The 117,127-nt window shown below is 44.0% G+C and overlaps 1 protein-coding gene across 1 annotated transcript; it reads left to right on the forward strand.

Annotated features, from left to right (window-relative positions):
- Window positions 1-19,138: 19,138 nt before the first annotated feature.
- Window positions 19,139-103,035, forward strand: RASSF3 (Ras association domain family member 3). The gene is made up of 5 exons (XM_031650599.1): window positions 19,139-19,452; window positions 90,654-90,761; window positions 94,084-94,321; window positions 97,022-97,131; window positions 100,265-103,035. The coding sequence occupies exons 1-5, from the start codon at window positions 19,342-19,344 to the stop codon at window positions 100,412-100,414; spliced, it is 717 nt and encodes a 238-aa protein (XP_031506459.1). The 5' UTR covers window positions 19,139-19,341; the 3' UTR covers window positions 100,415-103,035.
- Window positions 103,036-117,127: the final 14,092 nt, after the last annotated feature.

A 117,127-nucleotide genomic window follows, 5' to 3' on the forward strand; every position in this document is an offset into this window, starting at 1 on the left:
TGCCCCCTGCACCTGGAAGTCCAAAACCACCTCCTCCAGGACTTATTACATGATGTATAAACCCTGGGGAATATTTGCATCTTTGTGCTTTCATTCCTTTTCTGTGAGGTTCCCACATGCATATGTAATATATCTTTTTTCTCCTGTTAATCTGTCTTTTGTCAGTCTAATTTGTAGGCCTCCATGTACAGAACCTAAGAGAGTGCAGGGCAAAGTTTCTTCTCCTACACTACTCACATCCCATGAACCTCGCAAGCTTAGTGGAAGACTGAATTTTGTTTGATTGTTTTTAAACTACTAGGGCTCATAAAACAATACCCCAAAATGAGGGTGTCAGAAGCAGCCTAAGAAGCAAAAGTTTTTCTCTGACCTTTTCCTGTCCTCCTTTCTCTCAATCCCATTCTCCCTCAAGGCTAGCCATAGAAACTAGAATCTGTCTTCCCCAAGGCAGGTCATAGAAACCAGAACCCCTTTTCTCCAAAGCCAGCCATAGAACCTCAAAAGATTACTCAGACTTTTCCTCTCCCTTTCTTTGTAAAAGCTGTCCATAAAGAAATCACCTGACCTACCTTGTTTGACTGTAGGTCAACAAGGGTCCTGCTCCAAACCCAGAAGGAAGGAATGCATGCTCAGAGAGGCCAGGAAGAATCTAGGCAGACAGGCCTTGCTGGGTTTCCCTACTCAGTCTATTAGCATTTGATGAGACCCTTTTTCTCCAATTGTATTTTTACACGGCTCTCTGTGCTTTGTTGAACCCAAACATAAAATGGACATTTTCCCCTGTACCTTTGAGTCTTCATTCTGAAGGCTCTCGTGTATATACGTTAAATAAATTTGTTTGGGCCGGGTGTGGTGGCTCAAGCCTGTAATCCCAGCACTTTGGGAGGATGAGATGGGCGGATCACGAGGTCAGGAGATCCAGACCATCCTGGCTAACGCGGTGAAACCCCGTCTCTACTAAAAAATACGAAAAACTAGCCGGGCGTGGCCGCGGGCGCCTGTAGTCCCAGCTACTCGGGAGGCTGAGGCAGGAGAATGGTGTGAACCCAGGAGGCGGAGCTTGCAGTGAGCCTAGATCGCGCCACTGCACTCCAGCCTGGGCGACAGAGCGAGACTCCGTCTCAAAAAAAAAAAAAATTAAATAAATAAATAAATTTGTTTGTCTTTTCTTCAGTTAATCTACCTTATGCTAGTTGATTTTTCAGCAAACCTTCAGAGGGACAAGGGGAAAGCTCTCCCTTGGCTCCTGTGTTAGTCTGTTTTGTGTTGCTACAAGGGAAACCCGAGATTGCAAAATTTGTAAAGAAAAGAGGTTTATTTGGCTCACAGTTCTGCAGGCTGTACAAGCATGGCACCAGTGATGTTCAAGGATTTGGAGTTAAATTTTCCAGTGCCCAACAAGTGCTCATCCTGTGCACTGCATGTGTCCCTTGCTAAATGACAGGAAGTTTCACAAACTATGGTCAGAGCTTGTTTGTCTGATCCTTCCCAAGTTGGTGTTACAATACAGCCCTCCACCCTCACCCCATGCCGCAACACTCTTTTCTTCATGTCATGCCCTGACTCCGCTGGTTCTCAAATTCCCTGCAGATAAAGTCTTAACTCTTCAGTGTACATTTTTTTTTTTTTTTTGAGACGGAGTTTAGTTCTTGTTGCCCAGGCTGGAGTGCAATGGTGCAATCTCGGCTCACCGCAAACTCTGCCTCCCAGGCTCAAGTGATTCTCCTACCTCAGCCTCCCAAGTAGCTGGGATTACAGGCATGTGCCACCACACCTGACTAATTTTGTATTTTTAGTAGAGATGGGGTTTCTCCATGTTGGTCAGGCTGATCTCAAACTCCTGACCTCAGGTGATCCACCCACCTCGGCCTCCTACAGTGCTAAGATTACAGGTGTGAGCCACCGCGCCTGGCCTCAGTGTACTTTTTTTTCTTTTTTTTAGCACATTGGCCTTCACATATCTGGTCAATTTTTCTCCATTTTATTTTATTTTTTAATTTTTTTCCCAAGACAGAGCCTCGGTCTGTTGCCCAGACTGGAGTGCAGTAGTTCGATCTTCACTCTCTGCAACCTCCACCTCCTGGGTTTAAGCAATTCTCCTTCCTCAGCCCCCCAAGTAGCTGGGATTGCAGGCATGCGCCACCATACCCAGCTAATTTTTGTAGTTTTAGTAGAGACAGGGTTTCACCATGTTGGCCAGGCTGCTCTCGATTTCCTGACCTTGTGATCCACCCTCCTCGGCCTCCCAAAGTGTTGGGATTACAGGCATGAGCCTGGCACCTGGCCTATTTTATTTTTTTATTTTACTTATTTATTTTATTTTTATTTTTATTTTGAGACAGAGTCTCACTCTATTGCCCAGGCTGGAGTGCAGTGGCACAATCTCAGCTCACTGCAACCTTCCCCTCCCGGGTTCAAGCGATTCTCCTGCCTCAGCCTTCCTAGTAGCTGGGGTTTACAGGTGTGCACCACCATGCCTGGCTGATTTTTGTATTTTTTGTAGAGATGGGGTTTCACCATGTGGCCCAGGCTGGTCTCGAACTCCTGACCTCAGGTGATCCACCCACCTCAGCCTCCCAAAGTGCTGGGATTACAGGCATGTGCCAACCACGCCTAGCCTATTTAAGTGTTTGATTCAGCAGACAAATAGATTGTGCTTAAGTTTTTGCCAGTGACCTGTCTTCTCCCTGAACTTTCTCTTCTCTTCCTCTCACCTATCTTTCTCCTTTAAGAATCAAACTAAATCCCACCTCCTTTGAAGGCTTCCTGACCAAATCCTTTATTTATTTTGTTTTGAGACAGAGTCTCACTCTGTCACCCAGGCTGGAGTGCAGTGGTGCAATCTCAGTTTACTGCAACCTCCGCCTCCCGGGTTCAAGTGACTCTCCTTCCATAGCCTCCTGAGTATCTGGGATTACAGGCACAAGCCACCATACCCAGCTAATTCCCAGCTAATTTTTTTGTATTTTTAGTAGAGATGAGGTTTCACCACGTCAGCCAAGCTGACCTAGAACTCCTGACCTCAAGTGACCTGCCCACTTTGGCCTCTCAAAGTGCTGGGATTACAGGCTTGAGCCACCTTGCCCGGCCCTTGACCAAATCTTATCACATTCTTCTGACCTTTGTCTTATATTTTGACACATTCTTCACAGGTTTATTGATTGGCTAATCACAGTCTGTTATCATTACATAATTGTTCTATGTGGAATATCTCTTTCATTAACTAGTTTATAAGGTTTTGAAGGGCAGAAACCTATCTAACTCTTCTTTTATGTCTTACCCAGTTTCCATGGTGCTATGCATATAATAAGATCTCAGTACTCAAGGTAGTGAAAGAGCGGATGTAGCTATAGCTATGGCATGGATATAGCACAGCAGAGAACAAGGGAGAACAATTGCTGAACTATCTCCATCAGCAATTCTCCTTTGATATGGACAATTTATGCAGCCCAGCTTAGGCTACCACTAAGGCCTCCATAGAAATTCTGACGGCACTGTTAGGTCTCTTATTTGTATTTATTAAGAAGGCTCAATTTCTCCCTGGAATGCCTTTCTTGAACAAAAAAGCATTTCTATTTTCCTAAAGCTGTCATCATGAGACACAGATTTCAAAGTCAGATATGGTCACCAGATCTCTGCCTTGTGTTTGTGATAAATGGTCCCTATTTAGCCATATTTTATTTATTTCTGTTCCCCTCTCTATCTCTTGACGCGCTGAGGTTAGTTAAATCTCAAGCAAAAATGTCAGAAATGTCTGTTTATTCTTCCCAGTTTACAAAATGCACATGGCTGCAGAGATGACATGACGTGACAAATAGTGGTGACTCTTCACTTTGAGGACAGCATTAATCTCCCAGCCTCAGCTCTGCTTCTGGAAGCCCCTATAAGACATAATGTCACTGTGGATGGCTCATAATCATGGTGAATGCCTCATGGCAAAAAAGTTCAGGTTCTCCCTACCTGTATTCAAACTAAGGGATAGATAGTTAAAAGACCTTAGCAGAAGCATGGGGGTAGGGAACACGAATTAATTGCAAGGACTGATCAAAATCAATGTTGGAAAGTTCAATGTCCCAGCCAATTGAATAAAAATAATATTTTCTCATTAAAAACCTCGAATACAATCTCTGTCACACAAAGACACTCTCTAATAACACATTTCAAATCAATTCACTGCAAATCATTTGTGACTGGAAACCCTTGTGGTTTCCTCTGAAGCCACCTGACACTCCTCTCACCCTAGGTTAGTTGAGCCTGAAGGCTGTGTAGTGCAGTAGTGATCAGGAGAGTGAACGTGGGAGCTCAGGCTGCCTTGCCACTTGCCGTTGTAAAGTCTATACCACGCTTCCAGGGGAAGATGAGAAGTGTTAGGAGGATTAAATGAGTTTAGTAGTGCTAGAATAGTGATACGCTGGGCACGGTGGCTCATGCCTGTAATCCCGGCACTTTGGGAGGCTGAGGCGGCAGACCAGGTCAGAGATCGAGAGACTAATCCTGGATAACACGGTGAAACCTCTCTACTAAAAATACAAAAAATTAGCCAGGCATGGTGGCTGGCTGCCTGGTAGTCCCAGCTACCTGAGGCTGGAGGCAGGAGGAATGGCGGAACCCGAGGCGGAGCTCTTGCAGTGAGCCAGATCACACTCACTGCACTCCAGCCTGGCACAGAGCTAAGACTCGGCCTCAAAAAAAAAAAAAAAAAGGAAAAGAAAAAAAAGTAGTGCCTCATACATAGTAAGAGCTCAATAAATATTCACTGAGTTAATCTCTTATCTGAGGAGTCTTTTCCCAGAAAAATATCCTTAGAAGTTAAAAAAAAGAAACAAAAACAAAATAAAAACTAGGCCAGGCATGCATGCATCTATAATCCTAAAGTACCTTTTGGAGGAAGAGGGCAGGATCAGCTTAAGTCCAGGAGTTCCAGACCAGACTGACTGCATGGGAAACCCATCTCAAAAAACACACACAATACATACGCATACACATCACTACCAACTGCTCTTCGGGTTTTCCCCCTATAGGCTTCTTTCACTGGACATGAATGAACTAGTACTCTAATGAGCAAAACTCATTAAAATATACTGAGCAACACAGTATGCGTTTACTCGTAGCCTCCTAACCATTTGAGGGAACAAACTGCCTAACTATTAATTTTTAGTTCTAAATGCCCTTTGGGAGTCCTATATCTTTAAGCAAAAAAGATCCAAAATGCCTTAAGTTTGGATTTTGTCTTTTGTTCCTTTCCTACCTGAGGGAAGCTAGAATCCTCCACTGCTTCCATTCACCATATATGCATCATCTTGTAGCTAGATCAGCCAACTAATAATGAATTTTTAACTGTGACCTATATGTAAGTAATAACAGTAGTGAAATTACTAAATAAAACATCTTAGGACTCCCAGTGGTTTTGTGTGGTTTTAGAATTTTTCTTATTTATGAAGTTGATAACTTACAGTTTTAAAACATTGTTACTATATTCTATTTCTCCGCTTAAATTGATTTCTGGTCTTTTTCTGTTTTGATTACTATGGGAAATCAATTTTATGAGGTGCTTTTGGCTTGCTTCTCCTTTCTTCCCATCTCTCTTAATGCCATCGTGAATCTTCCATAGCCTGTAAAATGTTTCTTCTTCAGACTTCATTTTATACACCTATAGGCCCTTTATTTTTAAACTATTTTTAGGACTAGGTGTAAGTGGCTCATATCTGTACTCCCAACAGCCTTGGGAGGCCACAGTAGGAGACCGTTTGAGCTCAGGAGCTTGAGACCAGCCTTGGCAAACAAAGGGAGTACTAAGTGTCCAATAAATAAATAAATAAAATAAATCAGGGTGGGTATGAAGTGCACACGCCTGTAGTCCCAGTTATCTCAGGAGGCTGAGGTGAGAAGGACTGTCTCTGAACTCCCAGGAGGTTGGAAGCTGTAGCCAGCTGTGATCCCGGCCTACTGCACTCAGCCTAGGGGTGACAGAGTGAGACCTTGGTTCAAAAAAGTATGTAATAAAAATTTTGGGGCAATATGAACCATTAGGCCGGGCTGTGGCCTCAGCCTCCTGTAATCCCAGCACTTTGGGAGGCCGAGACGGGCGGATTCACGAGGTCAGGAGATCGACCATCCTGGCTGCCACAGTGAAACCCCATCTCTACTAAAAATACAAAAACTTAGCCAAGCAGTGCATGGTTTCTGTAGTCCCAGCTACTCGAGGCCTGGCGCAGGAGGAATGGCGAACCTGAGCATGGAGCTTGCAGTGAGCTGAGATCCGGCCACTGCACTCCAGCCTGGTGATGGGATGACTCCGCCCCAAAAAAAAAAAAAAAAAAATATGAACCATTCTAGTAGTTATTGCTATTTCAAAACAAAATATTTTCCACAAAATTGTTGGTGAGAGTCTGCTTTATTACCATGACACAAGTTTTCAGAAGCTTTAGGTCTGAGGCCCTGCTCTAATGCCATCATTTATGGATGAAGGTCGTCACAGTATTAAAATGTAGTTGTTTAAAAAATTTCAATTACCATCTGCCTTTCAGTTTATTTTACCATAAAATTAAGAAGATGACCGGTCATGGCCTGTAACCCCAGCATTATGGGAGGCTGAGGTGGGTGTATTGCTAGAGCCCAGGAGTTCGAGACGGAGGCAGAGGTTGCAGTGAGCTGAGATCGCGCCACTGCACTCCAGCCTGGCGACAGAGGGAGACTACATCTCAAACAAAAGCAAAAACGAAAACAAAAATAAACAAACAACCAAATATAACAAGGCCAGGCACTGTGGCTCACGCCTGTAATCCCAGCACTTTGGGAGGCCGAGGTGGATGGATTATGAGGTCAGGAGTTTGAGACCAGCCTGATCAATATGGTGACACCCCGTCTCTTCTAAAAATACAAAAATTAGCCAGGTGTGATGGTGTATGCCTGTAATCCCTGCTGCTCAGGAGGTGGAGGTAGGAGAATTGCTTGAATCTGGGAGGTAGAGGTTGCAGTGAGCTGAGATTGCGCCACTGCACTCTAGCCCGGGCAACAGAGCGAGACTCAGTCTCAAAAAAAAAAAATTATAACCAAAGAAAGAAATAGTTCACACATAAAAAAAAAACATATGAAACTATTTTAAAAATCTGTATTTTCAATACTCAGATAAAATACACATTAACATTTTGCCATATTTGCTTGCCTGCCTGCCTTCCTTCCTTCCCTCCCTCCCTCCCTCCTTTCTTTCTCTTTCTCTTTCCCCTTCCCTTCCCTTCCCTCCTTCCCTCCTTCCCTCCTTCCCTCCTTCCCTCCTTCCCTCCTTCCTTCCTTCCTTCCTTCCTTCCTTCCTTCTGTCTCTCTCTCTCTCTCTCTCTCTCTCTCTCTCTCTTTCTTTCGATGGAGTTTTGCTCTTGTTGCCCAGGATGCTGGAGTATAATGGTGCAACTTCAGCTCACTGCAACCTCTGCCTCCCAGGTTCAAGCAATTCTCCTGCCTCAGCCTCTCAAGTAGCTGGGATTACAGGCGCCACCACCACACCTGGCTAATTTTGAATTTTTAGTAGAGATGATGTTTTGCCATGTTGGTCAGGCTGGTCTCGAACTCCTGACCTCAAGTGATCCACCGCTTTGGCCTCCCAAAGTGCTGGGATTACAGGCAGGCATGAGTCACCATGCCTGGCCTATTTCTCATTTCTTTCTTTTTCTTTTTTCTTTTTCTTTCTTTGCTTTTTTTTTTTTTTTTTTAAGACTAGTGAAGTGAAGCAGTGGGAGTAGAGTGGGAGTAGAGGAGAAACCCTTTATTTATTTATTTATTTATTTATTTATTTATTTATTTATTTTGAGACGGAGTTTTGCTCTTGTTGCCCAAGCTAGAGAGCAATGGCCCGATCTCGGCTCACTGCAACCTCCACCTCCCAGGTTCAAGCGATTCTCCTGTCTCGGCCTCCGGAGTAGCTGGGATTATAGGCATGCACTACCATGCCCAGCTAATGTTTGTATTTTCAGTAGAGGTGGGGTTTCTCCATGTTGGTCAGGCTCTGAGCTCCTCAGCCTCCCGAGTAGGTGGGACTACAGGCGCATGCTGCCACACCTGGCTAATTTTTTTTTTTTTTTTTTGTATTTTAATAGAGATGGGTTTCACCATGTTGCCCAGGCTGGTCTCGAACTCCTGACCTCAGATGATATACCTGTCTCGGCCTCCCAAAGTGCTAGGATTACAGGCATGAGCCACTGCGCCTGGCCAAGAAACCCTTTTCTTTTTAAAGAAATAAAATGTCAGCTAGAGCCAGGTGCAGTGGCTCACGCCTGTTATCCTAGCACTCTGGGAAGTGGAGGCCGGTGGATTGCCTGAACTCAGGAGTTCGAGACCAGCCTAGGCAACATGGTGAAACCCATGGGCCTACCAAAAATAAGGCTAAAAAAAAAAAAAATTGGCCAGGGTGGCAGCATGCTGTAGTCCCAGAGCTACTTGGGGAGGCTACGGAGGGAGCCTGGGAGCAGTGGCACACAAGACCGCAGTCTCAGCCATACACCACTCTGAGCCCACAGGGAAGCCCAGCCAGCCTGGGCGCCAGTGATCCAACTTCTAAAACAGCAGCGTTAAAAGCAGAGAGAGGGAGGAGGGAGGCAGGGAAGGAAGGAAGGGAAGCAGCGAAGAAGAAAGGCATGGAAGGAAAAGGGGCTGGAAGGAAGGAGGAGAGAGAGGAGTAGGTAGGCAGAGCCAGAAAGCCTGGCACCAGCAAGAAGGATTTCTCTCTCCCCAAATTTGGAGTATAGCCGGGTACAGCGTTCACGCTTGTAATTCCAGCACTTAGAGGCCCATACGGCAGACTGCCAAGGTCAGGAGTTTGATCATTGAGCAATACTACGGGGCCCCATAAAAAATGCGCACCATGGCATGGGCGGCAATCTGTAATCCCAGCTACCGTGATGCAGGCAGCAGAATCGCTTTGAAACCGGGAGCGCTGGATGCTGCAGTGGACTGAGATCGCGCCACTGCACCCAGGCCTGGGTGATGAGTAAGATTCTCGTTCCAAAAAAAAAAATTGGGGTGTAGCCTTCCTATCATTTATCTGTTTGTTTTTTCTTTGTTTTGTTGTTGCTTTATCTTGAAGCGAGGTAGTAAATTATGACTTGGTCAGAGGAACATTAGTCGCTGGACTCTGGGAGTGGTCTGGTGATACGCTGTAACATGATTATGACATCAAGGATTTTTCATCAGATTTGCTTCCTGGGCTGCACCTTATCACAGTAATGAGGAAATGCAGCCTTCATGATAAATCTTCACTTGGACACAGATATCAAACTATGGGCTTTATCTTGCAGTCCTCGTACCAGGTAGTGCCCTTTGCCCAAAATATTTCAGCTCATTCCATTAGGTCCTAGATATGTTGGATGGACAAATCTAGTGATGGAAAAGCCATTTGCTTTTCCTCCACCTTGTCCTATAAACCGGGGTTACCTCCAGGCCCACAGGTAACACATCCTTTCTTTGATTAAGGATGTGCCCAAACATGGAAATACTATCCTTATATGTAATCATATTAGCTAACATCATGACCTTTTATTATGTGCCAGGCACAATGTTTTGCATGTCTTAGTTTACTTAATCCCTTTAAGAATCCTACAAGGTTAGTGCATACTATTACCCTCCCTTTCCAGATGTAGAACTGTGGTTTAACCAGGTTAGATAATGTGCAGTGAGTCATACCATCTGAGCCCACATTTGAACACAGACAGTCTGATTTCTTTTTTTTTTTTTGAGACAGAGTCTTGCTCTGTCGCTAGGCTGGAGTGCAGTTGCACGATCTTGGCTCACTGTAATGTCCACCTCCTGGGTTCAAGCGATTCTCCTGCCTCAGCCTCCCGAATAGCTGGGACTACAGGCGTGTGCCACCATGCCCAGCTAATTTTTGTATTTTTAGTAGAGACGGGATTTCACCATGTTGGCCAGGATGGTCTTGATTTTCTAACCTCATGATCCTCCCACCTCAGCTTCCCAAAGTGCTGGGACTACGGGTTTTCTTTTTTCTTAGACAGGGTTTCATTCCGTTGCCCAGGCTGGAGTGCAGTGGCCTGATCATGGCTCACTGTAGCCTTGACCTCCCAGGCTCAAGCAATCCTCTCATCTCAGCCTCTTGAGTAGCTGGGACTACAGGCACGCACCACCATGCCCGGCTAATTTTTGTATCTTTCGTGGAGACAGGATTTCATCATGTTGTCCAGGCTGGTCTCCAACTCCTGGGTTCAACCTATCTGCCTGCCTCGGCCTCTCCAAATGCTAGGATTACAGGTGTGAGCCACCTGTGCCGAACCCAGGCTGATTTCTCACCCCGCATACTTAATAACCAAACACATTGCCTTTCAGTTATTATACCATTTATTCTTGTCATTGCCGTGAACAAAATGGAAGCAACCAGGGTGATAGCTGTAGCCAATAGGCACTGACCAAAGAGAAGAGCCGCTGATCGCTGATTGTATCGGTTCAGCTACTACAGAGCCTGTCCTCCAGCTACCAGCCTGATGTAACCAACTCTTATCATCTTTGAGTTTGTCATACAATTTTGTTTGTTTGTTTGTTTAGACAGAGTCTTGCTCTGTTGCCCAGGCTGGAGTACAGTGGTGCCATCTCGGCTCACTGCAACCTCCACCTCCCTGTTCAAGTGATTCTTTTGCCTCAGCCTCCCGAGTAGCTGGGATCACAGGCACCCACCATACCCAGCTAATTTTTTTTTTTTTTTTTTCAGTAGAGATGGGGCTTCACCACGTTGGCCGGGTTGGTCTTGAACTCCTGACCTCAGGTGATCTGCCTGCCTCAGCCTCCCAAAGTGCTGGGATTACAGGTATAAGCCACCACACCCGGCCTGTCAGAATTTTTCAGAGAAATTTTAGAACATATTTTTTTCCTTTTTAAAGTCAATTTAAATACCTCTGTTATGGGTTTTTTTTTTATTTTTATTTTTTTTATGTGAGAGAATGAACTTTTTAAATTATTTTCAGGGGAACAACTTAGTAATCATTTAAAAACTCTTACTTCTTTTTCTATCTGTCTCTACTGATTCTACCAACGTCCATGCAGGAGAACAGAAGTTGGCAGAAATATTATGAGAGATATGACTATTCCAGCAGGAACAAAACAATGGGACTATAGGATGATAACAGGTCAACTCAACTGGCTTAAATAAGACAATATCTGGGCCGGGCGCGGTGGCTCACACCTATAATCCCAGCACTTTGGGAGGCTGAGGTGGGTATATCACATGAGGTCGGGAGTTCAAGACCAGCCTGACCAACATGGAGAAACCTCATCTCTACTAAAAATACAAAATTAGCCAGGGTGGTGGCGCATGCCTGTAATCCCAGCTACTTGGGAGACTGAGGCAGGAGAATCGCTCGAACCCAGGAGGCGAGGTTGTGGTGAGCCGAGATAGCACCATTGCACTCCAGCCTGGGCAAAAAGAGCGAAACTCCGTCTCAAAAAAAAAAGCAACAAGATAATATCTTATGTCACATAACAAGAAGTCCTAATTAGGGCGGTGTCAAAACAAACCTGGTTAATCAAAGAGCTATGAAGTCTTTGTATCGTTCTGCTTTGCCATGTCTTCATGGTGTCTGTTTTGTCCACAGCATGGCTACAGAATTCCTTGGTACCATATGCAAGCATGCAAGGTCCAGAGGAAGAAAAGATAGCCTTTTTTGTAGGTTTCTTTTAAAAGTGAGAAATATCTTCCCAAAAGGCACCAAGCTGACTTTCCCTCTGGTTCCAGTGGTCAGGTCTGTGAGACCCGTCCATGCCTAAAGCTATCCTTGGCAAAGGGAATGGGACCACCATGACTGACTCTGCACGTCAGGCCTTACGCTGAACTGAGATTGGACTTCTTTTCCTGAGGGGATTCTTGAATTAAAGTCCTTGTTTAGTTAACAAGAAAGAAGTGAGTGATGAATGTTAAGTATGCCATAAGGTCTAATATTTGGGGCAAGAGAGATGAATATTTGCTTGACCCTATTCTACACCAAGGACTTTGCCTGGATTCTTTTACTTAATCCTTACAGTAAACCAAAGAAAATAATATGAGGACACTGTCATCCCCATTTTGCTGCTGATGAACCTGAGGCATAGAGAAGTTAATTACATTGTTAAAGGTCACATAAGAGTCGGTGATAGAGTTATCATTCAAATTTGGGTCTGCTCGACCTCCAAGGACATGCTTTTTCCATATCACACAGGTATCAAGGTAATACTTATTTGTCAGTATGTGTGTGAACCTTTTATAAATCCTTGGATGAAGCATCTTAGTTCCCAGCACATTGTAAGAGTATTACCTATGATTATAATTACACACATATAAATCTTATTACGCATGTAGTTTCGTGACGTGCTTTAAAAAATATTTGCCAACCTCGGCCGGGCGCGGTGGCTCAAGCCTGTAATCCCAGCACTTTGGGAGGCCGAGACGGGTGGATCACGAGGTCAGGAGATCGAGACCATCCTGGCTAACATGGCGAAACCCCGTCTCTACTAAGAAATACAAAAAACTAGCCGGGCGAGGTGGCGGGCGCCTGTAGTCCCAGCTACTCGGGAGGCTGAGGCCGGAGAATGGCGTGAACCTGGGAGGCGGAGCTTGCAGTGAGCTGAGATCCGGCCACTGCACTCTAGCCTGGGCTACAGAGCAAGACTCCGTCTCAAAAAAAAAAAAAATTTGCTAACCTCATGAGTGAAAAAAAGTAGACTTTGTTTTCATTTGCTTTGGTTTTCATAAGCTTCAGCAGTCTATTCCCCACCCAGCAAACAAAGGGGTCCATTAAGAAGGTAAGTCAAATATTGTCATTCCTCTGCTCAAAATCTCTGGTGGTTTCTCATCTCAGAGTAAAAGCCAAAACTGAAGTCCATACCATTGCTTTCCAGGTATTACAGAAACACAGAAACAGTAACCCCTCTGTCTCTGTCATCTTTTCTTCTCTTCTTTTCTTTTTCTCTCTTTTTTTTTTTTTTTTTTTTTTTTTGAGATAGCGTCTCACTCTGTCACCCAGGCTGGAGTGCAGTGGCACGATCTTGACTCACTGCATCAGTTACTTTTCCATCAAAATTCTTCCTACTATTCTGCTCTCCACTTGCCCACTTAGAAACACTGGCTTCTTGGCTCTTATTTAAACATGCCAAGCATCCTTCTGCCTCAGGGCCTTTGCACATGCTGTTCTCCCACCTGGAAATGTTTTTCCCACAGATATCTGTATGGCCAGCTCTCTCACCTCCTATACATCTTTGCTCAAATGTGACTTCATTGAGACCTTCAGTAACCAGTCCATGTACAACATTCTTTATCTTTCTTCCACAATTTTTGTGAAAGTACTTATTTCCTTCTAACATACTAGCTCCATTAGAATAAGCATTTGTGTTTGTTTTGTCCAGTGATGTATCCTTTGTGCTAAGATCAGTGTCTAGCAGATAGTATATGCTCAATAAATATTTGTTGGCTGAGTGAATGTTTTAACATATAAATGACTGATAAATTATTCATATTTCTTCTTTTATGAACTGCTTGTTCTGTCTTTTACTTATTTTTCTATTGGGTGTTCAACATTTTTATTGATTTGCATGAGCTTCCTATATTTTAAGTATATCAGTCCTGTGTCGTTTATATTGCAAACATTCCCCCCATTTTTTTCCTTGTCTTTTAATATAGTATGTATGTGTGTGAATGTGTGTGTGTGTGTTTAAAATATTTAAATTTTTACGTAATCAAATCCAGAAAACTTTTCCTCTGTAATACCGTGTTATCTTTATTAGGACAAATTAGCAAAAGAAATATTTTACTTCTAAATATATTTAGTCAAAGGGTGAGTTGTGTTTGAAATTTTTTCTGCACTTATTACATCTGTGTTTCTATTATTCGTGGCAGTGGGTACTTAGCCGGAATATGATTTAAACTTTTTGATTGATAATCACATTTATATAGAATTGTTATTTTCATGACGATTTATCTGTTGAGCAAGAAAGGTTAAAACTGTAACTAAAGTCTCCCCTTTTATATTAAGGGAAATGATTTGATATACAGGATTATTAAAATTATAAAACATTTGTGTGTTTATAATACTTCACATCTTTTTTTTTTTAATTATAGTTTAAGTTCTAGGGTACATGTGCACAACGTGCAGGTTTGTTACATATGTATACATGTGCCATGTTGGTGTGCTGCACCCATTAACTCGTCATTTACATTAGGTATATCTCCTAATGCTATCCCTTCCCCCACCCCCCACAATAGGACCCGGTGTGTGATGTTCCCCTTCCTGTGTCCAAGTGATCTCATTGTTCAATTCTCACCTATGAGTGAGAACATGAGGTATTTGGTTTTCTGTTCTTGCGATAGTTTGCTGAGAATGATGGTTTCCAGCTGCATCTATGTCGCTACAAAGGACACGAACTTTGAGATGGAGTCTTGCTCTGTTGCCCAGGCTGGAGTGCAGTGGTGTGATCTCGGCTCACTGCAAGCTCTGCCTCCCAGGTTCATGCCATTCTCCTGCCTCAGCCTCTGGAGTAGCTGGGACTACAGGCGCCTGCTACCATGCCCGGCTAATTTTTTCTTTTTTTTTTGTATTTTTAGTAGAGACGGGGTTTCACTGTGTTAGCCGGGATGGTCTCGATCTCCTGACCTCGTGATCCGCCTGCCTCGGCCTCCCAAAGTGCTGGGATTACAGGCGTGAGCCACCGCGCCCTGCCCAAATAAAGTTTTAAATCGATTCCTCATTTAACGTAGAAACAAAAGCATATTAGGCTATAAATGTGATCATTAGGATCTTATATCACTGAAATAGTAATGATGATACAGTCTACATACAAATTCAATTGTGTGTTTGATGATAAGTCCTTTCAAAACTGAACTTGAGCTGTGCATGGTGGCTCACACCTGTAATCCCAGCACTTTAGGAAGCCAAGGCAGGCGGATTACCTGAGGTCAGGAGTTTGAGACCAGCCTGGCCAACATGGTGAAACCCTGTCTCTACCAAAAATACAAAACTTGGCTGGGTGTGGCGGTGCGCGCCTGTAATCCTGGCTACTCAGGAGGCTGAGGTGGGAGAATCGCTTGAACCCAGGAGGCAGAGGTTGCAGTGAGCTGAGATCATAGCACTGCACTCCAGCCTGGGCGACAGAGTGAGACTGCATCTCAAAAAAACAAAACGAAACTTGAACTTCATTGCATACATTTAATTTTATTTATTCTACCCCCTTCCCTGAATTTGAAATGTTAAAAATGTCTGGTTGTTTAACATGACATTTTGAATTTTTACAGATACAATTTTCATGAACTAAATTTTAAATTCACAGTATTTTAATTTAAAATGCTACTAAGCTAGGCACGGTGGCTCACACCTGTAATCCCAGCCCTTTTGGAGGCCAAGGTGGGAGGATCACTTGAGCCCAGGAGTTCATCAAGACCAGCCTGGGCAACATAGTGAGATCTTGTCTCTACAAAAAAAATATATATATATATAAAAATTAGCCAGGCCTGGTGGCATATGCCTGTAGTCCCAGCTACTGGGGAGGCCGAGGTGGGAGAACTGCTTGAGCTTGGGAGGTCCAGGCTGCAGTGAGCCAACATGGCACCACTGCACTCCAGCAACGAAGTGAGACCCTGTCTCAAAAAAAAAAAGTTACCAGAAAAATATACAAATATCATTACGCTGCTTTTAGGAAACAAAATCACAATTCTTCGTTCCTTCCTTCCTTTATTTATTTATTTATTTATTTATTTTTTTTTTTGAGGCAGAGTCTCCCTCTGTCACCTAGGATGGAGTGCAGTGGCATGATCTCGGCTCACTGCAACCTCTGCCTCCAGGGTTCAAGTGACTCTCCTACCTCAGCCTCCCGGATAGCTGGGACTACAGGCATGTGCCACCATGCCCGGCTAATTTTTTTATATTTTTAGTAGAGATGGGGTTTCACCATGTTGGTCAGGCTGGTCTTGAACTCCTGACCTCAAGTGATCCGCCGGCCTTGGCCTCCCAAAATGCTGGGGTTACAGTCATGAGCCACCTCACTCGGCCCTTTCCTTTATTTATGTTTGTTTGTTTGTTTTTTGTTGCTTAAAAGCAGTGCTTCCATTTCATTATTTGATCATCGCTTTTTAAATTATTTTATTTATTTATTTTTTTAAGAGACAGACTCTTACTCTATTACCCAGGCTAGAGTGCAGTGATAAGATCATAGTTCATTACAGCCTCAAACTTCTGGGCTCAAGTGATCCTCCCACCTAGCCTCCTGAGTAGCTGGGACCACTGGCATGTGACACCACATTGGCTAATTGTTTTTTGTTTTTTGTTTTTGTTTTTGTAGAGACAGGGTCTCATTTTGTTGCCCAGGCTGGTCTTGAACTCCTGGCTTCAAGCAATCCTCCCACTTTGGCCTTCCAAATTGCTGGGATTACAGGTGTAAACCACCGTGCCTGGCCTAATCATGCCTTTATAAAAAAATCATTTTTTTTAGAGAACAGGTCTCACTATGTTGGTCAGGCTGGACAGGAACTCCTGAGTTCAAGTGATCCTTATCCTCAGCTTCCCCCTGTACCCCACTCAATCATGTCTTTTTATTATAACTGATTCTGATGGTATGCTGACAGATATATAAATTAATCCAGTCCTTTGGAACTTAAAAATAATACAATGAAAAAAATCATTTTTGTGGTGTGGTGCATCATAAAGCTATTTATTTATTTATTTATTGAGATGAAGTTTTGCTCTCGTCGCCCAGGCTGGAGTGCAATGACGCCATCTCGGCTCATTGCAACCTACACCCCTCCCGGTTCAAGCGATTCTCCAGCCTCAGCCTCCCGAGTAGGTGGGATTACAGGCGCGGCTACCACGCCCAACTAATTTTTGTAGTTTTAGTAGAGGCGGGGTTTCACCACGTTGGCCAGGCTGGTTTCCAGCTCCTGACCTCAGGTGATCCACCCTCCTTGGCCTCCTACAGGCGTGAGCCACAGCCCCCGCCCAGTGAAGCATTTTAATGCATTTTTCCTCAAAGTATTGATAAACTTCAACTTGTTTTGGGTAAAATTATTTTCCCCTTTCTACCCACAATAAAATGAGTAATTTAAGTCCTTAACCTACACATTATTCTTACATTGGTATATTTAATAAGAGCTGCGCTAATATTATATCTGAATAATGAAATAAGAGAAACCAAAAAAGAAAAATTTGTTATAAAGCCCTATTCTCCTACATTAGATTATGTGCATGGCACACACAGGGATCAGCTTAAACTGGGTGAAACTTACATGGAGTTAGAATTCCTGGCTTCCTATCATTCAGTGGCTGTGTGGCTAAGAAGACTTTAATGTTGTAGGACCTTTAAAATGGGCTGTAACTCAAAGGCCCTTCTTCTGGAGTTGTTGTGAATCACGTGGGGTAATATACTATTTTACAAGATGGATGTATAAGCCCTGAAGGTGGAGCAGATTTGCAAGCCTTCTTTCAGCCTGGGGACAGTAGGATGACTCATGAGCCAATTCTTCTCTCCTTCCCGTCATTTCGGGTCCAACTCTTTCTCCTGTAGTCCACAAAAGAGCACAGCTGAAGACCAAGCAGAGAACCCAGTAGGGTTTGTGACCACGTTCAGATCAGCAGAACGCAGAGCAGAACGGTCCGAGTACTGCCACCTACAGCCACTTTCCTCTCTTTAAGCCTCAGCTGCTGCTCTAGGTGTAAAACCGGCATAAAATAGTACTACCTACCTTACAGAGTTGCTCGGAGGATTGAAGGAGATAATGTAAGAGAGTTTGGCTAGTTTGGCTATGCTGGACATTTTCTCTTTTCTAACGTCTCTCTTCCCCTCCTAATGAAACCTCCTCTGAAGCTCGCTAACCATAGCAGGGCTTGCAGCTTCAAAAGAACCTTTCAGTCAAGATCTTGAAATTAGTATGAATTGGGGCCGGGCGCGGTGGCTCAAGCCTGTAATCCCAGCACTTTGGGAGGCCGAGACGGGTGGATCACGAGGTCAGGAGATCGAGACCATCCTGGCTAACACGGTGAAACCCCGTCTCTACTAAGAAATACAAAAAACTAGCCAGGCGAGGTGGCGGGCGCCTATAGTCCCAGCTACTGGGGAGGCTGAGGCAGGAGAATGGCGTGAACCTGAGGCAGGCAGGAGAATGGCGTGAAATGGGGAGGCGGAGCTTGCAGTGAGCTGAGATCCGGCCACTGCACTCCAGCCTGGGCGACAGAGCGAGACTCCGTCTCAAAAAAAAAGAAAAAAAGAAAGAAATTAGTATGATTTAAATCAGTGCAGTAACACCAAGGTGTAAAAGACTGTTACCCACAGGTGGCTTTAGAAGAGGGTTAGCTGACTGGAAGAATTTTAGAAAACATGAAAACTTTTTTTTTTTGTACGTGGATGAATAGAATTCCCTGATCTCCTTATCCCCACCACTTAAACCATGCCTGTGGGTGACCGTGGAAGGCTGATTGTGGCGGGGACATTTACAAAGCACATTTAATTAATAAGCACTCGATTGTTCTGTAACTATAGAACTAGTTCACCCTTCAGTTGCACTGAGTGCGCCTAAGATAACGATCTTATCTGGAAGTGAGCCCTCGCTAGAAAGAAGGGGAAGAGGATAAGACCGAAGCTCAAATGAATGACCAGAAAGGATGTTTTCATTCGAATAAACTCAACCCAGTTGTTGATTTCCGCACCCATCTCTGCCAACTTGAAATCCTCCAGGCGGGGCGAGCTGCTGGGGTTCAGGACGGCTGCAGGAAGCCGTGGGACGTGGGGGGCCCTCCCACAGAGCCGGGCAACCCCCACCCACCCCCACCCACCCCCACAGGACCCTGGGAGGGGGACGAGCAGGGTGTGGACAGCAGAGAAAGTTCCCCACTCTGCCCCCGCCCTCTCCGAAACTCGAGCCAGCGAGGCTGGGGGCGGGCGGACGGCTCGCAGAGGAATTTGCAGTTTCCGGGAGGTTGAGGAAGCGACCTGAGCACAGCTCCACCAGATGCAGCCCTAGTGCCCGGCTTTCCGGGTTCCGCGACGCTGCCGGGAGAAACCCGCGCGCCTGGAAGGGGCGGGCCGGGCCGGGCTCCCCCCACCTGCGGGCGGGCGAGGAGGGTCGGGCCCGCGCGGGGTGGGGCTCGGCCGGTCGCCCGTCCGGGGCGGAGCCCAGGGAGGCGGGGTCGAGGGCGCACCGGGGCCGAGCCGCGCCTGGAGCCGGGCGGGGAGGCGACGGGAGGGGCCGGGACGCCTGATTGAGCGGCGGCCGCAGCTGCAGCAGGACGGCCTGGGGCCGCGCGCCGGGAACCTCGCGGGGCTGGCGGGCGCCGCACCCCCTCCCTGGCCGCCTGCGCCCCGGGGAGGCCGCCCGGGCGCTACGGGACCGGCAGCATGAGCAGCGGCTACAGCAGCCTGGAGGAGGACGCCGAGGACTTCTTCTTCACCGCCAGGACCTCCTTCTTCAGGAGAGCGCCTCAGGGCAAGCCCCGCTCCGGCCAGCAAGTGAGTGGCGAGCGGCGGGCGCTGCAGTCTGCGTCCCGGAGCTCCAGGGAACCCGCCAGCCCGCACCCCCTGACTCCACGTGTCTCTGCGGGGCGCTCGGGGGATGCTCGCCGGGAAGGAGGAACGGGCCAAGAAGTGGCTTCTGCCTTTTCGGGTCCCGGGAACGTGCCTGGAGCTTGTGCATGTGGGCGAGAGAAGGCGGAGGAAGGGCGGGGAGACTGAGGGCCGGCTTCTGCCTTCCGCGCCAGATGGCCTCTGCAGCTCCATCTCGGGCCGCCGCCTGCGGGGAGCAGTCCCGGAGCCAGCAGGCGTCCCCGGGCCTCTCCCCCATGTTTCCCCTTAGCGTCCCCGCTGGGTCGACGGTCGGGTTCGCGCGCCTGTCCTTCCTGTTAGTCTGCGCACTCATCTGTGGCCCCCGGAGTGGCTTGGGGTAAAAGTGTAATAGCTAGGGGTGGCCAGGTGACCTGGCCTCCCCTCTTCCTGGGCCGGGCGCCGCGGTGGGGTGGGGGTCCAGGGGTACCGCGGGCCTCGCTATCGTAGGCGCTAACTAAATCTCGGTTGCGGGACTCAGGGTTGTGCGTTTCCTGTAACGCTAGGTTTTTTGGTGCCCAGATGTTTTGCAAACAAGCTCCGATGCTAAATACTAGCCAGCGACAGCTAACCTTTTGGCCGGTTTCTTCCTTTTTTGGAGGCAGCACGCCGTGGGAAGCACGACTTGGGAAAAGATGGGAAGGGAACTTGTGCCAGTTTCGCCAGCCGTAGCCGTTTTTCTTAGGGAGGCCTTCCCGAAACGGGGCACGTCGGCTGGACTGAGGACCCCGGTGCTAGAACCCGCGGCCTCCTGGCACTGGGAGCCGCACCAGGGAGCCGGGCCAACCCGCTCACATCAGATTACAGAAGATCGTAATGGAACAAATTTGTTGCTTTTAGAAAATAGGCGTTTGCCAGACATTTCTATTAATACCAGACTGAGACCTAGAGACTAGAAGCAAGAAGAATCGTTCAGGGGCCGGATGATAACTTTTTCTGGTGGGTGTGGGAGGGTGCAATCTGTCAGGGTGGTCTTGCCAGACCTCTTAAGTTTAGCCACTTGCTGAAGTAAAATTCTTTCCTAAAATTCGGAAGTTCTAGTCTTTTCAGGCTCTTAAGTCTCAAACCAGGAGGAGGAGAGGAGACGGTGAAGGGTAAGCTAAAGTCAAGTGCCCTTATTCAGTAACCGCAGTTAATCTCCAGTCAAGTCCCAGTGCCATAGTTGTCCGTCTTGTATTGTTTCTAAGACTTAAGGCCCCACTATTTACGAGTCACTTTGAGTGGGATCTCTTACTTTCCGCAGAGTGTGTTCTAAAAGCATGAGATTTTGCTGTGAAGTTTGGAAGTTGGAAATGCCCTCCCCTCCCCACGCCTACCCTCCCTGGGTTATAGAAAAATTGCATTTGCTTATGCTTTTTCCATTTTGCTTTTCTCTTTCTTGGCTCTCTATTCCCCTTGTCCGTTTTGCATTTTCTCCTTTCGTTTATGTTGCTTTCATCACTTGACATGAAAAGGAACTCATGCTAGTTTGAAGTTTATTCCAGAGGTGTCTGCTAATCTGAAAACTAGCTGGTTCTTGGATTCTCCAGGGGTGAGATGCCACAAGGGCCAAAGTATTCAGATTGGAATTGTATGACAATCCTTTAGTGCTTTAAAGAGTAAAGACATCAGATTTCTTTTCCAGGTTTATATGCATTTAGCTTTTTTTTTTTTTTTTTTTTTGAGATGGAGTCTCACCGCGTTACCCAGGCTAGAGTGCAGTCGTGTGATCTCAGCTCACTGCAACCTCTGCTTCCCTGGTGCAAGCGATTTCCTTGCCTCAGCCTCCCAAGTAGCTGAGATTACAGGCGTGCACCACCACATCTGGCTAATTTTTGTATTTTTAGTAGAGATGGGATTTCACCATGTTGGCCAGGCTGGTCTCCAACTCCTGGCCTCAGGTAATCTGCCAGCCTCAGCCTCCCAAAGTGCAGGGATTACAGGTGTGAGCCACCGCCCCTGGCGCATTTATTGTTTCTATGTTGTATGCATTAATTTATGTAATATTCATCTAGCATATATACTCAGGGTAGTAGTATTTAGCATTTAGAATTAGTCTAACGTTAATATGTATTTTGAAATAATGTGTTGGAAATCAGGACAGGAAAACATAGTTCCGTGCTTGAAGAGCTTCATATGTGTATCTGAAGTTTTATTGCCTGCATATTTTTCCCTTCTAATATAAGACATGTAAGGTGCTGAGTTGTAGGAGTTATTTGCCAGGCGAAGTGTTCTAAACTGAATTTTAGTGGGCATTGTGGTTTATTTAAAGAGGTGATACGAATGTTTTAAAATTCCTGGTAAGATTGGTGAATTAGGGAAGTAAAACATCATAAATTTAAAGCAAAGCACTCTTAATGTAGAACGTTTCTTTTCTCTAAGGTTAGATAAGCTTTTTTCTTCATTTTCATGCTGATGATTATAAGAATAAGATAAGCACTTCTGACATATAGCATAGTAGTGAAATTTATCCTTTCTCTAGAGAGATGGAAAGAGAGGTGTTGCTAGAAGGATCTATTAGAGATACAGTGATTTTTTTTGGATGTTGTACCACCTGGTGGAAAAGTGAGAAAAATTAGGTTTCTAGAATTCTTGAAAATATGCTGAGAAAACAAGATGTTTGTGGTAAATGCAGAGTGAAGAGAAAGGGGTGAGGGAGCGGGTGGACTAGAAATTTCTTTCTTCTCTTGCCAGGCAAGGGAACATAGCCTAACTTCTTTCTATCCCCAACAGTAACAAAACCTTATAGATATAAAGAAAATATTATCATTTTTTTTCTCCTTATTTTAAACCCCATTCTTAACAACAACAACAACAAAATGGAAAAGGGTTAAAAACCTGTCTAGGCCAGGTGTGATAGCTCATACCTGTAATCCCAGCACTTTGGGAGGCTGAGATGGGAGGATTGCTTGAGCCCAGGAGTTCGAGAACAGCCTGGACAACATGGCAAAACCCCGTCTCTACAAAAAAATGCAAAAATTAGCCAGGCATGGTGGCACCTGCCTGTTGTCCCAGCTGCTTGGCAGAGTGAGGTGGGAGTATTGCTTAAGGCTGGGAGGCAGAGGTTGCAGTGAGCTGTGAATGCACCACTGCACTCCAGCCTGGGCAACAGAGCGAGACCCTGTCTCAAAAACAAAACTGTCTAAAAGATATAAAGGGAATGAACATAAAACTTTTTGTGGCAGTTTGAATGTCTTCTTTATTGTATCCCCAGGGTCTGGATCAGTACCTGATATACAGTAGTTGCTCAGTGAATGCAAGCTGAATGAATGAATGTTTTTCTGATTTGATAATAACTGGATTTTTTTTGTTTTTTTGAGACGGAGTTTTGCTCTTGTTGCCCAGGCTGGAGAGCAATGGCGCGATCTGGGCTTACTGCAACCTCTGCCTCCCGGGTGCAAACGATTCTCCTGCCTCAGCCTCCCAAGTAGCTGGGATTACAGGCGCCTGCCACCATGCCCAGCTAAATTTTGTAGTAGAGACGGGGTCTCACCGTGTTGGCCAGGCTGGTCTTGAACTCCTGACCGCAGGTGATCCACCCACCTCGGCCTCCCAAAGTGCTGGGATTACAGGTGTGAGCCACTGCGCCTGGCCCCTGATCTTTACCATTTTCAAATGTACTCTATCTTATGGTTCTCCCAAAAACTGTATGAAACATTAACTTAATGAAAGGGGGAGGTATTATTTAGTGATTGTGTAAGGCCCACACCTAGATAGCAAGAAGGCTGGAACTCAGGTTTTCTGACTCAAATTACACTCTCCATTTTGTTGCTTTTTAGCTATAAAAATAATTTTACGGCCCCATATTCCCTTTGCAAATAAGGACACCTAAAATTTAAGAGTTTCTTAAATTTTTTTTTTTTTTTTGAGATAGATTCTCACTATGTCCCCCAGACTGGAGTGTAGTGGCAGGATCTTGGCTCACTGCAGCCTCTGCCTCCCAGGATCAAATGATTCTCATACCTCAGCCTCCTGAGTAGCTGGGATTACAGGCATCTGCTGCCAGGCCTGGCTTTTTTTTTTTTTTTTTGTATTTTAGTCGAGACAAGGTTTTGCCATGTTGGCCAGGCTGGTCTTGAACTTCTGACCTTAAGTGATCTGTCCTCCTTGGCCTCCCAAAGTGCTGGGATTACAGGCATGAGCCACCGTATCTGGCCATTTCTTAAAATTTCAACTCCCTGACGTGCACATATTGTCATGACAGTGTTTATAATTTGTATTTGTGGATTCCTTGTGTTTCAAAGGATCCACCTAATCATTGTTTTCAGCAGAATCAAAAATGTGGACAGTTCTGTAATTTATTATTTGCCTTCTTGATTTCCCACCAAAATCAAACTGCCTGTAAATAGAGGACACATTCAAATTTCCAAAGAGTAGAAATGGTCTAAAATTATAATCTGTTGGAGTGTGTCTTACCTTTTAGCTAAGCTCCCTCTCCTGAGCCTTTGGTAGTTCATGGGAATAAGGAAATGAGACAGTTTGCTTTAGAAGTAGGATAGTCAAGAAGTCTTGAGAAATGTGAAATTGTCTTCTGAACAACCCACACTTAAAAAAAATTGTGCTAAAGAATTTTTCAGTAAGTAAGCCTATGAGACTCCACATAGCAGGCCTCATCTTCACCCTTTTGGTTTTCTCTTTCTTACTCAAATACTTTTGTGCCTCAGTTATTTGGTTGTGTCTTACTGCTACAATCAATAGTAATGAGCTGCACTCTTTTATTAGTGTTTCCATTAGAAGTTTCAGAGCTAGATCACTGGGGTAAAAGGATCATGGTTTATGACATTATAGGTATTTTGACTATACTAGCCGTTTTTTTTTTGTTTTTTTTTTGAGATGGAGCTTCGCTCTTGTCGTCCAGGCTGGAGTGCAGTGGTGTAATCTCGGCTCTCTGTACCCTGTGCCTCCTGGGTTCAAGTGATTCTCCTGCCTCAGCCTCCCGAGTAGCTGGGATTACAGGTGCCCGTCACAATGCCCAGCTAATTTTTTGTATTTTTAGTAGAGACAGGCTTTTGCCATGTTGGGCAAGCTGGTCTTGAACTCCCGACCTCAGGTGATCCACCCACCTCGGCCTCCCAAAGTGCTAGGATTACAGACGTGAGCCACTGCTCCTGGCCTATACTAGCTTTTTAAATGCTAATTTTTAATTCCTGTATTATGGAGCATAAACATTTTCACTAGACATTTTGCCTAGCGCAACGTGATTTACACATCTTGTCTGCATGTCTGATGTGTTCTGTTCTTACACGATATTAATCCATTGGAATTTTGTGTTTGTGTGAGCAAGATTCACAAAGGCATATTCCTTTAAATGAATTTCAAAAGAAAATTAGTTTCTAGTCTTATAAAGCCTCATATTTGAGCAATATACTCCTTATCCCATTTCTTCTTCTGGCTAACTCGCAAGATTTGGAATTATTTGGAAAGCAGTGACACAAAACATTTTTGAAAAGAAAGGCTAAAAATATCCAATAATGTGGTTTTTCTTTTTAGACTTCCTTTGGCAGTCAGTGCCTGTCATACTGTTAACATTCTTTTTCTGGGAGAAAAAAAGACTGAGGCTGACCAAATGCTTTCTAGTGTGGCCTGATTACCAGCTCTTAGCCCTGGGCATTAGCCCTTGCATTTTCCACCCCAAGTCTCCAAGCAGAAGTAGCTGTCTTTAAATAAAGGCCCCAGTTTGAAACATGCATTTCACTCCTAATTTGGCCAAAGGCCATTGGCTAGCAGTCCCTCTTCAGAGGGGATGGTGAAAAGACAGTAGGATATATGATAAATGCATGCAAAGGAGCTTCTCTTCTATATGACAAATCTTGGCTAACTTAGCCTCTTTATATCTTCCTCTCTTTGAAGAGCTACACACATTTGCCTTGTAGGAAGTTTTTATTCTCATCACAAGCAGGCATTACCTCTATTACAAGGCCCCCGTTTATTGTTCACCCTGTGATGTAATAACTTTGAGGACTTCAGCCATGTTAGCCTTCTCTTTAATTCCTTTCAGGCCCCATCCCCATCTTGGAACCATGGCCAGGAGTTGCCGCCCTCCATTCTCCTTAACATGTCTACTCAAAAAAGTCTTAAAGCCCTCTGTTCTTTCCCTTCATAGCAAAAATTACAATTTGTCATTATATTTTGTTTAATGAGGACCGAGATTAGCATTTTTTACCTACTACATAAAATAAATTCTTAGCAGTTAAGGTGCTTGAACAAATGAAAGCCTGCTCATTTTGGATGGATGTCCCAGTATTTGGTACTATTAGTTTTCCTTTATACACGAAAGTACACAGTGTCTCCCCCTTTCCAAACTAGACCATAAGCCTTCACAGTATCTTACTGGTAGTAGTGATTTAAAATGGTATGGTATTGGTGATACCTGTGATTACTGGTTAGTCAAAATTCACTTTATATACTTTCCCCTTGTTTTAAGAAAACTCATCATGTATTTGTTAATCTATTTAGTTGACAATTTATTGAGTGCCTACTATGTGCCAGATACTGTTCTAGGCTCCCGGGTTAGGGTGGTGAACAATACACAGTCCCTAGCCTCTTTTGGCAATGTTTTTAAAAAGCTTACCCGTTAGGCCGGGCGCGGTGGCTCAAGCCTGTAATCCCAGCACTTTGGGAGGCCGAGACGGGCGGATCATGAGGTCAGGAGATCGAGACCATCCTGGCTAACACGGTGAAACCCCGTCTCTACTAAAAAATACAAAAAAACTAGCCGGGCGAGTTGGCGGGCGCCTGTAGTCCCAGCTACTCGGGAGGCTGAGGCAGGAGAATGGCGTGAACCTGGGAGGCGGAGCTTACAGTGAGCTGAGATTGTGCCACTGCACTCCAGCCTGGGTGACAGCGTGAGACTTCGTCTCAAAAATAAATAAATAAATAAAAAAAATAAAAAGCTTACCCAATAGGCAAATGAAAATATCTCTCTTAATTTTTCCCTAAAGAGCTTGCTCCTTTAGTGTATTTGAGGAAACTTTGAAATGTAGTTTTTCAGGAACACACCTATTTTGTAGTGTGGTAAAGCTATACATTGATTGATTGATTGATTGATACGGAGTCTTGCTCTGCCGCTCAGGCTGGAGTGCGATGGTGCGATCTCTACTCACTGCAACCTCCGCCTCCTGGGTTCCAGCGATTCCCCTGCCTCAGCCTCCCCAGTAGCTGAGATTACAGGCGCGCGCCACCACGTGCAGCTAATTTTTTGTATTTTTAGTAGAGATGGGGTTTCACCATGTTGGCCAGGCTGGTCTTGAACTCCTGACCTTGTGATCCGCCCACCTTGGCCTCCCAAAGTGTTGGCATTACAGGAAAGAGCTACTGCGCCCGGCCCTATACATCTATTTAGATGGGAATGTTGACGTGGAAATGTATCCCTTCCTGTTTTACATCCCTGTGTAAAACAATCGCATTTCCTTATTGATGACTGTCTTCCAACAGAAACATAATCATCTTCAAGGTTAGAAAATGTTTTTTTAGTAACTTCAACCAGAGTTAACCGAACTGGTTAATTCACCAAAATGTTAACCAAAATTAACCAAAGAAATCAACCAAATTTGGTTTATTTTCCAGCTCTTTTTTTTTTTCTTTTCTTTTTTCGTTTTTAAAGAGATGGGATCATTCTATGTTGCCCAAGCTAACCTGCAGTTGTTATTCACAGGCATGATAATAGTGCCCTATAGCCTCGAACTCCTGGGCCCACATGATCCTCCTGCCTCAGCCTCCTGAGTATTCCTGGTTTTTCTTAATAGTTTAAACAGATAGTTCTGGTATGGCTATCAGTAGTGTTGTTAAATAACTTTTGTTTGCTTAATGTTTTTGGTTTTTTTGAGATGAGTCTTGATCTGTTGCCCAGGCTGGAGTGCAGTGGCGTGATCTCGGCTCACTGCAACCTCCGCCTCCTAGGTTCAAGCAATTCTCCTGCCTCAGCTGGGATTACAGGGGCATGCCACCATCCCCAGCTAATTTTTGTATTTTTTAAGTAGGGACAGGGTTTTACCACATTGGCCAGACTGGTCTCAAACTCCTGACCTCATGATTCTCCCGCCTCGGCCTCCCAAAGTGCTGGGATTACAGGTGTCAGCCACCGTGCCTGGCCCTTTTTTTTTTTTTTAAATGGAGAGGGCCAGATAATGCTCTAGGAAGGATGTCAGAACCCATAAAAAATGATGAGTGTTTGAAATATATGTAGAAACCTATGTAACAAATCAGAAAATATATTCTGAGATAGAAGTGACCATTCTAAAACTGTGCTGTACAATACAGTAGTCACTAGCCACATGTAGTTTTTGAGCACTCAAGAGGTGGCTAGTCTGAATTGAGATTGCTGTGAAAAATACACACTGGATTTTGAAGACTAGAAAGAAGTAATGTAAAATATATTATCATAATTGAAAAATTGCAATTACATGTTGAAATGATAATATTTGATAATATTTGAGTTAAGTAAATTTAATGTTACTTATTTTTTGCATGGCTACTGGAAAACTGAAAATGATGCATGTGGCTCGCATTATATTTTTGTTGAACAATGCTGTTTGCTAAAGCAGAGCTGGCAGCCCTTGCCGGAGGTTTGAATCTCCATTGTTTTGGTGGCTGCAGATAGATGGATGTGGGGGTACCAGCCTGGTGTGTTGGAAAGATTTTTCTTTGTGAAGGGGAACTTGCCCTTTACTGTTGGGGATAGTTTCTTCTCAGCCTATCCAGGGGCACACCAGCATTTTGGGGTTGTGAAACTTGTGTGTGAGGAACTTCCCCTTTTTTTTTCCACATGAGCCAATAAGATAAAACTGACCTAATGACATTCTCAGTGCAACTCTGCCTTCAGTTTACGGAGAGAAGAAGGCTCATGTTTCATAGAGTATTAAAGCAGCAAGCTTAATATTTTGCATTTTATGGACTGTAATTGCTAACTGCTGCTACATGATTCAGTCAGCTAAGAATAATTTACTAATTATATATTGCAGCACTCGGTTCTTTTTCCAGATGCTAAACAAAGTGAGATAATTAGAGGAGGAAAAAGGGTGAGTTTGGGAATTAGAGACCAGAAGGATAGATTTAGAAGATCTTGGAGTTAACAGACTTAGAATATAATCAGCAAAGGGTTCACTTAAAATTAGTGCAGGTTGCCAGGCACGGTGGCTCACGCCTGTAATCCTAGCACATTGGGAGGCTGAGGTGAGTGGATCACGAGGTCAGGAGTTCAAGACCAGCCTGGCCAATATAGTGAAACCCCATTTCTACTAAAAATACAAAAATTAGGCGGGCATGGTGGCGCATGCCTGTACTCCCAGCTACTCAGGAGGCTGACGCAGGAGAATCGCTTGAACCTGGGAGGTGGAGGTTATGGTGAGCCGAGATCGCTCCACTGCACTCCAGCTTCGGCCACAGAGTGAGACTTCATATCAAAAAACAAACAAACAAAAAAAAGAAATTAGTGTAGGTTGACCAAGTGTGTGTGTGTTGTGTGTGTGTGTGTGTAGTTTTCTAAATTCATTTTCCAAGTATTGAATATTCACAGTGATGCTAGACTTAAGTGCTAGAGATTCGGTGGTGAACAAAACAGATTGAAACCTTCCTTTATGGGGGGCCTATATAGGTTCGTCTGAATTTGACTAGTCTAGATACTTCTTATAAGTGAATTTGTACAGTAATTGTCTTTTTGTGACTGGCTTAGTTTACTTAGCTTGATGTCCTCAAGATTTATTCATGTTGGAGTATGTGTCAGAATTTCCTTCCTTTTAAAGGCCGAATAATATATCCATTGTATGTATGTATCACTTTTTGTTGATCCATTCATCCTTCCATAGACATTTGGATTGCTTCCACCTTTTGGCTTTTGTGAATAATGCTGCTATGAACATGAGTGTACAAATATCTCTTAAAGACCCTTCTTAAAACTTTTTGCGATATATACCCATAAGTAACAATTGCTCTAGAACTCTAGAATCATATGGTAATTCTGTTTTTAATTTTTTGAGGGATACTATACTGACAAATTTGAGTCCTTATTTAAACCCAGGATTATGGAATACTGCTGCTTGATTTCAACTGTCATTTGGTTGTCTACATTGTATTTTATTGAATTGGCATTATTCCCCAAATATTGGAAAATGTGGAGGTTTCTAATTTTTGCTACTGTAAATAGCACTAATAAATACCTTGAACATGAAACCTTTTCCATTATGGATTAATTTTATAGGATAGTTGTACAAAAATGGAATTTTACTGATTATGAGGGTGTGACTTTTTATGACTGTAATTACATATTGCCAATATTTGTCCATTTTTAAGTTTCATTACATCCTTACCTCCATTGGATATAGTCATTAAAACAGAGAAAGAAAACTTCAATAACTAAAGGCACCTTATTGCTATTTAATTTGCCTTCCTTTATTATTTTTAAAATTATTTATTATTATTTTTTGAGATGGAGTTTTGCTCGCCACCCAGGCTGGAATGTATGGCACGATCTCGGCTCACTGCAACCTCCGCCTCCGCCTCACTGCAACAGGAGAACCAAGTGATTCTCCTGCCTCAGTCTCCTGAGTAGCTGGGATTACAAGTGCCCGCCACTACACCCTGCTAATTTTTGTATTTTTAATAGAGATAGTGTTTCACCATGTTGGCCAGGCTGGTCTCAAACTCTTGACCTCAGGTAATCCACCCGCCTCGGCCTACCAAAGGGCTGAGATTACAAGCATGAGGCACTGCACCCGGTGCATTCCTTTAATTAACTGTGAATTTAATACTTTTTTAATACTTCTGAGTAAATCTCCCCCGTGTGAGAATTGTCCATGCATGACCTTTGCGCATTTGTCTATTAGGTAGGCAAAATCTTGAGAGCACTGCTCGAGTCTGTGCATTTTTAGTTGGGTAGATGGTTCTCCTTTTTTGAGGTCAGCTGAACTTCAGGGTTTTTTTTGACTTACACTGTTTGTACCAAAGGGATAATACCTATTTAGGCTTTTTTTTTTTTTTTTTTAAGACGGAGTTTTGCTCATGTTGCCCAGGCTGGAGTGCAGTGGCACGATCTCGGCTCACCACAACCTCCGCCTCCCAGTTCAAGCGATTCTCCTGCCTCATCTTCCCAAGTAGCTGGGATTACGGGCATGCGCCACTATGCCCAGCTAATTTTTGTATTTTTAGTAGAGATGGGATTGATCAGACTGGATGGTCTTGAACTCCTGATCTCAGGTGATCCACCCGCCTGGGCCTCCCAAAGTGCTGGGATTACAGATGTGAGCCCCCGCGCCTAGCCCAGGCATTTTGAAATACTTAAGAATGTGTTTCAGGCTGATATCACTGAAACTCAGAAAAATACTGTAGTTACAACATGGGGAAGGCATTGCTAAGAAAGCATCACCATAAATAAACCCGTGGGATTCAGAAGGTGGGGAGTTGGGTGATGTGTTTTCTACTAACCATGTTTTTTTTGAAAAAGGGTGACTAGGAAGTTCCTGTTTATCTTTGAATTTCAATAAATTTCGTGCTTGTTTTCCAACCACTCTGGTAGAATTTAGAAGAACCTACGTTTTTTTTTATTTTTATGTTTTTGACAGTCTCACTCTGTCACCAGGCTGGAGTGCAGTGGCGCGATCTCGGCTCACTGCAACCTCCACCTCCCAGGTCAAGCTATTGTCCTTCCTCAGCCTCCTGAGTAGCTGGGACTACAGGCTACACCACCATGCCCAGCCTCAATCTCTTTTTTTTTCAGACTTTAGCAGAGCTCAGGTTTCAACCATGTCGGTCAGGCTGGTCCCAACCCCACCCTTGTTATCCGCCTCTCTCGGCCCCAAAGTGTTGGGATTACAGGTGGAGCCACCTGCCCGCCGCTTCCCAACTCCATTTCTTTGTAAACATACCAGGCATTGAAAAAGGATGGTAGGACAAACTGCTGGAAACCTTACCCACCAAAGATAATTTATACTATTTACTTATAGGCTTATTGTCTTTTGTTGAAAAATTGTGATGAGAAAGGAATCGGCATTGGCATCTATTAGGTTGGTACAAAACTAATTGCAGTTTTTGCCATTACTTTCAGTAGCAAAAATCTCAATTACTTTTGCACCAACTTAATACTTTTAGCCTTGTTGATGCCTTTGTAGAAAATTGTTGCTTAATCCCTTTTATTCTGATTAACTCCTACTTTATATTTTTTCTTCTTTCAGAATCTTTTTATCAAATGAATCTTTTAAAAATATGTGAAGTTATTTCTGACTTTATGATTGATAGTTTATGAGCCCTCCTTAATTCCCAATTTCTTAACTCAAACAAGCTTACTGTGAAATTTTTCTTTTTTCTCTTTCTTTCTTTTTTTTTTTGAGATGGAGTCTTGCTCTGTTGCCCAGGCTGGAGTACAGTGGCATGATCTTGGTTCACTGCAACCTCCACCTCCTGGGTTCAAGTGATTCTTCTGTCTCAGCCTCCCCAGTAGCTGGGAATGCAGGCACATACCACCATGCCCAGCTAATTTTTGTATTTTTAGTAGAGACGGGGTTTCGCCATGTTGGCCAGGCTGGTCTCGAACTCCTGACCTCAGGTCATCTGCCTGCCGTGGCCTCCCAAAGTGTTGGGATTACAGGCATGAGCCACCGCGTCTGGCTACTGTGAAAATTTTCTACAAATGCTTGTTTCGAGGAATCTTTTTTGATATTTTGCCAGCAAAGTCATAGGAACAAAATTTTTTAAAAAGAGATTAGAAAACAACAAAGTTAAATGTATTATGTAGGAGGAAAAGTACCAGTACTAAAATTAACTTTAGCATTCCTTAGTGTTTTATAGTTAACAGAGCATTCCAGGGAAATTAAAATTCAGTTGATTTTATTGAACTTTAATTTCAGAGGAACTCTGAGATGAGAAATTTAACTAGCACGTTTATCCGTTTAGGCCTTAAGCAGATGCAGGTTTCATGACATGCCAGAGGTAAATTCAGGGGTACTTGACTGTAGTGAGTAATTTCTCAGCTATGGGAAAATGTAAATATTATGTAGATGGTATAAAGAAACAATATTACGTTTGTCCATTTAAGGTCTGTTTCTGTTTGTTCAGACAGGCTTGTGGATTGCTTTTCTTGCCAGTATTCCTTTAGGAGGAAGATACAGCCCTTTCAGATATTTCGGCATTTTCTTTTCTTTTCTTTTTTGAGATGGAGTCTCACTCTGTCACCAGGACTGGAGTGCAGTGGCACGATCTCGGCTCACTGCAGCTTTCGATCTCAGCTCACTGCAGCTTCCACTTCCAGGTTCAAGAGATTCTCGTGCCTCAGCTTCCTAAGTAGCTGGGATTGCCAGCACCCACCACCATGCCTGGCTAATTTTCGTATTTTTTTTAGTAGAGACAGGGTTTCACCATGTTGGCCAAGCTGGTCTCGAACTCCGGGCCTCAAGTGATCTGCCCGCCTCTGCCTCCCAAAGTGCTGGGATTACAGGCATGAGCCACCATGCCCGGCCACGTTTGTTTTAAAATTGCTTTCTTGCCTTTCCTCTGCCCAGATTTGGTCACGTGAAAGTGTCAATTAGCATGTATGAGGGGCTGCTGCCATGCAGGGGTTTGATCCTTGGCTGTCATATTGGTGGTCTCTGTATCCAAATAAGTATTCATGAAATTTGGGGGAAGAGAACGTGGACTTATTGTATAGCAGAAGGAGTACTTTTCATAAAGGCAAACCTAGCGCCGATATCAGCAAATCCACTTACAAAATCCATTCCTAAAGGAGGAAGTTCTGTTACAGTTTTAAAATTAGCGTTACAATGGATCTTGCTTGTTTGAGGTGAGGGCTTAAAACTCAGTAATGAAAAAGAGGGAGAACTATAGGCTAAAAGGGTGTGTGTTCTTAATTGATTAATTGCAGGCAGCTATGTAGGGCACCCTGTGTTTAAATCACTAGCTGTATTATCTTGGGCAAGTCATTGTACTTCTTTGTTTTTTAAATTTATTTTTATTTTTTTCTTTTTTATGAGACAGGATCTCATTGTTGCTCAGGTTGGTCTTGAACTCCTGGGCTCAAGTGATCCTCTTGCCTTGGCTTCCCAAAGTGCTGGGATTACAGGCATGGGCCACCACACCTGACAAATCATTCTACCTCTTTGAGTCTTAGTTTCCTCATTTGTAAATAGTAGGATGCCTGGAAGTTCATAAGCATTAATAAATGTTAGCAATAGTTATTACTATTATTTTTTGAGACGGAGTCGTGCTCTGTCGCCCAGGCTGGAGTGCAGTGGCGCGATCTCAGCTCACTGTAAGCTCTGCCTCTTGGGGTTCACACCATTCTCCTGCCTCAGCATCCCCAGTAGCTGGAACTACAGGTGCCTGTCACCATGCCCAGCTTTTTTTTTTTTTTAGTAGAGACGGGGTTTGACCTTGTGGATGGTCTCAATCTCCTGACCTCGTGATCCGCCCACCTTGGCCTCCCAAAGTGCTGGGATTACAGGCGTGAGCCACTGTGCCCGGCCAGCAACAGTTGTTTTTAAAAGATCCTCCTACATGCAATTATATACCCCTTTTCATTTGAGGGCAGTAGACCATATGGAGAACTGACAGTGGTTGAAAGATTTGAAGTGAACTAATAGATAGTCCAGCCAAAGAGCGAAAAATGGCAGGAAATTAGGCCTGTCTCATTGGCTTTATTAACCAAAATGAATTGGGAATCTCAATGTAACTGATCAGGAAGGAGCTCCAGTCATTCCTGGAGGATTAATTTTATTTTTTTACTTTTTATTTTTAACTGCATGCCATATCACTGTGGTGCCTTTGTTTTTGGAAAGGAGCTGTGGCCTGCTGACCAAGCCTGGGGGCACCTAATCACAAGTCTTTACCAACCTCTTTTTCCTTTAAAGCAAGCCACTCCCGTTGAAAGAGAATGATTGGACATATGAAAGTGTGTGTTTTTTTGCCCAAGAGTTTATGTACAGTTAACACATTGTACACATTTTTTTTTTTTTGTAACTTCCTCTTTCTCTCTTATCTGCCTCTGATCACGGGATCCTGGCTAGTTTTGCTCAGGGCAGCTCGCTTGACCTGGTGACGAATTCCGCTGCTTCCTGGGGCTTTCCTTTTTCCTCCAGAAGGTCTTGTGCTCATGGTTTAGGAACTTAGTCACTGTCGTCTTTCTGGTTTTCATGAGATCAAATCAAATAAGGTAATACATGCAAACTGTATAACGTACTGCAAAGGCAGGCCCTGCTGCTGTCCTTACTTAGAGTTCAGTTCCCTGGGCGTGGCTGGGTTCCCAGCCCTCTGTTCTCTCTCCACAGAGTGACTGTCTCAGCTTTGAGGGTTTCAGCGATGCTGGATGCTTCCACATTTAGGAAAGAGGCCTGCTTATGCTCCAGTACAGGCATTAAAGCTCAATGAGTCATGTGATCTGCTTGGCCAGCTCTTCAGAGTTCGTTTGTACTCTGTAAAATTGGTATGAGTCTTGGAACCTGGTGGGAAACCTCTTCCTAGTCCTACAGGCCGGATGCGCCTTCTGGGTTTTCATATTCTCTCTCCATCCCCAACCTCCCCTTCCTTTGGTTGTATGTTTCTCACAATGAATTGGTTGTTGGAAACTGGCTTTGTAGTAATTCCAAGTGCCTTTGTGAAGATTTTTAATAGCCTTTAAATTTTTTAATTGGCTGAGCTGTAATGTTATTGATATATTTTTTAATATATGTTATTAACAAGTTAATTCATATAAAAGGCTTGGAACTATACCTGGCATATAAGTACACGTTTAATAAAGATTAACCTATTACTTCTGCCGGGTGTGGTGGCTCACGCCTGCAATCCTAACACTTTGGGAGGCCGGGGTGGGCAGATCACTTGAGGTCAGGAGTTCGAGACCAACCTGGGCCAACATGGTGAAACCCTGTCTTTACTAAAAATACAAAAATTATCCTGACGCGCTTGCTTGAACTTAGGAGGCAGAGGTTGCAGTGAGCCAAGACTCTGTGTCTCAAAAAAAAAAAAAAAAAAAAAGCAAAAAGAAAAAGATTAACTTATTATTTCTAATGGTATTAGAATTGTTTTATTTTATTTTATTTTTTATTTTCGAGACAGAGTCTTGCTGTGTCACCCATGCTGGAGTACAGTGGTGTGATCATGCTCACTGTAGCTAGCTTTGAACTCTTGGGCTCAAGTGATCCTCCTACCTCAGCCTCCTGAGTGGCTGGGACTACAGGTGCATTCTACCATGACTGACTAATTTTAAAAAATGTTTTTGCAGAAATGGGGTCTTGCTGTGTTGCCCAGGCTGGTCTTGAACTCCTGGGCTCAAGTGATCCTCCTGCCTTAGCCTCCCACAGTGTTAGGATTACAGGTGTATGCCACCATGCTCATCCAGCATTCTTAATTGAAATAATTTGGTAGGAGATTTTATGAAGGCAGTGTGGTTCAGTAGAAAGGTCTGGGGATCTAGAATTGGGAGACTATTTTAATTTTGGATCTGTTATTTACTAGCCCTGGGAGCTCGAGCAGGTTCCTTAGTTAACTTCCTTGAGCAACAGTTTCTTGATCTTTAAAACATATTATAGAGGGGTTAAATCAGATAATGTATGTGGAAAGTATTCCTAGATTATAGATTATTACGTAATTGTAAGTGTGGTAGCAATCACAGGTATGTTTAGAGACTACTAAAAAATGATTTTCTCCTAATTTTAATCTTGTCTCGTGTAAATTGATGATACATTCTCAGCTGACTGTACTATTGACACTTGATAAACAGTTTTTGAAAATGAATTTATGGCCGGGCGTGGTGGCTCACGCCTGTAATCCCAGCACTTCGGGAGGCCGAGGCGGGCGGATCACAAGGTCAGGAGATCGAGACCACAGTGAAACCCCGTCTCTACTAAAAATACAAAAAATTAGCCGGGCGCGGTGGCGGGCGCCTGTAGTCCCAGCTACTCAGGAGGCTGAGGCAGGAGAATGGCGTGAACCCGGGAGGCGGAGCTTGCAGTGAGCCGAGATCGCGCCACTGCACTCCAGCCTGGGTGACAACGTGAGACTCCGTTTCAAAAAAAAAAAAAAAAAGAAAATGAATTTATTCCCCATCTCTTCTATGTCTGTTTTTATCTGCAAAGTGGTGATTTGTGTTTGGGGACCTGAACAATTGATAGCTAAACATCAAATTTAAATTACTTTATGAATTGATGATTATGTTTATGAAGCACTGGTGATTTGGGGGAAGATGACATTTTAGCTTATTGTTGGATGCATCAGGGGACTTGAGTTAATTTAGCTTTAAGCCTTCCAGATTATCCTGCCTATGAGCTTCACAAGGGCAGACCACATCTCTAGTTCATCATGATATTTTCAGTGCTATTTTGGTGCCTGGCACGGAGGATAGAGGGAGTCTCAGTGATATTTGTTAATTGACCACCTCCTTTTCATCTGATCAGACTTGTGTCAGAATTATAATCAAGGAGAAGTTGGGCAAAGGCACTAAAATGTGTTTCTTTTGGTTTCAGAGGGAATAATAATAAAACAACAGTAATAGCTTATATATTCATGTAGAGGTAGGATATTTAGGTGAAAAGTATGTTGGGCCAAGGGTATGGATACCCAGCTCCTAGGACTGGTCCTTTATTAAATAGCAGAGATAACTTTGGGAGAGTTACTTAACCATTTTTGGCTTCCGTTTCTTCCTCAAAGGCCCTGTCCAGCTGTGTGGCAAATGGTTAGTTTATTCTGGAACAGAATTACTGATTGGAGGGAAAGTAACAGCAATAGGACCTGAGAGGGCTTCACAAATGTATTGAGATGCCAGATGAATTAGTTTAGAAACAGCTATATTAGGTCATATCTACTTGGATGGGGAAAACCCAAGTGAGCTGATTAGTCATGGGTGTTTGAGAAATAAATAGAATATATAGAATTATTTCTTTTCCAAAAGAGGGAATGTCTTGGGAAAGAAATCAAGGGGGACCTGGGTGATATCTTTGATTCATCCCATATCTAGTGCCAACAAGAACAGGTTTCTTTCTTTCTTTTTCTTTTTTTAAGAATGGATTTCATGTAAGCCAAAAGAACACTTGATTGTTTTGAACTTCTATATATTGCAGGAGTTATAAATACAGTATCAAGAACTATTTAATAAGAGCCCACTAGCAGTTCCACGTTCCTCAAAACCAGGACAGGATGAATGTATGAGAATCATCTTCTTACTGAGAATGGTAGGACAGAAGGGATTGGTTAGCCTCTGTACTTCCTGGAAGAGTCAGTACTTGAGGGTTGGTGCAGCTTTTTGGGATTGAGGGAGTGTGTTCATTTCTTTTGGAAGATTAATTTTTTTCTTTTTTTTTTTTTGAGACAGAGTCTTGCTTGGTCGCCCAGGCTGGAGTGCAGTGGCACAATCTTGGCTCACTGCAACCTCTGCCTCCCAGGTTCAAGCAATTCTTTCTCCCTCAGCCTCCCGAGTAGCTGGGATTACAGGCATGCACCACCACGCCCGCCTAATTTTTGTATTATTAGTAAAGATGAGGTGTTGCCATGTTGGCCAGGCTGGTCTTGAACTTGTGACCTCAGGTGATCTGCCTGCCTTGGTCTCTCAAAGTGCTGGGATTACAGGTGTGAGCCACTGTGCCCGGCCTGATTAATTTCTTTCACTTGCTTCAAGTGTCTCCTTTATTCCAGCCTACACATATAGGTAAATATTCCTAGAAAACTTTCAGCAAGTTAAATCCTATTATAAAATGCCAGAGTCAGTTGCCTAATTTTTATTTTATTTTATTATTATTATTTTTTTGAGACAGGGTCTTGCTTTGTCACCCAGGCTGGAGTGCAGTGGCATGAACACAATTCACCACAGCCTTCACCTCCCAGGCTCAAGTGATCCTTCCAGTTCAACCTCCTTAGTAGCTGGGACCACAGGTGCAGACTACCACACCCGGCTAATTTTCATTTTTTGTTTTTTTAAGATAAGGTCTCACTCTGTCGTCCAGGCTGGAGTACAGTGGCGCGATCTTGGCTCACTGCAACCTCTGCCTGTGGGTTCAAGCAATCCTCCCACCTCAGCCTCCCGAGTAGCTGGGCCTACAGGTACTTGCCACCACACCGAGCTAATTTTTCGTATTTTTTTTTTTTTTGTAGAGACGGGGTTTCACAGCGTTGCCCAGGCTGGTCTCAAACTCCTGGGCTCAAGCCATCTGCCTGCCTTGGCCTCCCAAAGTGCTGGGATTACAGGCATGAGCCACTGTGTCCATCCCCCTGCTATTCTTCTAGCTAGAAGGACTATATTTAAATGCATAGTTACATAAACTTGTGATTTTAGTTATGAAAATCATAAAAAATTATTTTTCTAGCAACTCCTGCCCTTTTCATTAAACAGATCTTAGTATTCCTGAAATTCTGTGGTGGATTTTGTATGTTTAATGTGATAATATGAAGAAATAGCTGATTTAGGTAGCTGCTCACATATTATGTTTGTTTTAATTGGAAAAGTTGGCCTATGAAAATGAGTATTATATAAAAATAGTTTGTGTCAGCTGGGCGCAGTGGCTCATGCCTGTAATCCCAGCACTTTGGGAGGCCGAGGTGGGTGGATCACCTGAGGTCAGGAGTTTGAGACCAGCCTGACCAACATGATGAAACCCTATCTCTACTAAAAATACAAAAATTAGCTGGGCGTGGTGTGTGCACCTGTAATCCCAGCTACTCGGGAGACTGAGGCAGGAGAATCGCTTGAACCTGGGAGGCGGAGGTTGCAGTGAGCTGAGATTGTGCCACTGTACTCCAGCTAGGTGATGAGCAAGACTCTGTCTCAAAAAAAAAAAAAAAAAAAAGGAAAAGAAAGAAAAATGGTTTATGTGAACTAAAAGGTTGTTTGCATTTTGTGGCAAATAAAAGCACCAAATTCCCAGATCCTAAATGTTTCAGTTATGAAATATTTGAAGTACCTCTGAATTTACACGTAGGCATTCCACTCATGTAGGCACTCATTGATTTTAAGGTGTTTCATTCATCAAAAGGGAAAATGTGGGCTGCCATATGTATAATTTTTGTCATCCAAAAAAGAGATATAAAGTTAAAAATTAGGCCATGGTGGGTCATGCCTGTAATCCAGCACTTTGGGAGGCTGAGGCAGAAGGATTGCTTGAGCCCAGCAGTTTCAGGCTGCAGTGAGCTATGGTCACACCACTGCACTGTAGCCTGAGTGACAGAGGGAGACCCTATCTCAAAAACAAAACGAAATGAAACAAACAAACAAAAGGGTGCTTAGAAATCCTGAACTGTTCTTTTTACTCTCAGGACATGTGATCATATGTCTACACAGGAGTAAGTTGTACCCAGTTCTCAGTAGATGTTCAAGTTGTTAAAATTGAATGAAGGCATGAATGTGGGGATGAAGTGGAGGAGGGGCTGGGTTGGAGATACTGGTTAATTGGGATGTGTTAGTAACACTGAACGTGGGCATACAGGTGGTGAGAAGGAGGAGTCGAGGATGAGTGGTAGGTTTCTGGTTTGGGTGCTTTGGAAGATGGTGCTAGCAAGCTGCCACTCACCAAGAAATCAAGAAGAAAGATCAGGTTTAGGAGGGAGGACACATTCAGGCAATGAATGTATGGCATACACTAGGCAGTCAATAAATTTTGAGTGAGTAAATCTGGACATGCGTGTTTTGAGATGTCTGTGGGCTATCCAAGTTTCTTGGGTTTCTTATCAAGAAGATAGGCATGGTCTGCAGAGAGAGCTTTGGAATTTGTTGAAGTCATGGGCTTAGATGCAGTCACCTGAACTGTATGTGTAAAGCAAAAAAGGTCTTCAGACAGAAGCATGGAGGATATCACAGAAGCATGGGGACACCAGAAGTTAAGAAGTGGGCAGAGAAGGGCATGTCCATGAAGGAACCAAGGAGTGGTCAGAGAGGCTGGAGAAAAAGAAGAGGGTGGTTGTCCTGGGATCTGAGGTCGGGACCACCTCAAGAACAAGGGCTTGGTCATGGGACAAGTGCTGCAGAAAAGCCAAGAAGGCCTGGGGTGGAACCGTGAGGCAGTCTCTGGAGACCTTGAGGGGAGCCACTTCAGTGAACTGGAGGCGCACAGTCACACTGCAGTGGGTGGCGAGTGAGTAGTGCAGAGGAAGCGGGAGAGTGAGTGGAGGTGCTCTTCCATGAGGCTTGTCTGGCAAGGAGAGGATGGTGTAGTAAAATGAACCCACAAGGGCAAAGGAAGTGGTAAGGGTGTTGTCATCATATGTTATGTATGTATGTATGAATGAATGTATTTATATATGTATGTATATATTTTGAGACATAGTCTCGCTCTGTCGCCCAGACTGGAGTGCAGTGGTGCAATCTTGGCTCACTGCAACCTCTGTCTCCTGGGTTCAAGATTCTCCTGCCTCAGCCTCCCAAGTAGCTGGGATTACAGGTGCCAGCCACCACACCTGGCTCATTTTTGTATTTTTAGTAGAGATGGAGTTTCGCCTTGTTGGCCAGGCTGATCTCAACCTCCTGACCTCAGGTTATCCGTCCACCTCGGCCTCCCAAAGTTCTGGGATTCCAGGGGTGAGCCACCGTACCCGGCCTGTTTTTTATTTATTTTTAGATTAGAGGACTTGAATGGAAAGTAAGGCTGAGTGTCAGGGGAGTGAGGATCATTGAAGGAGATGCCTGCCTTCTCACTGGAAAGGATTGTATTTGGACTCTCCCATGGTTGAGTGGAGGAGGAGTTCAATCTGGAAATGTGTTTAGAATACAAGAGGGGGTGACTAGGCCTTTCAGTTGGTGGCAGGTGGATATTGATGGAGGAGGTAGGTATGCACATGTGGGAGTGGTGCATGAAGAGAAGCCTACACAGGCAGCCACCGGGCAGAAGAGGGGAGTGCTGGGGTATTTGGGACCAACTGGTGGTATGGCTGCAGCAAAGGTTGCCACCCCAAGGGTTGGTGAGAAACTAGGCTGGAAAGGAGGGAGGGTTGGCAGGCTCTGAAGGGCTGTGCTTACCAGCCTGAAGATTGAATATTTTGTGAGTAAGGAGGAGCCACTTAGGGAGAAATAAAGTGGTCAGACCTATGATTTTAAAACTGACAACAGCTTATGGCAGAGTTTAGAGGGCAAGAGAGGTAGGGATATTGTTTGGAAGGCGATTGCAGTAAGCTGGGTGAAGGTAATTAGGGCTAGAAATAGGGCAGTTGCAGTGGGAGAGAGAAGGACTCCAGAAGTTGAGGTGTCATGTTGGCACCCAATCGACCAGGGTGAGGGGAGGCAAGGAAGGAGACCAGGGAAAAGAAGGAGGTATGGAAGGTGGCTGGGTGGGAGGATGGCCACGCCACTGTGGTACGGGGAGTACACTGGGAGGAAAGGGAACAGGTTTAGTGAGGTAGGGGAACAGCTCGGTTTTAGGGCCTATACACAACATTTGTGTAGCATCCAGCTGGCAGCCAGAATTAGGGGTCTGCAGCTCAGAACAGACCTCAGATCTCATGCTCAGATCTCATGGAAGCATGAGATCATCATCCTTGAATTGGAAGTGGTTAAGATTTATTTGAAATAACAAGAGAAAAATAAATCTTGATGTGGATATGGACTGGAAGAGTAAACTTCACAGACCATTTGAGTATATTTTTAACTTTCTTAGAAAAAAAGTCTGTGATGACCAGAATGTGGTGGTGCTCCACAAATAGCTCAAAATTAGCACATCTAGAATAAGCTAGAAAATAAATCTAAGAAGTTTCAATAGAAATGCTGTTATCTTGATCTGGCTCTATTTGTTTTTTTCCTATCAGGTTAAAATCTGTTTCTTCAATCATTTTGTTTATTCCTTTTGATAAGAGACTTCAGAGGACTGACAGGGACTAGCTGGTTATGTTTTTGAAAAGTCTTTGAAGATGAAACATATATTTTTGAGTGTGGTGCCATTGCATTAATTATGCCCTGGTTTTGACACCAGTGGATACTGATGTGGTTTGGATGTGTGTTGCCTCCAAGTCTCATGTTGAAACGTGATCCACAATGTTGGAGTTGGGGCTTAGTGGGAGGTATTGGATTATGGGGATGGATGCCTCATGAATGGCTTAGTACCACCTCCTTGGTGATAAGTGAGTTCTTACTCTGTTCATGTGGGAGCTGGTTGTTTAAAAAGAGCCTGGCACCTCCTCCTCTCTTGTTCCCTCTCTTGCCATGTGACACACCTGCTTCCCCTTTTCCTTTCACCATGACTGGAAGCCTCCTGAGGTCCTCACCGGGAGCAGATCCTGGTGCCATGTTTCCTGTGCAGCCGACAGAACTGTGAGCCAAAATGAACCTCTTTTCTTTATAAATTACCTAGTCTCAGATATTCCTTTATAGCAATGAAGAAAAGACTAACACAGAAAATTGGTACCAGGAGAGGGGCATCCCAATAAAGATACCTGAAAATGTGGAACTGGCTTTGGAACTGGGTAATAGGCAGAGATTGGAAGAGTTTGGAGAGGTCAGAAGAAGACAGGAAGATGAGGGAAAGTTTTGGAACTTCTTAGAGACTGATTAAATTTGACCAAAATGCTGATAGAAATATGGACCAAGTGGGGTGCCTCACGCCTGTAATCAGCACTTTGGGAGGCTGAGGTGGGCAGATTGCTTGAGCTCAGGAATTTGAGACCACCCTGGACAATGTGGCAAAACTGTATCTCTACAAAAAATACAAAAATTAGCCAGGCATGGTGACATGTGCCTGTAGTCCCAGCTACTGGGGATGCTGAGGTGGAAAGATGGCTTGAGCCTGGGAGGCAGAGTTTGCAGTGAGCCAATATTGAGTCACTGCACTCCAGCCTGGGTGACAGCCAGACCCTGTATCAAACAGACAAGCAAGAATTGTATAAGCTGAACTAGTTCAGATGTCTGTGGTGTTGGCTATTGTTTCTGCTGTTAATCGTTAGTCCTCTTAAACTACGACATGAACAAGGTTAACTTTTTTCTTGCAAATTGATACAGAGGGTCTGCTGTTGTGGGCTTTATCTTCAACGTCGTCTTTTTTTTTTTTCCTACTTTGAAAAAAAAATTCATGTTTTCACAGAAATGAGTTCTTACTATGTTGTCCAGCCTAGTCTTGAACTCCTGAGCTCAAGTGACCCTCCTCAGCCTCCCAACTGGGATTACACGTGTGAGCCACTGCGCCCGACAATTCTTGAAGGGTTATCCACTTAAACTGATTTTTTGGGGGCATTGTCCCCATAAACTTTTCAAAAAGCAACAGTGATTTCACCATTCTGCCCAAGCTTCACCATAAATTTGATGTTTATTTTTGCTTAAATTTTAGCAGAATTCTAGCCCTGCGTGGTGACAGACACCTGTAATCTCAGCTACTCTGGTGACTGAAGCATGAGAATCGATTGAATTTGGCAGACGAAGGTTGCAGTGAGCCGAGATGGCACCACTGCACTCCAGCCTGGGCGACAGAGCGAGACTCCGTCTCATAAAAAACAAAAATTTGCAGCATTATTTATGTTGCTCAGATAGGGGCTCTTTTCAAACTAATGTTTGTCCTTCTTAGTGCCTCAAACTAGGTTTTGCTCAGACACGTTATGACAAGTTAGTACAAGTTTATTTTGGTGCAAAAAGTTTTTCAAATCCATGCAAGTTTCTTCTTTTTTTTTTTTTTGAGACAAGGTCTATCTCTGTCATCTAGGTTGGAATACAGTGGTGCGGTCTTGGCTCACTGCAACCTCTGTCACCCTTTTCCCTCCTCAGCCTCCTGAGTAGCTAGGACTACAGGTACATGCCACCACATCTGGCTAATTTTTGCATTTTTTGGAGAGACAGGGTTTGACATGTTTCCAAGGCTGGTCTCGAGCTCCTGAGTTCAAGTGATCCATCTGCTTCAGCCTCCCCAAATGCTTGGATTACAGGCATGAGCCACCGTGCCTGGCCATAGTGTTTTCATAATACTCATTTTCCTTGAAATTTTTGATGACTGCTTGTATCTGTATTCCTGTTTTATAGTATCACACATTTATTACTTCCCTGCCTAATACCCATTGCTGTGGTTTTCTCTGGGAATTCAAAGAGGAGTAAGCTAGTGGAGCACATGGGCTAGTGGAAAGTCATAAAGTCATAAAGAGCCATTTAATGACCACTGTCAATGTCTGTGTAAGGGCAGTGAAGAGCACGCTGCTGTTGATAAGGATGGCTAACACTTGTGGTGCACTTACAATACCTTTAACACATACTGATTCATCCCATTCTCACACCACCTCTGTGATGTGGTACAGTTATTAGAAGAGGCACAGAGAGGTTGAATAGTAGCTGGTAATTAAATTAACCAACATTAGAAACTGGGTGGTCTGGTGCGAGAGCACATACTTTTCAAAAGCGGTAAGAAGGGTTGGGGGAGAGGGGAGGGATAGGATTAGGAGATTTACCTAATGTAAATGATGAGTTAATGGGTGCAGCACACCAACATGGCACATGTATACATATGTAACAAACCTGCATGTTGTGCACATGTACCCTAGAACATAAAGTATAATAAATAAATAAATAAATAAATACCGAAAAGAAAAAACAAGCGGTAAGAAGGGAAGCTGCAGCCTAGTTAGGGTGACTGTTGTATTATTGAAGATAAGGGGATGAGGACTTTTTGCATGTGTGTGAAGCCTGGACTGTGGGGGTCAAGGGACAATGGGAAGGGACATTAAAAGGTTATGGTTAAATTAAGCCTAGACGGACTAGTTTGAAGTCAGGTAGTAGAAGGTGAGGATAGAGACGGGGATGGGAACCAGATTCTGAAAATAGGCAGTATCTCCTTTTTATGTCAAAGGTTACCCTGAAATTCCTAAACTATATTTCTTATGAACATACTGATTACATTCATTGTTATTTAAAAATATGCATGTACAATATGGGTGGAAATGATAATGATTGTAATAAGAGTCTCTCACAATTCCAAAGAAGTTGGGGGTTTCTCTGTGGTTTATTATAACTTATGTTTTTTTTTTTTTTTTTGTTCTGAGATGGAGTCTTGCTGTGTTGCCCAGGTTGGAGTGCAGTGGCGCAATCTTGACTCACTTCAACCCCCGCCTCCCAGGTTCAAGCGATCCTCCCTCCTGCCTCAGCCTCCCAAGGCTCCCATTACAAGCATGCACCACCACACCTGGCTAATTTTTATATTTCTATTAGAGACAGAGTTTTGCCATGTTGCCAGGCTGGTCTTGGATTCCTTACCTCAGGCTATCCACCTGCCTTGGCCTCCCAAAGTGCTGGGATTACAGGCATGAGCCACTGCACCTGGCCGGTTTATTGTAATTTAAAAAGCAGTCTGTTATTGGTAGGCTTTGGAAATTTGTTTCAGGGAGTAGTAAGGAAGGAGTTCTAGAAAGTGGTTGTATGCTTGTTTTCCTCTCAGATCAGAAAAAATGTAAAGAACCTGGGTGAGTTCCAAAAATTAAAGTAGCTGGGCGCGGTGGCTCACCTCTGTAATCCTGGCACTTTGGGAGGCCGAGGCGAGTGGATCACCTGAGGTCAGGGGTTCAAAACCATCCTGGCCAACATGGCGAAAGTTCGTCTCTACTAAAAATACAAAATTAGCCAGGCATGGTGGCACATCCCTGTAATCCCAGCCATTTGGGAGGCTGAGGCAGGAGAATCGTTTGAACCTGGGAGGCAGAGGTGCAGTGAGCGAGATCGCGCCATTGCACTCCAGCCTGGGCAACAAGAGCAAAACTCCATCTCAAAAAAAAAAAAAAAAGAAAAAAATTAAGTCACACACACCCTTACTGGCATACTGGGATTCCTTAAATGTTTACAGTATTATTGAGCATGGACAATGCATAGAACTTTGTACTAGATACAATTAGGTTATTCCATGAGAGACTTGCTTCCTCCCTACTTATATTCCTGTTTATATGGGGAGACCAATATAATATGATGCAATTTGCAAACAGTAACAGCTGTGTAAATGAGTATAGAGCAATCCAGAAGAGGTTAAAATAAATACATTTAAGGAGGCCCACAGTGATAGTCTGATTTATTCTTTTGTGCAACTGTTGTTGAGCAGCGGGCGCCTTGGGGGCTGCATAGAAAAGGGCATACCTCCGGAAAGTGGGAGAAGCTTGGATTTGGGTTTTGGAAGGATAGAAGTTCAAACTGACTGAGTGGGTGTCTTTTATTTTTCTGTAGAAAAAGCATTGGTGTGTGTTTGAAAAGTTTAGATTGTCTCAAAAGCATAATGAGTTTTATAGACTTCTAGGGATTGTCTCCAGAGATAGGTGGGTAGTATGAGTAGTTTCTTTCTTTTCTTTTCTTTCTTTTTTCTTTTTTTTTTTTTTTTGAGACAGATTCTTGCTCTGTTGCCCAGGCCCAGGCTGGTGTGCAGTGGCATGATCTCAGCTCACTGCAACCTTTGACTGCCAGGTTCCAGCAATTCTTATGCCTCAGCCTCCTGAGTAGCTGGGATGGCAGGCATGTGCCACCATGCCTGCCTAATTTTTGTACTTTTAGTAGAGACGGGGTTTCACCATGTTGGCCAGGCTGGTCTTGAGCTGCTGGCCTCAAGCAGTCCACCCACCTCAGCCTCCCAAACTGCTGGGATTACAGACATGAGCCACCATGCCCAGCCCCTCGAGTGGTTTCTTTCTAGAAACACTCCAAAGTGTGTATTTGTGACTGGGCTAGTTCTAAAATTAGGATGTTCCTTTGTGCCCTTTTCCTGTAGTTATCAGATTTTCCTTTTTTTTTTTTTTTTTTTTTAAAGACGGAGTCTCCCTCTGTCACCAGGCTGGAGTGCAGTGGCGCAATCTCGGCTGACTGCAATCTCCGCCTCCTGGGTTCAAGTGATTCTCCTGCCTCAGCCTCCTGAGTAGCTGGGATTACAGGCGTGTGCCACCACGCCAAGCTAATTTTTGTATTTTTAGTAGAGATGGGGTTTCACCATGTTGGCCAGGATGGTCTCGATCTCTTGACCTCGTGATTCGCCCACCTCGGCCTCCCAAAGTGTTGGGATTACAGCCATGAGCCTCCACGCCTGTCCTAGTTATATATTTCTACTGAATAATGCAAGATTATAATAGAAAGGAATTATTTTTGAACTATTATAAATGTTAATTTATTGAAGTAGGTCAATTGCTAGGAAAGGATTATTTTTACTATTAAAGTAATTCAGGCATAATTACTACTTTTATAGTAATTCTATAAAAGTAGTATGGGCTGGGCACGGTGGCTCAAGCCTGTAATCGCAGCACTTCGGGAGGCCGACGCGGGCAGATCACAAAGTCAGGAGATCGAGACCATCCTGGCCAACACGGTGAAACCCCGTCTCTACTAAAAAATACAAAAAATTAGCCGGGCGTGGTGGCGGGCGCCTGTAGTCCCAGCTACTCGGGAGACTGAGGCAGGAGAATGGCGTGAACCTGGGAGGCGGAGCTTGGGAGCTTGCAGTGAGCTGAGATCCGGCCACTGCTCTCCAGCCTGGGCTACAGAGTGAGACTCCGTCTCAAAAAAAAAAAAAAAAAAAGTCGTATGAATACCTTTTAGTCACCATTCAGTTTAAAAGAAAACATTGCATCATAGTTGAAGCCCTTGGGTCTCAATTTCTGGCCCCATTTGTTCTTAACCTGTCGTTTCCCCCAGTTCATTTTGATCATTGCCATCCATCTGCTTTATATTTTTATTATGGATATGTGGTGTCGTATTGTGTGTTTCTCCTATAGGTTGTTTCTGTTGTTGAACCTTGATTTTGAGATTGACCTTTGTTCTAGTTCCTTCTGAGCTGCTGAACACGCCATAGTGTGCCCATTTGACTGTTGATGGACATTTAATTATTATTTCCTCCCATTTTTCTCTATTGCAAATGGTACTACAATAAACATCTTTATGGATCTCCTTTTGCAGGTGTGAGAGACATTGTGTAGTTATAATCCAAGGCCTGGAGCTGCTTAGTCATAGGGAAGGGGCTGTGTCTTCATGTTCATAGGCTACTGCCATAGGCAAATTCTTCAGTTCTCTCTTTGAAATGGGAAGCTCTGAGGATTAAGAAATTATTTTTTTAAACCTGTATGCTGATTTATTTTGAAGCTGTAATGGAGCTTTGCATACTTGTGGTTTAGGAGGTAAATGGAATATACACAATAGGAAATATTTGTTGTGTTAATGGTTCATAACTTGTGACTTATGTAAAGTTCCATCTAATTTAAATAATAAACAGTAATACTGGCTGCATAATAATGCCTAGGACCACAGTGAGAGACTCTGTAAAAAAGAAATTCCTAAACATATTTTTTTGTTGTGTATCTGTGCCCACCTGTAATTTGACTTACAGTGAATGTGGCTTAGTTGGGCAGGGGAGACTTTTGAACAGGTGATAACATTTTTGTGTGGCCTTTACAATTTCTATAATTTATTTGAAACTCTTTTTAAACCATCACATCTCAAAGTGATCAAGTAGAAATGATCAGGTGCCTTAATTATGAAGAATGGCATAAATCATGACAAGGTCTTTTTGAAGTCACCTGGAATGCTCCCTTTGGGTGAAAGAGGGTTCTGTTTTCTTATCGTATTCTTCCTGCTCAAGTTGCCCAGGTGTAGTTTGTGGTTTCCAAGATACCTGTTGGACTGGCTTTAGGCTGATAATATCGGTTCCTTCATATTTTTTTCACATTGTTTTTATAAATTTTATGTAACTGCATTCTTCAATAAGGTTCTAAAACACTTTTCCTATTATGGTATAGTTGCTTCTCCTAACACTTACTACCTGCTGGGAGGAATCAATAAGAGAGCCACTTCTGGTGAATCTTGGTCACAAGGTCTGTGATGTGTCATTATATTGCATAGATCTTTTGAGGAAATGCAACATGAAAGATCTCCTTGCCATTCTATGATGAAGAAATGAAAGGTAAACTGCATTTATGCAGATTTAATGTAGGTAGATAACTGACCTGTTTAATTCATGTGAGGCCTCAGAAGGTCTTTTATATTCTCTACTTTCCAGCTAGTTTGACCTAAGTCAAACCTTTTCTCCCCAGTGGACCACGTTACTTTTATTTTAATCAATTGATTTTTTTTTTTTTTACGGCTTTATTGAGTATAATTGCTATACCAAAAACCTGTACATATTTAATGTATACAATTTGATGAGTTTGGACATATGTACACACCAGTGCTATCACCACACTCAAGGTCATAAATATCTATTGCCTCCAAATTTTTCTGTGTCACTTTTTTTTGTGGTAAGAACACTTAACATGAGTTTGACCCTCTCAACACAAAAGTGTACAGTACCATATCATTAACTATAGGCATTATGTTGCACACAGATCTTGAGGGCTTATACATCTTATATAACTATAACTTTATTCCCATTGAACAACTTCTCATTTCCCTCTCTACCTATCCCCTGGCAACTACGTTTCTATTTTCAGCTTTTATAAGTTGGATTATTTTAGATAAACCACATATAAGTGAAATTATACAGAATTTGTCCTTCTGTGACTGATTGTATTTCACTTAGAATATTGTCCTCAAGGTTCATTCATGTTGTTGCAAATGGTAGGATTTCCTTTTCATTTTACTTTATTTTTTGAGACAGGGTCTCACTCTGTTACCCAGGCTGGAGTGTAGTGGTGTCATGGCTCACTACAGCCTCAATCTCCTGGACCCAAGCGATCCTCCCACCTCAGCCTCCTGAGTAGCTGGGACTAGAGGCACGTGCCACTATTCCCAGCTAATTATTATTATTATTATTTGCAGAGACAGGATCTCACTATGTTGCTCAGGCTGGTCTCGAACTCCTGGGTTCAAGCAGTCCTTCTGCCTCAGCCTCCCAAAGTGCTGGGATTACAGGCATGAGCCACCTCACCCAGCCTAGGATTTTCTTTTTAAAGGTGAAATAATATTCTGATGTATATATACGTTGCATTTTTATTAATCTTATTTCATGACATTAAATAAGATATACTTATTTAATGTCAGTCATCATTTGGGTTGTTTCCATGTGACTTAGAGCTTTAAAACAGGTGATGTTAAAGTTGAAAATAAAGGCCTGTAATCCCAGCACTTTGGGAGGCCGAGGGAGGCAGATCCCTTGAGCTCAGGAGTTTGAGACCAGCCAGGGCAATATGGTGAGACCCCCATCTCTCTCTCTTTTTTTTTTTTTTTAAGTTACTGACTCCAAGGGGGCGTTTAAGCAATTGAATACCAACATTTCTTTAGCTATTTAGCTAAGAAATAGCTAAATAGCCTCCCTTGTGACTTTAAAGTACCTAGTGATTCTTTTCTTTCTTTTTTTTTGTGATTCTTTTTTTTTTTTTTTTTTGATGGAGTTTCGCCGTTGTTGCTCAGTCTGGCGTGCAATGGTATGATCTTGGCTCACCGCAACTTCCACCTCCCAGGTTCAAGCGATTCTTCTGTCTCAGCCTCCCAAGTAGCTGGGATTACAGGCATGTGCCACCAAGCCCGGCTAATTTTGTATTTTTAGTGGAGATGGGGCTTCTCCATATTGGTCAGGCTGGTCTTGAACTCCTGACCTCATCTTGGCCTCCCAAAGTGCTGGGATTACAGGCATGAGCCACCGTGCTCGGCCTGTGATTCTTATTTCTATATGTGGAGCCATCTAATTATAATTATTTGTTGCAAATTATCTTTTTTACTGCATTAAGTTTCCTTATGAGCTGATTAAAATGTGTTCTGGTTGACAGCTCACCTGGTTATTTAAATTATTTGCTTTATATTCTGGCTTAGCAATTGTACTTCTAAAAATTTATCTTAAGGAAAAAAGTCAAGGATGTATGAAAAGATTTCTTATAACAGGTTCATCAAGGGCTGGGCTCGGTGACTCACGCCTGTAATCCCAGCACTTTGGGAGACTGAGGCAGGCGGATCACCTCAGGTCAGGAGTTCAAAACAAGCCTGGCCAACATGGTGAAACCCTGTCTCTACTAAAAATACAAAAATTAGCTGGGCATGGTGGCGTGCCTGTAGTCTCAGCTACTCGGGAGGCTGAGGCAGGAGAATTGCTTGAATCCTGGAGGCGGAGGTTGCAGTAAGCCGAGATCGTACCACTGCACTACAGCTTGGGCGACAGAGCAAGACTCCATCTCAAAAAAAAAGAAGGTTCATCAGAACTTTGTAATAGTGAGAAGTTTGGAAACAGTAGATACTCAATTATTTAAAATTATTTGTAGAGTGCAGTGGTTTAAAAGTATAGCTTCTGGATTCAGACTAAGTGGATTCTAATAGTTGTGCTGTCACTTAGAACTTGGTGACTTTGGGCAAGTTTCTTTTCTTTTCTTTTCCCTCCCTCCCTCCCTCCCTCCCTCCCTCCCTCCCTCCCTCCCTCCCTTCCTTCCTTCCTTCCTTCCTTCCTTCCTTCCTTCCTTTTCTCTTTTCTCCTTTCCTTTCCTTTCCTTTTTCCTTTCCTTTCCTTTCCTTTTCTTTCCTTTCTTTCTTCAGTCTCACTCTGGGGTTTAAGCAATTCTCGTGCCTTAGCTGGGACTACAGGCACGTGGCACCACACCTGGCTAATGTATTTTAGTAGAGACAGGGCTTCACCATGTTGCTCAGGGTGGTCTCGAACTCCTGAGCTCAGGTGATCCCCCTGCCTCGCCCTCCCAAAGTGCTGGGATTACAGGTGTGAGCCACCACGCCTGGCCTGGGCAAATTTCTTAATGCAATTGTTAACTGTAGCTTAACAGCTGTCCTTGGATTATTTTGAATATCAAAAAAGTTATTAATACCTTGTAAAATGCTTAGAACATGTCTGGTCCATAGTAAATGCTCCATAAAGATTTAGCTATTGTTACTGTTAAAAGTGTTAGATGCACAGATATTCACAACATTTTTCAAATGGAAAAGAATCTTAAAACAGCATGTGTAGAGCCCAGTGAGGTGGCAAGCACCTGTAGTCCCAGCTGCATGGGAGACTAAGGCAGAATGACTGTTTGAGCCGGGGAAGGAGTTCAGGGCTGTAGTATGGGATGATTGTGCTTGTGAATAGCCACTGCATTTCAGCCTGGGCAACGTAGTGAGACCCCATCTCTTAAAAAAAAAATAAAACCCCAAAACAGAGATAAACCAAAAACCCCAACAAAACAGCATGTATAATGTTTCATTAAATATAAAAATAGGAAAAGAAAAAAGATCTACTCTGGATGATAGGACAATCTCTTTTGGCTTCTGTGTTTTTTCTCTCTTGCAACTCTTCTGTTTTATGACCGAAAAAAATGTTTTGCATGTGAATTTTAGACTGGAGTCTTTGGGTAAAAGCACCCAGAGATTACTGGCAGGTGAATTCTAAAAAGGGCAATTTGTTTTTTCACTTTATCTCAGAGTTTCATTTGTTTCCCAGTGATTGACTAATTATTTTAACAATGTAAAGCTTCATTGTTGTATGTATGCAGTTGAATCGAAAATATACTTTTCATACAAAGACAACTTCCTTAAAGGTAACTATAAAATTGTATGTAGTTTGTTAATCTTATTGTGGTATTTTGTTTTTCTTAAACACAGTTTCCTGTTCTTTTGCTTTTGCGTGTCAACATTGCTGAAAATAAATATTTTGCTCTGCAGGGCTAGTAAGCCAGATGGAGTGGTATTTATAATTTGAGGAAATAGCTTAAACTTTGTCATCGGTTTAAATTGCATTAAAAAGCCTGAAGCACATTGATTACAGAGTTGTTTAAGGTAGAGAGCCAGAAATATTCTAAATATCCTATGCCTAACCTGTCAAAACTGTTGCTGAAATACAGAGAGAGGGAAAGAGTACCTGAGGGGCTCATGAAGAGTGATGGCCTGGAGCATAGCTTGAATTGAGCAGCAGAGGTTTCTCTGGAGTGTCTTGTGTTATCTTAGCCAAATTTGTAATCTTCTTAATAATATCTGTTTACAGATGAATATGTTTTCTGGCCAGGCGAGGTGGCTCATGTCCATAATCCCAGAACTTTAGGAGGCCGAGGCGGGCAGATCACTTACGCCCAGGAGTTGGAGACCAGCCTGGGCAACATGGAGAAACCCCATCTCTACAAAAAAAATACAAAAAATTAGCTGGGCGTGGTTACACATGCCTATAGTTCCAGCTACCCAGGAGGCTAAGGTGGGAAGATCACCTGAGCCCAGGAGGTTGAGGCTGCAGTGAGCTGGGATTGCATCACTACCCTCCAGCCTGGGCAGCAGAGACCCTGTCTCCAACCAAAAACAAACAAACCAAAATATATATAATATGTATGTATACATGTGGTGTTCCTGTAAATTTTTAAGTAGGATGTCCTCAGATACATATGCCATGTTTATCCTGTTACCTCCAGGATACCTGGGAATACCCAGAGGTTTGTGTCTATGTTAGTGTGAGAAACCTAACACATTTTTGTGTAGAGATGGCAAAACCTGTCTCTACAAAAAAATTAAAAAATTAGCTGAGCATGGTGCTGTGTGCCAGTAGACAGCTACTCTGGAGAATCACTTGAGCCTGGGAGGTTGAGGCTGCAGTGAGTCATGATCACACCACTGCACTCCAGCTTTGGTGACAGCCTGAGGACTTTCTTATGGATTAAGGTGGGAACTATTTATGGATTGCATGCTGAGAGAGATTTTCTGAATTTTTTCAACAAATTCAGATTTTCTGAATTTTTTCAAGTCAGGTTGTGAATTTTTGTGGAATGGATCAAAAGGGCTGAAGGAAATGAGCAAATAATTTTGGCAAACCATTATTAAGTAATGAATATGTATTGTATTCATTAATTAATGTATTAAGTAATGAGTATGTATTGACTATGTGTATTCATCACAGTAACTCCGTGAGGAGGGTTCTTTTATCACCCTCATTTATAGGATAAAGTACATGAGAGATTATCCTTTCTTAAGAAATATTTTCACGTTGGTGAGGCATGGTGCTTTGGGAGGCTGAGGTGGGAGGACGGTTTGAGGCCATGAGTTTGAGACCAGCCTGGGCAACATAGTGAGACCCCGTCTCTATCTTTTTAAATTACAAAATTTTAAAAATAATTTTTTTTATTTTGAGAAGTTTGTGTGCTTTAGGTGTATATTCTGTTTCATTAAGCCAGACTTTGTATTACTAGCCTTCTATCCTGCCTTCCCATCCTTACCAAAAAAAGAGAAAAAGAAAAATAGTTTTACTCCCAAGATTAAGAATGGGGCATGTTGTATCTTCACAGAATGTTTATTTGTGTAGATATTTATTTGAATTTTTGAAAATTGGGGTATCACTTATACACAATAAAATGCACAAATCTTAATTGTACAATCTAATGAGTCTCTATGTTTAACTACCACCCAGATATAGAAATGTGGTTCATTTCTGTTACCCGGGAAAGTTCCTATGTGACTGACTATTCACAATCAGTAATCTCCCCAGCCCTCGGCTAGAACCACTAGTCTGACTTTTATCACGCTAAGTTAATGTTGCCGTATCTGGAACTTCATATCCGTGCAGTGTGCACTGTTTTGCAGCTGACATCTTTTGCCCAAGTCAGTGCCACACCTTGAGATTCATCCATGTTATTGCATGTATCAGCAATTCTTCATTGTGGTACAATATTACATTTTTCGAATATATCATTATCCGTTCTCTTGATGAACATTTAGATTGTCAATCAGCTGCTTTGAACATTCTTGTAGGACGTGTCTTTTGGTGGACATAACCCTTCATTTTTCTTGGATATATATACCTAAGAGTGGAATTACTGCATTGTAGAGTAGGTGTATCCTTGGCTTTAGTAGATATTACCAGTTTTCTGTGTTAGACTGACGTACATGCCCACTAACAATGGATGAGAGTTCTGTTTCCTCCACATCCTTGCTAACAGTCTCTTTAGTTGTTCCATTTTTAATTGTGTCTTCAAGTAGGAACCACCCTCACTTACAGGAGAAAGGAACTCTCAAGGAAGTTTCTGATTAGTGCAAGTTGGGTGGGATGAAGATGAATAACCAACGCATAGCCTAAAGCTTTGCTCAGCATCTTATTCAGATGTAGCATTTATTTCAATGACAACCAAAAAGAATTTCTGATTAGACCCTCCCTACCCATCTACTGTAAGTCAACATTGTCAAAATTCTAGTCTAATTATGCTTATCTTCTTCTTCTCCCCTCTTATATTCATGCTGAAATATTTAAAAAATCACTGCATATTCCTATGGGAAACCTCATACTTCAAAAGGGATCAGTGTTTGGTTTCTCTACTCTCCATTTTTTTTTCCTGTTGAAATAGAGTGAAAGAGCCAGGGAGAATATGCCTGTGTGTACATTTTGCAGATCCAGTAACAATAACAACCGTAGCGTTTACTGAGGGCCTCCTCTGGGTCAGGCTCTGTGCGAAGTGATTTGTATTCCTTAGTTCGTTTACTTTCTAGCACGACCCAATGAAGTATATGTATGTTTGCCATCCCCATTTTATAGATGAAGAAGCTAAAGCTTTGAGAGGTTAAGTAATTTGCCCAAGTTTATCTAGCTAGTAAATGCAGAAGCTGAAATTTTAATCTAGGTCTGTCTAACTACAAAGGATGGAATTAGGCCCCTTTCTTATGATTATTAATAAAAATGATCTCTATATAGTTAGGATTTACTAACCCAATTCCTTTTATCTTTTAAGCTGAGAACCCCCCCAACCCCGGTACCCCAATTCTGGTAAAACATAAATGAAATCCATAGTTGTTTTATTCAGCAAGGTTTTTTTTTTTTTTTTCTTTGTTTTATTTTTTTTCTTTAAGACAGAGTCTCACTCTGTCACCAAGACTGGAGTGCTGTGGCATGATCATGGCTCACTGCAGGCTCAACCTCCCAGACTCAAGTGATCTTCCCGAGCAGCTGGCACTGCAGGCACACACCACCATGCTCGGCTAATTGTTTTTTTTTTTTTGAGACGGGGTCTTGCACTGTTGCCCAGGCTGGAGTGCAATGGCATGATCGTGGCTCACTGCAACCTCCGCCTCCCGGTTTCAAGCAATTCTCCTGTCTCAGCCTCCTGAGTAGCTGGGATTACAGGCGCCTGCCACTACACCCAGCTAATTTTTTGTATTTTTTAGTAGAGACGGGGTTTTACTATGTTGGCCAGTCTGGTCTCAATCTCCTGACCTCGTGAGCCGCCCACCTTGGCCTCCCAAAGTGCTGGGATTACAGGTGTGAGCCACCGTGCCCGGCCTTGTTTTTTTTTGTTTGTTTGTTTGTTTTGGTTTTTGGTTTTTTTTTCTTTTCTTTTTTTTTTTTTGAGACAGAGTTTCGCTCTTGTTGCCCAGGCTGGAGTGCAATGGTGCAATCTCGGCTCACTGCAACCTCCGCCTCCCAGGTTCAAGTGATTCTCCTGTCTCAGCCTCCTGAGTAGCTGGGATTACAGGCGCCTGCCACTATGCCCAACGAATTTTTGTATTTTTAGTAGAGATAGGGTTTCACCATGTTGGCCAGGCTGGTCGAACTCCTGACCTCATGATTTGCCCGCCTCGGCCTCCCAAAGTGCTGGGATTACAGGTGTGAGCCACCACGCCTGGCCCTGGCCTTGTATTTTTTTAATAGAGACATGGTTTTGCCCTGTTGCCCAGGATGATCTCCAACTCCTGGGCTCAAGCACTCCTCCCAAAGTGCTGGGGTTACAGGCATGAGCCACTGTCCCCAGCCTCCCAAGGTTGTTTTTAGACCCTTTAGGAGTATAAAACAGAACAAATGAGAAATAGGTCCAACCTTCAAGGGCACTGCGTATAGCACCCAAGATTAGAAATGCATATGTTCAGCCATGACGTCTATGGAAAGTACAGAGGACAGGTCCTGAGGAAGTGCTGGGGCTGTCGGTGGTACCAGGCTTTGTGTAGGAGAAGGTATTTGAACTGTACTTTGAAAAGTGGCTGGATCATAGACATGTGAACACTAGGAGTTGGGCCAGCAGGTGGAGATAAAAACTTGTGCCTCAAATTGCAGATACTTCTGTTTGGTGGGTGCATGTGTGACAGGCATAAACTGAGTGAGTAGGTGGCCTCAGATTTGGACCAGGTCAGGGAGACTCTTGAATGTCAGGCCTTGCAGCCTTTTGAAGCATTTCCCGCTGGACGATTCGTTGGGCAGTGGTATGGCAGCACGTGGAGGTGGAGAGGCTGGTGGAGAGCTTGCAGTAGGATGTCCATCATGTGGGACTGAAGGCTAGTTGGGAGGTAGATCTGGGCTGGAGAAAATGGACGTGGGAGTTACAAAACTGGTTGTAGGAGCCACGGGAGTAGATAGAGGCTCCCGGCTAGAGCTCTAGGGTGTAGTGGGTTAGACAATGGTGGGTGTGGTATCAGAATCACTCATAAAGCTTTTTTTTTTTTTTTTTTTTTTCCCTTTGAGATGGAGTCTTGCTGTCGCCAGGCTGTAGTGCAGAGGTGTGATCCTGGCTCACTGCAACCTCCACCTCCCAGGTTCAAGCGATTCTCCTGCCTAAGCCTCCCGAGTAGCTGGTTCTACAGGCACGTGCCACCATGCCCAGCTAATTTTTGTATTTTTAGTAGAGACGGGGTTTCACCATGTTAGCCAGGATGGTCTCTATCTCTTGACCTCGTGATCCACCTGCCTCGGCCTCCCAAAGCGCTGGGATTACAGGTGTGACCCACCACACCCGGCCAAGCTTCTTGTTTTCAAATTGAAAACAATTTTTTTAGAGACAGAGTCTCGCTCTGTTACCCAGGCTGGAGTGCAGTAGTACAGTATTGGCTTACTGTAACCTCCAACTTCTGGACTCAGGTGATCCTCACCCCTCAGCCTACTGAGTAGCTAGGACTATAGGTGTGTGCCACCACACTCGACTAATGATTTAAAAAATGTTTTGTAGAGACAGGGTCTCATTATGTTGCCTAGCTGGTCTCAAACTCATGGCCTCAAGTGATCCTCCTGCCTTGGCCTCTGGGGGTGCTGGGATTACAGTAAAGGAATGAGCCCAGCTACTCATACAGCTCTTGAAAACCGTCTGGCTTGGTCTGACCTTGGAGATTCTAACTGGTGTTCTTGGAGTCTCAGCAGCCATCTGGATTTTTTTGTTTTTGTTTTTGTTTTTTGTTTTTTTTTGAGATGGAGTCTCACTCTGTCATCCAGGCTGGAGTGCAGTGGCGTGATCTCGGCTCACTGCAAGCTCCGCCTCCCGGGTTCATGCCATTCTCCTGCCTCAGCCTCCTGAGTAGCTGGGACTATAGGCGCCCACCACCACGCCCTGCTAATTTTTTGTATTTTTAGTAGAGATGGGGTTTCACTGTGTTAGCCAGGGTGGTCTCAATCTCCTGACCTCGTAATCCTCTCGCCTCGACTTCCCAGAGTGCTGGGATTACAGGCGTGAACCACCACGCCCGGCCAGCCATCTGGATTTTTAAAAGCACTTTGACTTCTAGTGCACATTCTTTGCCCACTCTGCAGGTAAGAAGCAGTGAGGAAAATGGTCCTACGATACCCAGTTAGGACATAGTCATATCTCTGAGTTCTCAGGGAACTCAGGAAAAATCCTGCCATCTTGATAGCTGAGTTATCAGTGTTAAATGTCTCGAAAAGATCTTGTTTCCAAAGTGGTCATGCTTAACACTTCCAGAACAAAGAGTTTGCCAACTTCCAGGGCAGCCATTTTTGGGCAGTTTTGAGGATCAGAAAAGCTCTTTGGTGAAATAAGCTAAATGGTCTCCCTGAATAGCTTTCATAGTATGGGCCTTGCAGGGAGCACAAGGCCAGCCCACCCTGTACATGATTCTTTAGATTATAAGGACACTTTTTACTATTTCTCCCAGTTTTCCTTTTCCCCACACTAACATCCCCAGTAGGCTCTTGCGTAGTTTTCAGAGCCTTTGTTATGATTCCCTCTGAACTGTTGCTCTTTGCTAGTACTGATTTTCAAATAAGACACCCCCAAATTTATGCACCAGCACAGTTTAGTGGGATCATTTATTTCTCTCTTGTTATGTAGATGATATATGCATGCATTTGAAGGGGCAGGGACAGGGGATTCCCAGTGTAAACCTTAAGTGTACCTTTAATTCTATCTTGGATTCATCCTGTTTGAGCCTGTGATCTGGCTTACCCCCCCAGATGTCACTGGCAATTTGATAAACAAATTTGATCATCTCCATGCCAAAGAGGAAGCAGTGCCTCAAAGCAAGCCTGAAGCAGCGCTGCCATGACAGGACCTTGATAGGACCTCTGTGCTGTGCTCAGTGATGACCTTAGTGATAGTTGTCCTCAGCTAGGAGGTGTTTATTTCTTTTTTTTCCTTTTTTTTTTTTTTTTGGAGATACAGTCGTGCACTGTTACCCGGGCTGGAGTGCAGTGGTGCAAATCTGGGGTCACTGCAACCTCTGCCTCCCAGGTTCACGGGATTCTCCTGCCTCAGCCTCCTGAGTAGCTGGGATTACGGGCACGCACCACCACACCCAGCTAATTTTTTGTATTTTTAGTAGAGATGGGGTTTCACTGTGTTGGCCAGACTGGTCTCGAACTCCTGACCTCGTGATCTACCCGCCTCAGCCCTTCCAAAGTGCTGGGATTACAGGCGTGAGCCACCGTGCCTGGCTGAGGTGTTTATTTCTAAAGGATTTTTAGGAGTCTTAAAAAGTCTTTTCCTATACCTTAAAGAATGGTTTCACTAAAGGGAATTGCTGTCTTAGATGTTTCATATTGATTCTTACACATTTTTGCCTAAGGTATATCATCCTCATTGGAAAACCCCTGCACTATTTACTTTTAGTCATACTTTCCTGTAAACTTTATGACTTGTGCATGCGCGATTGTATGGCTGGTTCTTTGCCTTTTGCCTCTATTGTGACTAACACTGATTTTTTACAGGCTTGTAAAGTGGTTTCCAAGATGTGTTTGCTGTGTGTGCTTTGCTGCATTTGATATAAATAGATTTGAGATTAGTGTTTGAAAGTGCCATATGACCATATACAGAGCGAACTTATTAAGGAAATGTTACTGCATTTCAGACACATCTAGTAATAGAAAAATCAGTGTCTTAATGGGCTGTGCCTCTCTCATGTCCCCTCTTTAAAAAAAAAAAAAACCAAAAAAAGTTAGTTACAACTAAATGTCAGGAAATTTTGTAGCTTACCTAGTTTAAGGTCCAACATATGTGGAGAGACAATAAAAATGATAATGACCATGGTGCCTGGAGATACATATATTAACATATGTTAAGAAGTTATTTTTAAGGTTGCCCACTTAATGTTTTTGTTTTTGTTTTTGAAGTCTCACTCTGTCACCCAGGCTGGAGTGCAGTGGTCTGATCTTGGCTCACTGCAACCTCCAACCTCCCGGGTTCAAGCGATTCTCTTGCCTCAGCTTCCCATGTAGCTGGGATTACAGGTGCCTGCCACCACGCCTGACTAATTTTTGTATTTTTAGTAGAGACGGGGTTTCGCCATGTTGGCCAGGCTGGTCTCTAACTCCTGGCCTCAAGTGATCCGCCCGCCTTGGCCTCCCAGAGTGCTGGGATTACAGGCGTGAGCCACTGCCCCGACCCCATAATCTGATAAATTTTTAGTTAAAACTCTGTATTCCACTTAGAACTAATTCACTGTGGCTGGGCACGGTGGCTTCTGCCTATAATCCCAGCATTTTGGGAGGCTGAGGTGGGTGGATCGCTTGAGCCCAGGGGTTTGAGACCAGCTTGGGCAACACAGTGAGACCCTATCTCTTTGGAAAAAAAAAAAAAGCCAGCCTGTCCAACATGGTGAAACCTCATCTCTACTAAAAATACAACAAGTAGCCACGTGTGGTGGCACACACCTGTAATCTCAGCTACTCAGGAAGCCTTGGCATGAGGATCCCTTGAATCCGGGAGGCAGAAGTTGCAGTGAGCCGAGATCACACCACTGCACCCCATCCTGGGTTGACAGAATGAGACTCTCTCAAAATAAAATAAAATAAAATAAATAGTAAAATAAAATAAAATAGAATGAATTCACTGATAAGATTGCCTTCTCTCATCTCCAAGTAAATGATTTTATTTTCTCCTTTGTTCCTTGCATATATGCTGTGATTTACTGACTGTTAAAAACTCATTACACCAGTATGTACCCTGAGACAAATCAGCTCCAAAGTGGAGTGAGTGCAAGGGGAGAACTTTGATTCAAAACTGCTTTATGGAGGAAGTACAGGCCTCTAAGCTGCACTGTTACAGATCTGTAGAGTTTTCAAATCCATGTAATGCTCATCAGTTTTTAGTTTAGTATGTAGCTGCCTGTGATGATAAGTAAATAATTTACCTTTTTGAAGGCTTGTGATATCCTGTTCATTGCTTCATTTGAGAGGATGCAACATCAGGATTTTCAAAAATACACATAACGAAGTGTTGTGTAGTCGTCTGTACATGGTTTCTTTGATAAGAGAGAGGCAGGAATCTGCACAGAGTAGGTGTACAGATACAGTTTGCCCATGAGACAGCAAGGAGAGCCCTGATGAACTAAAGGAGAGCCCTCTCTTGAAATGCATATATTATATATTTTTTTTCTTTCTTTTTTTTTTCAAAAAATAGAGACGGTCTCAGTATGTTGCCCAGGATGTCTCAAACTCCTGGCCTTAAGTGATCCTCTTGCCTCGCCTCCCAAATTATTGGGATTACGGGTGTGAACCACCATGCCTGGTCTTGAAATGCATATCTTAGTCACTCTTACTTCTTTTAAATTGTTTTAATTGTATAAACCAAAACAAACAAAAAAATGCTACCTTTTTTTTTTTTTTTTGGAGACAGAGTTTTGCTCTGTCCCCCAGGCTGGAGTGCAGTGGCGCGATCTCGGCTCACTGCAAGCTCCGCCTCCTGGGTTCACGCCATTCTCCTGCCTCAGCCTCCTGAGTAGCTGGGACTACAGGCGCCTGCCACCGCGCCCACCTAATTTTTTGTATTTTTAGTAGAGATGGGGTTTTCACCATGTTAGCCAGGATGGTCTCAATCTCCTGACCTTGTGATCCACTTCTCGGGCCTCCCAAAGTGCTGGGATTATAGGTGTGAGCCACCATGCCTGGCCAAAATGCTACCATTTTAGGAATATACATCTAGTCTTAAAAATATCATAAATCTGGGCTGGGTGCGGTAGCTCACACCTGTAATCCCAGCACTTTGGGAAGCCGAAGCGAGCAGATCACCTGAGGTCAGGAGTTCAAGGCCAGTCTGGCTAACATGGTGAAACCCTGTCTCTACTAAAAATATGAAAATTAGCCAGGTGTGGTGGTGGGTGCCTATAATCCCGGCTACTCGGGAGGCTGAGGCAGGAGAATTGCTTGAACCCAGTAGACAGAGGTTCCAGTGAGCTGACACAGTACCACTGCACTGCAGCTTGGGCGACAGAGTGAGACTTCGTCTCAGGGAAAAAAAAAAGAAAAAAAAATCATAAATCCTTTTTTTTTAACCCCCTAACTTGGATCTCAGGTTAATTGGGATATGTCTAATAACAAAATTTCTGAACATAAGGTTTACTAGAAAGGATTATTTTTTAGGTTATTTGTGATGTATGTATATATGCATTTGATAGTAATAGATGTGTTCATTGGACTCTTAAGTACTTGCTATGTACTGTGGGACATGTAGGAGTATAAGAATATTTGTCAGCTAGATTATAAAGCTTAAAATCATATTAATGGGCAGGAGTGGGATATGGGGCTGTGACTACTAATGGATCTGGGGTTTCTTTGTGGGTTGATGAAAATAGAGATGGTTGTGTAACTTTGTGAATATAGTAAAAACCATTTAATTGTATACGTATGGGTGAATTTTATGTGAGTTACATCTCCGTGATGCTTAAAAAAATGCTGTTAATGAATTTGCAGTGCTGAAAAGATTCCAAAGTTGTGATTCTCTACCTTTTTCCATTATCCCAGTCCCCCAATGCAGTTGCAGTGAAAGATAAAGAACATCAAACACTCTTCTCTTCTGGTGGTGGGGAAATGCTGAGTGGCCCTGACTTTGTGCAGTGAAAGTTGTTTACACAAGCCTGAGTCTATAGACTTAGAGATTAAAAAAATCACACCAGGGCGAAGGCCCACTCAGGCAAAAACCTACCAGAGAAATGGGCCTGCCCGACTGATGGAATATCTGGGATTTCCTGATGTTGGTCCCTTAATTTGTGGACCATTTTAGGCTGTCAGTAAAGTAGTAGCCTAAGAGAAAAATTCTGACACGTAACAATGTGGATGAATCTTGAGGACATTACATGAAATAAGCCAGTCACTAAAAGGACAAATACTATATGATTACAATTACATGAAGTGCCTAGAGTAGCCACATTCATAGAGACAAAGTAGAATGGTAGTCACAGGGAAATAGGGAGTCAGTGTTTAATAGTATAGTTTATTCTTTTTTTTTTTTTTTTTCGGATGGAGTCTTGGTCTGTTGCCCAGGCTGGAGTGCAGTGGTGCTATCTCGCCTCACTACAGCCTCCGTCTCCCAGGTTTAAGCACTTTTCTCCTGCCTCAACCTCCCTTGTAGCTGGGACTACAGGTGCACACCACCACATCTGGCTAATTTTTGTATTTTTAGTAGAGATGGGGTTTCGCCATGTGGGCCAGGATGGTCTTGAATTCCTGACCTCAGGTGATCTGCCCGCCCCCAGAGTGCTGGGATTACAGGTGTGAGCCACCGCGCTGGGTGATACAGAGTTTCAGCTGGGGAAGGTGAAAAAGTTCTGGAGATGGATGGTAGTGATGGTTCCACAATATTGTGAATGAACTCAGTGTCAAAGAACTAAATACTTAAAAATGATTCAAATGGTAAATTTTATGTTGTATTTAACCACAACAAAGTAAATTTTTTAAAAGTAAGAGTAGTAAAATCACTTTGATGAAAAGAGAGGGTGGGACCAGGGTATTTGGATTGTCTACCAGGCCAGGCACCCTTTTCAGTGGTCTTCTTGCCTCTGTGCCTGCCTTCTGAGGATGCCCAGGGCAGGTCTCTGCCTGCTCCCTTCATTCCGGTCCTTCCACCAGTCACCCATGGAGCATCTCCTGTGTTTCAGAAATGCCAGTGCCTTGGCACAGAAGCAGGATAAAACTGTGCCCCCAAGGCACTTTTAATCCAGAGGGAGGTTGGCAAAGATACATTTGCTTGAAAAATATTGTCAGGGCCGGGTGTGGTGGTTCACACGTGTAATTCCAGCACTTCCCAGTGCTTTGGGAGGCTGAGACAGGAGGATCACTTGTGCTCAAGGAGTTCAAGACCAGCCTGGGCGAGACCTCATTTCTACAAAACTTCAAAAAAAATTAGCCAGACATGGTGGTGCAGGCTGAGGTGGGAGGATCACTTTAGCCCGGGAAGTCAAGGCTGCAGTGAGCGTTGATTGTGCCACTGCACTCCAGCCTGGGTGACAGAGCGAGACTCTGTCTCCAAAAGATAAATAGTCAGGTTGCATTGTGCTCCCCTGTGGTAGAAGTGTGGGTGGTGTTATTTAGGTAGTACTTGGAGAGTGCCTGTCAGATGTCTGGAAACCTAATTTAAAGTAGTAAAATCAACATGTGGGTGAGACTTGATACCCGCAGACATACTTTTTTTTTTTTTTTTTTTAAAGCCAGAATGTCTCTAAAAGAACAAGACTTGTTTATAACCTAAAAATTCTTCATGGAACAAAGATCCTCGTGGTGCCAAAGGAACTGTGTGCTTTTGGTGAGGAACCCATCAGCATGAGGTTTTCCGCTGACTACAGTTTCCCAAGGCAACATAAAAGACATAGCCAGGGCCTTAAGGAATTGATGGGCCAGCCATGGAGGAGACTCAAATACAAACACAAAATGAAGCATGCTTACGGAGCACTGTCTAAACTAGTGAAAGTAAATTTAATAAGAAGGAATTTCGGCAGGCACAGTGGCTCATGCCTGTAACCCCAGCACTTTGGAAGGCTGAGGCGGGCGGATTGCTTGAGGCTGAGTTCGAGACCAGCCTGGACAACATAGTGAAACCCTGTCTCTACTAAACATACAAAATTATCCAGGTGTGGTGGCGTACACCTGTAGCCCTAGCCACTTGGGAAGCTGAAGCATGAGAATTTGCTTGAACCTGGGAGGTGGAGGTTGCAGTGAGCTGAGAGGGAAACTCTGTCTCAAAAAAAAGAATGAATTATGCTGGGCATGATGGCTCACGCCTGTAATCCCAACACTTTGAGAGGCTGAGGCAGGAGGATCACTTGAGCTCAAGGAGTTTAAGACCAGGCTGGGCAATATAGCGAGACCCCTGTCTCTACAGAAAATAAAAAATTAGCCAGGCATGGTGATGCACACCTGTAGTCCCAGCTGCTCAGGAAGCAGAGGCAGGAGGATGTGTTGGGCCCAAGAGTTTAAGGCTGCAGTGAACCATGATTGCGCCACTGCACTCCAGCCTGAGCAACAGAAAAAAGAACAAACTGTGGAAGAGACATTAAGTCCTGTGGGTCAGTGACCAAGAGCCCAGAGACTCTAGTTTCAAACACATTCCATGGTCCTGCCTGTGTTTTTAGACAGATCATTCTCAGAGGCAGCCTTCATCTGTTAAATAAATTCTTTACTTGGTGGGAGGAGGTGAGAGAGAGGTGGAGTCAGAGGTGAAGTGTGGGGATAAGGATGTGATATTTTAAGCACAGTGCGAGATATAAAGTAATTTCCTGATAAGATTATTCTCCTAAATGGAACCTGTACTGCCCTCATTCTCTTACTAATGACAAGGTCAGAGCAAACCGACAAACATGGAAGAACAGGGATCCTAGCCCAGTGGTGAATTCCAAGGCGGAATTTTGGAGCATACTCCAAAAAGTTGGCTTTAGGATACAGAGGGGTCCATTTTTGTGGACTGCTTTATTTTGGTTCAAGGGTTGTCTGTGAATTTTACAATAAATCAGAGTCTTTGTTTTCCTGTTGCTGAGGGAGGGGAGGGAGAGGTTTGCAACAGTCTATTAATAGAATATAGCATAATTTGAAAGGAAATGTAGAAAAATCAAATGCCAATAATAATAATGATATTGCTGGGCATGGTAGCTCATGCCTGTAATCCCAGCACTTTGGGAGGCCAAGGCAGGCAGATCTCTTGAGATCAGGAGTTTGAGACCATCCTGGCCAACATGGCGAAACCCCATCTCTCCTAATAATACAAAAAGTAGCTGGATGTGGTGGTGCATGCCTATAATCCTAGCTGCTTAGGAGGCTGAGGCAGGAGAATCACTTGAACCTGGGAAGCGGAGGTTGCAGTGAGCTGAGATTGTGCCACTGCACTCTAGCCTGGGTGACAGAGCAAGACTTCATCTAAAAAAGAAAAAAAATGCATATATATGTATATATGGCACGCACCATGTTGCCCAGGCTGGTCTCAAACTCATGGGCTCAAGTGACCCGCCTGCCTCTGCCTCAAAAAGTGTTAGGATTATAAGTGTGAATCACTGTGCCCATCCTGAAATGCTAGTAATTATTAACCTAATGTGCTGGAAACAAATTATTTGTTTTTTCAAGAAGAGAAAAAGTAGACAATAATGGTACTGAAAGTGGTATTTCTTTTTACTTTCTTACAATTCCATCATCATTAACCATTTACATTCTGGAGCCACTATACTAGGTGAGTCTAAAAGTGTCTTGAAAGAGCTGTCTCATTGTATGTAAGGGTGTGTACACTCAGAAGTCTGTATTGCCCAGTATTATGAGAAAGCTGCTGCTTGCACCTGGCTTGGTGCTATGAGGGACAAATACAACTTTGTGTTTCATAAGGAAGATTAATACTTTGACATAATTCTAATTTCTTGGCCTTTAAGGAGAAGGCCACAAAATCTTTTTTTTTTTTTTTTTAAAGGTAGTGACTATCATTTGCTTTTTCCCTGTAAAAGCAGGGACATTTCTTTTTAACATATTTTTTCCCAATGGCTAAAATAATGTATACTCAATGCAGAAGACTTGGAAATTGGAAAAAATGGAGGAGCTTTTGAAAAAAACATTTCTTTCAGGATGACTATTGGTTTTGCTTTGAGTCAGAAGCAAGCTTTGTTCTGCTGACTTTTGTCTCACGCTTAGTAGTCCTTTCCTGCCTCCTCTTGTGATCCCTTGAATTTGGAGGATTTGGCGGGGAGTCACATGGCCCTCTCTCCCCATCAACTTCCCATCTTCCCACTGGACCACACGAGCTTTCCTCTGAGTCTGTGAGACTTGAGCTCAGTGGTTCCCATTAGTATAATAGAACACCCCTTTCTTGTGAATGTGTGCTCTCAGGGTGTGTTTCCAAGCTGAGGCTTGACACGTCAGAAGGTGTTTTATGGAAGGAAAGAGCCCTAGTGCCGGAGGCATTGGGTTCAGATCCTGGCCTCAGTCGAATGGTAGCCGTAGCCATGAGTAAGTTAAACTCGGCTTGCTCGTATGTAAGTGGTAATAACAATGCTTAGATACAATGATCTGATGTACCTGGTACATAGCAGGTTCTTGGCCTAGGCATGGTGGCTGATGCCTGTAATCCCAGCACTTTGGGAGGCTAAGGCAGGAGGATCACTCGAGCCCAAAAGTTTGAGACCAGGCTGTCTCTACAAAAAATTAAAAAACTAGCTGGGCACAGTGTGGCCTGTAGTCCTAGCTGTTTAGGAGGCTGAGATGGGAGGATCGCTTGGGCCTAGGAATTTGAGGTGGCTGTAAGCTTTGGTTGCCACTGCACTCCAGCTTGGGCAACAAAGTGAGGCCCTGTCTCTAAAAAAAAGGGGTGCAGGGGATTCTTTCTATGGATGTGATGCCCACACAACCCTGTTTGTTCCTTTCATTCAAAAATGTGTATTGAAGTCCTAGCTAGCTGCCCGGGAGGCTGGGATGGAAGGATCATTTGAACCCAGGTGTTTGAGTGCAACCTGGGTAATATAACAAGACCCCATCTCTCTTTTTCTTTTTCTTGTTTTTTTTTTTGAGACAGGGTCTTACGTGTTGCTCAGGCTGGAGTGCAGTGGCTTGATCTCGGCCTACTGCAACCTCCACCTCCTGGGTTCAAGCAATTTTCCTGCCTCAGCCCTGCTGAGTAGCTGGGATTACAGGTGCCCACACCATGCCTGGCTAATTTTTATGTTTTTAGTAGAGATGGGGCTTCACCCTGTTGGCCAGGCTGGTCTTGCACTCTTGACCTAAAGTGATCCGCCCACCTCGGCTTCCCAAAGTGCTGAAATTACAGGCATGAGCCACTGTGCCCAGTCTCCTTCTTCTTCTTCTTCTTTTTAAAAAAAGTGTATTAAGCACCAGCTGTGTGCCAAGCTTTGCTCTAAGAGAGAGAAAAAAAATCCCTGCCTTTGTGGTGCTCAGATTCTTGTGGGGAAAGTAGGTAATAAGATAAATGCTGGGTGTGGTGGCTCACACTTGTAATCCTGGCACTTTGGGAGGCAGAGGCAGGTGGATTTCTTGAGTCTAGGAATTTGAGATCAGCCTGGGCAACATAGTGAAACCCCATGTCTACCAACAAAAAAATAATAATAATACAAAAATTAGCCAGGCATGGTGGCGCTTGCCTGTAGTCCCAGCTACTCATGAGGCTGAGGTGGGAGGATCATTTGAGCCTGGGAAGTTGAGGCTGCTGTGAGCTGTGATTGCACCATTGCACTCCAGCCTGGCTGACAGAGTGAGACCCTGTCTCAAATAAAGAAACAAAAACAAGATAGATACCTAGATATATGTTAGATTAGTGGTCAGTGCCAAGAAGCAAATAAAGCTTCCATGGTCTGTGTGTGTGTGTGTGTTGAGAAGGAATATTGGGAATAATGAGTGATTGCAGCTGCATCTTGTTTCTGTGTGAAATGTGTCTTTAAGCTGCTGCTGGGGGCCAGACCCCATCCCGTGCTGAAATGGGACTCCCTGGTTGTTTCTGGGGTACGGTGTCTGTGGAAGAAGGTAGATTCTTGATCTTACCTGACTGGGAGTGAGGGCTCTAGCAACAAGGCTTCAGGTTTGATGGGGAAAGAGTGTGTGTGTGTAAGGGGGGTTGGGGGGAGATGTCTTCAGATATACATGAAGAGTGCTTAGAATAATGCTAAGCATTCACTAAATTTTAGCTATTAACACATATAATGTATTGTGCCTTTTGTTATGAAACTCAGAGCTTTAAATAGAAACTAGAAGGGCCACGTTCTTGGAAAAAGTGCTCAGTGTTAGAAGCAGTAATTATGTATTAATAATTATGTAAGTGCCAAATTTAGAGCACACATATAATGTTGATTTCTCTCTCCCCCTCACCCTTTCATTCCCTTAGGCCATTTTGGAGGAATAGATTTTTAAGGCAGGAACCTCGGATGCGTACCTAACAAAGGCCTTCTTGTGTTACTATCTAGTGGATCAATAGGCAAAAGGGATAATTCTCATTCTCAAAGCATGGTCAGATTCCTTAAAATGTACTTGGATAAGGGGGAAAAGGGTAAGAAATCTAGTAAAGGTGTGGTACATGCTGATTGATGGGGAAAACAAAAAAAGAAGAATATAATGATTTCCCAAACTCTGACCATATCTAGGTTAGTGACTAAATTTGAGTTTGGGAAAATATACATATCAGGGATGCAAGCTTATTTTATGTGGTTTACACCTGCAATTGTTATTATTATTATTATTATTTTTGAGATGGAGTCTCACTCTGTCGCCTAGGCTGGAGTGCAGTGGTGTAATCTCTGCTTCCTGGGTTCCAGTGATCCTCCCACCTCAGCCTTCTGAGTAGCTGGGACTACAGGCACATGCCACCATGCCCAGCTAATTTTAGTATTTTTACTAGAGATGGGGTTTCACCATGTTAGCCCGGCTGGCCTCGAACTCCTGACCTCAGGTGATCTACCCACCTTGGCCTCTCAAAGTGCTGGGATTACAGGTGTGAGCCACCGCCCCTGGCCATCCTGCAATTTCTTCCTACGTTTTAGCCTTGCTTTTTTTTTTTTTTTTTTTTTTTCTTCAACTGAGAATTCTTTATTATGTCCAAAAGAACACAACAAAAGCATCCTCAACAATACATAAACCTATATATAAAATATAAACTATCTCCAGATTTTTACTTTATATGGCAGCATGCCAGTATATGCGAGAGATCATATTGATGGGGCAAAGGGAAACCTGATTTGGGCAATGACTTAATTAGTCAGACATTAACATTCAGAGACCTGATAAACAGCAATTTTAGTCAGAAAAGAAATATGAGAAGAGTTCCTGTGAAGCTGGGATTTACATACTTAATTCTTTGTTCTTGGTCATTTCATTCACAACTTGACTGTTGTCAATCATGGTTCTCTGCCTTTGGAGTGGTACTATCAAGGTACAGAGAATGCCCATCTCAGTAACAAAATTTCACCATGAAAAATCGTAATAGAAATAACAAAGCTTTAAAAAAAATGCTGCATTTCAGAAGTAGTTACCCTAATAATTTTGAAGAAAGCTTACCATAAATACTTCCAAAAACAATAGGCTTTACAAAATATTATACAATGTCCTGTGTACAGCAGTATCTATTCAGGCCATTTGTCAAACTGTTCAGTAATTAGTTTCTCGTGTACTCTTTCATCTCAAGAAGGTCAGTAATCATCTGATTTCCTCTCTAATGATCTGTTGTTAGCCTACTTTTAACAATGGAAGAAGAAACTGGTATTTTTTTTTTTTTTTGAGACTCTTGTTGCCCAGGCTGGAGTGCAGTGGCACGATCTTATCTCACTGCAACCTCTGCTTCCTGGGTTCAAGCGATTCTCCTGCCTCAGCCTCCCAAGTAGCTGGGATTACAGGCATGCGCCACCATGCCCAGCTAATTTTGTATTTTTAGTAGAGATGGGGTTTCTCCATGTTGGTCAGGCTGGTCTCAAACTCCCGACCTCAGGTGATCTGCCCATCTCGACCTCCCAAAGTGCTAGGATTACAGGCATGAGCCACTATGCCTGGCCCTGGTATATGTTTTAAGTCAACCAGTTCTCCTTAAGTCTCATAGTTTCTGTTTCAACATCATGTTATTGTGTACTTAGAGAAGCAATCTCTCAGTTACGAAAAATAAAATCAGTTTCAGGGCTCAGAAAGTAAAAAGGGAAATTCTTTCCCAGTCTCAACCCTTCCCCCACTGCCTGGCTTTTGTTGTTTAAAAAATTAAATTAAATTTAAATGTGTAAGTCCAAGCACAGGCACTTTCCAAAAAACAAAAATGAAGCCAAATCACAAATTACTCCGTAGTTACAGAAGACAGCTCTGATTTTGGGGGGTCATCTCTGGTTGCCTCAGCACAAGCATTATTGGTCTTTGGCTGTTAGCCTTGCTCTTTAGTTTAAGGAATGTGGATCCTATTATTGGTATTAAAAATTATACTTCTAAAACTATTGAAGGCTATTACTAATTATTTCAGTTCTCTATATAGTATTTGTACTTCAGTTTAACAGTGCTTAGTAAGTCATTTAAATAATAGGTCTCTGTTGAAAAATATTAGAATTGTACCCCTCCACCTCTAAAAAGTCAGAGGTCCAGGATGAAAAGGTATGACGTTCTCTGTTGGTCATAGTATTTTGTGGGCTAAATCATTGTCCAAAATCAGAAAGACAAGGTAGTGGAAGGTTCTAGGAGTTGCATGGATCTGGGTTAGAATCTCAGTGCCTCTCACAATCAGTTGTTTAAAATGTGGGCAGATTAGTCTCTCCATTTCCATTTTCTCTTTTGTGAAATAATTGTTATTATTTTGCAAGGTTCGTGTGACAAAATGGATTAGTATGTGTGTCTAGCATAATGTAGATGCTAAACTTAAATGATTCATTTGGCACCAGTCAGGTTTGTTCACTTTTAATATTGATTTTGAAAGTCTCCAGTCAGATTGCTTAATTGATACACATTAATTTTTACTGTTAGATTTTTAACTTATTATTAAACACCAAGTTTGATAATAAATACTATTAGTGAGGTAGGAGGTGGAACTTGACTCCAGACCAGATTAAAGACGGGCTGAAACAGGGAAGAGGTGAAAGCACCTCTCCATGTCATGCCCACCAGTGCCATGTCAGTTTACTATTGCCATGGCAACACCTGGAAATTACCACGCCTTTCCATGGCAACAACCTGGAAGTTACCACCTTTTCTCTAGAAGTTTCTTATTAACCTGCCCCTTAATTTGCATGTAATTAAAAGTGGGCATAAACATGACTGCAGAACTGCCCTTGAGCTGCTGTTCTGGAGCAATCACAGAGCTGTGACACTGCCGCATCAGTAAAGCAGTTTCCTTCTACCGCAGGCTCACTCTTCAACTCTTTCCGCAGTGCAGTCAAGAATCTTCGTGGGCGAAGCCCCAATTTGGGAGTTTGCCTGCCCTTCATCAATAGTAGTAGTAATAGTAATGATGATGGTAGCCAGCCAGATACAGTGAAGTGTTCTATGTGTGTTATCTCAGTTACTCTGAACAAGGGCCCTCAAAGGGCAGGTATTTTTATGTTCATTTTGCTGACAAGAAACTGAGGCTTAGTGAGACTGAGATTTAGAAAGTAACGAAAAGAAAAAGTTATGTTAAATGATCACTTTTTTATGGAGCCATGCTTTTTTGTGCTTAATTTATTGCCTATTGCTCATATGTGCTTTACATTGTTCAGTGTTTTCTCAAGATAAGCAATGAGAAGTAACAGCTGTAGTCAGCTTTCTTCCCCAAGTACTAAGTAAATAAGGTGGTTAGGCATAGAATGGAATTAGCTATGGAATGCTGATTGTTTATTTTCTGTTGTAGGATGAAAGAAATTAGGCATGAAGAAGGAAGATAATTTTTTACTTGCTATAGATTTGAAATAGTTTTCTTTCTTTTGCTTGCTTTTTTTTTTGAACTGAGGAGTTCAGAGTGGTTAACTGAAACAGACTCTAAAAATACCCTTTAGTACCATGCTCACTGAAGTATTTTCTGTTTGTCTAAAATTAGCAGATTTCAACTGTATACTCTGGTTTTCCAAAGACTTCCATTAGGTGACTTCTTATTCTGGTGTAACTTTGTTATCTTTCTGGATAACACCTTTGATGGGTGTTAAAAGGTAAAGCTAAGAATGGCTTTACTTTCTAACAGAATACTTTACAAAGCAGTTTCCAGCTTACATACTTCCTCCTGCAGGGAACCTTCCCAAGGTGTTCCTTGTAGTGCTCCCTTCTTTATCCCGCCACTGTCCGTGTCCCACCTGGGCTCTGAAGGGCAGAACCTGTGCTCTGTTCACTGTTGTATTCCAGTGCCTCACACAACTATTTGCACAGTATTTAGGTGCTGAACAAATATTTATTGAATGCCAAAATTGGTTCATTTACTAAGCAGAAAGAAAGGAAAATATTTTTTGTTGGTGGTGTCTGCAAGGAGATTTGTCATTTCACATGAAAATTGAAAAGTGGGGACAGAAAGGCAAGAAAGTGGGAGCAAAAGTAATTGAGATCCATAGTGGCTCAGGAGTGTTGACCGGTGCAGGGTGTGGTAGAAGCTGGTTACTGGGTAGGGGAGTCAGATACGGAGGCTCATCTGGGCTGGGGACAGGTCTTTGGGAAATGGGGGTGTGTGGAGAAGGTTACCAGCCGTTACCAGACTTTTTCTCTGCATTGGGAATTTCTAAGGTGTGTTTTTGTTTTTAAAACAATATCTGTACTTTCAAAAATATGGTTTATCTGCTGCAAGGGAAACACATTTATTTTGTGAAAGTAGGTGTACCTAGTTAACAGTTTCCATTTATTAATTTTCTGAAATTGTGTTTTGGTTACTTGGAATGTGTGTATTTTCTTTTCTGTCTTTTTTTTTTTTTTTTTTTTTGAGACAGAGTCTCGCTCTGTCGTCCAGGCTGGAGTGTAGTGGTGCCATCTTGGCTCACTGCAGTCTCCCCCTTCCCAGGTTCAAGCGATTCTCCCGCCTCAGCCTCCCAAAGTACTAGGATTACAGGTGTGAGCCACTGCGCCTGGTCTATTTCCTTTCTATTACAAGTCCCTTGTGGGAAGGAGGGTTGTCACTCCTATTCTAAATGAATAGAAGTTCTGTCTTAGAAATTTTCCCATTTTACAGGTATTCAAAGAGGACCAAATTTCATCTTCGTTCCCTGCCTGTGTCCTGGAATCAGTTAAGAAGAAAGACAGGAGTAAGGTGGTCTTCAATTCAGCCAGTCTTCAATTGTTGGAGACCAAAATTTACCTTTATGCTGATCAGGGTTAGATCTGCTGTGCAGAACATGGCTTATCTCTGTGGGCAAGTGGCCTTCCTGAGGCTCCTCTCTAGAGCTGTGCAGCATAATGTTGCCCTCAAGAGAGGAGAGAGGGTGGGACTGGCTATGCATGCATGCTCACTGCCTCCTTCCAGATTCACTGAGCCTGTTTTCCTTCCGTATTAAGAGGTAAGAAAGTGACACCTGGAAAGATGTACTTTCCCAAGGTCACACAGATAGCTGGCAACAGGTTTTTCTCCTGGGCTCTAGAGGCCTTTGGTCTGAGTACAAAGGGCATGGTTATGGGCTTGGCCAGGCCTTGTGTTCACCACATTCTGCTTCTGTGCTCTTAGCTTTGGTTTCTGCATCTATACCATGGGGTTAAAATTTCTACCCTTGGGATTCCTGGGAGGGTTACATAAGGTATAACTGTTGAATGGCCGGAACCAGTGCTTGACACTCAGAATCAGCAATGTAAATATCACTCAGCCAGCCTGGGGCACTTTCCTCTATCAAACCTTACCAACCTTTTTTTTTTTTAAACTGAGGCAGAGTCTCACTGTCTTGCCCAGGCTGGGGTGGAGTGTGGCACAATCTCCATTCACTGTAGCCTCCACTTCACAGGCTCAATCGATTCTCCCGCCTCAGCCTCCAAGTAGCTGGGACTATAGGCACGTGCCATCACACCCGGCTAGTTTTTGTATTTTTCGTAGAGACAGGTTTTCACCATGTTGCCTAGGCTGGTCGCAAACCTCCTGAGCTCAAAGCCATCTGCCTGCCTTGGGCTTCGAAAATGCTGGGATTACAGGTGTGAGCCACCATGTCCAGCCTTCTTGTTCTTTCTTTTTAATCACCCTGCGTTGGCACCTCAGAAAACATGGTGATTGGAGTTTAGCTCTCAGCAGGGTGGGACTTGGATGTTGACTGTTTAACTTTGATTTTTTAGGAGGAAAAAAATTGTTCCTAAGGAAGTCAAGTTCTAAATTGAAAGACTTTTATATGTTACACACACCCTAGAAAAAGTTGGGTTACACTTGGGATTGATTTTGAAGTAGAGCATTGAACTATGTGTCCTGTTTAACCTCGAGGAGCAAATGGCTTTCCATTTTAAACATTCTCATTTCTTCTCTGGGACATTCTTTAGGTGCTTAAGTGTTCTGTTTTGTTATGCATGTTAGAGGACTCTATATGAACAAGTTCCTAGAGGAAGAAATTGGTGACTTAGATGAAAGGGTGAAAAAGGTGAAACCTTCACATTATTGTATAAGGGATTGGCCCAGAATGTGTGAAATTTAATGTAGTCCTTGTCTTCGTTTTTTCCTTAGATGTTCTGGATGAAACAGTTCCCCCTGCCACACGTGGAGATAAGGATGTGGCTCTAGGCAGGGCATATCCTGTGTTTAAGACTGTGTTGACTCTTCTCTTACGGTGTCTGCCACTGGTTTCCTGCCTAGATCTTTAGTTTTGAGTGAAGTACAGCTGTGAAGTCCTAGACTTATAATGCTAATGCGTTCATTATGTTAAATTCAGTTTCTCTTTTTCTTTTCTCTGCTTCACATCAGCCTTTAGCAGGTTTCCAGTCCAGCTTTGGTAGCTGGACTGCCGCTCTCCTTGACCCGTCCCTTTGCAAGCAGCAGACCACGGCCGGGGTTGGGAGGCGGCTGGGCCACTGACCCCAGTGCTGAGGAAAGGTGGAGCTGGAGGCCCCTTCCTCCTGGCCTCCGGCTTCCTGTGCACGCCACCAAGGAGGAAAAGGAGCTGGAGCACGTGTGAACCCTCAGGTTATACAAGCAACACTTCTGTGCAACAAAGAAAATGTAAATTGCTGTAAATTACCAAAAAAAAAAAAAAAAAAATTGCTGGCAATCTGCTTTCCAGAGCAGATGGAGGGTAGCTTTTATTTATACATTGGTCAGCTTGTTTTTGTTTTTAATGGATAGAGAAGCTTTTTTATTTCACAGATTACAACTGCATATCTTTACCTGAGGGAGCTCAGGTTCGCTCTATCTAGCAGCTTCCACATGTCATCTCTGTATGTGCAGTTGGTGTCTGCATTAAGGAGGCGGGACAGCCTTGTGGTGTTGGTGCCTCTGTTCTGTGTCTAAAGCTATGTATTTGGGGGTGACCGCCCCATGAGCGGCACATCAAAGTGGTGTTCACTTATGCTGGCCAAGGGCTGAATTGCATTGTTTTTATTTTTATTTCCAAGGTTATTTTATTTTTTACACATGAAAGCCTTTTCCCCTCCTAGATTTTACTCTTTTTTTTTTCCTGATTAACAAAGATGTACAGTCTGAGGAGAAGTTTTTGAAAATTTTGTAAAGATGTTGAAATTTTTGTATGGAAAGAGAAACAAAGTGGGGGGGCCCATTCTAAATCTCACCAATCAGGCAGAAACTATTTCTCATATTGGATACGGTTTCTCTCTCTCTCTTTTCATTAAAGAGAGGGGGGTCTTTTCATTAAAAAACTCTTCTGTAGGCTTCACGTTAACAGCACTCGTATGGTCCGTAGGAGATGAAGGTGTTTCGTCATTTCTGGAGTGCTGCACATGTAGTTTTCTTTTTAAATTGTCAGTGGCCCTGGCCAGATTACCGATTCCTTACTAAGTTGCCAGTTGTGCTATAACCCCGCCCTCCAAAATCCATATTGACCTTCTGTATCAAAATGGCTAAGTTGTCAGAAACCAGCAGTGGGCCAGCGTTAGGGTCTCAGCATGCTTTGGGTGTCTTCTCCACAGGGCTTTCCTCCTTTCTTTCACTTGCATGCCTTCATTGGCTTTGAATCAGACAGACCTGGGTAGGAACCTCACCTAGCCCCTCCATTAACTCTGTGTCCTCCGGCAAAATAAATCTCCCTAAGCCTCTATTTCTTATTTGCAAAATAGGGATGATAGTATTACCCAATTCCAGGGTTATTGTAAGAATTCAGAGGCAAGTTATGAAGGGTGTGGCATGGTGTCTGGAATGGGTGATGATACAATTCCCTAAGGGGAGCTGCTGCCACCTCTGCGCTGGGGATTCTGCCTCTGCACCATCCCAAGAATTTGGGTTGGCTAATCCTGCCCTGTCTGGTTTTGGATGAGGGACCAGGAAAGAAAGGGAGGCAGGATAGGGGAGGTGTCGCTGAGAGAAACCTTTTTCCCTCTTCAAGTATTTGTTTCAGGCAGCACCTGAACCCTCAAAGACTGATGGGGGCTGGTCCTGGGTCACCCCAGCAGGATTCAGTGAAGTGGGCCAGGGACACCAGACCCTCGGCTTTCTCCCTGCAGGGGGATCTGCCTCCCTGGCCTCACCTCTTGTGGTCTTCTGTGCGTGTTCATTCCTTACTCACTCTGAGCCTTCTGACTCTGACCAACCTGTGTTCCTGGCATTCTTTTGATGATGTAAGTGTTTCACACCCTATCTGCAACCAAGCAGGAGGACGGAGAGGATTTCTACAGCAAAGAGTACCTCTGGAAATTGCTTTTGTGAGGTTCTTTGAGGTGCTAATCACCTAACTTTTATTTGAATTGCTCTGACTCATCATTTAATAACTCCAGAGGACTTTTTACTTCCTTGGCAAGAGGAGGAAGGTGATGCCTCAGATAAAACCAAAACTTAGAGCTGCGCTTCTGAAGGAAATTGCTGCTCAGGTAGAGCTGGATGTGTAGGTGTTCTTCATGGGCCCATGCTGTGCCTCTACCAATGTCCTGAATTGATGGCAGCAGGGGGTAATCTTTCTTCGTTCTTCATCATGTATTGCCTGAGGCAGAACAAATACTTGTATACTTGGGATTTCAGCCATGCCTTTTAAGGACTGTGAACAGACTTATCAAAGAGCCATCTTGAGAGGCCTGTAGGGCGGAAGGAGAATACAGGACAAGAAAGTGGATGGAATTAATGGGAACAAGAGTGATATAAAACAGTTTAACCCCCTGTGGCCCTCTTCAGACTTTTACATTTGTCTATTTTTATTTATTTAAAAATTTTTAACTTTTGTGGGTACATAGGTGTATATAGTTATGGGGTACATAAGATTTTTTGATACAGGCATACAATGTATAATAACCATATCAGAGTAAATGGGGTATTCATCACCTCAAGCATTCATCATTTGTATTACAAACAATCCATATATATTCTTTTAGTTATTTTATTATTGTATTTATTTATTTATTTTGAAACGGAGTCTCGCTCTGTCGCCCGGGCTGAAGTGCAGTGGCAGGATCTCAGCTCACTGCAACCCCCACCTCCTGGGGTGATCCTGCTGCCTCAGCCTTCTGTGTAGCTGGGATTACAGGCCCGTGCTACCTTGCCCAGCTATTTATTGTATTTTTAGTAGAGATGGGGTTTCACCATGTTGGCCAGGCTGGTCTTTGAACTCCTGATCTCAGATGATCCACCCACCTCGGCCTCCCAAAGTGCTGGGATTACAGGCGTGAGCTATCGCACCTGGCCTATTATTTATTTTTGAGAGATAGGATCTTGCTCTGTTGCCCAGGCTGAGTCATGCTCACTGTATCCTCTACCTTCTGGGCTCAGGCAGTCCTCCCACCTCAGCTTCCCAAGTAGCTGGAACCACAGGTGCACAACCACCACTCCTGGCTAATATTTTTATGTTTTGTTCAGACGGTGGGGAGGCTCTTGCTATGTTGCCCAGGCTGATCTCAAACTCCTGGGCTCAAGCAATCCTCCTGCCTCTGCCTTCCAAAGTGCTGGGATTACAGGTATGAGCCACTGTGGCTATCCTGGTCTACAGAAATGTCTACTTTTCTTCAGACTTTCTTCTCCCTTCAAATTAGGTTTCATCTGGCAGAGTGGCTACTCCATTTGTTTGCAAGCCTCTGCCCTTGATGTTCAGATTCCTGCTGCTGGTGGAGCTGGCTGAGTTTCCCAGATGGGCTCCACCTGCCTCCTCCTCGGTTGCTGCAGCATTCATTGCTTCGTGCTTCCTGTCTGGCTCGCCTCCAAATGAGTCTGTTCATTTCCTTTCTCCGGAAACTGTCCTTATCACTGAGGTTCGAAAGTTCCATAAAGGATATGGCAGTTTTGAGACTTGACCTCCAAACTTTGACCTTAATAAAAGCTGGTTTTTTAAACCCAGTTAACCTGAATGAGTGGACTATGGCTTTTAATTGCTGTTAGCTGAAGGAGATGTATGGCTGCTGGGTGACACCTTAAACAGTGAGGTGTTACATGTAATCTTGAATTTGGGTGGTGCTTGTGTTACCACTCGGAATTACCTTGTCAGTCTCACTTCCCTCCTGGCTTCTTGGCGATCCTCTTCTATTAATGTTTTCAGTTAATTTTCTTACTATCCAGTGAACTTACTTTGTATTTATTGTTTGGGATAGTGTTGTAGATGGTATTAATATTTGAAAGCTTACTGTTGAAAAGGACTTAGTCCAGTGGCTTCTTTTAATAACCAGGGAAAACTGAGTCCATGAGGACACGCCTGCCTTTGAAAACCTAAGAATCCACTGCTTTTTCCATTGAGACGGAGCCCACAGAGATCTCCGAGAGGACGGCTGCAGCAGGAGTGCTGACTCCCGTGCAGCCACATTCCTTTTCTAATTGTCAAAGCTGATTAGTGGATTTGGATGTGCGTGGCTCAGAGGCCTCTAATAATCTTTCCTTTCTTACATAGCTCACCTAGAATTTGAAGAAAATTAAGCCAGTTGTGAAATATATCACCTTTCAGAAATGAACAGCATCTTAATTGATTCTCTTTGAAAACACGTCAAATTGGGATTTCTGAGTGTAATCTGGTATGCCTTGAGGTTGGGACCTCATGCTGGGGCACTCAGAGGAGACTGGTCCACCTCCAAGTTTGTTTTCTGGCTCCAAACAAATGAGTAGCTGTTTGACTGTTGGCACACTACCCGGTTTTAAAAGTACAACCATATAGGGTATGGAGGGCTGGTAACCAGGGGGTTTAAAAAGTGAGGTCATGGAAGGCCCAGATGAAGCTCTTTTAATGTGTATCACAACTGCAATTAATCTTATTAACATGCTGGGCCTGTTCCTGCTTTTGCTGCCCCGGGTGTGCGAGAGTATTTAGGGGGCATGCTTTGAAGGATTCTTGTTCTTTGATGATGCACATGGATAACAGAAGTACATCAAACTTTGTATCTGGCATTATAAAGGCCTTTTGTATGCCTCTATAGATTCATTCAGTTTTGAGAAGAGCAAAAAGCTTCATGCCAATTGATAAGATGTATGAAAGAGAGTGGCTTGCAAATGCAGTCTTGCAACAGTGAGCTCTACGACCAGATCAGAATCAGCTGAACAGGAATGGAGCCCTCTTCTATATCCAGCACTGAGGTAGTTCCAGAATAGTATTCTGGGAGTGAAAGATGAAACAAACAAACAAAAAAAACCAGCCAGGCACAGTGGCTTATGCCTGTAATCCCAAAACTTTGGGAGGCCAAGGTAGGAGGATTGCTTGAGCCTGGGAGGCGGAGGTTGCAGTGAGCTAATGTGGCCCCACCGCACTTCAGCCTGGGCGACAGAGTGAGACCCTGTCTCAAGCAAACGAAAGTGTAAAAGCATTGTTGTGTATTTGGGAAACAAAAGTATGCACAGGAAGCAACAAGGCGTAGAAGGTGTTGTGGATCCTAAACCTGAACTGATGAGGGTAGCATGGGGGTTCTGAGGACAGGGAGGTAACTGAGGGCTGTTGTGGTTAGGATGGCTTCCTGGGTGGGGTGGGCCTTGAACGCAGAGGATCACCAGGTGAGGAGCAGGGTGCGGTGCAAGTGGTGCTCTTAGCTTGCACTGACTGGTAGGGCAGGACGTAGTGAGAGGTAAAGTTGGAGTATAGCAGCAGCGGATGGTATGCTTTGGTTTTCTGTGTGCACTCTTGCTCTCTTGTTTTTCTTCCATACAAGTGTAATTAAGGAAGGCTAGTATAGTACTCCAGCCTTATAAGGTTGCTGCTTCATTTTATTTTTGTAGACCATGTGTTAGAAGTTGTCTAAAATACCCACCTAGACTCCCCACCCCCCCAACCCCCCCACCCCCCCACCCCCCGGCTTCTTGCTTAACAAGTAACCTTAAGGACCAAGAAAGAGGTTGTTTAAAATTTCAAGTTCAACAGATGGGGATTGTGTGTGCTGATAATCCTCTAATGAATAGAATCTGCTCACTTCAATGAATAATAAGAAAAAAGAAATATTTGTTCCTTTATAATGTACTCATTTGCTCATAGTTAAGGAATGTCACATTCATAACATTAAAAGTTTCTTAAGGTTTTCTTGTTGTGTCCTTTAACTGGTTTATTTTTTAATTTTTAAAATTTTAAATAGAGATGGGGGTTTTGCAATGTTGCCCAGGTTGGTGTCGAACTCCTGGGCTCAAGCGATCCTCCCATCTCGGCCTCCCAAAGTGCTAGGATTACAGGCATGAGCCACGGTGCCCAGCCTGGTTTCTTAACTGCAGGATTTCTTAGAGCCTTGAACGTTCTAAGGAACACTGGGAATCTCTAAGAGGAGTGAAGGAGGAGGAAGAACAGGAGGGCCTTTTCTGTCCACAGCACATTTTGGAGGATTGGTGTTCCATGGAACACTCTTTGGGGAGCATGGCCCCCTGCTGTTCTGCAATGTTGTGTGCATTGCTCTTGTTCATTCCAGTTGCCCTCTGTTTTTTCACTTATTTTTCCTGCCCTGAGATGACAGTGATGCATCTAGTGCTACAAGGAGGATTGGGGGATGGGGAGAGGCTGTTAAGTCCCTCTCTAACCTTTTCCTTACTGTTGGAAACATGAAAAAAGTGACCATCTTATGTAGCTGCACTAAAAAAGTTGCCTGCTTACAAGCTGAATTCAGGCAAGATGAACTCCTGAATCCTCACATAAGTGGAAATAGAGCCCCACCCTGTATCCTGCCATTAAAAAAAAAAAAAAATCCTGTCATCTGGCAGGGGGAAAAAAATCCCAGCCCTAGAGTGGCCAGGATGAATCAGCATGCCAGGGCCATACACCAAGATAAGCATTGAGTCTCTAGATGTGGCACCATGGCAGATTATCAACACTGGTGCCGTGAGAACACTGCAGCAAGCAGCACACTGTACTTTTAAGGACAAGAACAGCAGCGCCAAACACCCCAGAAACAGCTGTTCTGATTCTTTCCTTCAGGGGTAGAATTTTTTTTTTTTTTTTTTTTTGAGGCAGAGTTTCACTCTTGTTGCCCAGGCTGGAGTGCAGTGGCTTAACCTCCGCCTCCAGGGTTCAGGTGATTCTCCTGCCTCAGCCCCCCGAGTAGCTGGGATTACAGGCACACGCCACCACACCCAGCTAATTTTTTGTATTTTTAGTAGAGACAGGGTTTCTCCATGTTGGTCAGGCTGGTCTTGAACTCTCGACCTCAGGTGATCCACCTGCCTCGGCCTCCCAAAGTGCTGGGATTACAGGTGTGAGCCACTGTGCCTGGCTTTTTTTTTTTTTTTTTTTAAAAAGACGGAGTCTTGCTCTCGCCCAGGCTTGAGTGCAGTGGCACGATTTTGGCTCATTGCAACCTCCGCCTCCTGGGTTCAAGTGATCCTCCTGCCTCAGCCTCCCGAGTAGCTGGGACTACAGGCGCACACTGCCACACCCAGCTAATTTTTCTATTTTTAGTAGAGACAAGGTCTCCCCGTGTTGCCCAGGCTGGTATTGAACTCCTGGGCTCCAAGGATCCACCTGCCTTGACCTCCCAAAGTGCTGGGATTACAGGAATGAGCCACTGTGCCTGGTCTGCAGTATTGCTCTAGAACATCCTGTTTTACACTGTTTTATTGTGGATCTTTTCCTTCGTCGTTCTTCATTTACATCTCTGTCTATTATAGTCTGTATTTGCAATGTTTACTACGATAATTAGATGAAGCTTAAAATTCAGTTTTCATTTCCAGGGCTCAGAAGCCACATGTTGCTCATGGCTGCTCTGATGGACAGCACAGTTACAGGACATTTCCTCCACTGCAGAAAACACTGCTGGATAGCCCTGATTATATCAACAATGCTGATCATTATTTGAGAAAACTTTCTGGGCTCCCTCAACACCTCTGCTTACTTTATTATTTTAAACAAGTTTTTGTAGGCGCATACCACCATGCCCAGCTATTTCTTTGTTTGTTCGTTTTTTAGAGACAGGGTGTGCTATGTTGTCCAGGCTGGCCTTGAACTCCTGGGCTCAGGTGACCCTCCCGCCTCAGTTTCCCAAAGTGCTGGGATTATAGGTGTGAGACACCATGCTTGATAACTCTGCCTACTTTAATATCTTAGAGGTTTTGGTGCCGAAAGAAAAGAACATTGGACAGACATCAAATGTAAATGCAAAACTGTCCCAGGTGGCTCTTCTCATACGTTTCACTAGGGTTGAGCAAGACGTGCTCCCCACCTGGAAGACCCTCCTAGGGCTTTGTAGCTCTGTGTGACAATTCTCTTTGTATTCATCACATGGCTTCCACTTTGTGTACCTAAAAGACTTCTGAGAACAGTATTTTTCCCTATTAATCATACTTTAAAATCTAGTTTAGGAGCACCTAACTTCACATGCTGAAATTTTCTTTTGAAATTTCCTTTGAAACCCCCACAGTGCTCTCTGGAAATCACTTGTTTACTTCATACCATGCTTCAGTGCAAACCTGCTTTGGTTTGCTTATGAGTCCCTCCATGAATTCAGTGGAAATGTCTCTCCCAGAGAATGTTTTTCTCTTTCGGTCTGGTCCATGGTACTTTATTTGATGTCCTTATTAGAAGACGTCTAGAGGAGTCAAGACCTAGGTTCAGTTCAGTTTGAGCTAGCCTTGAATTCCATTTGCAACATGGGATGGGCCCACTGCTCCAATAAATGTGCCATTTTCTGTGTGAAAGGTGCTTGATGTTTTGCTGTGTGCAATTCCTAGGCTAGAACTTGTTCTGTCTGTTATTACACTGGGTATCCCAGTCTGTTGGTCATCAGCAGGTGACTGCCTATTGCCAAAACAGACGATGAGATGAAAAGTAGGAATTCATGATTTTGGAATCTAGCCTTACTTGGAGAAAGTACCTGTTGGCCTGGGAAGTTCACCCTTCTCTGCAGACCCAGGCTGGACCCCAAACCTGACCAGGTGTCAGAGCACCTGTGAGAGCTGTGGGACCTCCCAGTGGCAGGGTAGTACCAGTTACTGAGTGTCATGCCACTGGCATTAGGCACTGTGCATATATTGTCCCCCACTCAATCAGAGCATCTGTGCTATTAATGTTTGCTCTTTTTTGTTTGTTTTTGGTAAAAGGTCTTTATTTTTTTAAAGAGATCTGTAATACTAAAAAAAAGTAAAAAATAAAAAAAACACCCAAAAACCTCTTGTGGGGCTGGGGTGGGGAGTGAGGTAAACTTTCCTAGGCTGTCAGGCAAGCAAAGGCAGAAAGGCGGGGTCCACAGCTTTGAGTGCTTGGCATGGAGCTTGGCACCAATGGGCAATCAATAAATAGTTGTTGAATAATGGCTTGTATTATATATCTTCATAACAGTTATATAAAGTAGGTATTCTTTTGCACATTTTACAGTGATGAGAAAACTGAGGCCCAGAGAGGTTAAGTAACTTGCCTCTGGTCACACAGCTAGAATGTGGCAGAGCTGTGTGATTTTAGACCTAAGTATGTCTAAATCATAATCCACAGGCTGTCACTAAGCTAGAATAGAGGGAATGATAGGGCCACATTCACCTTTTCACTCTCTTTTGGACAGTCACTATTTTTTTGAGGGGTGGCGGGGACAGAGTCTTGCTATGTTGTCCAGGCTGGAGTGCAATGGCACAGTCTCAGCTCACTGCAACATCTGCCTCCCAGGTTCAAGTGATTCTCCTGCCGCAGCCTGCTGAGTAGCTAGGATTACAGGTGCGCCACCACACCCAGCTAATTTTTGTATTTTTGTAGATGGGGTTTCACCATGTTTGCTAGGCTGGTCTCGAACTCCTGACCTCATGATCCACCCACCTTGGCCTCCCAAAGTGTTGGGATTACAGGTGTGAGTCACCGCGCCCGGCCCGAATAGTCACTCTTAATTGCACTATGTTTATTGGGCATTTTGTTATGTTTTTAATTTTGATATAATTTCACAGTTACAGAAAAATTAACCAAAAGAGTATAAACAATTTTCAGACCCTTTACCCAGATTTGTTGGGGCATATTCTTCGAAAGTCTGAGTTGTGAGCCTGCGGGATTGGGCTGCATTTCTTGAGTAGAGCCTGGGCCATGCTACGCAAGAACTCCTGGGTGCCTGTGAGGTTGGGTGTGTCCCATCTGAGAAAGTTCGCTGCTGAAAAACAGTGACGTAACCCCACCCAGGAACTGAAGCGAGCCTAAGATCAGCTCTCCAGGGCTTGCTGGCTGGAAACAATGAGGGAAGAAGAGTCTAGGATTTACGAAATATTTTTTTGTGGAAGAACTCTTCCTCTGAGAAACTGCTGGAGGGTTTGGGGAATACAAAACAAAACTGACTTATGAAAAGATGACTTGTAACTCACCAAGCAGACACTCTCAGGCGTGGCATGATGCCCTCACTGCCTGCCAAGAACAATAACGGACACATTATCCACAGACGACTGCGCCCCATGCCGTTTCCTCTCCTGCCATCACAATGAAAGGCCAGGGTTGACACGTGGTGTTGTATCTATCCCACATCTGCTGCACTGTTTTCTTTTAACCCTTCTTGCTCCCACCCCTTTACCTGTGAGACCTCCTGTGCCCCTCCTGGGTTTCATTTTCTTCTCTTCGTTTTTCCTGGGCATACAGCTGCATTCCTAGAGATTGTGGTTCTGATTCATAATCAGTGTATGCGGAGGAAGGGGGAGGATTCTGCTCTGTGAGCGGACAGGAGCGTCTGTTTTAAAGGGGTAAACAATTGGGAAGTTTGTAGAGTTAAGGGTCTTCCTCTGATGCTAAATGAAACCACCGTCCTCTGTTCCAAGGCCTGAGCTTATGACTTCTTTGCTACCAGACCCAGAGAAACAGTGTTTGGTGGCCACTTTGGAAGCAGTTTGTCCTTTGACCTTCCCCACTCCACTTGTGCAGACACCAAGCCCTGTGAGGACGGGCGTGGTGTCTGCTGCTGAGCCTGACTGCCCCACACTTAGGCAGGTGCCTGGCACATGGCAGAAGCTCAGCAAATATTTGCCGAATGATGAGGCTTGCGTGTATGATTGCTACATTTTTGGCTTTAAAAGTACAGCATCGAGCCGGGCGCGGTGGCTCAAGCCTGTAATCCCAGCACTTTGGGAGGCTGAGACGGGCGGATCACAAGGTCAGGAGATCGAGACTATCCTGGCTAACACGGTGAAACCCCGTCTCTACTAAAAAATACAAAAAACTAGCCGGGCGAGGTGGCGGGCGCCTGTGGTCCCAGCTACTCCGGAGGCTGAGGCAGGAGAATGGCGTAAACCCGGGAGGCGGAGCTTGCAGTGAGCTGAGATCCGGCCACTGCACTCCAGCCTGGGCCACAGAGCCAGACTCAGTCTCAAAAAAAAAAAAAAGTACAGCATCAGGGCCCTTTGGGTTTTACCTACTTTTCTGGGATATACTTTCCTTTCCAGTTGATCCATTTTTTTTTTTTTTAGATGGAGTTTAGCTCTGTCTCCCAGGCTGGAGTGCAATGGCATGATCTCTGCTTACTGCAACCTCTGCCTCCCGGGTTCAAGCGATTCTCTTACCTCAGCCTCCCAAGTAGCTGGGACTACAGTTGCTTGCCACCATGCCTGGCTAATTTTTGTATTTTTAGTAGAGACAGGGTTTTACCACATTGGCCAGGCTGGTCTCCAACCCCTGACCTCAGGTTATCCGTTCACCTCGGCCTCCCAAAGTGCTGGGATTACAGGTGTGAGCCACCATGCCCAGCCAGTTTCCTTAGTTTTTAATCTCTGAGAAGGAAAGATAATTGTTACGTAAGGATGTCTCAGTTATCTGTGTGTGGATGATCCAGGGAAAATACCTCTTTCCAGACTGGCTTACTCTTTGGATTTTCCTCAAGCTTCTGGGTCTGCCTGTGCGAAGGGGCCTAAGGCTGGGTGTTAAGTCCCATAGCATCAGCAAAACCTGTAATTTAGGGTTACCCAGCTTTACTTAACCCTGTTCTTTGCTCTTAATCACTCCCATTACCCCTTTTCCTTCTCCTCGTTCTTAGAATTCTCATGTGAGTGAGTGGTGGTAAGCTCCTAGGATGTATGTATGCTGCTGTGTATGTGCTTTGCCATTTCCTGTGTTTTTAATGGTGAGCCTTTGGTGATTCCTCACATGGAACTCTTTTGCCCTTGGTCATACCTGTGAAAGCAGCACCAGATCTTTTCAATCAGATTATTCTAGGCCTGGTCACACCTGTGAAAGCGCCCCCACATCTTTGCAATCAGATCAGCCTAGGCCAGAAAGCACCTTAGAGGAGGTGATTGACTCTAGTTCCTTGTTTGGTAGAAAATGAGGGAACAGGCTCAGAGAAGTGAAGCCCAAGGCACAGAGTTAGCTGGTGACAGACTCAGGACTGGAGCCCAAGTCTTGCAGGTGTGGTGCACTTTCTGCAACACCCCTTTGCCCTGCCAGCTTCCCATCCCACATCCATGAGATTTTAAGTCCTTTATTGTACACTTTTTATTATATGCTTTGAAGAGTCTTTGGACAGTTAAAACAATGCACAATCCAAGACTAGTTCATTTTCTTCTTCAGCTATAACTGGTGCCCAGCTAATTGTGGATTGGTAAGAGCAAGACAGAGATGCGATACATGTTTAAAACTTCCTTGGGGCTCAGTGCAGTGGCTCATACCTGTAATCCCAGCACTTTAGGAGACTAAGGTGGGAGGATTGCTTGGACCCAGGAGTTCAAGAGCAGCCTGGGCAACATAGCCAGACCTCATCTATACAAAAAATTAGCTAGGTGCAGTAGTGCTTGCCTGTAGTCCCAGCTATTCAGGAGACTGAGGTGGGAGGATCGCTTGAACTCAGGAGGTCAAGGCTGCAGTGAGCTGTGATTATGCCCCTGCACACCAGCCTGGGTGATAAAGTGAGACCTGTCTTAAACAAAACAAAACACTTTCTTGGAAATAGTCACTGGAGCTTTTGAAAGCTTATTTTAATCCACAGCTTTTCCCCCACCAAACACTAATACCAAAAATAAGATTACTTTGGGGTTTTACTTTGGCAAATAGGATGCTCCCAAGGGACTTTGAAGCCTACCCCTGAAGCTAGGGAGTGAACACATTATCTTGTGCTGGTATTTATCCAGTATTACCCAGTATACTGACTCATTAGACTTCACCAGGTTGGTGCTGACATTGAAAAGTCACCGAGATAATTTGTAGTCAGCACACTCCTCTTAGGGTCTAAAGTCAAAGATCTTGAGGTTTGAATGGATCGAGAGCCTTTTCTTACTCAACGTGATATTGATGCATGTTCTGTAGTAGCCCCTCCTGGTGTATTTACGACACTAGCTTCCAGTGGGCAGATGGAAACCAGTGCCTGCCTGGAGACTATCCAGCTGTGAGAATGGTGTGATGTGTCTGGCAGAAAGAGACGTGTTTACAAAGGCTTCATTTTGCAGGCGTAAATCATTAGATTTTAACCGTTCTTCCTCTCCTTGTGTTGAATCTGATTATGCAGCCTTTCTGTAAGTTTTTAAATGTTTACCCACACCAGACCCTTGGGGACCGATTGGATTTAGTGGGAACACCCTAGAAGACCTGGATTAAAGTAGAACTTTGGTCTCTCAACTAGTTGGGTTGTCCTTGGACAAACTGCTTGGCCTCTGTAAATCTTCTGCCCTTATCTGTAGCATAGGGGTGCTAATTAGCATTAGCTCATTGTTGGGAGTATTAAATGAGAACACCCCTGTGGAAGCTCTTAGAGCTCCCAGTAAAGTTTGGAGTTAGGGAGGGTTAGCAGGCTTTCATTTGCTTCCACTGAACAGTTACATTTTTTTCCAGCAGTTTAATTTGCTGAAACTGGCGTAATAATGCCTCCTTGATTAGGTCGTTGGGAGAAGTAAAGGCAGTACAAGTTAGGTGCCTGGTATACTTCGTCAGGGTGGCAAAACGCTGTAATTTGGTCATTTGTGATCACGTCTACTGCTGCATAATGTCATGCACTGGTGGAACTATTTAGACAGCTAATTATTGATAAATTCTTCACAGTGAGAAGAGGATTTAACCGATGTTTCTCCCTCTAGAGTGTGGGGAGGTAGAGAAATGGGTGAGACTGGAAGGGTGGGAAGGAGAAGTCTGGCTACTTGTATCTTGGCCTGGGGATTTGTTTGGAAGATGAATTACCCTCTGGTAGTTGTGTACAGTTTACAGGTCAGGGATACTTCTAGCTGCTGACAAATTGGTTTTTTAAAAAAATATATCCCCTAGGAAGACTGTAGTCTGAAAGAATGAGAACCGTAATTGGTGGATAAGCCTGGAGAGTTTGAAAGTAAGAGAGAAAGGGAAGCATCGAGGGAGTTGGGGCGGGGAGGGGGAGAGACAGAGGGAGAGAGTGTGTGTGTGTGTGTGTGTGTGTGTGTGTGTTTCAAGGTGATGTGCAAGAACAACACGGTTCTTGTATGGGTTGTAATTTTTTTTTTTTTTTTTTTTTTGAGACAGAGTCGCACTCTGTCACCCAGGCTAGAGCACAGTGGCACAATTATGGCTCACTACAGCCTCGACTTCTGGGCTGAGGTGATCCTCCAACCTCAGCCTCCTAAGTAGGTGGGACTACAGGTGCGCACCACTGCGCCCAGCTCATTTTTATATTTTTTGTAGAGATAGAGTTTCCTCATGTTGCCCAGCCTGGTCACAATCTCCAGGGCTCAAGCTCTGCCCTCCTTGGCCTCTCAAAGTCCTGGGATTGCAGGCTTGTGCCACCGTGCCCAGCCCTTGTGTGGAATTTTTTAAAAATCCCGACTTATCCCCTTTTATTTTTGAGACAGAGGTTTGCTCTTGTTGCCCAGGCTGAAGTGCAATGGCGTGATCTCAGCTCACCGCAACCTCTGCCTCTCAATCAAAGTGATTCTCCTGCCTCAGCCTCCTGAGTAGCTGGGTTTACAGGCATGCACCACCATGCCCAGCTAATTTCATGTTTTTAGTGGAGATACGGTTTCTCCATTTTGCTCAGGGTGGTCTCAGACTCCCAAGCTCAGGTGATCCGCCCACCTCAGTGTCCCAAAGTGCTGAGACCGCACCCGGCCTCTCCGCAGTTTTTTCTATGATTGCTCACATGTGACATGGCTTGTTTTTCTTCTAGGATGTTGAGAAAGAGAAGGAAACCCACAGTTACCTCAGCAAAGAGGAGATCAAAGAGAAAGTTCATAAATACAACTTAGCAGTCACAGACAAGTTGAAGATGACCTTGGTAAGTACCCACAATACTATTTGGGTTGACACCTGTCAAAAAACAAATATAAATTGTTGGTACTACAATCTATAGTTCTAAATATCTGAATAACATTTGTAGAAGGGTAGTAGTCATGGTATACAGAACAGGAAAATGCAATATTTCTGTGGCTTTCAATTTAAATCTGTATTGTGAAGTAACTTTGTCTCAAAAATCGGTTGCTGGGTTAACCTTAAAAAAGGAAAACACTTATAATTTTATTTTAAAAGATTTTGTGACCCACCCCTCCTTCCTCAAAGGATTTTTAGCATCATTGCCTAACATACAGAAATAGTGACTCAGATTCTAAGAAGACCTCAGGTAAGGGTTTTTTTTTTTTGAAACAAGGTTTTGCTCTGTCACCCGGGCTGGAGTGCAGTGGCACGATCACTGCTCACTGCAGCCTCAACCTCCGGGCTCAAGTAATCCTCCCACCTCAGCCTCCAGAGTAGCTGGGACCACAGGCGCTTGCCACGATGCCTAACTAATTTTTGTAGTTTTTTGTAGAGACGGGGTTTTGCCATGTCACCCAGGCTTATCTCAAATTCCTTGGCTCAAGGGATCTGCCCACCTTGGCCTCCCAAAGTGCTGGAATTACAGGTATCAGAAGCCCCTAAGTTTTTGTCTTGTACAAAATAAGTATGGAAGTGTCAGGGAGAGGATTTTGAGCCCATGGATTGGAATATAGAGGTATATAATAGGATAGTTTTCTCTGCCGGTCATTAGTGTAAGACGAGGTACTTAATACTCAGTGTCTTCCATGTCGCCGTCACAGGCTTCCATAGCATTGCACCACACTGTTTGAAGCATGCAGAGTCGGTGTACAGGAGGGAGAAAGCTCAGGGCCTGGTGACAGGGAAACAAGAGCTGACAGCAGAACTAGAGTATTCATGTTCCTTTAAACTTAGCTGTCATCTAGGTCTCACCTACCCATTGGGTGGCCCGCCTTCTTCACGGCACTTGTCAGCCCTTGGTACCAGTTTCCAGGGCACTTGGACCCCTGTCTTTCAGTCTGTTTACTGTGAACTGACAGAGTTTGGTAAAGGACAGGGTGATTGGTTTAAAACAGGCCCTACCGAATCCGGTGATTCTTGGGGAGGAGCTTTCAGATAGAAACCCTTGTGGTAAAGAACCCCTCCCTGGTAGAACTCCTCCAAAAAGAGGGGAGAGGAACAGAGAATCCCAAGGTAACTCTTCATCATTCCAGCAGCAAGATTTCTTTTTCAAACACATTTTTCATCAAAGGAGAATTCCACTTGCTTTTTTTTTTTTTTTTCTTTCCCCATAGAGACTAAAACAGATACAAATTATCCATATCATTTTAAAGATAAAAATTTTAGGCTGTGCACAGTGGCTCACACCTGTAATCCCAGCATTTTGGGAGGCTGAGGCGGGTGGATCACTTGAAGTCGAGTTCGATGGTGGCTCACACCTGTAATCCCAGCACTTTGGGAGGCCGAGGCAGGCAGATCATGAGGTCAGGAGATGGAGACCATCCTGGCTAATACAGTGAAATCCGGTCTCTACTAAAAATACAAAAATTAGCTGGGCGTGGTGGCAGGCGCCTGTAGTCCCAGCTACTCAGGAGGCTGAGGCAGGAGAATGGCGTGAACCTGGGAGGCGGAGCTTGCGGTGAGCCGAGATTGCACCACTGCACTCCAGCCTGAGCGACAGAGCAAGACTCCGTCTCAAAAAAAAAAAAAAAAAAGTTCGAGACCAGCCTAGTCAACATGGCAAAACCCCATCTCTACTAAAAATAGAAAAATTAGCCAGGCATAGTGGCGGGCGCCTGCAGCCCCCACTACTCAGGAGGATCACTTGAACTCAGGAAGTTGAGGCTGCAGTGAGCTGTGTTCGTGCCACTGTACTCCAGCCTGGGTGAGAGAGTGAGACCCTGTCTCAAAACCAGAAAAAAACAAAAAAAAAACAAAAAAAACAGTTTTCAATTGGGATTTCAATCAGTTGGGATTGGAAATTGATCTTGCAGGAAGGAAGAAAAATAACACACCATAAAGGTAGTTTTAAATGTTCTACTTTAACTGTGGCATTTATATGTAACACTTGACAGTTTGTTTTAATAAAACATTACAGTAAATCTTTTCTAAATATACTGTTTTTGTTTGTTTGTTTTTGAGATGGAGTCTCACTCTGTCGCCCAGGCTGAAGTGTAATGGTATAATCTCGGCTCACTGCAACCTCCGCCTCTGGGTTCAAGAGATTCTCCTGCCTCAGCCTTTTGAGTAGCTGGGATTACAGGCGCCCGCCACCACACTCAGCTAATTTTTTGTGTGTATTTTTAGTAGAGATAGGATTTCACCCTGTTGGCCAGGCTGGTCTCAAACTCCTGACTTCCAGTGATCTGCTTGCCTCGGCCTCCCAAAGTGCTGGGATTATAGACGTGAGCCACTGCGCCTGGCCCCAAATATACTGAATAGAAAAATAAAAATAAAAAGCGAAGACCAAACTGTTATTACTGTTTGTGTCAACTAAGAAATAGTAATTCTGCCATCAGCGAAGATAGTTGTTTTTAAGATCTGTACTGTGAAGTATAGTGGCTTGAATTCGTTTTTTTTTTTTTTTTTTGGAGACAGAGTCTTGCTCTGTTGCCCAGGCTGCAGTGCAATGGCGTGATCTTGGCTTGCTGCAACCTCAAGCGATTGAATTTGTTTTTAAAATGCTGCTTAAGAGACCTGAAATGCATCCTATGCTGTATGGCATATATGCTGTGTTAAAAAGTTTAAGCAAAGTTGGTAATTCAGTGCATATGAATATAGCCACTAGGAATGAAAATAGCCTATTTTCTTACTGTCTCCTCATTATTGACTTTGTATTAGGGTATTTCAGAGCCCTAATTGTGACCTTCCTTTTGCATATAATAGTCACCAGTTGAGGATGTTGTTTCCTTTGAGCCTGTAACCTAGACATATCCCCCAAGCTTTAATAAGTTTCGTGGTTTGGCTAGCATCTGCTTCATTGGATTGTAACCTTGCAAATGGGCCCTGACCTTTTGCCAGTAGCTTCAGAGGCATGAGTCTGGGGCCAGCAGTCAGCCACAGCATCAGGAGGCTTCTTCAGTTGCCACATCTGCCCTGCAGACCTTGCCTCTGGAAGCACTTTGCCTGGTGTGTTAACCGCCCTCTGAGGTCATTCCCTTGGGGGCAATCTTTAGTGAAGTTTTGCCACAAACCTCCAAGAGAAGAGAACAAAGGAGTGTTTCACCTTCCCATTTTGTTTTGATATGCTCCTTCCCTAAAGTGCCACCATCCACCCAGCTAAGTGTGTGCTTCTCTCCCTGCTTCAGAATTCAAATGGGATTTACACTGGCTTCATTAAAGTACAGATGGAACTCTGCAGACCTCCACAGACTTCTCCAAATTCTGGAAAACTCTCTCCCAGTAGCAATGGCTGTATGAATACACTTCATATCAGCAGCACAAACACTGTCGGGGAAGTGATCGAGGCCCTGCTCAAAAAGTTTCTCGTGACTGAGAGCCCTGCCAAGTTTGCACTTTATAAGCGTTGTCACAGGGAAGACCAAGGTACGCTGCCAGCTTAAAAGGAAAATGGTCTGTGCTTCTACTTACATCTGCTGTTCTCATTAGCAGAGGGAAGACTGGTGGGTCTCATCCATGTCAATTGTGTCGGAGCCTGGAGTCCGATGCTGGAAGCCATGGTGATCTTAGCATGCACTTAGTGCTTCTTGGCTGTCCACATTTTTGAGTTGGACAGTTGTGGGTCTGAGGAGCTTGGAAGCATCCATATGCAACGGGCAGTTATGGAGTATTTTGTGTTGTTGTTGGGGGGATGGGGCGGGGGCTGTTTTTTGTTATTGTTAGGAGTGGCTTTGATTTTAATTTTCTTTAGGACACAAAAGAGTGCCTCTGTGTTTAAAGTTTTCAATAGCACATTCCACATTTGTTGTGCATCGGTACATGGAGTGGTTTGGTGGACCTGTGCTGAGACCTTGCGACTAGGGAGGCACATGTGCATCACAGCACATTTCAGCATACTGATGGAGATGGCTCAGCCCTGGGCTCTCCTGATTCCTTAGCTTGTCTCACTTGGTGTTACAACGGGACATTTTGGTACTCTGCCCCCCAGAGGCTCATAAAATGAGTGAATAACATTTTGATCTAGGGTCTGACTAAACTTCATATCCACATTCAGGGGATAGAAAGAGAATATTAAATATTAAATTACTATATGAAACGGAATGAGATATTCCAGGTCAGGCAGTGACCAGAAATTGATACCAGTGGTGGACAGTAGTGATTCAGTGATTCACTACATGTGATTTGAAATTGGGGTGTGTGTGTGTGTGTGTGTGTACAATAAACTATTGAAGCTTTCTTTAGTTTTTCTGGGTAAAGCCTCATGTAGCTATAGAAGAAAATATATTAACCTTGACATGATAGTAATGTTCTTCAGTTACACAGGATGAAACCCAGCCCATTGCTGAGTATGCATACATCTTTTTAAAAACATACCATGGGGCTAGACCCTGTGGAATACAAAGATGAACAGACCAGGGTTCCTACCTCCAGAGGTCACAAGCTTAGTATTGTGGGGGAAGTTTATATCTACAGGGAAATTGGCAAGGCAGTGCATCTGGAAGTGCCACAATAATGTAGAGAAGCTCGATGGCATTTTTATCTGCCAGTTTCTTTGCCTGCTCACCTGGACTTCAGCTGTACAATCTGAAAGTAATAGTGACTTGTTGAAATGTTACCCCTATGGCTGGCAAATCCTTTAACATGATTGGCAATGTCACTGTATGGGTGTGTCTAGCATGAGACATAGCTGTGCTTGAAGCTACCAGAGCTTATATTCTGATTGCTCGGTTTGTAGCTGCTAATTCTTAATTAATCTGTAGAGAGATTTGCTTCTAGAACTCTTGTTTTTATGTTCTTTGGATGGTATATACATTTTTTAAAATTTGTCTTTTGTTTGTTTGAGACAGTCTTGCTCTGTTGCCCAGGCTAGAGTGCAGTGGCACAATCTCGGCTCACTGCAATCTCCGCCTCCCAGATTCCAGTGATTCTCCTGCCTCAGCCTCCCAAGTAGCTGCAATTACAAGTGCCCACCACCATGCCCAGCTAACTTTTGTATTTTTAGTAGAGACGGGGTTTCACCATGTTGGTGGCCAGACTGGTCTCAAACTCCTGACTTCAGGCAATCCGCCTGTCTCGGCCTCCCAAAGTGCTGGGATTACAGGCGCAAGCCCCTGGCCTTGGTTTTTGAGACAGCATCTTACTCTGTCGCCTAGGCTGGAGTACCATGGCACAATCATAGCTCATTGTAACCTTGAACTCCTGGGCTCAAGTGATCCTCAGTCTCCTGAGTAGCTAGGACTGTAGGTGGGCACCATTATGCCTGGCTAATTAGAAAAAAAAAAAAATTTTTTTTTTTTTTTTGGAGACCAGGGCTTTGCTATGTTGCCCTGGCTGGTCTTGAACTCCTGGCCTCAAGTGATCCTCCTGCCTCAGCCTTTCAAAGTGTTGGGATTACAGGTGCGAGCCAGCATGACTGGCCTATTTTTATTGTTTTTAAAGGAGTTGTAGACCCGTTTTTAGGTTGATTGTTTTCTTTTTTTTTTTTTCCCCCATTAAAAAAAAAAAATTATTTATTTTTTGAGACACAGTTTCACTCTTGTTGCCCAGGCAGGAGCGCAATGGCACGATCTCAGCTTGCTGCAACCTCCACCTCCCAGGTTTGAGCGATTCTCCTGCCTCAGCCTCCCAAGTAGCTGGAATTACAGGTGCCCGCCACCACGCCCAGCTAATTTTTTGCATTTTTGGTAGAGACAGGGTTTCGCCATGTTGGCCAGGCTGGTCTCAAACTCCTGGCCTCAAACTCCTGGCCTCAGTTGATCTGCCCACCTCGGCCTCCCAAAGTATTGGGATTACAGGCGTGAGCCACCATGCCCGGCTCTTATCTTTGTTTTCTAAAAGGAAGAGCAGAGTTAACTATAAGCATATTTTGGGACTAATACCTATTAAAATTTATTCTTGAAAATAATTTCCTCCTTAATCAAGGCACAGTTTATATTTGAACAGAAACAGAATAGATTTTATTCCACTGTGGGCTACTGGTATTAAATAATAAGATGAGCCAATTGGCGACTTGGAGACTGGGGTAACTTGAATGGTTACCTTGATCTGGAGGAGGGGATCACAATGGGGAAGTGGTCTCAGGAATGGCTGAATACTCTGTAACATGCTGCTTGTTTCCTTACCCAGTCTACGCCTGCAAGCTCTCAGACCGGGAACATCCACTCTACCTGCGTTTGGTAGCAGGGCCCAGAACAGACACGCTTAGTTTTGTTCTTCGTGAACATGAAATTGGAGAGGTAAGTTATTGTTCACTATTGCTTTACACTGTACAGAACAGCTGGCCCTATTTAATTGCAGTAGCCTAGTGACTTGGCTGTTGATGGGGGATGGGAAGAGAGGAGAGTTGGAGGGCAGGGAGAGGGAGAGAGATTTTGAATTGTCAGAAATGAACCCAAAGTTAGCCTACAGTGTTGTTCTCTTATAACCTTATGTTATTAGTCTGTCAGAGATGGGAGAAAATAAAATTTTTTACTTGATCTCCATCCAGAGAGTCATTTTCACCCCTTCCCACCTCCAAAATACTCCAGTCCAGCTGAACTTTGAAAGTTGACACTCACCATGTGTTTGCTGCTAACAAAAGTCTCCAGGCTAATTCCCTTCTAAAGGGAAATAAAAGGAAATTTGATCTCTTTACCATGGAAGACATTTAGCTTTCTAGAATCTTTTTTTTCCCCTTTGCCCAGTCAACTGATTAAGAAATTATGTTTCCATGTGCATCATTTGCCATATTGTCTCCAGGGAGGATTGTATTTAGCCAGTTCAGTAGAAGAAAAAAAGCACTTGAGCCTGCCCTCTAGATCAAGTGTCAGCTTTAAATGACACTTGAGCAAATCCCAAGCTCCTGTCCCAGTCTTCTGTCTGGAAACAGGAAATGGTATGAAATATCCTACATGGTGCAGTTGAGAATAGGGTTTCTAGGTTAAAAGTTGGGAAACACTCTGTTTCCGACTGTTGGTTAGATTAGTAGCATGACCTCGGGTAAATCTTCTCATCTTTTAGCCTTCAGTTTTAAAATCTGTTAAGTGGGACTAAACACTTTACAAGGTGGCTTTGAGTCACAATTAGAAATGTATACATGGAAGTGAAGGGAGTTTTAGGAAGACAGTGGTTTTAGATGTTTTTGAAGTTTCTTTTGATTCTGGTGTTTTGAAGCTTTTCAAGACATTCAGACTCATTTTGGGGAGAAGGCAGGGTGCAGAGTCTGACTTGGCTTTGCAGTTGGGCAGCATTCCTTCTGCCAGCTTAAGCCAGACACATGAGCATAGTCTAGTCAGTGTTTTATTTTTCTTGTACTTAGTGTTTTAAGTAGCAACTAGAACTACACTGGGCAAGAATTTTATTAACTTAGTTATTTTATTTTATTTTAATTCTAATTAGAGATGGGGTCTCGCTACATTGCCCAAGCTGGTCTCAAACTCCTGGGCTCAAGCGATCCTCCCACCTCAGCCTCCCAAAGTGCTGAGATTACAGGTGTGAGCCACTGCCCCTGGCCTTAACTTAGGTTTGAAATTGACTTGACATTGGGTTTTATTGTTCCGGACTGCTGTACTAGACTTCTGTATGGTGTTCTTGTTTCTCAGTTATCTGAGGAAAACTGAACTGAAGGAAGAAATTTCCATAGCTGTTAGGGGGTGGGAGGGATATTTATATGATGTCTTTATTTTGGAGACTTCAACAAAGGTGAAAGATAATCTGTTGAAATTTTAAAAATTAACAGAATATTCTAACGTGGAATTTTGCTCTCCTCCTCCATGTTGCTCATTTTTTTTTTTGAATAACCAGCCTAAACTTATCTCCAGGAATTCTTCTACCACTGAGCCCACTTGGTGGATTTACTTATTTTTCTCTATTTGTTTGTATTTGGTTATTTTGAACCTTTTCTCTACACCATCAGATAGCAATTCTCCACCAGGATCCAGGGCCCCCTTTGGGAGAGGAGGATGTGTTTGTAAAAAACCTACTAGATGATGCTAGATACCCTCCTTGACATTCACTGCTTCTATTTTTTAAAATTTGTTTTAATTGTTTTTTTTTTCTTCTTAAAGAGACTGGGTCTTGCACTGTCACCCAGGCTGGAGTGCAGTGGTGCAATCATGGCTCACTGCAGCCTCAAACTCCTGGGCTCAAGCAGTCCTCCCACCTCAGCCTCCCCAGTAGCTGAGACTACAGGAAGGTACCATCACAACTAGATAATTTTTAAATTTTTTGTAGAGACAGGGTGTCACTATATTGCCCAGGCTGGTCTCAAACTTCTGGTCTTGAACTTCTGGGCTCAAGTGATCTCCTGCCTCAGCATTCCAAAGTGCTGGGATTATAGGCATGAGCCACCATGCCCAGCCTAAAAACTTATTTTGTGCCTGCTAAATAAGTTCTAGGAGCTGTTAGGGAAACAAGGCTCAGAGCCTCAAGGCAAGAGATAAACTCCAAATAGGAGAAGTACGGCAGCTGTGGTGTAGGTAAGGTGCAGGTGAGATAGATACTACGCAAATAATTGTAATTTTAAAATCTTGGTTGTGATGAGGGCTCTGTGCAGGCTTTTGATACACTTAGTCCCGGGTGGGAAGAGAGGGGAGGAAGATGTGGAAAGCTGCTTAGAGAAAGTAGCATTTAAGCTGAGATGGGGAGGATGAGTAGTTCATAGCCAGGTAAAGTGGAGGAGGGGAGAATGCGTGCCACTTGGGTAGAGAGTGAAGCTCAGTGAGAGAGAGATGGGGCAGGAGAGTTTAGAGTCTTTCAGATTTAGCCTCAGCAACTAAGGGAAGTCATCGGATGGTTCTACGCAGGAGAGTCTTGGCCAGATGTGCATTTTACAAAGGATGTTTTGTTTGGGGAACAGATCGGGGAGCATAAGAGCCAAGTGAGGAGGCCAGGTAGAAAGCTGTCCCAGCGATGGAGGGATAGATGATGGTAGCTAGCACCAAGGGGCCGTACCGAGGGAGAAAAGGCTGAGGGGAGAACTGTTTGGGAGTGATAAGATTATGCGAGGTAAGAAAGCAGTCAGTTACAATGAGGACTCGAGGTTAAGATGGAAGGAGTATCGAGTTGTTTTTAATGCTGCTGGGGGTCAAATCAGGTAAGGACTGAAAGTGTCTAATAGACTTAGGGATACGGAGGTCCCTGGCTTTTAGGGAGATAGTCTTGAACAACAGTGGGAGGAGAGGGTAGGAAGGTGATTGGTGTGAGCTGAGGTGGCAGTGGGAGTAGAGGGAGTCCTTAGGCTGGCAACACCCCAGCTCTTGCAGGCCACACCTTCTGCGGCCTGGGGCTGGGAGGGGAGGGCAGCCGCGCCTCCGGGAGCTCCCGGTCGGCATTCCTGAGTCTGACTGAGCATGAAACACCTGGCGTTCTTCTTTCTTTGTTTCCTGACAGTGGGAAGCCTTCAGCCTTCCAGAACTACAGAATTTCTTGCGTATCTTGGACAAGGAAGAAGATGAGCAGCTGCAGAACCTGCGGGGGCGCTACGCAGCCTACAGACACAAGCTGGAAGAAGCCCTCCGCGAGGTCTGGAAGCCTGATTAAAGGGGGCTCCCTGCCCGCCAGGCCCGGTGCGGGGACCGATGTACAAAACAACAGCAAGTGCCTCTCTTCTCAGAGGGCTGCTGTCTTGCCCCTCTATGCTAGGGTCTTCCCCTTTCTATCTGTAGATTTTGTTCCCCAAACCTGGTCACACAGCATCCTGCACCTTAGCGTCCCATGTAAGGGGCGCTGCAAGCTTGTTGTTCAGCACCGCAGTGTTACCTCTTGGCAAGCTGTGAACCTGTAGCGTCGTCAGGAGCATTCGAGGGTGCTTGGAAGCATGAACTCGGGGGGTGTTTTTTTTTTGTTTTGTTTTGTTTTTGGTTGTTTTAATTACGTGATGATGCTGTTAAGCTTACGGATATGCTGTTGATATTTTAAAAAGCTTAACTAGGAATCTTTCTGAATACTTGTCCTATTTTGAAACTACCTGTCTGGTTTTTTGTTTTCTTTTCTTTTTTTAATGTCAGAGGAATCTATCCATGTGAATCGAAAGGCACAGGAATCTAGGAACTCTGAGGAATTTATTGTGAAGGATTTTGTTAGGGGTTGACACAGAAAGGAAAGTGTAAGTTTGGAAGAAGGCATGTGGGGTGGTGGCGAGCGCTGTGGGTTGTGGAAGGTGACTTGGCTTTTCAGTTAGGGGTAGTGGAGAAAGGGGTAGTTGCTTGTAAATGAGTTAAAAGCATTCAGTGTGGAGATGTTAAACTCATTTTAGGATCGCTTGGTTTCCTGGTGGGTAAAATGTGGAAACAGAGCCAGAGGCAGGAGCTAAACCAAAAGGAGGGCCCCATGAACTCTGCAGCCAACCGACCAGAAAATCAGGCAGGTGGAGCCTGCCGACCTGGGCAGAGGTAGGCCTCACACTGGACCTGACCCTCTTCATTCTGCCTGTTTGGAGTGGAAGGTCTAATTGGTGTAGCTGCTGTGCATAGGCAGGACAGTGACCATTCACTAACTCTTGTTAAGTTACATACAGTATATAATTTTCCTCCCCCAGGTGGTTTTCGAAGTTGAGATGGAATTCGGGTAGGGGCAGCTGTTTTTCCCTTGATTGGTAGCTAGGATATTTATCAAGTAAACTTTTGTGACAATCACCACCTTCCCTTTTATTCCTCCTTTCCTTTTCCTTTCTTCCCTTTTTTCTTTCCTTCCCTTCTCTTTCCCACCCTACCTTGTTCCTTCCCTCCTTCTCTCCCCCCCACTTTCTTTTCTACATTGAAATCTGTTCTTACATAATATAGAACAGGGCAATTGAATGAGGACCCAATCCTACCAGATCTTTAGTTCTAAAGGGCAACTTGACTGTGAGTAGGAGGCCCCCAAGAAAGGGAGGAAAGTCCACACCCAGCTAACCACACAACAGGGCTTCATTATGGAAATATTTTAACAAAAGTACATGTTATTACCAACCAAAGAAATGCATGTGCAATAGAAGCCTTCCTTAAAACAGGCGAAATAACCTCATTTTATGCAGCATTTTAATCTGAGAACAGAGGGAAAGGTGTGCAGTGGTTCCAGAGGGGCCTTATATTCTATTTTTAGTCTAGATATTTTTTGTTTATAAATTCCCAAGGAATTGTTAACACTTTGGTGACACCTAATGGATTCTTTTTGAAATTCCAAGGTGCTTCAGTTCTTTGCCTAAGTGAACTGTGCCTTTTATTGCATTTCTGTTCCTCTCTTGGTGGCTCTTCTGACTTTTCGGAGAACACCCATCTTGTTGGAGGCAGACCTAAGTTGTTACGCTGTGCCACACAATCTACTGAGACAATCAGATCTTCCTAAGCATTTAAGGAAAGTTGAAAAAAATAGAATTAGCAGCTATCAAATATGTATGGCACATCTTGTTTAATTTTGCATGTAACTTCTCTTTAGTACATTGATGAGGTTTTAGTGACATTATCATCCAACACTTTACCTTTATTGTTCAGGGAATGCCTTCATGATTTTTTTTTTACTGGTTTTACTATTCAGACTATGGCCTGGGTTTGAGTATATTGTTATCACCACCTGATTTTTTAATTATTCATCCCAGTTAACTTATATTTTGTGAAGCATTTGTTTCTCAGATTAAGACACTGTTAGAACCTAAAGTAGTAGCTTATGGGTATCTGTGAATTTTTTTTTTTTTTACTTGAAGTAGATTGTCTGAATAGGCATCCTCATCTGTATTTATCCAGAACCTCGCTCACTGTCATGTGCACTACAGATTGCAATTTGGAAACTTACTGTATTGAAATTCTGTCAGTTCATGGTTCTTGAAGACTGATGTCCTTTCCCAAACACTGGTTACTGCAGCAGCATTTTTAATGTGTAAGTGAAGAAAAAAGGCCACTAAGGCCAAAGATTTTTTAAGAACCATTGTGCAAATCGTTATGTTAAACTATCTAAGCTTTGCTGTAATACTGTTTTCTCTTCAATATGTGATGGTACAGGAAAGATGTTAAATGAAGGGGGGTAGTATTGCAGGAGAGCATTTTAAATGGCAGAAGTAAAAAGTTATAATATTTATAATTTTGATGGGTTTAAGCTTATTTTTGTAGGGAAGATTTTTCCTCCCTAGAATTGTTTCTAGAATGGCAAAATTGTTTCCATTATTAAAAATTGAAGTTATTAGTTGATATTTGTGTGTGTTTATTTATGATAATATGCTAGATTTAAAAAGGTCACAGGAGTGGGCTGAGCTGCTTTTGCAGATACACAGGGACACATGCTGGAATGCAACAACTTTACTAAGTTTGGGTGGGTCATATTTGTTCTCCCAGATGTCATTTTCTCTTTGCCTTATCCTCTGAGGAAAAATAACCTTAAGCTCACACCGCATATTCCTATTTTATTTAAAACAATTGTTTCAATTTTTGAAATATACACATTTAAAAGTATATAAAGTATGCATAAGAGGGAGGCCGAGAGTGAAAAAATAAAAATAAAAAAGCATGCAAACCGTTTACAGGATTATTATATAAAATGGACACCCCATGGCCATTACCAAAATAGAACCTTGTCAGTTCTTTAGAAATCTCCCTCCACCCCTGTTGTTGCCCTGAGGTCTCCTACTCCTGAAACACACCATTTCAACATAAAGTGAGTATTTGTATTTTTTGGGTCACCGTGACTGCCTTACACAGATGGGATGGAGAGTGTCTGGGGAACCCGCAGGGATGATGGGGTTCCGCCCTGTGCGCACCTGCACCTCATCTTTGTCCCGTGGTGTTCAGCTTCCATGCCTGCTGTTGGGAGTGTTTTTACTACTACACTCCCCCCTGGAGGGGCTGATGAAATAGGAGGAAGGCTGGCACCAGGTGGTAAAGGCCTTTCACATGCTATAGCTGCTCTCTAAATAAAAATACTGTGATAGAAAATTATGGCTTTGTATAATTCTGCTTACTACTGAAACATTCAGAGGGTTCAGAGGGTTTGGGGGGTTCTACTTGGGTTACTACCCAAGGTGCACGGGGAATGTTTGGGAATTTTTATATTTTTATTCCTCCCTTTTTTTTTTTTTTGGAGATGGAGTCTCACTCTGTCGCCCAGGCTGGAGTGCAGTGGCATGATCTTGGCTTACTGTAACCTCCACTTCCCAGGTTCAAGCAATTCTCCTGCCTCAGCCTCCCTAGTAACTGGGATTACAGGTGCCTGCCACCACACCCGACTAACTGGTTTTTTTTTTTGTATTTTTTAGTAGTGATGGGGTTTCTCCATGTTGGCTAGGCTGGTCTCGAACTCCTGACCTCAAGTGACCCACCCACCTTGGCTTCCCAAAGTGCTGGGATTACAGGTAGGACTTTTTTTTTTTTTTTTAAAGTCAATTTTTATTACTAAAAAACCTTTTTTTTTTTTCTTTAAGATAGAGTTTCACTCTTGTCTCCCAGGCTGGAGTGCAGTGGCATGATCTGGGCTCACTACAACCTCCACCTCCTAGGTTCAAGCGATTGTCCTGCCTCAGCCCCCTTGAGTAACTGGGATTACAGGCATGAGCCACCATGCCCGGCTCACATGAATATTTATTGAAGCAACAGTTATCAATTGGCGACAAATTCAGAGACACTGTCAGATAACCCTAATTAGGTGTTTTGTTTTATTGAAAGAAGGGGGCTGGGCGCGGTGGCTCATGCCTGTAATCCCAGCACTTCGGGAGGCTGAGGTGGGCAGATCATGAGGCCAGGAATTTGAGACCAGCCTGACCAAACATGGTGAAACCCTGTCTCTACTAAAAATACAAAAATTAGCCGGGCGTGGTGGCGTGTGCCTGTAATCCCAGCCACTCAGGAGGCTGAGGCAGGAGAATTGCTTGAACCAGGGGAGTTAAGGTTGCAGTGAGCCGAGATCGCCCCATTGCACTCCAGCCTGGGTGACAAAGCGAAACTCTGTCTCAAAAAACAAAAAAAACGAAAGAAGAGGGACCAGGCGTTGTGGCTCATGCCTATAATCCCAGCACTCTGGGAGGCCAAGGCGGGCTGATCGCTTGAGGCCAGGAGTTCAAGACTAGCATGGCCAACATGGCAAAACCCCTTCTCTGCTAAAAATATAAAAATCAGCCAGGCGTGGTGGCACACGACTGCAGTCTTAGCTACTCAAGAGGCTGAGGCAAGAAAATCGCTTGAACCTGGGAGGCGGGCGCTACAGTGAGCCATGATTGTGCCACTGTACTCCAACCTGGTCAACAGAGCAAGACTCTATCCAAAAAAAAAAAAAAGGGTGGTGGTGAAGGTCTACACTACAATAGCCAATGCTAACAAAGTGCTTACTATGTGCTAGGCATGCTTCTGAAATGCTTAGTATGTATTAACTCATTGACTCCCCCATGACGTTACCACACTATTTCTTCATATCCCTTTTTTTTAAAAATGTGGAAACGGACATGTTGAGGTTTAGCAGTTTGCTCAAGGCCACTGTGTGAGTGAGTGGCAGAGCCGGGCACTGCCCCGTTTCTCTACCATCTTTTCCTGTAAGTGCTCTCTAGTTTCTCAGTTACATTGCCTATTGAGTAAAGGAGCAAAAGTCTGTTAAATTGCTGTAATGGACAGTTCACCCAGAACTGTTTTGGTGCCGTTGGGGTTTGTTGATGTCAGTGTGTTCTCATCCATTTTGGTTCATTTATCATTTCATTTAGGTGATTATACTAAGTCACATGGAATGAAATGCTGACCTGTGTTTTCTTTTTGTTCTTCTTGTTTTCTTTGGGATGGGGTCTCACCTTGTCACCCAGGCTGTAGTGTAGTGGCGTGATTACGGCTCACTGCAGCCTTAACCTTCTGGGCTTGGGAGATCCTCCCATCTCAGCCTCTCAAGTAGCTGGGACTACAGGTGCCTGCCACCACATCCAGCTAATTTTTTTTTTCATTTTTGTAAAGATGGAGTCAGGCTATGTTACCCACGCTGGTCTCAAACTCCTGGGTTTAAGTGATCCTCCTACTTTGGCCTCCTAAAGTGCTGGGATTACAGCCACCATGCCCAGCCCAGACCTGTGTTTTCATTTAGAGGTTCTGTTGCATGGGGTGAAATGACAAGGCAGGTAACCAAACTTAGTGGTCTCACTCCAATTGGTAAGACAATTCTCCTGGAGCCACCAGAAGAACAGCTTCAGTACTACAGAGTGCTATAGGAGCCACGAAACTTGTGCAAAGGTTTGACTCGTGGAACCATCCCCCCAAAGAAGGCTCATCCTCTGCAAAGAGACACTAGGAGGTAAGTATTCAAAGTTTAAAGCGTGTGCTTGTGTGGTGTGAATCACTTCTTGCTTAATTGAATGTACAAGAAAGAAGTTTTATATAAGGATAAAGGTCGGGGGGCAGGTGTGGTGAAGGCTGGAACAGGAGGGAGTGGGGACTAGTTGGGTTATATACCACCAACTCTGAAGCTAAATCATTTATTCCATCTGCAGGCTTGGATCTGGGTTTGGGTTTTTGTTTTTTGTCTTTTGGGTTTTCTTTTTTTTTTTTTTTTTTTTTTTTTTGCCTGTTGGTTTTGGTTTCATTTTGTTTTGTTTTTTGACGAATCTTTCCCTATTCTAGGAGATGAGAATAGCAGGGTACAGGATAGACCCTTTGATCTTAAATAGTGGTTTCCAAAGGATGATTGTGGTTCTCACGTGTTTGGCTGAGGCTGCATTTGGCAGCAAGTGAACCCGGAAAGCTCTCTACTTCCTGTTTCTGAGAAATGTGAGCACCTTTCAGTATTATTTACATACAAACAACAAAACATCAGGGCTCTTTGTAAACTTCAAAAGAAATTGGGATTTGACTTTGTTTTGGGGAAGGAGTTATTTCAATCAGGAGAGTTCATTTTTTTTTCTCTTTCTAAATGAGGAGTTCTGATTACAATGCGCCTGGGTCATTAAGGGCATCTATCTGGTTTGTGTTTGCTGGCATATGTACTGCTGGCTGTTGAGCCACGCTTTGTGGGCACGTGGGATTCATTAAACTCTCTGTGGTTCCTGTCTCTGAAGTGGCTTTCTAGAGAGGCTCTGCTCTAGAGCGTTTTTCCATTTACAGGTGCAATAAAATTTGTTTAAATTCTGAAAATTCTGAAGCAGCAAACTTTAGTGCCTTGCCAAAACTTAGAATTCTTGAATTACTGCTGTTGCAGGCAGGGAGGCAACAGCTTAAATTCAAACCTTTTACTCAGGACTATAAATGGTGTCTTCAGATTCTTTTAAAGATGGTCAACATTTCAAATATTTTTCTTGCATATGTGATCTTTGCAAGGAAAACATTCATAGTTTTGTTTAGGTCAGATTGAGCATATCGAGGCCTTATCAATAAAAGATGCTTGACTGAGCAGGTAAGAGCAACCATAGAAATTGAGGAACACAAAGACCAGCTTTCAGAAAACTTCCAGTTCTTTTTTTTTTTTTGAGACAGAGTCTCGCTCGTCGCCCAGGCTGGAATGCAGTGGCTCCGTCTTGGCTCACTGCAGCATCTGCCTCCCAAGTTCAAGTGATTCTCCTGATTCAGCCTCCTGAGTAGCTGGGATTACAGGCACCCACCACCACGCCCAGCTAATTTTTGTGTATTTAGTAGAGACAGGGTTTCACCATGTTTGGTCAGGCCGGTCTTGAACTGCTAACTTCAGGTGATCCACCCGCCTCAGCCCCCCAAAGTGCTGCGATTACAGAGGTAAGCCACTGTGCCCAGCCATCAGAAAACTTCCAGTTCTATTGCCTTTATCTAAATACAATTTGCATAGGAGTTTGTGTGTGCTGGGGAAGAAAGTGGGCTTTAAGGAAGATAAGGGTGTAGGGTGGTGTTGGGGAGGCCAGAAACAATGTCCCCTTTATCATGGAAAGTTATTTGTTACGAAGGTGGTAGTTAGGAAAAGGCAATGTTTAGGATCTGTTGGAAGAGACTTCAAGACAAAATGAGGTTATCACACTATGTCTTCACAGACTGCCTTTGGAACTATGGAAGGTGCTGAATTTTGTTTTTTCGGGATGGGTCTTGCTCTGTCACACAGTGGCATGATCATAGCTCTCTGAAGCCTCAAGTTTCTAGGCTCAAGCGATCATCCCACCTCAGCCTCCCAAGTAGCTGAGACTAGAGGGGCATCAATGCCATTATGCCCAGCAAATTTTTAAATTTTTTGTAGAGATGAGGTCTGGCTATGTTGCCCAGGCTGGTCTCGAACTCCTGGCCTCATGATCTTTCTATCTTGACCTCTCAAGACACTAGGATTATAGGTGTAAGCCACTGCCCAGGCTGATATTTTAAAGGCAGATTTTTCTGTTCCCCGACTCTGAAGCTACTTAATCTGAATCTCTGGTACTGGCCCCTGAGAATCTGCCATTTTAATAAGTGCTCCATATTTTTTCAAATGCCAACTGCAAATCCTAGAGCTCTCCAGAGGGTTTGTGAGGCTGAAGGGATACATCATGGTGCACGGAGTATTTCCCTCATAACCCTTGTTTTGAAATTTTAAATAAATTACTTCCAAATTGAGAGTAAAGACTAGTCTGCAAAGAGGCTTTCTGACCTGCCTCACTTAGCCTGGAAAGGACAATTCTATATACCCTGTTCCCCTGGACCATGGCTAATTGGATCTTAGGTCTCTGCTGAAAGGCCATTGATCAACTAAATTTTCTCAAAACTTAAATAATGTATTTAGAGACAGAGTCTCGCTCTGTTCCCATGCTGGTGTGCAGTGGTGTGATCTTGGCTCACTGCAGCCTCCACCTCCACCTCCCGGGTTCCAGTGATTCTCATGCCTTAGCCTCCCAATTAGCTGAGATTACAGGTGCCCACCACCACGCCTGGCAGATTTTTTTTTTTTTTGTAGGGATGGCATTTTGCAATGTTGGTCAGGCTGGTCTCGAACTCCTGGCCTCAAGTGATCTGTCTACCTCGGCCTCCCAAAGTGCTGGGATTACATGTGCAAGCCACTGCACCTGGCTTCAAAATTTTACATAGACAAGAATTCTAGTTAATCAGTGAGGAATATTTATAGACCAGGAGCTGAGCCCACCATTGGGCCTTGTATCATGGGCAGAGAGAGATGGCAGGGAAAGCGGAATGAAGCAGGGAAAGCGGAATGAAGCAGAGAAGCAGGGAGGAGAGGCTGTGCGGCCTCTGGGAGGTAGAGAGAGTACATTTCGAACCTACCTGATGTGTTCCAGCTGTTGGGTGCTTCATGGTAACACTCTTTCCTTCGTAAAGGATTACTTTTGTTTACATAAGCTCTGTACTCATGTGCCCATTTTTACTATGGGATCAAGAATGGAAATGGTAGAGGAAAATTTATAGCACTCAAACCAATGACGTCAGCTTCCACCTTAAGAAATGAAAAGAAAAGCAAGTTACACACAAAGATGCAGAAGAAAGGAAATAATAAAGATGTAATGAATAATAAAGAGTAATGAAATTAAAAACAAAATTAATGAAACTAAAGTTGATTCTTTGAGATCAACAAAATTGGTAAACCACTAGGCAGACTGATCAGGAAAGAGGCAAATTACCAATGTCAGGAACAAGGGAGTTATCATTACTACAGATATACTTGATGTGTTCAGATGTTAGGTCTTTGCATTGAAATAAATTTCCTTATGGCTAGGCATGGTGGCTCATGCATGTAATCCCAGCACTTTGGGAGGCCGAGGCAAGCAGATCATCTGAGGTTAGGAGTTTGAGACCAGGCTGGCCAACATGGCGAAACCCCATCTCTACTAAAAATACGAAAAATCAGCCCGATGTGGTGGCACGTGCCTGTAATCCCAGCTACTTGGGAGACTGAGACTGGAGAATCTCTTGAACCTGGGAGGCAGTGGTTGCAGTGAGCCGAGGTTGTGTCACTGCACTCCAGCCTGGGTGACAGAGACAGAGTGGGACTCCCTCTCGAAAAAAAAAAAAAATTACTCTTATTACTCTTATTCTGTTCTCTCTCTCTCTCATATATATATATATATACACAAGCTTTCGAAGAAGCTTGCCAAAGACAAGTGCTGATATTGCTGCCGCTACCAACTTCATGGGTCTTTCAAGGAATTTACCGTTTACAAGTGTCTGCAGTATGAAGCTTTAATGCATGTGATCTATAATATTCTGACCTAACATTTAAGCTTCCACATTATTGGAAACACAGTTGGATCTACATATGGTCTCCTCTTTCCCTCCCTCCTTTCCATCTTATTTAGTGTCCTTGTATCCTGTGATATCTATATTCTGGTTTTTTTTTGTTTTGTTTTGTTTGTTTGTTTGTTTGTTTTGAGACGTGTTCTCGCTCTGTCACCCAGGCTGGAGTGCAGTGACACAATCTCAGCTCACTGCAAGCTCCGCCTCCCAGGTTTATGCCATTCTTCTGCCTCAGCCTCCCGAGTAGCTGAGACTACAGGTACCCGCCACCACACCCGGCTAAATTTTTTTGTATTTTTTTAGTAGAGATGGGGTTTTACCATGTTAGCCAGGATGGTCTCGATCTCCTGACCTCATGATCTGCCCGCCTCGGCCTCCCAAAGTGCTGGGATTACAGATGTGAGCCACTGCGCCCGACCTATTTATTTTTTAATTGAGATGGAGTTTCACTCTTGTTGCCTAGGCTGGAGTGCAATGGCACAATCTCGGCTCACCGCAACCTCCGCATCCTGGGTTCAAGCAATTCTCCTGCTTCAGCCTCCCGAGTAGCTGGGATTACAGGCATACGTCACCACACCCGACTAATTTTGTATTTTTGGTAGAGACGGGGGTTTCTCCATGTTGGTCAGGCTGATCTCGAACTCCTGACCTCAGGTGATCTGCCCGCCTCGGCCTCCCAAAGTACTGGGATTACAGGCATGGGCCACCGCACCTGGCCTGTTTTTTTTTCAAGTCCGTACTGCCTGGTCCCATGACCCACCCCCAGGAACTGAGTAGATTATGATGAGTGAGAACATCATGAACTCTGTTTATGAAAATCAGTCCATGTGTAGTGTAAATTGTTAAGTGTCCTAGAGATAAAATTCAGTGTACTATGAGTGTATAATTTAGGAGGACAGAGAAGGCATCCTTGAGAAAGTGATTTAGAGCTGAGATCTGAAGGAGGAGGAGGAGTTACCTAGAAGAATTAATAACTTACATGAACATGTTCTGCATGGTGGGGACTGGTGTCTGAGGTCTTTCTTTTTGACAGTGTGTTTTATCAGGATTACTCTTGCTGGTTTTTTGCCCCCCATGGCAAAAACCTCAATTACTTTTATACCAACCTGTAATATTATAAGCAAAGAACTTTAGGCCTAAATAATTCTCCTCATGTTAAGAGTTCATCTTTGGCAAGGGTGGAGTTAAAAATAACAATCCTAGGCTGGGTGCAGTGGCTTCCACCTGTAAACCCAGCATTTTGGGAGGCTGAGGCAGGAGGATCACCTGAGGTCAGGAGTTCTAGACCAGCCTGGCCAACATGGCGAAACTGCTTCTCTACTAAAAATACAAAAATTAGGTGGGCACAGTGGCACCCAGCTCTCAGCTACTTGGGAGACTGAGGCAGGAGAATTGCTTGAATCAGGGAGGTGGAGGTTGCAGTGAGCCGAGATCGCATCATTGCACTCCAGCCTGCACGACAGAGCAAGACTCTGTCCCCCCAGAAAAAAAAAAAATGTACAATGGCAATTGCTCTGAATCAAACCTATTTTTTCCCCTTGTAAAATGGAGAGGACATCACTTGTTTGCCTACCTCACAAGGCTGCTATGAGGACCAAATAAGATCGGGAATGTGCGAGTATCTTGTGCATTGTAATTCCTGGTATAGCGTGAGATGGTATCATTTTCCAACTATTTGTTCCTACAATAATGTGGCTGCTTCACTACTGGGCCAATGACAGATGCTTATCTATCATTCTAGAGGCATCCTAGGTGCCAGTTTCCAAGATGGACATTTTTCCAAGCAGAAGGGGTTTCGTTTTGTTTTCTTTTCTTTTAAAAATTCATGGCCGGAGGCCGGGTGCGGCGGCTCAAGCCTGTAATCCCAGCACTTTGGGAGGCCAAGACAGGCGGATCACAAGGTCAGGAGATCGAGACCATCCTGGCTAACACGGTGAAACCCTGTCTCTACTAAAAAATACAAAAACTAGCCGGGCAAGGTGGCGGGCGCCTGTAGTCCCAGCTACTCAGGAGGCTGAGGCAGGAGAATGGCGTGAACCCGGGAGGCGGAGCTTGCAGTGAGCCAAGATTGTGCCATTGCACTCCAGCCTGGGCGACAGAGCGAGACTTCGTCTCAAAAAAAAAAAAAAAAATTCATGGCCGGGCATGGTGGCTCATGCCTGTAATCCCAGCACTTTGGGAGGCTGAGGCGGGTGGATTGCCTGAGGTCAGGAGTTCAAGATCAGCCTGGCCAACATAGTGAAACCCCATCTCTACTAAAAAAAACACAAAAAATTAGCTGGGCATGGTGGCGAGCACCTGTAATCCCAGCTACTCAGGAAACTGAGGCAGGAGAATCGCTTGAACCTGGGAGGTGGAGGTTGCAGTGAGCCGAGATTGTGCCATTGGACTCCAGCCTGGACAACAAGAGCAAAACTCTGTCTCAAAAAAAATAAATAAATAAAAAATAAAATAAAATAAAAAATTCATGCTAGGGGAAGGAAATGGAGTTAAAAGCAAAACATTCAAGATTCTTAGGGTGATTGGTAGGCCAGATCATTTAGTACCTTGCCTTGTGCTCCCTATAAATACAGTCACAAAGCATTCTTTCTTCCTTGACAAGATAGAGTGGGCTCTAGCTTGCTCAGAGCAGCTGGGACTGGGGGATGCCCAGGTTTTCGTATCAATGTAAGGCACCGAGTGATGTTGCATGATCCAAACCAGACGGCCGTGTGTCGGTGCAGTGGGGGGCCTTGACCTTTGTTTCTAGGCCATGATTTTATGCATGTAAATTCTCCCCCTGACAGTAGTCTCCTTGGAGACTGGGCCATATCTTCAGCTCACTTTGCATCTCTCCTAGCCGCAGGGCACAGCATTTGTGAGACTAAACATTTCATAGACATGTCTCGAAATAGCCAGTTGGGCAGCTTTGAGACAGGAAGGTGCCCCTCTACAGAGAGACCTGGAGCTGCAGCTTCCTGCCGCTCCTCATCCAGCCAGTGTTCACCTTTGGCTGAACTCTTTTTTATTTATTTATATATTTTTTTGAGACGGAGTCTCGCTCTGTCGCCCAGGCTGGAGTGCAGTGGCCGGATCTCAGCTCACTGCAAGCTCCGCCTCCCGAGTTTACGCCATTCTCCTGCCTCAGCCTCCCGAGTAGCTGGGACTACAGGCGCCCACCACACACCCGGCTAGTTTTTTTTTGTATTTTTTTAGTAGAGACGGGGTTTCACCGGGTTAGCCAGGATGGTCTCGATCTCCTGACCTCGTGATCCGCCCGTCTCGGACTCCCAAAGTGCTGGGATTACAGGCTTGAGCCACCGTGCCCGGCCTGGCTGAACTCTTAAACAAGACCTTCAATGGCATTACAGGAAGACGAGAGGGGCCAGGATGATTGCAGACCAGAGTGTTGTTATCCCCTGCTGTGCAGAGGACCAGACATGGCATCATGGGCTTCATCCTCTGCAGGAGTATTGCTGGGCTTTGAGCTCTAGGCTGAAGCCTGCCCTGATGACAAAGTGAGTACTCACTTGCTCCAGACTGCTGGAAAGAACCCGAGTTGTGTTGATCTCAGGCCTAATTAGTGTGTGGCTCACCTAATCTGGGAGACGCTGGGTAAAAGGGACTGGAAGGAAAAGTACACAAAGCAGCCCCTTTCTTTTTTTTTTTTTTTTTTTTTTTTGAGACGAAGTCTCGCTCTGCCGCCCAGGCTGGAGTGCAGTGGCCGGATCTCAGCTCACTGCAAGCTCCGCCTCCCAGGTTTACGCCATTCTCCTGCCTCAGCATCCCGAGTAGCTGGGACTACAGGCGCCCACCACCGCGCCCGGCTAGTTTTTTGTATTTTTTAGTAGAGACGGGGTTTCACCGGTTAGCCAGGATGGTCTCGATCTCCTGACCTCGTGATCCACCTGTCTCGGCCTCCCAAAGTGCTGGGATTACAGGCTTGAGCCACCGCGCCCGGCCAAAGCAGCCCCTTTCTTAGGGACGTAAGTGGGAACAGAATCAATTGTGCATCTGAGCTACTTTCCCAGCATCGGGAGGAGAAAGGGAGAAGTGACTGATGATCTTGATTTGGACAACAGGTGCCTCGGACACCCAGCTAGAATCTTGGCGTGCTGCAGCTGCTGAGGGGCCGCTCTCCCAAGCTGTGACTCTCCCTCGCACCAGCTTTTCGGAGTTGCGAAGACCCACTAGAGAGAAAACTTGGGATTCGTGACTGGAGCTTGCCAGCCAAGAGTCCATTAAAATATTTTCCAACATGTGCTGAGAACATTTTAGCAACCATTCCAACAAAGAAGCTTCCACTTGGTTTTAGTAACAATAGCTGGGAACCAGTGCTTATTTCTATTATTTTAGTATGTAATGTACATATTTTCCCCCACTTTGGAGACAATCTGAGCCTCTACCACTAGACAGCTCTGTCCTGCCCTGTAGTAAAAACGGCTCCCTGCTAGATGCGCCAGAAGCCGATACCATGACACTGGGTTTTTTGTTGTTTTTGAGAAAAACTTTATATTATATATAAGTTGACTCACAGGGAGATAGGAGTGTCAAGCTCAAATATTTCTCCCTGTGCTGTCTTTAAGGCAGGCAGAAATTTTATTAGAAAAGATTAGACAGGCATGCTGGTGCATGCCTGTAGCATGTCTGTAGTCCCAGCTGCTTGGGAGGCTGAGACAGGAGGATCGTTTGAGTACAGGTGCCATTACACTCCAGCCTAGGTGACAGACTGAGACCCTGTCTCCAAAAAAAAAAAAAAAAAAAGATTTAGGCCAGGCACCATGGCTCATGCCTCTAATCCCAGCACTTTGGGAGACAGGTGGGAGGATCACTTGAGGCCAGGAGTTCAAGAACAGCATGGGAAACATAGTGAGACCCCACTCCATCTCTACAAAAAATTACAAAAAATTAGCTGGGTGTGGTGCCACGTGCCTGTAGGCCCAGCTACTCGGGAGGCTAAGGCAGGAGGATTGCCTGAGGCTGGGTGGTTGAGGCTGCAGTGAGCCATGATCACAACACTGTACTCCAGTTTAGGCAACATAGCAAGCCCGTGTCTCAAACCGCCCCTGCACAACCCCCAAAACAGAGCCCCCCATCTCTACAAAAAAACAAAAAGGAGTTTGGGGGTAGATTAGCGTGTAGTTATTTCTTTATGCAAGCTCATGGGTGATAGGTGCAAATTTGGGGCGTTCATATGAAACATGCAGTGGAAATTCAGGCTGTGACGTCAGCAGACTCATTCTATGCAAAATCTAGTTAGCTAGTTTTCTTTTAAAATATGCTATCTTGTAAATTAAAGAGTGTTACTGTTTTTTAATCCTTTGGGGGCACAGTTTTAATTTTAGCTTTTAATTTTTATTTATTTATTTTTTTGAGATGGACTTTCACTGTTGTTGCCCAGGCTGGAGTACAGTGGTGCGATCGGGTTCAAGCAATTCTCCTGCTTCAGCCTCCTGAGTAGGGATTATAGGCACCCACCACCATGCCCGGCTAATTTTTGTATTTTTAGTAGAGAAGAGGTTTCACCATGTTGCCCAGGCTGGTCTCGAACTCTTGACCTCAGGTGATCCACCTGCCGCACCACGTGGTCCTCACCAAAGATCTACTTTGTTGTCATTGATATGGCAGTAGTTTTCTCCCAGAGTTGTCCAAGAGAGAGCAAGGCAGAAGTGGCCATGTCTTTTAGGACCTAGTTGTGGAAGTCACACAGCATCACAGGTGCCCTATTCTACTGGTCACATGGACCAACCCTGATGCATTGTGGGAGGAAACTGCACAAGGATAATTAGGCGCCATCTTGGAGGCTGGCTACCACAGCCATGCTGGAAACAGTTAAATGAGGCATACAGAGAGGAGCCCTCTTTTTAATTGTTTTCTGCCAGCCAGGCTGTAGCACAGGACAAGAAGACACTTGAATGGCAGTGGTACATTCTCATCTTAGTCTGAAACCATAGTTTCCCTGTAAGTACAGGTATGAGAGATGAGTTGTCTTTTCAATCTACATAATAATATCCTGGAGGAATGGAGTAATTCCCTTTCTTTTTTTTTTTTTTTTTTGAGACGGAGTCTTGCTCTGTCGCCCAGGCTGGAGTGCAGTGGCACGATCTCCTCTCACTGCAAGCTCCACCTCTCGGGTTCACGCCATTCTCCTGCCTCAGCCTCCTGAGTGGCTGGGACTACAGGTGCCCGCCACCACGCTCGGCTAATTTTTTTTTTTTTTGTATTTTTAGTAGAGACAGGGTTTCAGCGTGTTAGCCAGGATGGTCTCGATCTCCTGACCTCGCGATCCGCCTGCTTCGGCCTCCCAAAGTGCCGGGATTACAGGCGTGAGCCACCACGCCCGGCCAGAATAATTCCCTTTCATAGCTAAGCTCACCACCAGTTAGAGTAGGCACTCGCACATATGATGAGGTGGGGACACAGCCTCACAGATCATGGTGACAACAGAGTTAATGGAAAGATGGCTTTGAAACCACATCTTTGAAATTCTGACTCTTCTTTGACAATTAGCTTTGTGAGTTTGGATAAATTAAGCTGAGGGAAATAAATCTATCTTATGGAGCTGTTTTTATCCCCCCAAAACGATAATTACAAGCATCCTTGTATCTCTCTATCCTTTGAGAACCTATTGTCATCAGTTAGAGGTGCGGGTTACGATGACATATACGGGTATCAGTCTCACCAGCAGGTGATCATGAAATCTTCCTCTCGAAGACTAAGATTTAGAATTGTCAAGGCCAGGCACGGTGGCTCACGCCTGTAATCCCAGCACTTTGGGAGGCCGAGGCAGGTGGATCACGAGGTCAGGAGTTGGAGACCAGCCTGGCCAACGTGATGAAGGCCCATCTCTACTAAAAATACAAAAATTAGCCTGGTGTGGTGGCGGGCGCCTGTCATCTCAGCTACTCAGGAGGCTGAGGCAGGAGAATCGCTTGAACCCAGGAGGCGGAGGTTGCAGTGAGCCGAGATTGCGCCACTGCACTCCAGTCTGCGCGACAGAGCAAGACTCCATCTCAAAAAAAAAAAGATTTAGAAATGTCATCTACTCTACCGTACTCCAGGAGCTAGCTCCCGTGTCCCACATCTAAATCTTGTCTTATTCAGTGATTCTAGGCCATCAGTAGAGATCTCAGCACAATGCTTTCAGCTTGTATCCTTTGGGCTCTCTGGT

Source organism: Papio anubis, chromosome 9, assembly GCF_008728515.1.
Source record: "Papio anubis isolate 15944 chromosome 9, Panubis1.0, whole genome shotgun sequence".
NCBI lineage: Eukaryota > Metazoa > Chordata > Mammalia > Primates > Cercopithecidae > Papio > Papio anubis.

Bases quoted from the DNA above. Each gene is read 5' to 3' on its own strand.
- RASSF3 (XM_031650599.1), top strand. From the start codon at position 19,342: ATGAGCAGCGGCTACAGCAGCCTGGAGGAGGACGCCGAGGACTTCTTC. The intron at 94,322-97,021 runs GTACGCTGCCAG...TTCCTTACCCAG, and splicing joins TTGTCACAGGGAAGACCAAG to TCTACGCCTGCAAGCTCTCA. The intron at 97,132-100,264 runs GTAAGTTATTGT...GTTTCCTGACAG, and splicing joins GTGAACATGAAATTGGAGAG to TGGGAAGCCTTCAGCCTTCC.